General features: G+C 43.6%; 2 protein-coding genes across 4 annotated transcripts in view; one reads left to right on the top strand and one right to left on the bottom strand.

The window, feature by feature from the left end:
* Nucleotides 1-40,773: 40,773 nt before the first annotated feature.
* Nucleotides 40,774-110,307, bottom strand: LOC106017260 (uncharacterized protein K02A2.6). 3 transcript variants are annotated; one of them, XR_011805880.1, is made up of 5 exons: nucleotides 109,775-110,307; nucleotides 98,468-98,552; nucleotides 87,877-87,918; nucleotides 62,437-62,803; nucleotides 55,567-59,355 (listed from the first exon to the last, which is right to left on the bottom strand). XR_011805880.1 is itself a non-coding variant. In XM_072031375.1 (3 exons), exon 1 carries the CDS (start codon nucleotides 65,869-65,871, stop codon nucleotides 64,741-64,743), a length of 1,131 nt encoding a protein of 376 aa, XP_071887476.1. In that variant the 5' UTR covers nucleotides 65,872-66,321; the 3' UTR covers nucleotides 40,774-41,462; nucleotides 62,437-62,803; nucleotides 64,253-64,740. The 3 variants fall into 3 exon arrangements, 2 of the variants coding, with proteins under 2 accessions (XP_071887476.1, XP_071887475.1); XM_072031375.1 differs by lacking the exons at nucleotides 55,567-59,355; nucleotides 87,877-87,918; nucleotides 98,468-98,552; nucleotides 109,775-110,307 and adding exons at nucleotides 40,774-41,462; nucleotides 64,253-66,321; XM_072031374.1 differs by lacking the exons at nucleotides 87,877-87,918; nucleotides 98,468-98,552; nucleotides 109,775-110,307 and adding an exon at nucleotides 64,253-66,321.
* Nucleotides 110,308-132,196: 21,889 nt separating this feature from the next.
* SLC30A5 (solute carrier family 30 member 5) overlaps nucleotides 132,197-144,179 on the top strand; it is an 18,990-nt gene continuing 7,007 nt past the window's right edge. The window contains exons 1-11 of the mRNA XM_027446518.3: nucleotides 132,197-132,392; nucleotides 132,975-133,097; nucleotides 134,699-134,765; nucleotides 136,120-136,205; nucleotides 136,603-136,690; nucleotides 138,268-138,355; nucleotides 139,572-139,648; nucleotides 140,273-140,443; nucleotides 141,070-141,358; nucleotides 141,719-141,927; nucleotides 143,761-143,918. Coding sequence (XP_027302319.2) covers nucleotides 132,319-132,392; nucleotides 132,975-133,097; nucleotides 134,699-134,765; nucleotides 136,120-136,205; nucleotides 136,603-136,690; nucleotides 138,268-138,355; nucleotides 139,572-139,648; nucleotides 140,273-140,443; nucleotides 141,070-141,358; nucleotides 141,719-141,927; nucleotides 143,761-143,918 — 1,430 coding nt within the window. The 5' untranslated portion in view covers nucleotides 132,197-132,318. The remainder of the gene's footprint in view (nucleotides 132,393-132,974; nucleotides 133,098-134,698; nucleotides 134,766-136,119; nucleotides 136,206-136,602; nucleotides 136,691-138,267; nucleotides 138,356-139,571; nucleotides 139,649-140,272; nucleotides 140,444-141,069; nucleotides 141,359-141,718; nucleotides 141,928-143,760; nucleotides 143,919-144,179) is intronic.

Below are 144,179 nucleotides of genomic sequence, written 5' to 3' on the forward strand. Positions count from 1 at the left end.
TTTTTAGAGGTTTTAACTACGAGCTCCTGGGGAGTTCCCAGCTGTATGCTAGGCTGATCACAGTGCAAGATGCTATTTATAATTTAGGGTATCAAACACAAGCACAGAACAGGGGTAAATGTTACAGCACTACTTAAGCAGCCTTCTTGTATCTGCTGGCCTTGGGCTGGTCTCATAAAACCAGCCTTTGGGCTTCTGGCATGTATTTGAGGACCAGAAAATAAGTAAGGAGTCTCAGGAACAACAGCTCTTTAACAAGAATGCTTCTGCTTTCTGGCTCTAGATGTTTTTTCTTCCTTGCAATCACCAGGAACTTAAACTCCAGCTGAAAGGAAAGAAAATCCTAAATACCTGATGAAAAAGAAAGACAGTAAATCTAAGAGTTCTGGGACTTTTCTCAAGGCGTTTGGGGACAGTAATTCATTAAGTGGTAGAAATAGATAGTTCAGTATCTAGAATGGTATGAAAGCTTGGAGTACCACCAACCACAAACTGGAGAGGAAAACCAGCTAAACGGTTTTACAGCCCTGCTCAAAAACAGTTCGAACTTCAGGCAAAGGTTCTTTGTTTCTTTAGAAAATCCAGTTCTTCCATGGCTAAATAGAACCTGGGACACTTCAGGTATCTTATGCTCTGTACAGTTAAGTGGCAACAATTTGCCTACAGTGAGTAACGCAGCATCCACTCCCTCTTGATCTATTGATTATAAGATTATAATGTTTAAGTTAGAGAAAAGATGAGAAAGAGAAAGGTGCATCCCCAGGGACAAATCCTGCTCTTTTCAAGGTGCATAGCTGGTGGAGAGGGTCTGACTGGAGGGGCATGAGAAATTTTAGAAATTGCCCCAGGTCTCCTGTCTGCTTTTGCCTGTTTAGAAAACATGTCTTGCAGTCAGGCAGTTGCATAAGTATTGTGCATTGCGTGAGGCAGGAGCTCCATTATTTATTAAATAGCCAAATAAGCAGTCATAGAAACCTAATGTGAATGGTCAGGAAAAAAAAAAAAGTCATAATAAATAAATAAATAAAAAGAAAGAGAGACATGTTCACCTTTGGGCAGAGCAGCCTTTCCACACACACCTTTGCTCTGACAACATTTTTGTTTTGTTTTGTCCTTTCCAAAATATCCTTGCATATTTAAAACATGATGGGCCTTGCTTAATCCATCCATGGCAGGGTGTTCATTTGTCCCTTCTGCCAATTAGAGTTCATAGAAAACACACGCAAGTCTTGCTTTTAAACTGGAAACACTCCAAACACATTGATAATTCCTTGGTTGCTCAGTTTTCTTCTGCCAAGTAGCGTGTGCTCATTGCTCAGCCATTTGCCGGAAACACAGCAGGGAAGTTCAGCTCTCTGCTGTTGTTGTCTCTCTTTTCTTTTCTCCCAGCAGAGAGCCACAACCTCTGGGCTACCGACCTGTGCTGTGACTGCTGACAGGCCTGCCGCGTGGGCGAGGCTGCATAAAACTCACTCAGTGCCCCTGTGACACTAGAGCTGCTCTGCACAGTGCAGCTAAATTCTTTAGTGGATGTCTGGTTTTCCAAAAGATGTATTTCTAGGGAGTTTTACATAGATGCAAAGACCTGGAAAAGGCTTTCTGTCCTGCAGATATGGTTCTCCAAAATCAGAGGCAATGGCACTATACAAGCTTTTTCATAAACCAAAGGGCCATCAAGAATTTTCTTCCTGTATATTCCAGACAAGCACTACTCCAAAGTTGGAGATCATGAGGAAAGAAAGAAAGAAAGAAAAAAAAAAAAAGAAAAGAAAGAAAGAAAGGAAAAAAAAAAAAAAAAAAAAAAAAAAAAAAAAGAATACTGTAACATAGCATTGTTATTGCTTAAAGCAATCCAGTGTCCCAGCAAGCTTCCCCAAGTCACCATTTTTAATTCTCCCAGCTCAGTAGGATTTGGTGAAGCGATTAGCCCAAATGCTTAACCTCAATTCTGGGTGTTACAGATTGCTTCTCCTGGGAGGGGAAATTAACGTTTTAGTCAAGACTTTCTCTAGCACTGTCTGATTTTTCGTACAAAACACTGACAAATGCCCTGCTTCCTGCAGTGCAGTAGGGTGCTTTCCTGCTCACCCCTCTAAGCTTCTTGCCACACAAAACTACTTGAAAAACTTACAGTCCCTTGGCCTTTTCCTTTATTTGATACCACTTCAATTTTGTTGGTAGCACCTATCAGATGGACTGATATTTAACTGTGTGGCGTTGAACTGTTCTCTCATTTAATCCTTAGATAAGGTATCTATCAGATTCCATGACATATAGGGTTTCTCACTGGTACAAGACATAGTAAAAGTCCCCCCTTTTCAGCATAAGTATGTTAAATGCTATAAGCCCCAAATATCCATAGCACCCTTTGTCATCCCTCAGTTGAAATATTTCACCACAAACAGAACCAAATCCCTGGGATCTTGTCTTTTCCCATGGCTTATCCAGGAATTAAATGGACTTTCACCTTCACACCCTGGGCAGTTATTTGCTTTCATGTATCCCGTGTTGGGGTTCTTATCAAAAGCTGGCTGAGAAGCTGAGCAATTGGTAATGCCTCTGACACTGACTGCCCACCGTGCCCTGCTGCTCCTGCCTGAGTAGAAAGCCATGCACCTGATCCTCATTTACAACAATGTAGTTTGGCAGGGTGCTGCCAGGATAAAAGGATTTAAAAATAATTTACAGCCCTTACAAGATCCTGTTACAGAGACAAAGTAGGACCAGTGAATATCAGAATTTATATTTCTGACTTTCGGCGTATCAGCTATTTCATTTATTTTAGGGTTGGTGAATGAGTAATGCCTTGTCCCAGTGGAAGCCTCTAGAGGGGATCTAGAGGATCTACCACCCACTGCTTTTTCAAGTAGCTCTGTGATATCAGCTGGTATCAGTCATCTGATCTCCTGTAAAAGAGTCCCGAAAGATGACTTTCCATATCATCTTCCTCAGTTCAGCATGATACAGCTTCCTTCTCCCTTTTCTACTCTTCTTAAATGGTCTTCTTGGCAGGAACCAGAGCAACACATACTGCCTCTTGTTCCTGAGAGACTGGAGTAATTTGTAGCTATTATTTACCCTAATATCTTTGGCTCTCTAACACTCCTATCATTTAACCTCTTGATTTCATCTTTATGCCTAATGTGGCAATGTCATCTCCATTCCAAGGTAATTGTTATGCTTGGATGGGTGTTTCTTTTTACATATGAATGAGAGCACTGGGGGAGAGGGAGGTTCAAGCCTTAACAGATCCTTGGTTTTCTGCCTCATCATGCAAATTTTATTTTTTTTTCTACTGCCCAGTTTGTACAAAGAAAGCTACACACATAATGAAAGATGGGGCCAATATGTCTCCCTGGTTTTCATGGGAAAAGTTGAGATCCAGTTTGAGGAGAAACATAACAGAGGTTGAGCTCTGGAGGACAAGGAGACAAAAAAACAGGTAGCTGGTGTACCCACATGCTGTACACACTTGTCCTTCCCATGGGAGAGAAAACCAAAGCAGAAGGATACCTATTTTAGGATGTGCTTCTCATATTCCCAACACCGAACAGGATGCTACTGGAGTGCCAGTTGTAGGATATGGGGGCTGGTGCAGTGACAGAAGCATTGTATAAATTAGGGCAATTCAAAGCCAACAAATCATCATGTCAGGCAAAGGAATTAACCCCGATTACTAGCAGGAACTAGAAACTGAAAGCCAAAGCCAAGGGCATACAGCCCCAGTTAGGGCTGGAGATTTTCCAGCTGACTGTAAAAGCAAAGAAAATATGGTGCAATCCCAGGCTTCCAGATGGAGAACGGGGTTAATCCAGCAGGAAAGAAAAAAAAAAAAAAAAAAAGTATTTAAGTATTCAAAATCAGGAAAAGAAGAAATCAGATTTCTCCTACCCAATCAGATCAGAGAACAGAAGATACAGAATTAAAATCTGAAGCCGTATATGGCCTATTTTGGATGGAAGGTATATGGAGTCATTTTGTTGCTGTCTTCCACTGACTTTAATGATCTAATCACTTAGTGAAAAGCAGAATTATTGCAAAAGGATGGCACCTCTCCAGTCCAGTCTGCTAGGGTGCCCTGTTGTAATGTGGTAGCTGCACTGCTGTCTTATCCCATCCACCAGCATTGGATATGTCCTATTCTGCCGAAAATTTCTGGGTTTGGCAGCATCCCCATGTTTCTGCCGCATCTTACACAGCTCCTCACGGCACAGAGGCTGCTATGCGAGGAGAGGCATCATCAGCACCAGGCTGGAATCTACAGAAAGAGTTTGAAAATGGGCACAGAAGGCTTTCAGTCCAAAAAGCAGCTGTTATCTTAGCTTGCACAGCAGCTTGAGGGAGAAATCAAGAGCAAGTTAAAAATGGTTATTTCTGTTAAAATAAAAAAAAAAAAATATATATATATAAAAAAAAAAAAAAAAAAAAAAAAAAAAAAAAAACAGGCAAGTGGGCCAACTTCTTAATAGCTAGGCTGTGCACTCCCTTATGTGTGCTCTCCCACAGACACGCACAAACAGAGTTTTATGTGTGGTGTAATGGGATGCCTCTGCCAGTGAACCAAGAGTGAAAATTAATCTGCTTTGATGGCAAAACTACAAGCATATTAAGAACAAAACTGAATAGAGAAAAGAAATCAGGCCATTGTCATAAAATGTTGGCCTGTGCTATTACTTGGATAGAAGCGCACCAAAATAAAAGCAAGTTGTTCCAGAAAACAGTTTTGGTGATTTAGTATACCGTATTCTTCCAAGTCAATACTGAAATCCTGCTACAGCAGATGATTAGGAAGAGCTATGCTGTTAGAGGCTCTGTAGAAGAAAGTGCTCTTTGAAAGGTCCCATGGCACCTTATGCGAGAGGAGGAGGTATTAATCAAGGTGTCCAGAACAAAATCCATACCTTGGCTATTATATTCAGAAGATGCTTAGAGCTCCCTGCAGTTTGTCATCTTTATTTTCTCTCCTGAATTAGTGACTTCAGTCGCTGTGCGCTGTTCCTAGACTCCACCTCAGAAGTGGCTGCATTTATTGAGAGAAAGTGCTCTAAAACGTGCCTTACCAACCCTCAGAAGTGGATATTTCAAGGGACACTGCTGTTCCACAGACTTGTGTTTTATACTTCCATCAACCAGCAAAGCTGTTTTTCCAAGCTTTATCAGGTTTATGCAAAATACTATTGGAGTTCAATCTGCATTCATCTTTTTACAAAGTCTCGGCTCCTAACTCAGCAAAGCACTTCAAACAGGTTAATGATTGCACTGATTTCAACGCACAAGTAAAATTAAGGCCGTATTTCATTAATTGGCTACATCAGCACTTTATTTGTCTGAGATCCAACTCAGTGTGCTTCAGAGGAGCCACTGGAATCTGTAAATGACTCATGTCAGTCTGAGGAAAAGCTGAAAACTGCATTTGTCCCATTTATTCCTGAGAGAGCATGCAGAAAAATCCCAGTTTCAGCATGGTCAGTGCACAATTTGTCTGCAGCAATGCCAAAATTTTGCTCCAGTGTTATAATTCTAGTGTACCTGGGTGCTCCCTCTGGATTTATAACATTGCCAATGTAATCATGTATTTCTAAAGCACAGGATGAACACTGAGATTTGTCTTCAGCTCAACACCTTTATGCCTGTTAGATTTTTGTCACCCATCGAAATAGCACATACACCTGTTCCATGCCTCGGGTCAGGGTTCTCACGTAGCACACATGCCTGCAGTGCCCTGCATCCAAGAGGAAAATCTGGAGTGTCCACGTGTCCATGCTCAGGACCACTGAATGACCACTGCCACATCTGAAATCCTGACCCTGACCTGTGATCTTGTACCCTGCCCTCCTTGAAGGGCTCAGACGCCACCATGTGCCACCTTCATGTGCCATGGGGTGACATGCAGTTCCACCAGGCAAGATGTGGTTGTCACTTGCCCTGAAACCCAATGCACAGGTTAGGATCTAGGTGGGGAGAAATGGAGAGGGACATCAGGCTACCCACTGAATTAAACCCAACAACAACAGTAATAAAATTACCACCCATACAGCATTTGTTTCATGATCTTGAACCTGTAGCCATTCTGCTGCTGTTAAGAAGACATAGATAGAAAATCAATTCCAATTTATCACAGAAAGGAATTAAGTGTATTCCTTAGCTGTAATGGCTTATGAGGTCATCATGGCTTATGCCATATTCTCCATTTTTGTCTTCCGTGAAGAGATCTTTATTGTAAAAGAGAAGTGGCTAATGAGAAGGATTTTTTGTGATTATGACTGTGCATTTTTCCTCTACTAACAGCATTTGAATGACAGAGAAATAAAATTAACCTCTATTCCCTTAGTCCTTGCACTATTGTGTTATTGGGTTTCTGGTGCCCCCCACAGTATTATGAAAAACAAATTACAGAAGGGGGCTCTGCTGAATCCTACTGCTCTGATCACTTCTCCCTTGTGCTCGAAATAGTTCAGCCGGGACTATCCAGGCAGCACACATCCATCAAAGCTGCTTTACATTAGGCCAAGAGGGGTTCAGGCTCCTCAGACGATCAGTTTAAAGCACAGCTTGTATTTCCTTGTTGCTGTTTCTTTTCTGGATATCCTTTGCTAGATTCCCCTCCGTGGTGCAATTATCACCCTTTACAATTTGGGGATAGTTAATGTTTTTATTTTTGAAGATAGAAGGCTGCTAACAAACATAAACCCTAGCTGCAACATAACCCAGCTTTCACATTGTCTAAATAAAAATGTCAGGCACGATGCAACCAACAGCTGAAAACCAACTGCAATTGGTGCACAAATCAGCACGGTGATTATACACCCCGCACGTACATGCATACCTCCTTCTGGCCACGTGAAGTGCTGGACTGCACACCCAAATCAGGTGGATGATTACCATGGAGATTTTACATCATCAGGAAAAACAAGGCAATGCTGTGGAGGGCCACGGGCTGTGGGGCAGGGCAGGGAGAAGCAGGAGCCTCATTCCTCATGTTCCATCCTTGCAATGCTGGAAAACCCAGCAAGTTTTTGTTTGTTCGTTCATCATTTTTTGTTTGTTTGTTTTGCTTTGTTTTGTTTTTTTGTTTGTTTGGTTGGTTGGTTGGTTTGGTTTGGTTTTAATTCCCTTGCAATAACAGTTTTCCCTATAAGATATCAAGCATGCTAAATCTAGTCCTTGAAAATTTTACTGGGGAGCTATGGAGAGAATAAGGAGTCAGATAAAAAATCTTCTTGCCTCCCAAGAAGGCAGCAGAAGGCTGATGCTGTGAGTGCTGTGCCTTCTTTCCCTGGGGCCACACAGATGCAGATTTTAGAGGGAAACACTGCCCACTTTTTTTTTTTTTTTAGACAGAGATAAAGAAAGAATTTCCAACAAGCAAATAAATAAATAAATAAATAAATCATGCCCCCTGAAAATCGAATAAGCTAAACATCAGCACTCACATCCAGAGCGGTGTCTGGGAAGACCTTCTTTGTGGACAGGCTCTTCAGCTCTGTGTGGTTTTCTGCTTCACTACTAACACAATTTAAAGGTGTCCCACTTTTGTACCAAGTCATACCTCATGTTTCCAGGAACTTGAAGCTCCTCCAAGTTGTATTTACCATCTGAAAGAGGTTAAACAAATAAACTAAACCCCAGGGAAAACCCAGTAATCTATGCAGAAACAGCAGTAGTCCCTTGTCCAGAAGAAATCCCATACCAGCCATAATTTTTGCCCCTGATCATGCTACTGAAAATCATCCCACCTCCTTCCCATATGTTTTATGGCACATCCTGGTGCCCAGCTGTTTAGATCAACCACTGCAGACCTGGCACTCAACATCTGACATGTGAAAAGTGTATATGAATTTTCTTTGATTTCTATGCCTATGAAGTTAGGCAGCCCACCAGAGTTTCTTCTACAGCTTCTCCCCATACACACACATGGCAGCAGTTTCTAGGTGAGACTCAAACATCCATCAGCAGTCTTCATGCAAGGAAGGGTGAGGGCTTTACTTCAGAAGAAAAATGTAGTAACACCAAAATGTAATAACATAACCCCTCTATGTTTGCCCATGGAAGTACTCTCACTGTGTCTCACACCAGAATTCCCTGACTGTCTTGCATGCTGGGCTACATTTCCCCACTGTTGTATAGGTGTTTATTGCAGTATCTGTGCTTTGTTTAGTGGTAGAAGCACATAGTATCCCTCATACAACACTGCAGTCTGATCTCCATACAGTGAGCTGGCTGTTATGTGACCTTCGGACACAACACCATAAATCCAAGTGCATCAATGCTGTAAATCCTCTTGCATCAGTGGAGAAAAAAAAAATATATATATATATAACAAAGTGGTGTTGAGGTACAAATGCTAAAGACTGGTGCTCCAGATGCCAACCATCTTGTCAATGGCTATAAAATTAGGCCAAATCCTTTTTTTAATCACACAGCCCTTTAAAGTGTAGCAGAGGTTCAAGACTGGAAAATGGTTTGTATTTTGTTCCATGGAAGGATGGCACCATAAGGCTTGAGCACTTCAAAAGATTTCTACCAGGAAGCACAGCTCCCTGTGAATGTAATCTGAGCAACAAGCCAGCTCCACGAAGGTCACACGCTGGAATGCAGGATCTGAGTTATGTCCATGTTTGTACAGGCCTCTACGGCAACCGTAAATCATGTCCTCACCCCCGAGGTATCGAGTGCGAATTCAGAGCCTCGCTGCAGCTCACCCTGCCATCTCAACATGGGCACCCGTCCTCAGACTAAAAAAAGAGGGAATGCTGGACAGAAAGGATGGTCTCATGCTCATACTTAGCACCGATGCTTTTCATCCAGAAATCTTTCATCGGAGAGCATTATCATCTCCCTTAGAGAAGATGTAGTAGAATCCAAATCCATCCAAACTTTGCTAAACCCTAGGATTAGGAGTGTGATTTGTGTGGAAGTGACAAATCTCAGAAGCACGCCAGGGCCTAATGGGAACAGCTAGCATCAGTCAGCTCAACACGTTGTGCCGGGCCCTTGGCAAACCACACACTTCCCTAATGCACAGAGAGAAGCAGATTAGAGAATCAGAAGGGGTGTATTACAGTCTCAGGAGCTGGAGCTGGTTATAAGTCTATTAGCATAACAAAAAGGAATGTACCAAGGCAGGAGCACTGCCAAGCAGAGCAAGCGCTGGTAATTGCAGCTGCAGGAGGAGCAAACAGAGCTCCTGCAGCGGTTGGCTGCAGGCACAGAGAGCCTGCAAGGGCTTCCAAGGGGGCTAGGGGAAAGGGAAAACTCTTATCCTTTCTGGTTCGATCCTGTGCTGTTGTTAGGAGGACAAAAGAGCTCGCTGAGTGTTGGTCAGATGTAGTCATCCAATGTTTCCAAAGGACCGGCTGTTTGGACAGGGGCTGAGGGGTAAAGCAGGTGCCTAAATCTGCGTTAGGGGTCATCAGCGGAGCAGCAGGTCAGTGGATCTGTCCAAGAGCACTCACATCCCATTCTGGTTGGGCATGGGCAAAGAAAGTGAGATGGGACAGCCCTGCGGCACTGGTGAGGGGAAAGGCACCTCTTCTTGGGCAGAGCAGTGGAAGCACTCAGTCCTTTATTTACTGGGCAAATGCAGTGAAAGAAGGGTTCATCTGGGGAGAAGGGAGGGAAAATTGGTGCAAATGGAACTAGAAAGGGAGATGGAGAGTGGAGGAGCAGGAGAAAGGCATTAGCTGAGGGCAGGAGCTGTTCTGTAAGGACCCTTCTGAAATGATCGTCGGGGGGTGACCAGCAGCTGCTCATGCCCTACCTGCAGCAAAACACTTCATTTACTTCAGGACAAGGAAAATGGATTGTTCATCCAAGTATCTTTTTGTCTCAAAGTGGGGAAAGGTACTCCTTAAGGCCTGTTTCCATTTTCTCAGTAAAGAAAAAGAAAAAGAAAAAGAAAAAGAAAAAGAAAAAGAAAAAGAAAAAGAAAGAAAAAGAAAAAGAAAAAGAAAAAGAAAAAGAAAAAGAAAAAGAAAAAGAAAAAGAAAAAGAAAAAGAAAAAGAAAAAGAAAAAGAAAAAGAAAAAGAAAAAGAAAAAGAAAAAGAGAAAAATAAAAAGACGTTTTCAAAAGTCCTCTTTCCCTACTCAGAATTATCTGTCTAGATGAATATATTTGTCATACAAGACTTAAATTTGTCAAGTGTTTTCTTGTACCTTAGAGAGTTTATGTCTGAAGGGCAGGAACCACAGCCCGTTTAACTTCTCACCAAACTTGCACAAGTTCTGGATGAAGCCATCTACCTCGAGAGCCCAAGCCCAAGCCCAGAGCCCTGATCCTCCTGTCCGACCTGGGCTGCCCTTTTAAGCTCTCTGCATCTTTTAACCCAGAAGCTCTCTACAGCCCCCCAGAGTGTATTTACACCCAGTCTTCAGTCCTTGCTCCCCAGGGGACAGCACCCCCAGGAGGGCACATGGGAAGTCACATCTGAGCAGAAGCTGAACTGCACAGCCTCCGGCTACGTGCTACGGTTGCAGACACCAGCACACAGATGCAGTTTGTCTGTCTGTAGCAGGAACAACAAAAAAGACTAGAAAGAAGAAGACAGCAGGCAAGTGGTGGATAGGCCTGAATGAAAGATGAGGGAGAAATTTAGAGTTCAATACTCGACTGAAAATTTGTGATCAAGAAGAATGTCTCCTGCTGTTGGCTTCCACCCCAGCCAAGAGTGGCAGGGTTGTGACTAAGAGGAGCAGTTTAAAGACACCCAGCTTCATGGCCCATTTTCTCCAAGAGCAAGCCATACACATGGGATCCTTTGGTTGACCATACACATGGGATCCTTTGGTTGACCATCTGGGTCATACTGGAATAGCAAGGTGATGGGAATGGGTGTCTCGTGATGCTATTTATTGGGCTGAACGTGCCAAGGAGTGCAAAGAGGCTTACACACTCGGGTCAGCTGTGTTGTTATTGCAGTTTGTACCATTCAAACAACTCCCCATGCACCACTTCAAAAGTTACCTGGCCTTGCCGCATGACCTCCCAGCATGCAAGCCAAGGCTTTTAACAATATCTATTTTCCTCTGTTTCACAGGTCAGTGCTCGTTATAAACAGTCACTGTTCTCCCAAAAGATTTATTGTGAAAGGCAGCTCAGAAAATGTTTGTGCAACACTAACAACAAACACCTTGCTCATGTCTAGGAGGGACTCTCATGTGATATAGGTGCAAAAGAATTTCCCCACTTTCAAATACATGTTTTGTCTATGCAGGAGCATGGTCCCACAGTTCTTCATAGCGTTTCAGTTGCATTTACATAGAAAATGTTTCATTCATTTGCAAAACAAGCAAGACAGGGAGGCTAACTGTTCCAGGAAGTATTTTGCCAGTGCAAACTTGTGAACTGTTAGCAGCCAAATACTCTTAAGATTTATTCAAGGCAGAGAACTACCACCTACCCATTCAGGTCATATTTCTTCTCCTGTTCCTCTTTAAATTATGAGCTTCCACAGGGCCAAGTTTCTTGCATGTTTATTTTCTTTAATGCAGCAAGCGTGCAGCTGGCAATAACTTTTTGGGCTGTCTGGCTGTGAACCTCACTTTCCATCTCCTTCCATGTTGCCCACTGTTGTTTCTATTTGATTTCAGTCAAACCCCAACTGTGTTTCTCCCATCTCCTAGGGCAAAAATGTTCTTTTGCAGACTTTTGTCAGCACAAACAATGCAACAAAAAATAGTTAAAAAAAAAAAAAAAAAGTACTGCTATAAATACTTTTATTGCTGGTATAGGTGATTTACTGCCCACTTAGTTAATCCCTATAAAATAGCACAGCTGAACGCCTTCAAGTTACATGCATACAGATGACTAATTAAATACACAATTAAATGGCTTGACCTGGCACAATTCTGACCATTAAAATCATTAAAGAAATAGAGCTTGCAGTTCCCTGAAGGCAAAGTCTTCCAGTGAACAATTTTGGCATTGCAGTGGCTCGGGGTAGTTTGGGACGAGCATGGTGTGCACAAGCCAGAGGGACAGAGTGTTTGGGAGGCAGCTGCTGACCCCATCTCCAGCCCACCACCCCAGCTCCTTGCTCTTTGTCATGGAGGTGCTGTCAGCAAGGCACAGCTTGGGCTTGCTTGGCAAGGCTTGGCCTTTTTCCCTGGATCCTATCTCACCAGGATCCCCTGCTGCTAGTAAGACCCACCTCATTCTGCCTTGTCTCCTGGCACCTACTGCTTTCTGGCTTTTCCCAGGCTGTCTCCAACCATCTTTCTACCTTCCTCTGCCTTTCTGCCTCCAGAGCAAATTATGCAGGAAGTATTTGGGGGCGATGAACTTCAGCTCATGGGAGGTGGCCAGTGTGGATCTAGGCCACCTCCAAGTTAATGTGCCAAGGATGACAGGGTAAAATATCTGTGGCAAACATTTCAAGACAAGCACACCTACCCTGATTCCCCTCTTTCTCATGTTGCACATGTTTCTCGTGTACCTCCTGCTCTTTCCCTCTGATTTCAATAATTTCACAGTTCTGTGATAGTGAACAGTGGCTGTCTTGGGCCATTTGAATAGCTGCATTCTGGTGACAAGGATGAGAGTTTGATTAAAACAGGAGTATCATTGAAGGGATGAGACAGTTGAACCTGTGCTTTCATTAGAGGGCTTTCTCTGCACTTTCCATCTTGAGAGTCTGCCACTTGACCTTGTGTTTGCAGCTGTTGTGCTGATGTGCACGGGGCTAGAGTAGGTATCTTGTCAGCACTAAGTGTGCTTTATCCCCAGAAATTACTGTACTTTTACTAATTTAAAAAGGCCTAATTCTTCAAGAGAAGTACTGTTTCAATAGAAATCGAACAGAAGTAATTAAAATGCCTTGCCATTGTGGCAGGGCACCTGTATCTAGCAAAACTTCATTTAGCTTATCATTCTGCTCAACTTTCTGGAGTAATTTTTAACAGAAGGGTTTGGTTTTTTTTTTGTTTTGTTTTGGTTTTTTTTTTTTGTTCTACTATGAACTTTTCTCTTTGACAAATAACAGTGTTAATTAGAAATGTTCTTGTGTCATATAGTTAGCAAAACTGAGCTACCATGAAGTGTGTGAATTTTACAGGGGACAAAAGGGTGAAACTCTCTCATTTTCACCCACTAATTACCAGGGGAAAAGAATTAGGACATATGTAAAAGTGGTGCTGAACTTATAAAAGGGATAGTGAACAATGCCACATATGCCACAGTGATAATGGCATTAATAAAGCCTAAGCCAAATTTCTTAACAAAGTTATTACTTACCAAAGTAGCTAGAGCACATGTAAAGCATGGACACCCTGGGGAAAACAAAGGCAAACAGAAGCCAGATCTACGTTTTCCGAGCTCATCATGAAGTGTTGTTTTGATTCCATGTGAAACTCTCTTTTTGCAAACAATCACACTAATAAATGAGGCATTGGCTGGAAGTTTGACTGACAGCAGCCTGCAGACGACATAAAGACATGTAAATATATGTTCAGTTGCACACATTGCTGCTCTCCTTGGTCAGTAGGACACCCCATGACAGCAACAATCTCCCCACCTGCAGGAGAGAGGTCATCCCAATGTTCCCTTCGAGCCTCTACACAGGGCTCAAAAAGCTGAGAGGGAAGCGGTCTTTCAGATCCTCAGTGGGATTTACTTGTTCTTGCTCTCGTTCTTGCAGCCTCAATAATTTTGCCAAGCTTTTGCCACAGCCAAAATAACATCCCAATCCAAATAACAATATTGTGGACTAGCCAGGGAGCAAGAACAACATCCCATTAGTTATAATGGCCTATCTCAGCTATATATCACATCTTAATGGCATGCACCACTGAAGAGAAGAGGCATTTGTGCGCAAAACCTTGTGATTCACTGGCTTGGTATCTGTTCTTCCTTTCACCAGAAAGGCTGAAAAAATGTAAATAAATGAATCATATGCATGGAGATGTTCACAAGGCGTTGATGAAGAGCCTTCAGCAAATGTTTTGCATGAGTGTTTGCACCAAAATGCCCGTCTGTTTATTGCTTGAATTGTAAATTAATTGAACTTCTACAAATATCAGATAATAACGCACAAGTGTAAACAGACTATATGTGATGTTTACCATCTGATCAGGAAGCCAACACAGCGCCTCACAGCTGAAATGAGAAGCGAATGCCAAATATTCATACTCACCTTTCTTAGAAGGCCCCTCATGGCTACGTCTCTTCACATGTGTGGCTCATAGGTGAAACATAAACCTGACTTCAGACAATTTGCACACAGAAATTAGACTACATTTTTAAAATAAGTTGTGTCTAGTTCAACTGTGAATAGTTTGTCTGCCTCTAATAATAACTGGCTAACAGAGATCAAATAGCAAGTATCATATTCAGTCATGAATCCAGTCTAAAAATAATACCCTTAATACCTTTTGGGAGTAAACTCCAATATATTCAAAGAAATCACAATTGCTTTTCAGACAATCTGGGAGCTGAAAATCAGATAGAATGTGCTGGATACATTTTTCACTGAGAATTGTCCCCTTGACTATAACTTTGACAAGATGTTGCTTAGGGAAGTCAGTTTTAAAATAGATAGCATAGAGTTACATGTCAGGAAAAAAAGTGTCTGTTTAGGACCTTCCTTTAACAAGGAAGAGTCCTGAATTGTCTGCAGAGTCAAACCTTATTTCCAGACTCTTTCAATAGACGAGGGGAAAGCAGTACTGAAATGATCAGTCTTTTGTTTGACGGCATCTTTTATTCACCTTTTAATCTCTCCCTTTTCCCTTCTCACTACCCACAGGGGGACCCCAACATTTTTTGGCTCTGGCTTTGGGCCAGTTCCAAGTCACAGTCTCTGCCTGATGCTCTTGTTTTCCCCGTGTGCACCAGTTTGCTGTTTGCTTTCCCTAACAGTTGCTTCGAGATTTGTCTGCACTCCCTTCTGGCTTCTGGATAACATGCATTGGAGTATTTGTATCTCCCAACATTTTTCCTACAAGTTAGACTTCAGTTTGCTCTCATGAGCAGAGACAAGAAGAGCAATCAGTGCTATAACTTAACTTGGTACATTTTAAAACTATGGCTATAATGGTTTACACCATTTTAAAATTCAGAATGTAGACATACAGAGGTTGGAAAACATGGCACAAAGGGGTTGATGCGGCAGGAGCCTCACTAACAAATCCTATACCTATGTAGACTTTTATGCCACTAATGAGGCTCGGGAGCTCTGTGCAAGAGTGGCTGCAGCAGAGGGGGGCCCTGCTGCAGGCGGGGAGTGCAGGGCATAGCATGCAGCGTGCTCGCTGCCGGGCTGACAGGCATCCCAAACACCTGCCTCCCGGCTGCGGCATGCCGCGAGCCGGCGTTGACATGGTCCGGCTTGCGGCATACCGCAGGGCGAGGGCAGGCATGCGAGACGCCGCGTCCCGGCTGCCCGCGGCCTCCCCAGCCCCGCCAGCTGCCAGCCAGCAGCAGGGGTGGGTGGAAAGACCAGGGGAGGCATTTTGTGATCTTTCACCTACTTGTCTGAGGGAGCTTCAGGAGAAGGAAGGAGGAAGGTTGTTAATCCAGGCCGTAAAATAAAATTCCTCATTGTTGGTAGGAGGTGTGGCACCAAGGGCACTACTTCGGGTGAGTATTTTATGGTGGTAGCACAGCTACTTCAGCCTTTGTTAGGCAAAAGGTGTGGCTGGTGGGTAGCTCCATGGACATCCCTTTACCTACATGGGAGCTGCTGCAGTTGGCCACAAGTGGAGCAGCTTGGCACACACCCATTCCCAGACCCCAGTTGTGCACTCATCTGGGGAAAATGTGGAAAACTCTGGAGAAAATCACCAGGAAAGATGGCTTGTTCAGCTGCAGGAGAAAGGTAGCAGTGGATCATAGAATCATAGAATCATAGAATATCCTGAGTTGGAAGGGACCCTTAAGGATCATCAAGTCCAACTCTTGACACTGCACAGGTCTACCCAAAAGTTCAGACCATGTGACTAAGTGCACAGTCCAATCTCTTCTTAAATTCAGTCAGGCTCGGTGCAGTGACCACTTCCCTGGGGAGCCTGTTCCAGTGTGCAACCACTCTCTCTGTGAAGAACCCCCTCCTGATGTCAAGCCTAAACTTCCCCTGCCTCAGCTTAACCCCGTTCCCACGGGTCCCTTTGGAGTTATCTTCTGGTGCCACTCCTAAGGAGCACCAGCTCATCTACCTGCATCTTAGGATGATGGTTGGACCAGATGATCTTGAAGGTCTTTTCCAACCCTAATGATTCTGTGATTCTATGATCTCATAAAGAGAGAAAGCAGATGGTTTTCTGCAACACTTACTTGTGTGGCAAAAAGGAGGTAAGGGTTTCATGCGTCATTAGAGGCCGTTATAAATGCTGGGCACTGCATGATCTCATTCCTGCATCTTTAGTGAGGAAAAGGCCAGAGCTGCTGGGACTCCAGCCTAGCCCTGGGCAGACAGGATTTGCATCCTCTGCAAGAGCTGCACGAAAACTTGTTGTCAGAAGTGTCATGTCAGGTCTGATTTCATCTCAGACTATGTCTGTCTAACTTTCTTTTCTTGGGGTGAGTTGCAGCTCAGTGGACCCAGAACCAGAGGAGAAAATAAACAAACAAACTAAACAAAATAAATAAATAAACAGAGCAACAGATTGTTTTGGCCTAGAAACTCTACTTTACATGGTAAAAGAGAAGATTTACGTGAGTGATGGGGAGATGGATACTGTGGGGCTGCACAATCCCCACCTGAGGAAAGGCTCAGTCTATACATACTGACAGATAGAGTGGGGATCTGCCACCTCTGAAACAGAAACCTGTTAATGGCAGGTTCATACCCATGGCATCTTTTCTGCAGTACCGAGCTTGTCCCCGCAAATACAGTGGGACTTCAGTTGCATCATTCACCCTGCCATTATGCTCTGGATGTCCCTTTAGGTAGATCAGTGCCAGGAAAGAGGGACACCAACTGGCTCATGCTTCCTGACATGGCATTGAATGCCCAGCGACATTTATTTATTTATTTATGGTTAATTCTTGTACTGGGTCAAACATGTTGTGAGAGAACATCTCTACCTCTGCCATTCCAGGACTGCTCTTTATCCCAGGGCATGGAATCTAGTTCATCGGAGAAGGTGAATCTCACCATGTAGTTCACAGGAGGAGAAGAGGAACATGCTGGCTTTGGCCCCATGGCTTTTCCCACATGCTGGCACCATCAAGATATTGCAGCAGGGTTTCCAACACAGTTTGGTTGCTGGAGTTTGCTGTTCTGGTGTCTCAGATGAATCCTTACCTGGGAGACATTTTTAATGCAACAATAGTGATGACAGCTGTGATGTGGGAGGAAGCAGCTCCACAAGCTCCACAGCTGGCTCTCCCTGCTCCTGGTGCCCTGGCACATAGCCTGCCTGCAGTGTGAGGACATCAGTGCATGCTGAGAGCTCAGGGTCACAGCCCCTCCACATACAGCCAAGTCCCACACCAACATCAAATGGGACGGGAAGATGAAAAGCAAGGTCTGCTGATGCCTCCTACGCTCACAGGACGTTCTTGAAGTGAAAACAAGAGTTCTAAGTCTCTCTCCCTTGCCTTCTGCAGTCGTATATCTTTTCCATGAAATCTAATCATTGTTTTTCTTTAAGTGACCACTGACCTGCCTGTGAGCCCAGTGCTGATACACATACATCACCTTCTGCTACTGTGTTTCCTAGCCATAGTTTTTATGGATCGCATTCTTTATTTCTTAACCCAGATACAATACTTCAAAGCTGCCACTTGAAAAGCAGCAAAATGTGGTGCCTCAGCTGTTCACACCCTATGATAAACAAGAGAATGAGAGGAAAGAAGGCAGAAGGATTTCACTTAGAAAGCCAGGGAAATACTGCTAAAAGCCACTCTTGTATATGCAGCTCATCTCCCCAGAGCAGTTGGTATCACTTTTCACCCTGTCACTAATAGCCCAAATAACCTGCACTCAGCGTGTGTCCCTGCAGAGGGGACCCCTGGGCATCCTATGGCCCCCCTGATGAGACTGACTCACTCCCTGCAATGCCCCTGTCTCTGCACCCTCACTAGAAGCAAAGGTCCCAAATTCAGGGGAGCCCCAAGATCAGGGTTGTGGCTACTGGATGGCTTTCTGGAGACTGAGGCAGTGTGTTTGTGCTCCTGGAATCAGTCAGCAGGAATGAGGTGTCTTTTTTGCATGCTGACGTGGGGTCTCCTGTGATTAGAAAGCAATGTGGCATGTGGAAATTGGTGTTCTCCCACTTTCCTTGTCCCTCCACAGATCAGATGTCTAAGGAGGGCATGTTGTGTCCTAGGGCAGAGCTGAGACAAGGAGTCTCCTCAGTATTAAAAAAATAATAATAATTAAAATAAATAAATAAATAAGAGATTTAAATGACAAAATAACATCCTTAGGTTCTTTATCTCTTTCCTCTCTTCCCCACTCACATATTACTTGTCTATTAAGTTTTCCAATAAAATCAGATATTTTTTGTCCCCTGCAGCCCAGATCTCCAGACACAACACTCAGCATTTCTGATGATCTCATAGCAGTCTCCAGAACAAATAATAATGGCCCAGAATTCACCAATTTTTGCTAGAATCGTTCCCTGGCCATTCAGCATCCGGAGAAGCAAGTAACATCTCTAAAGCAGTGCAACAACTGCAGAGATGTTCCCCTTCCATTTAGCCACCCAGGGGAGCAGCTCCACCACCAAACAGGCAGAGCCATGTTTCCTTTTGTAGCATCCCATCCCTCCTGGTCCTGTGTCACCACAAACAGGGAGCACAAAGCTCCTAGTGTAGTCCCAAACCTTTCATTTTCATTATTTTTAATGACAGAGGAACTAGTTAGAGACCTGTCCCCTTCAAACTCTTTGTCATGTTGTTGTGAATCCAGGATGGGACAGGCTAACCATGCCTGTTCCTCCTGACTGTCAGCCTGCAGGGAAGTCAGATCTTCAGAAAAAATAAAGAAAAAAATGTTCATCATATCTCAGGCTACAAATGTATCATTTTCTGAGATGAGACAGCACATGTTAATAAGTTCTGAACTCCATCAGTTTCATTACCATTTTTACTAATTAGTGAAATCAGTTTTATCTGTCCCAAGATGTGTGTTATTCAATCAGCGTGAAATAAGACTGTCAGAGAAACTCTTCCAAGTCATTGACACATTAATTGTACCTTTTCAGACTGCAATAATTTAGATTGAATTTTTCTTCAAAATTTGAATTTGGTTTATGTTTTGTTTTGTGTTTGTTGTTTTTTTTTTTTTTTCAAATTTGAAATTTCTTGAGAGACTTGTTTGTTTGATTCTTATTGGAACAGTGGGAATCTTGGGGCCAGTCCCTGAAGTTTCCATCTCATCTTTCTTCAGTCACAAGCAATAGAGTATTGAATAAAGGAAGAAACAGTGATCACAGGTTGGGAGTCTATGCTTAGGAATAAGCCAAGTCTCTAACTATCTTAGAGTATGAATAGGAGCACCACAGATTTTGGTTCATTCATCAAGAGAAGAAACTGAATCTGGCTTGACCCAGAGTAGATTTATATCTGTTTTCACTGAAATTAACACATAAGAGAATGATTTCTCCTGGACAAAATAATGACTTTGAAATAGAGCATGTAGGCATTTTTGTGGCTTACTTGGATTTTTAAAAGTCAACAGGAAGTGCAAATCCAAATTTCTGTCCCACAGAAGAAGGTTGGTGATGCTGCAGCCTTCACTATGACCAGTTCTGCCCTGCTGAAAGCACATGGAAAGCCCACATGCTTTTCCCCATGCTTTCACTCCATAAACAAAGTGAATTTTCATTTTATGTTCCAGAAAAAAAAAATATGCTAATTTCTTTATCACTGTAACACTAGATGAGTGCTCGTGACATAGAAGGGAGGCGAGTTGGGCAAAAGGGTTCAGCCAGGAGAAGCAAGGTTATATTCAAGATCATAAAGCAGAAGAAAATGAAGAATGAACATCGGAAAAACTATTCAGTAGATACTGTGGTAAGCCCTGTCCCTTGGGTCAAATAAGAACGGGTTACAGCACAGCCTGCATAGCACTGGGAATAGTTAGGCATTAGCAGAAGGACAGGATACAGTATGTAGATGCTTGACATTTTGCTTCTCTGTGATGCTATGAAACCCTTCTCTGGAACAGTTTAATAAGCCAGAATTAATATTGCACTTTCCCATGAAGATGCAAGAACATTTTCCTTGCTAGGGTTGTCTGGAAGAGATATGTTCCCTCTGAACAAATCACAGGAGATAGCAAAATTGGAAACTTAACCCACAGCGTTTTCAAAGTATAATAAGTTAAATAACTTTTTAATTTTTTTGCCATGTGTCAAGGATGTATGAGGCTGTTCCTCAAAATAGCTTGCCTGTATGCTTTGTAACACATGCTGGAATTTCCCTTCTCCTCCTCCACACTCATTTCACCTCTAAATTCAAGCACTGATGAGCATAATTTGTACAAGACTGGGATATTATTGTAATAAGGCAGATACTTCTTTTGAACAGTTAAAAATATGCATGCTCAGGAAGATATTTCAACAAATTTGGTAGATTTATGAATTACCTTGATGTGTTTGTTTCCTCCTAGTGTTCTAGTATTTACAGGTTGTTTCAGACAGACATTTTTCCCGATGTGTAGGGTAAAGTCGTGCTGCAGACAGCATCATTCATTCATTTGATTATTACCAAGAACCATTTAAAAATCCTGCATCATATTATTCAGACATTAGTTTCTTCAGTCCCATTCAGAACTGAAGCCAGAGAGCTGCAAACAATGTTTGTGTCAGAAAATGGGAGTACTTCTTGGACTATAAGCACCTAGCAGTCCCTCTGACTTACAGCTTTTCATTTTAACATTATGGGCATTTACAACCATCTGTATTTTATCCTGAATTTCTCTGAAACTAGAACAAGTAATGCAGTTAGCCAGCACGTAACATACAGTTTCAAATACTATCTATTAACTCTGAAGTAATTGTCCTCCACTGCCTTTGCCTGAGGTCTTCCCTGTTCATTTTTGCAGTCATGAGATTTTGGGGTTTCTTTTGTCCAGATCAACTATTTTACCTGATTGTTTTTTTAATAAATTGTTCCCGGGTCATCTGCCATTAGCAGTCCCTGTCTCAAAAAAATGTCTTTTCCCTCTAGCTGGTGCCTTGCATAGCAGTAGCTGTATCTTTAATCACGTAAATATTATTAAAGTCGTCTCGAGGTTTAGTTGCTTTGACTGGTCTGTCTATATCTTTAAATAACTATTGGGCTTTGAAAGATGTATTTCATAAGTACCGTCTCTTAGATGTCACTGACATCTGCAATTTGTTTTTTTTTTTTTTTCTTTTGTTTCTTACAGAAGTCACGGCTTCATTTGATGAATTTGGTCTCAGCCACCTGCAGGGTGGCAGCAGAGCCATAGATTCAGTCCTGCCCTGCAGCAGGGAAGGTCACTGGATGACAAGCAGCACCAGGATCTGGTGGCCATCCCAAAAGGTGCACGTTTCTGGGATGCAGCTGCTGACATCAGCCACCAAACTCAGGTTGCCTTCAAGGCCCATCCTTTGAGCCATGCAGTGCATTAAAAAGATAAAAGCTGAGTAGTCAATGTGTTCCTTGAGTCTTTGTCTTCCTGCTTGGAGGATTTGCAGTAAAGCCACCACTTACTGTCGATATTGATTGACTGTTTTGATACTGATACCCACTTAAGATCAGCTGCTGTGTTTACATAAGCTGTCACAAGGCACCAGACAAAAATGTCAGTCTGTCAACCTGGGCTGGCTGGTAACCAGTAAACTAAATGTAGAAAATTGCGTGCCCTGAAGATAGCCCAAGTGCTGCCCAGGTCCTGAAAATAACATCTAAATGTGCTGGAGGTTTAAAAATACACCGTCTCACTTGGGTGTTTGACTGGGCAACAGAACTTATGCCAGTTAAATTAGACACATCTTTTAAAAAAATCGCATGCAACTTTAAATAGAAATTGAGAAGAAAAAAACAAAACAAAACAAAAAAAAAAAAAAAAAAAAAACACACAAAAACACAACAGTGACAGAGCTCCTGATCTTGCAGCACTGTCATGCTCTTTGCTGCTCTTAAGCCAACAGTCATGTCTGAAGTTCTTTTCTACATTTTGCATTGATATAAACACTGAAGATGCACTTTGCTACACACCCTCATTTCTCTACAGACCCTCTTTCTTGAAAGATTTTGCTAAAATAGAAGCCATTACATGAATGTTATGCTCATTGTGAGATAAGCATTCTTATCATAGAACCACGGAATGGTTTGGGTTGGAAGGGACCTTAAAGACCACCCAGTTCCAAACCCCTGCCATGGGCAGGGACACCTCCTACCAGACCAGGCTGCCCAAAGCCCCATCCAGCCTGGCCTTGAACACCTCCAGGGATGGGGCATCCACAGCTTCTCCAAGCAGCCTGTGCCAGTGCCTCGCCACCTCCAGAGTAAAGAATTGCTTCTATATGTCTAATCTAAATCTACTCCCTTTTAGTTCAAAACCATTCCTCCTTGTTCCATCACTGCACTCCCTGACACAGAGTCCCTACCCAGCTTTCCTGTAGGCCCCCATTAGGCACAGAAAGGCCACTGTAAAGTCTCCCTGGAGCCTCCACTTCTCCAGGCTGAACACCCCAATTCCCTGAGCCCATCTTCATAGGAGAGGTGCTCTAGGCCCTTGATAATCTTTGTGTCCCTCCTCTGGACTTTTTCTAACAGCCCCACAACCTTCTTGTGCTGGTGAATGCAGGGCTGCAGGTGGGTCCCACAAGAGCAGAGCAGAGGGGCAGAATCACCTCCCTTGCCCTGCTTGTCATGCTGCTTTTGGTGCAACCCAGGACACGGCTGGCTTTCTGGGCTGCAGGCACACATTGCTGGCTCATGTTGAGCTTCGCATCAGCCAAGACCCCCAGGTCCTTCTTCCCAGGGCTATTCTCAATCCATTCTCCTCCCAGCCCATATTTGTGCTTGGGATTGCCTTGACTGAAATGCAGGACCTCACACTTGGCCGTACTGAACCCCATGAGGCTTGCACAGGCACACCTCTGAGACCTGTCCAGGTCCCTGTGGATGGCATCCCTTCCCTACAGTGTGTCCACTGCACCACACAGCTTGGTATCATCAGCAAACTTGCTGACGGTGCACTCAATCCCACTGTCCTTGTCACTGACAGAGATGTTAAACAGTGCTGGTCCCAATACCGACCCCTGAGGAACACCACTCATTGCTGATCTCCACTTGGACATCAAGCCATTGATCTAAGCTCTTGGAGAGCAGCCATCCAGCCAATTCCTCACCCACCAAGTGGTCCATCTGTCAATCCATAAAATCCATTCTTCTATGAAAGCAAAGGAGAAAATTTGTCAGTTCACTGAGACATGGGCAGCTTTATTCAGTTGTGGCTATCACAAAGTGGCGGCTAGATGTATGTGCCTGACACAACTTCAGCTTCCTTTCAAAGCTGGGGGGGGGGGGGGGTCAGGAACATGTGGGGTAGCCTAGGAATGCCAGCTTAAGAGACAAATGTCCGGAGGTGGCAGGTGAGTGGAAACAAGCACCAGCCTGTAGCTTTCTTGATTTAATAGAAGGCAACTGGTGCATGCAGAATAGAGGTGAAATTACTGTTCTTTGTATGCTAACTGCCTGGCATAGATGGCTTCATAGTTTCAGTGCTGTTGTTCACCTTCTGAAAGAAAAACTTTTTTTAACTCTGTTGTAGGAGGAAGGTTTCCAAAAGTATTCAGTCACTGACTCAACATCTCACTGGCTTTGAATTAACTGCAGTGAAGAAAAGAAGAAAAAAAGGTAACACTTTTTTTTTCAAATCTTTAAACCCAGCAAACCCTAGTGACCAATATCTAAACCTTTTATTGCTAAAAAGGCAGTACTAGAAAACTTTTCACAAATTATAATGAGATTTCTTTCACTCCCTGCAGAACTTCAAGGAGAAACAACTCCATTTGATGATGCAGAAAGAACGTTGTTCTTCACTGATGCACGTGTGGGAAAAAGACCCACATTCTCCAGTATTATTCCTCTGTGCATTTTTACAAACACGTGCAGCTGAGAGGAAAAGCTTCCAGTACTGCAATACCAGATATGTTCAATTGTGCTTACCTGTGATGAAGACAGAAAGCACTGTAGCCTTTTCCATGGACCTGTCTCCCCCTGAGAGTGCAGGGGAGAAGAGAAGGTGGTCATGGATATGCACCAGGCCTGTGAACTCTGAAGTGCCCCCACCAGCACAGGCACAGAATCACTCACGTAGGCACGGAGCCTTAAATAACCCACTGACCCCAGCACTTAGAGGTCTGCAAGCTCACACTGTCTGGCTGGAGTCTGCTGAACCTTTGTAAGTCTCCGTGGGATGTGCTGTGCCACAAAGGCCATAAAGCAGGAAAAAACAGACTCCATGCCAGGGTGGCTTGCCCTTTGAAATCCCTGTAAATCTGTGCCTTAACAGGGGCTGTTAGGAAGAGGAGATGGAATGTACAAAATGAAATTGAAGAAGGAAAGACACACAATGCTTCTAGGACTGCATAATTTAAAAAAAAAAAAAAAGTCAGAAAAATATAACCAGACATAAAAGTTTCTGTTCAGATCTGCAAATAGCAGGGATTTAACCCAGTGCATTGATGGCATAAAGTAGGAATGTTATGACACACAACATCTCTGCCATGCAGCAGTGTTGGTGGTGACCCCTGGGTCTACTTTTTTGTCTGCTGGGCTGCTGTTGCCACTGCACCTCCTGAAATGCAAGGCCACAGATGTTTGAATTTAACTCAGAGGAGGGCTGTCAGAATTGTGTCATGTTTCTGAGTTTGACAGCCTGCACAATTCACGTCAGAATTTTCTTTTTCTGTACAGTAGTCACTAATGGGAACATAACAACCTCCTACTGTTTCTGTGCATGTTTAGTCTCTGAGCAGCAGAGAGACATTGATGGGTGATGGATTGAAGCCCCTTCTTTACTGCTCTGAAACTCTGTTAGTGTACTTGTACTTTAAATTATGGGACAGCATTTTCTCTGGCAGATATCCTGCAGTGAGTGAAGCTGCACATGGGATGCAAGGTAAGTGGAAGACACCAGCCAGGAGCTAGATACAAGCATTTTCCATGCTACCAGTTCATTAGCAATGGCAAGAGCATGAAATAAAATCATTGGAGCTTGATATACTTTTACCCGCTTAAAATTGCCAGTCACTAAAAAATAGATCTGAGTACATTTGGTCAGGACCAGATAGGTTCGGATATCTTCACGATGAGGGTACTTGATGTAGATGTGGTCAAGGTCATATAAAAGAATTCAAATTGTAAAATACAAAAAGTCTCTCTAGGAACACTCTTAACCTCAACACTTTTTGTGCATATACCCTCAAAAAGTTGCCAAAGTTTTATGAAGTAAGATGGCAATAAGTGGGACTAGGGCACCTTTGAACTGTCTTGGTGAATATAGTGAGTGCTGACAGCAGAACAGCACATCTGAAGTCTCTTCTCCAAAGTCTTATATTCCCAGGAAGAGAGCATCAACATTAAAGGCATTGGCAGTGGTGTAGGCTGCCCGTGGTGATGCAAGACAGAGATGCAGAGCTGGAGAAGCTGGGCTGGGGGAGGACCCCCAAAACCTGCTTCTCTGAGGGTAAGAGGGTTTGTTTCTACATTTAGGCTGTAACTAAGCAACGAAATGCAGTAGGTTTTTGGACAAGGGTGTTTTTTAACTTCCACTACAAGAAAACAGGACCAAAGATTTTGTTTTACTAGCAAAGTTTTATTGTTTTCTAGCAGTTGGGTAAAGAAATGAAAGTGATACAAATTGAGACTTGTCTGCTTTCTCTAGCTGGAAATCTGGGTTTTAATGTCCTAAGCATCACAACCTAAAGTGAGATCATCAGAAGTCTCCGTTCTGGAAAGGAAAAATAAATCAGATCTCTGCATCTAGTAATTTTTCCTCATCAGTCTTGTCTGTGTCTGAGATGACATTTTGAATATGACATAAATACATCCTGCCCTTGTTATAAGACTCTGTTATAATAGACTTTGATATGAATCTATTCTATCATGCTTCCCTATGTCATTAGAACTCATGACACCCTCGTTACAACAACACATACAGTATTCCAAAGTAACTTGAAAATATCACTGTAAAGAGCTATGTTCACTATTATTTTCATGTTTTCCCAGATTACAGACATAAAGTGATTTTCATCTCTTGATACTTAGCTAAAACAAAACAAAAAAAAAACTTCTATTTTATATTTAATAGTTGAACATTACTTAATTTTTCATGTTAGATTCTTTCACACAATCCCAAAAACCTAAAATGTAATTCATTAAACCATTGAGAATGTATGGCAACAATATTCTTATACACCTCATAATTTACAAAACTTGGTCATTCTGATCTAGTTGTGCCACCTTTTCCTCTGTCAGGGCTCCACGTCCATTCCTTTTACACTTCAATTTGAAAATCAAGATCTTGGCAGCATCTCCCACTTGCATGTTCCTCATTGAGCTACCAATCCCAAAATACAAAAGTTAAAGCCCATCATTATACCCACTTTTACTGTTAGCCCAAGTAAAATCAAGATGCAAACAGGAAGCCTGAGTTAGGTTCAGGAGAACAAAGAGGCAGTTAATATATTTTCATCTGTTTTGAAAACCTTTCCTTAAGGTTTGTGTTGGGCTGACAAATCTTTTTTTAAATGTCACCTTTAAAGAATTTCAGGCTTTGTTATGGGAAGCATGGAAAACCTGCACCCACAAACACCCCAGCACCTGAGAAAGATTTTTTTAAAAAGATTTTGGGAAACCTGATTTCATTAGTCCTGCCCTTTTTCCATGGGAAAGAGCAGGGAAATATTTCCATTGCTTCTCCATTTGTCCTCTTTCCATATCTGGCCACTGCAAAAAGGTGAGGAGCAGAGAGTGAAACTTCACAGGAGAACATAATCTCTTTGTTTAAGATTGGCTTTTGCTTATAAGATGTTCTCCATATGCCGCAAAGTTCAGCCCAGGTGCGTGAAGCAAGCTGGGGGAGAAGCAGTGTCATTGCACAGTGTCTCTCAGGCTTCCCCCATTCCCAAGAGCTTATTTATTTGTGAAATAAATCACCCTCCACCTGATGGGATATTGCCACAGTAGTTTTACTTTATAACCAAATAAAAATAATTTCATATATTGAATGCTGTCACATTCCACTTTTATTGCCCCACATACATGTACACAGCCCTACTGAGGGGGAGGGGATCATCCATGCAAGGACTGAGCTTTTCTCTTTCTTTCTCAACAATGCACAAGCAGGCTTTTCCAAGCACAGATCTGATGGATAAGGCACAGCCACCCTTCAGAAGTGCATCTGCCATCTGTGTCCCAGCTGACCTTATCCAGGGTCCTGGAGGCACTTGGAACCTCATCCTGTGGTAAAGGAGATCACCCTTGTCTCCCTCTTTTTGGGGTACTCTGCAGAGAGGCAGAGCAGCTGTTTTTCTCCTGTTTCATCTGTGCATCTGGCTACAACTTTCAATTAAGTGTAATGGTGCAGCAGTTCATCCCAGAGCCAAGCTTGCTTCATGAGACATCTAAACTCCCTTCAATGTATGAAGAAGGGTAAAAGGAGTCTCTTTAACACAAAACATAGAGAAAATGATGCACAAATGGAAATGCAAGACTGGTAGGCATATATCAAAGGTGGGCCCCATCCGTCTTGCAGACAAAATGACATACAGGCATGCCTCACAGCATGCAGGCAGCACCAAGCTCAGCCAAAGCTCTGTGGCTGTGCTGCACAAAGCAATGCATGTGGTGGGTTGGACCTTCTGCTTGACCTGATCACCTTGCTGAGGATGTGGTGCTGTCTTCACTATGTAGCTGCAGAAAGGAGGCTTTCAGGCAAAAGAGTGTCTCCAGCTGGCTGCAGCCTGGTGGGCACTGTGTCTGGACAGCACCACCCAAACATTTCTTTCCCCACAAAATAATAATAATAAGATAAAAAACAGCAAGGCGATGAGCAGTAGAGAGGAATTGGCACCACTAAGCTAGTTTAAAATACACTGCAAATATTTCATGAAGTGTCCAAAGTGAGATTTACAGTCACCATCCATTCAAAAGTATGTATAACAATTCATCCAATGTCATATACTAGAAACTAGCTTTTTTTTTTTTTTTTTTTTTTTTTTTTCCCAAAAGAAATTGCTCTGCTTTCACTCAAAATCTGTGCACTGCTTATGATCACACAGTATTTCATAAACAACTCATTCCAATGTGAGTTCTGTATTCTGGAAGTGATGTGTTAAAACTAATTTCACATTACTTTGTGATACAGAAGATAACTAGAGATGAAGTTTGTTTGGCTTTTTTTATTTTTCTTGCTGATTTTTCCCATGTTAATGGGCCTAAGTCTGCACAGACACATATGCATATAGTGTTCGTATGTATACATAACCATATGGGGCCCCGAAAGGTTTCTGAATGTTTAGAAAAGACCCTAAAGCTTGATAGTTCACTTACAAATCTGCATAATTTTCTTTTTTACTTAGAGGTCATGTTCTAGTTCAATCCCAATCATAATCAATCAACATAAGCCCCAGATAAGGATTGCCTGACAGCTGGATATTAGAAGAAAGCTCTTCTTCATGCATGTTTTAAAAACTTCACCATTAATCTTGCCTTGAAATCTCAGTTAAATGATTGTGGAATATTACATCAAAGTTATCCGGTGATCAGCAATGTGACTTATTTTCTGACAAGTAGAACTTTGTCATTTTTATCTGATGGTCATCATATCTTCACACAAAAATAGCTCTCCTATTTTCTTCTCTCCCTTTTTTCCCCCGGTTTGACTACAGCACAGATTTGTATTCTTGGCATTCTCATCCTGTTTGATGAGTTTTAGGAAAGTCCAATTGATGTTTTGTCCCCAGAAGCAAAGCAAACACTGCCCTTAACTGATAACAACACAATTTAGCTGCCCTATAAACAGTCATTTTAACTCCATGATATGTGGCTGCTGTTTCAACATTCAAGCAATGGAAATGACATCATTATCAGGCAACTATGGATGATGAAAAATGGCCTACATTAGGGAACACTCTGAACCCAAGAAATCTTCAGCTATCAGTCATTGCCATGATAATGTACTTTCCTCTATCTGCAAATATAGACCCACTACGAGGATGAACTTGCAAGGAAAAGAAATATGCTTTGCAGAGAATGTTTGTATAATTAAGCAGAAACACCACCTCGGGGATTCTGCATTTCTGAAGAGGATCTCTGCACAGAGGCCCACAAAAGCCTGAAGGCTGAGAGATTTCAGCCAAACGAGAAACGTAATGATGCCCAAGGAACATGGTCTTAGGGACGCTCTGCAGCTATTAAAATAGAAATTTGGGGTGATTCTTTTTTAGCATGGAATTTTCTATTTTATGTCCAAATTCCCCTGTAGGTCTTTTGTCTGCTGTAAGCAGCAGTTTGTGGAAGGGCTGTGCAGGAGGAGCGCATGCTCTGCAGTGTCTGTGGTTCCATGGGCAGCTTCAAAGCCTTAAAACAGAGCACAGGAGCTGTAAAGCAGAGTGCTCCCAAAAGCAGGAGCTGCATGGGAACTTGCACCAGTCATGCTGAGAGCACACAGCAAGACCCAGCCTCTCAAAGGAGCTCACATGTAGCAGGAAGGAGTGTAAAGCAAGGCAATCTCTGACTGAATCTTCTGGGAACCAGCTGAAGCAGAAGATGTTGCATCATTTTGGGGGAGAGAGGGATGATTTCTGATGAATGAGAACTATACAACACACTGAGGTGCATGATCCTGCCTAAGGCCACTGTAATGCTACCAGTTTGTAGCTTCCCAGCTGCATCTAGTGGGACAGGGGAAGAGAAGCATTAAGGGGTGAAGGGAAGGTTGTCCTCAGAGCAGGCTGAGATCTGCCCAAACCCACGCATGCAGGGAGCCCTGGAAAGGCAGCTTATTCTTGGGAGTATTAAATCAACACCCTCATGTTGGTAAGGAAGAATCGGGACTTTGAGTAACTCAAGCTTCCATATTGTCAAGGAATATTTTAACTGTTGAGTGCATCTGGGCAAGGAATAGCACAGGATCTTGGCATCTGCTAGAGCAGCAATGCACTGGCAGGTATTCTTTGCACATCCACCACTGAGCAGCTCAAAGTCCCCTCCACCAATCCAGTGTCAGCCCTCATCCTCTAATAATTGTGTGGGAGTTATGATTAAGTCTCCAAAGAGTGCTGTTCTATGACAAGTAGCCTCCTAAGGATACATGAACATTCTTGTCCTGTAAGCAATGGGAGGTTAACTTTCTTCTCCTTTTGGCCACCTTTTATACCATGGGAAACAAACCAACACATGCAGCTCCACAGTTTCTGGATGCTGTATTTTGAGTAAAATAAATGGCTTTCTTCCTCAGTTGCACTACAGTTGTCTGGGAAGGAGCAGAGTAGAAACTAGGAAATGAAATCACAGCTTTCCTGGAAGTACCTCATTAAGGGAGCCCTGGAAATCATTTTCAAGGGAGAAAGTCTCCTGAGACACTTTGCTTCAAAACAAAAAAAAAAAAAAAAAAAAAAAAGGAGAGAGGAATCTTTTTGTCTTTATAAGCATTAAGTGAAATATTTGTCACCCTTTTCTTCCGTATAAATATAAAATAATTACTGAAAGTCTTGGCAAGTTGTTTACATGCCAGAATGAAAGGTTTTCACTTGACATAGCATATGACCTTTCTAACAAAGATGTCAATACATCTTATTAAAAAATCTAAGTGATATAAATTTCACAGCAAGTTTTGTTCAACTGTCATTGTACAGAAATAAAAATAAAAAAAGGAAAATAAAGAAAGAAATTTCAAAATAGTTCTTTCTTCTACCTTCTTAATGGCTCGAAAGGGTCTGTTCACAAACCCCAGATGAAGCATCATTTCTCCAAAATCCCCATCTTCCAGACTATTATCACTTCTTCCTATGTTTTATGTTCATAAAGTCTCTCTACCAAAGGCAGGAAATTACAGGAGAATTGCAGTTGTTATTTGGATTTTGCTTTGTTTTGCCTTTTTAAGAACATTTCAAGAATGCTTTTTATCCCCCTGTTTATGAAGAAAAGCTTGAAAATATGACTCATAGAAGCTCAGGAGCTGGCAATTAAATAAAAGGAAATACAGATTTACAGCTCCATTATTCTAAACCAGTGCTGTGCTTGGTGGGACAGGAGGGGAGGACGCTGATGGGTGGTTCTTGCATAAGGGGGCTCTAGGTCAGGCTCCACTTCACAGCCCAGGTGAGGGGCCATGCATGTCCTGAGATCCTTGCCAAAGGCAGCCCTGGGGCTTGGGCTCCCAAAGCCGAGAGGCAGCCACAGCTGTGCCAGTCATTTTCTGAACGAACCCTCATATTGCTTTCCTTGCAGTATTTTTCTTTATTTTACACACTGAGCTTTTAACCACATGTAAGTACTGGCATTCACCTAACACTCATTACCACCGTAATTAACCATCCTGTAACCTCACCACTGTAGTGTGAGGATACTTCAGAGGGAGCTTGAGAAGTAGATGGGGTCTGAGCTCCATGCCTGGTAAGGAGTAACATGGGGCTGCTGGATATCACCTGCTTCTAGCCTTTTCTGGAGGGCAGACCTCCAGGGGAGGGAGAGCCATGGCAAGTGCTTACTTCTGCTCCACCTAAACCTCAGCTCCTAACTGGGGCATGGCTGGGGACAAAGATTAGAGTGGGGTCATTGCAAGCCCAGAGGCTTGAATCAGGATTAGTGCTGGGCAGAAGTGCCACCTCTCTAGGTGGGGAGGTGAGAAATCCCCTAATCTTTACGGCCCCTAGCGAAGATGACTGAAACCCAGACTACTGTGACTCACATTCAGGAGCAACATACTACAGAGTAGAAGGTGCAGATGGAAAGGTCTGTCCATTTAGCGAAAATACTGAAACAACAGCAAAAGGATTCATAGGGGCTGGCATGGAGGGGAGTGAAACCTCTCCAGATGTAAGAATTTAAATGCTTGCTGTGTTTTTTTTCTTGATCCATGACATCCTCTTGTGTTGCCATGAAATGCTCTTGTGAAATCTTTTCAGGGGTAAAGGCTTTAAAAGATATTTCTTCCTTGGGGGAAGGACTCTTTCTGATGGTGCCTTTGTTAAGTCTGACCTTGTGCTTCATCCAGGAAAAGGTGACCCTGTCTCTGCCCCACCAGAACTGGACATATGTGAGCTGAAGCCGTCCTGAGGCTGGCAAGGTATAAGTCTCCCCTGTTGCCTACCCACCACTTCCAGTGCAGCTGGATGATGAGGTCTCTAGTCCACCACTTTCATTTTTCCATGTTTTTTTCTTTCTTTGTGTTGCTGAAGTTCCCAGATAGTTATCTACATGAAAGGGTCCGCAGGCAGTAAATTTGGTGCATATAACCCACCCAGGTGCTCTGCTTCCCAGGGTGCTGCAAAATATCAGGACAGATCCACACAGATCCAGAGAGGTTTGGGCCCAAGCACATTAAAATGTGATATTCCTCTAAGAATCCTCTCCTCTAAGAGCTCACATCAGTAAGGTGATATCAACCAAATTCTCCTGCATCTCATTCACCAGGAGAAGGTTTTTGACCTGTTTCATGAAGCTATAATCCACGTGGCATTAACAAGAATGAGAGATGGAATATATGTAGGTATGCAGAGAGTTAAACAGGCAGCAGGCTTTAATATGTTTCAGGAAGGAGGCACTACTGAATAAGAGAGGATTTTAATACGTACTGGTATATAAGCAATCATGAAGCTGATGGAAATAGGGAATTCTGTGAACAGAAATATGAAAACCATTGACCGGACCACTGACCACAATGGGATTATGACAATATCCACTAAGTAAAGAAGACCCACAACTCTGTATTAAAAAGACCACAATTTCCTTCTCTGATTTATTCTCAGACCTACTATTCCTAATAGCAACAATAATTCCCATCCACAAGAGTAATGCCAGCTAATAGGTTTTGTGGCTGGTCTGTTCTGAAAGATAATAAGAATGACAATATCTTGAATTTGCCACATCCTATCATTATTCAGAGGGAGCAAGGATCCCTTAACTATCAAAGCTATGTCAAGTGGAAGTGAGAGAAATAAAAACACAGTGTAGATTTCTTCAGCAACAGGCAGTGAGCAAAGATTCAAAGCTGAGAACTCTTTGCACATTCTTTAGATGAGTCACAGAAATCCAAAATAACCACAAAATGATATGAAGGCTTTTTTAAGTTTTAAAAAAAAAAAAAAAAAAAAGAGAGAGAGAGAGAGAGAAAGAGAGACCAAATTCATCTCTAGGAAACAATCTCAGGGAAATTATTCCAGGAAAGAATTTGTTCACTATACATACAGCATTGTGTGTCACATGGTCTAATTATAGGAATGAAAGCAACATAGGAATTAGATGGTCTTTTCAAGCCTGTGTGGAGTGTGAACAAAGAATATAATTACACATGGAGCCCGTTGATTAACCAATTACTAGTTAAAGCAGATTTAGACTTTAAATTAATTTGGTTCTGAATTCTGGGGATTTTTGGGCTAAGATAAACAGTGTTTGAAGATTAATTATCCTTGTCTAAGATGAAGGAACTCATTTCAATTTTGTTAGCATGTCGAAAGACTCTGGCTGTTGCGTGGGAGAGGGTAGACTGCAAATCTCAGCAGTATTGAACTGGCTGATTAAAGTGAATTCTGAGACTCCTAATCACTCTAATCCTCACAGAGAGTGGCGATATTACAGACTATATTGTGCCAGGCCAAATTAATATTTAAATGAAAAACAGACCAACATTTACCTAGAGGAGAAAGTGCACTGTCTCCAAAGGACCAAAGTCCTGCTAAGAAGTTACAGACTCAGTAGTGAGGAAATACTGGAGCACAGCTCTCTGGGCATCTTTGCCCAAGGAATAATGATAGGAAAGTAAAGGTGCTCTTGTGGTAATTTTCCTGCATAGCACCAGTTCCACACCACACCATCCTGACTGATTTCTGTGGGAGTGGTAGCACAACACTGTGTTCCTGTCAGTGGCTCAGCTGTGGCATTTTGTTTTACCGCTGCCTGCTGAGAGCCAGCTCTTCACCAAAGCAAAGTGTTGCTGGGTGTTACCAAGTAAGGCCATGTTGTGTGTTCCTGAGGCAGCACATTTCCGCTGGAGTCAGCCTAAGGCTTTGCACTTCACAAGAACAAGCAGAAGGGATGAATTCTGTTTCTGAAACCCAGAAGCCCATAAGGAGGTGTGGATCCCCTTTGTCCTAGGTGTTGTAACAGCAGAGAGACAGCCCACAGCTCAGAGCACAGTGGTACAGGCACAAGATTGTAGAAAATGGTGAAATACGTGACAGATTGCAGCTTGCTGCAGAAAGAGACAGGTCCAGTGGGTTTTCCAGAGTTCAGAGAAGTAAAACAGATCTTGCAGGAGCTGGGATTGTAGATCAAAAAACATCATCAGCTGCCACTAAGCAAGGTCCCCTCATGTGTCTCTGCTTCCAGCTCATGTTGAGCAGACTTGTGCGTTCTTTCCCTGAGCCAGAGAGGAGCTTTGGGGCAGCTTGGGCTGGGGAGGGAGCTGCAAGCCCTGGCCAGCAATACTGCAGGTGACACAGCTTCCCTCAGGTAGAGTGTGCTGCATCTCTTGTTCCATTTTCTGAATGATGTGGGTCATGGGAGTGCTTACATAAGGGTTTCTGTGTGCAGGATCTAGTGTTTAACTTGAGTAGACAGGATATATATGTCCAGTTTCTTTCTCTCAAAACCCTTTATTTCAAACAGTTTGGTGCTCCCATAGCTAGTGCAACGAAATCCCCACAAACATGGGATGCTGCGCTGCAAATGCCCATTGTGTGAAGGTAAAGCTGAAGCCATGGGCTTTTTCCTTTTCAGGTTGACTTTGCACTTCAGCCACTAGAAAAAGACCTATAACCTTTTAGGCTTGTGAGCATGTAAGTGTGTGAGGTAGAGGAAGATACTGGTAAGGCACAACATACAGGTATATATGGTGTCAGTCTTGGAGATTTCTTATGACATTTTCATAAGCAGGGGGATTTAAATGTACCCTTGGATAAAATTATTAATTTTTATTATATTGCTAGTTGAATTTCAGAGTTCAATCTCAGAGGGTTGGAACTAGATGATGTTTAATGTTCCTTGCAACCCAAACCACTTGGTGATTCTGTGACCCTGTGACTCTCAGCAGCTGGTGTTGCACACACACAACTTTTTTATGTAGGACAATTCCTCAGCACACAGACTCTGGGAACATCACATCTATCTTATGTGCAGGTATCACTTATATCCAGGGAACTCATCCATTTTAAAGAAAACCTGTGAACCCAAAACCTTGCATTAGGTCAGAACATTGGGCCAAGTAAGTATCTTCATGCAGTTTTGAAAAGTAGGAGAGCCAACTTCTTCCCTCCTTCGTCTGCTTTCTGAGTCACGCTCTCACAACGCCTCTAGTGCTCACTTGCTCCCACGCTACTCAGCCCAAAGTAGGAAAAATTCATCTCCTGTGTTTCAAAAGCCCTTCTGCAAGCTGCATGACACATGAGCCCTACTATCCCACTGCAGCTGGAGCCATGGGGAGGCCAGGTCTACACACAGCTCCAGCAGGTTGTCACGAAGCCTGCATGAATGGGCTGACAACTAGTGCAGATTTCCACTAGGTACCCCACAGGATGATGCTCTGCACTCCTCAGCACCAAAGTATTGCCAGATTTTATATGAAAAAAAAAACAATGTCTTTTCCACTGCTCTCACTTTCAGAAAAAAATGACATTATTTCAGATACAATTAAAATAAAACAGCAGCTTGAGTCAGATATGCTTGGCAGAAAGAGAAGCAACTGAACACAGACTCTTAAATGGAAAATATTGTGCAGGCCTCTTAACGGGAGGTGCCCCCAGCCCTGCCTGGAGCCACAAATCACTCCCAGAAGTTGTGCAGGATGGTGGCACGATGCCTGATGGGGATGGGGCAGGCAGAGGGCTCCCTGCTGAGTGCAGGTTCTGGGTGGGGAGGGAGCTGTGCACCCCTGTCCTGGCGATGCCCTGGCTGCACCTGTTGTGGCCACAAGCCTCCCCAGCCTGCAGCAGCACAGCCGTCCCTCAGCTGAAGCCACCCAGCATGTTTATTGGGTCATGGACCTGCTGATGAGAGTTGCTGAGCCCTCAGCAGCCCCAGCCCATGCTAGGGACTCAGAAACACTTGTTTCTCCTCTGTTTTATGCCAGAGCTGCCGTGTCTTCTGCTCCTCCGGCAGCTGCTTGCACTGCAGCATCCTGCAGCTCGAACACGTTCATCTCTCCGGAGCACCCACCAGAAATACAAAATGAAAAGAGAGCTGCACTGCGGGACTGGGAACAGGGCCTGCTCTGTGAAATTAAACGGGTGCCCAACAGTGTCCTGAGCCATTCCGCCACCAACTCCTGCCTCCCCAGCGCTGCTGTCACAGGTTGTTCTGCAGGGCCAGGGGCCAGTCGGTCACTCTGCAGTACCCAGAGGAATGAGAGAGGTGAGGCCCGTGCTTGGATATGTGCAGTTAAACCCAGGAGGTTTCCACAGTGTTCAGGATTCATTTCCCTTCCTGTTTCAGTTGTGCAGGGTATATGCAGCTAATGGCAGCTGCTACTTTACCCCACTGGGTCAGATCCAACAAGACATCCAGGTATTACATGTCTGTGGACTCCTACTGAGTGCAGTGCCGAGTTGGATATGCAAACAAGAAAGAGCTTGACTCCCAGGTTCCTCTTTGGGTCTGGCTTTTAGCTTTGGACATTCTCATTCCAATGTTATTCCAATTGCTTCAGCCTCATGTGTTTGGAAATATTACAAATAAAGATTCAGAGAGAAAAACAAACAAAACAAACAAACAAACAAACAAACAAAAAAAAATGAAAAAAAAAACTTGGATATACTCAGTCAGTTGTGAATTTCTCCCACACAGGTCAGGTACATGTATACCCCAGAGGTAATCAGTTGCAACAAGGCAGAGTGAAATCCAGCTCTGGATTAGCTTAGTGCTACATGTAGTAGCCAGTGATGATTAAATTCACCAATGCTCTTTAAAAATCCAGCCATACATGCCTGCCATTGAATGTCTGCACTAGTGAAGACCACAGGCTGTCTACTCATTTTGCAAAGCAATACCCTTTGTAATTCCTTCTAAATTTATTGCCTTTAGTGGTGTAGAGACCTATTGTTCTCATGCCATGGGGTGGGTTAGGAGGGAGGAGCTGATGAGTTCTGGCTGTACCCTTCAGAGTATGGGATACCTCACTCCAACACTTTTTAACCCTGCCCCTTGGTCTGGGAGAGAAAGGCTCCTCTGGCCATGGCTTTTTCAATTTCTCACCCTATGGGACATTTCTAAGAAGAAAATTTCTTTTCCTTAGTAGATCTCACTGTACCTTGAAGTTAGGATTAATCAAGCCGGCTCCTAGGCTTTACTACCCCTCAGAGACGGGATGTGAAACTCACACATGTGCAGCTTTCAAGATGCACAAATGAGAAGTGCTGCAGCCATGGTAAATATTGAGGTAGCAGAGTGGGGTGTCAGGATTGAACCCCTCACCCTCTGGGCAGTGCTCGACATGGGACATCTGTGCACCACCAGCACTGAGAGAGCTCTAGAAGCTATGGACTCACAGCTCACAGCAGGTTATGAGGGTGTGAGCACTAAACTGGATGTCCTGGAGCAAAAGACAGCTGGTCAGGTCCACGTTAGCACTCTTCTGTCTGGAGTAGTAAGCAGTAGGTGAAGAGATTTGGATGTGGGCGAAGAGGTCAGCAGCACCACTAGATACTCCAGGGTACCAAGAATCGTGGATGTGTTTGTAGTGTACAAATGCAGTTTTGCTGTTCCCTGACTCTCTCTGCGCTGATTTGAAGATGCACAAGCCACTGCACTGGTTGCAGGTGCGGTTATATTGTAAACCCTGCCCTGTGCTCCTCTTTCCTAATCTTTTACCGAAATTAGTCCCACGTATCTGATGTTAGCAGGTACACTGTTTCATATGCGGTTTTGTCAGCATGGGGCAATTTCGGAGTGTCTGGGTACTGGCTGCCACAGCGACACATCAGGTCGTGCCTTCTTCGGTGATGTGCTGCGGGCTGCTGAACTAAAGTCAGCTGTGACAAGGTGAGGAGGCGTCTGAGCATGCATGAGGGCAAATGGGGAAAGCCAAAATTCTCCAGTCCTTACACAAAAATGAGTCTTCAGGGCATGCTGATTACTTACCTCTGGAAGTCCTGGGGCTCCAGTGTTGGAAAGGAGGTTAAATGACCTGCCCCAACAGTCACACACGTCACAGTCAAGGTCAGGATTAGCGAGCCAGGTCCTCGTCTCTCTGGCCCACCAGCAGACCAGTAGGCCATATCATCACTGTAATTATACATTCCCCTCTTGCCCCTGGGGTATTTTACTAGAGCAAGATAATTAAGCTCTCCTTCTGGATATCTTCTTTTAATGAAATGGTGCACGTAACACAGCTTGGTATTTATTAACGATAATGAGTTTTTAAAACAATTTGAGGCAGCAGCTCACCTTTCACTTGTGCGGTTGCAGTGCATGTCCAGCATCATTCCCAATTTAATGATGCCATGCGTCGCGGGTCAGTCTCCTCTAGAAAGCAGTCTGCAGCATAAAGCACAGCAGCCTCCATTTGCAGTCAGGTCACTGAACAAAAAGCAGGTCCAGGCTTGAGCTAACACGAGCAGATGCCGGCTTCCCCCTCCGTTAGAGGTACTGGTGGCGGTTTATTAATTTTTAGAACAAGGTCACAAGTTTACTTGCTGCTGAATCTGAGTTAGCGACCTCGTACCTCGTCTGCAAGCAAACACAAGCCTCCAATATGTGACACTCCCAGTGTTTCTTAACAAGGAGAAGCAAAAATGTAAACCTTGAATTAAACCTCAGCCAGCTGAGGTTACACATTAATACCTCAGCTGCGGGGGTAGAGATGCTTTGATTAGAGCAGACCAGCTCTGTGTCACAAGGAGATCACGACAGTATAAACCCTACTTGGTGGCTGCAGCAGAGGGCTGCGTGGCACTGAGCAGGACCCCAGGGTAGAAAGAAACCGACTCGATGGGTATTTTTTAAAAATTCTGGTTTCCAGTGCAAATACTCTTGAAGCAATGTTGGTGCTCCAGATATGTCCTTAGGAAAATCTGTGGGCAGATGTGAGGGTTTTCTATATGGTTTTCCTTCTGCAGGAGGCTTGGGCAGGGCCTCTGGGAGGTCCCTGGTCTCATGCACAGACCAGACCACGTCTGGCTGTGGAGGACTGGAGGTATGACATTGGTGAGATGAAGACAGAGCCTTCACACAAAGGGAACACATTTCCACAGCATCACAGTAGGGTGGCCATGGCCAGATCCTGCCCCGTGAGGGCTTCTGCCTTCCCCTCCAACCATCGTGACTTTTCCTCAGCTGCAGATCCAGCCCCACAGCTCCATCCTGCCTCAGAGGGGCTGAGCCAGAGGGTGGCAGAGGCTCCAGCCGTCGTCCCCAAAGGGGACGATGCAGCTTCTTATAAGGGCTGGGGGCTGTCAGCAGCTTGCTCAGAGATGCCCTGCTTGTAAATAAAGCTTGCAGCAGTTTCCCACATGCCAGTCCTGCCTGCTTGTGCACCAGAGGAGCACTGGGCAGCAGGCACGTCTTGCTGCTCTGTCTGTGTGTGTATTAATACAAGACAGGAAAGCCCGACGGGATGGCTTACAAACTGCACGGGCCCAAATCTGGCTCACCTTCCCCGGGGGGGGCAACTCCACCAAGGACTGAGGAGTCGCATTGGCTGGTGCCCAAGCTGAGCTTAGCACAAATACTGCTTAACTTTTCCATGAGACATTAGTGATTCCAATAAATCCCCACGTAACACCTTCATTAAGCGGGATTTACTGTAATATGCTATATACGCTTTATGCCTCACCTGCATAAACAGCCATGTTAACGCTATAAATTACTGCGTTTGTATTAATGTATTGCAGGCACCTCAACCAAGGTGAAATGCTTAATGGCTTTCAGCATGCACCCGAACTGCAAGAAGTGTGTAGAGAGACAGAAAAGCTCCTCCAGCAACCGATGCAGAGTGCACAAAGTGCTGTAAGCCTTGCAAAATTATTCCTCCAAAAATAAAAAATAAAAATAAAAAGAAGAAAAGATCTAACCCTCTCTATCCTCCCCCCCCCCCCCCCAAGTTTTGCATATTGCAGCATTAGCGCTAGACTTCAAGGCTTGGTAGCAGAAATTGGCTCTGATTTTCTGAGATATGCATTACATCATAGTCTTCTTTTAGGGCATTATGTCATTCCTGCTGAGACGCATTATCTCGGCTTGGCCCAGCATTAGCGATTTTTGCGGGCCTACTGCAGTGTTCCCAAAGCACTGCTGGGAACCACAGATTGAAATCTGAAGCGTTTATCTTTTACAAAGCTGAAAAAGAGGAAAGATGTTAACATCAGGCATCACTGCCTTCCTTAACCCTCTCCTGACTCTGCTTCCTGCTGGAGCCTGAGTTTGATGTCTTTGAACACGCTGTACAAATACGGTAACCTTTAAAAGCTCACATTAGAGGGGGCATAATACAGTGTTCCTTCCCACTCTCCGAGAAGTGCCCTTGCAGCTGCCTGAATAACACCTCCCCAGTCTTTACAAGGTGTCAACATGAATCAGATTGTACCTACGTGCACGGACAAGCTGTATTCCACAGGCATGGTTAGAGCACACGTTGAGAATAAAAAGGGAAGGCAACAAAAAGCTTTCTGTGACTCAATTCTTATTAAAATTTTTATTTAGTATCAAGCAACCCTGTCATTCTATTTTTTAGTACACCCAGAGACTGTGCCCACTTGACCAGATCTTCGTATCCTGATCCTTTTGGGGCCACAAAAGCAGAATTCCAGGAGGCTTATGCTGGAGAGCAGCTTTTATGCAGGGAATTGAGCAGATATTATCTCTTCTGACTTCAACCATGAAATTAGCAGCTCATTTTGTCTCACTGCATCCAGGGCAGGATTAGAGGCTGTGCCATGGAGGGAACAGACAGGTGCTTACAGGATAAAGAAAAGATATTCCCAAAGCCCCTGAGAATCCCAACACCTCTCTCTCCACAAAAGCACAATTACAAAGAGGGGCTATGAGCAGTAAGAGGAAATGGGAAACATTCAACCATGACTAAATTACAATTCCCTTTCTTATTATAAACTAACACTATTCATTGGAGGCCTTTATTTGTCTGCTCCACTTTTTATTTAAATTGCGTGTTTCAGTGAGTTGTCACATTTTGTTGCTTTAAGGCCCTCTGCTGCAGCCGAAGTGTGCTTTCAAGAAAGATTGCAGCAGCGACTCTTTCCATCATACAGGGATGATGAGCAGCACAACCAGAACTCGGGAGGCAGGACATCATTCAGTCCTGCCAGGGATCGCTTCCCCAGCTGGACTCAGAGCTTTGCCTTTCTTTTCAGATCGCAGCACCTGAATAAAACAGCATTAAAGATGGAAATAAATCCTTATGTTTACTGTATGCCTGCTGTCCCCATCCCAAATTCCATGTTTGCAAAGTGACTTTCTGGCCCTAGCAGCCACCTTCCACAGGCAGAGGTTTTATGGTTTGGGAGCCAAGTGCTGTTAGTAGTTAATATTCCCAGAGAGATGTATGTGGCAAATCCCCATCCTGCTGGACTTCATAGTTGTGACAAGGTTTTGCAGGTAACTCCCAATTACATATAAAGCTGTCACCTACAGTCAGGAAAATCCAGATGGTTTTGTTAAAAAGCTGGTTGTGAGAGGTGGAAAAATGTGTTTCCAGATATTTCCACCAAAAATGCACTCATGGGATTTTTGGTATTGATTCATCTCATTGGTACAGGGTGATGATGTGCTGTAATAACTCACCCAGGGGAAGGCAGTGGGTTACCCACCACCTGAAGCAGCAACAAAGCAGCCTGCAGATGGGTGGGATTGCTGGTTGCTGAGCTCTGAAAGGTCAGGGACTAATGCCTTATATAACACGCTGGGAGATGCTAGACACACCAAGGTGAAATTCTGTTACAGACTGGTACTTTATGGGTCCTGCATGACTCTGGACGTTCAGCTACAATTCACTGGCAGAAGAGGATATATTGATCTGAGAGATCCACACTTCCGAAAGATGCTTTAGTTAAAGGACCACAGCAAAATGTGCTTTAAATTCAGAGCAAGTAAATACAACTACTTTTGCTCCAGACCCTGAGGACTAGTAAACCTGCAGTCACGGCATTATAAAATCACAGGAACAAACTCTGCTGCTAATCAGTGTGGCATAAATCTGGATTATCTCAGACAAAGTAGTGGAGCTACTTTATGCAGGTTTATGCAGGTGACAGCATAATTTGGCCAATGGCGCCCAGCAACGGATTAACACCAGACTGAGCTCATTCAGGTGGACCTGTGCAGGTTTTGTGCTGGAGACAGCATCCTCCAGGCTGTGCAAGGAAGCTTCCTACTAGCAGGAGGTGCTGGATGATGGCTGGTGCTGGGTGGCATCTCCAGGGCAGAATTATAATTCCCCTTGTCCAGGGAGATGGAAGTAGGGACGCTCTAAGCCACAGCTTCCCTGCAGACAGCAGGTCCCTCCTGATTCCTGCAGGGTGGGTGCAGCTCCTCTGATTTAATCATACAAACACGAAGTTGGAAAGGACCTACAAGACTATCTAGTCCAACCTCTGACTTCTCATTGTCAGAGGGCAGTGGGCTCCACACCTCTCAAGCATCCTGGAAGCAGACTCTGCATTTGCAGCACCCCTCAGCTGTAAGAAAGGCGGTGAGGCTGAAGGTGAGCAATACCAGCCTCTACCAGAATTAGTTAAATTCCCCTTCTTAAATTTTCATTTGCCTCTGTCCTTTCCCTTCCGACATCCTCAGACATAATTTACAAAGGGATTCTTTTGATTTTAATTAACTTTAAACTCCTTTTTCTTTGCCCCCGTGGTGTAAAATTAGAAGCCTATTCCTGATTCCCCACTGAGTAGCTCTGGTTTTACAACTGTGTAGCTCTACTGATTTTACCCTTCCCTGAGCTGCAAGTCTCACTGGTGAATTTATGTCAGAGGAAGACGTGAGCCTGCTGCAGCCCCAATGCAAACACCTTAACTCACAGGACTGCAGCTCACTGCTTTAACTCTGGATTAGGTGGGGAAGGAGTCTTCCTGTCAACGAGTGGATCTGTTAAATAGCAATATTTTAAGGAACTGGGTCAAACTTGATAAGTTTTCAAGGAAAAAAAAATGGCAAAAGTATATCAAAGCTCATAATTTCTGTGGCTTTGACATGCAGAGATTTGTTTTACAATGCTGTACCATTTCCATTCGATGTTGAACTTCTCTATTCCTTATTTTGAAACACCGTTCTCCACTTTAAAGTTGATCCAAGTGCCCCCCTAAAAAGGGAAAAAGGTTTTGGAGAACATTAACTAAAGCCAAAATGAAGCTGAAATAGCTTTAAAAGGTCAGCCAGCATTTTGGCATTAATTCAGTAAAATTCTTCAAGCTTTCTTATTGCTTATTTGGTGGCTTTCCCACCATATTTGTTTTCAACTGTCCACACAATCACAAAGCCTGTTTTTCACCCAGCTATTTTGCACATGTCACGGGCAAACCAGACTGAAAACGGTGGGACATGATAAAAGCCCAACCCCTTACTGTGCGCACCTGAACCTGCCCTTCGCCCCAGGGCATCATACATTATCAGACCACTGGCACAAATATCCATTTGTGAAGTGCCCACAGCTTTTGGCTTCACACACAGCCCTCCAGCCATGCCCTCAGCTGCAAGGAACCAGTGTTTTTGTTCATCCCCCATCACTGGAGATCATTTATAGAGAACATCTGCCTTGCATTTTATTCACATGACAAACAACATGGGTCTGATAAAAGCCCATAGTAGCTGTTCTGTTGTCCCTGGCCAGCTTTGTATGAGGCTGATCTCGAAGAGCAGGCTTTCATCTGCTTGCTGCAGTGTTACTGGAGATGGGAGATTTTGGAGTGGGCTAAGAATGTGTGTGAGCAAAGTAGATTTTTTTTTTTTTTTCAAAATGGACTACATCTGTCACTCTTTTTACAGCCTTGTAACTTAAAGGCTTTTAACTTTCAGACTATTGAGAAAAATTCACTTCAGCTGAACACTAACGCAGTCCAGCGTCCAGAGTGAGCACTCAGACCCTGGTACAAGGCTCTGCACTCTGCTCAGTGCAACTGGAGCAAATGGACAAGGATGTACTGGTATTTCTGGAGGCAGGAGTTTCTGCAATATTATATTTCACTGTAACAGTTACCCTTCACTAGACAAGTGCTCCATGTTGCATCAGCACGCCACCATTAAGGGGTGAGCAGGCAGGGCTGCAGGAAATGGTGAATTTGGGTGATACCTGGAGTGACAACACTTGGGAATTAGCAGTGCAAGGTCTCTATGGTGGAAGCCTTGCTTTTCATCACAAATTCACTGTCACCAAGATATAACGAGAAACACCCATATATGCTCAGTGGCAAAATATGGGAAATACCCTGCCCTTTCCCTACCTGAGTTACAGGGGATTGCAAGGTGACGTTGGATTGTACTGCAAAGAGGTGCTGGAAAGGACAGGCTCACACATGAGAGACCGGAGAGTTGGGGGCATTCTGATGATGTGTGGAAATAGCTACCAGAGATATCTGAACTCTGCTGCTGCCAGGAAATCCGTGACCCCAGGAGCCAGCCAGCACTTCATATGCATAGTCCTCCTGGGGGCTGCAGCAGAGCGTGAGCAGAAGGAGCATGTCCCACATCCTCAGCCAAAAAGAGTGCTAGATTTGAAGCAGGTGCTGTGGCCTTGGGGTGACATGTCAGCTTTTGAAGCTCTGCCTGCAGTGGCCTTGCCCTTGTGCCCGGGGCTCATACTGCTGCCCCAGAGGCTGCTGAAATGCCAGGAGGTCAGGCACTTGCTGCATTGCCCTGAGGCCCAAGGAGCTGGGAAGTGCTCCCGTGCACTGGCCAGCCATGTTCAGACCTCTATTGCATGTACAGAAATGAATTTCAAAAGTGGTGGAGAGGCCAAAATACCACATTAGGGCTCTTGTCCTCTTGCTGGCTGGATTGTCTTCTCCTTCTGAGAAGACCTTGCAAAGTCTGAGAGGGGCCCCTATGCTTTCTCCCCTTCTGTAGAGCTGAAAACCTGCCCACCCACACTCTAGTACCTCTTTAAAAAGAGAGGCACCAGGAGCATGTCTCAGCCACAGGGGAGCCTCCTGGGTGCAGCAGCACAGAGACATTGCTCTTGGGAAGGAGCGACTTCTTTCAGCCATGAAACAAAGGAGGATCAAGACCCATCTGTAAAAGTCAGTGCAAGCGAGAGCCACCTGTAACAGTTTGCAAAACATTGCCGGGAATGCAGCTGATGTCTGGAGCCCTTCTCCTCAAGCACAGGCAGCAGCTGGCAAAGGGGGTACAAAATAAGGTGTTTTCCCCAATTTCCTTCCTTTTCTTTGCTCTCCCAGCAGAGCTACAGGCTAACTGTAAGGGAGCAGAGTGAGCTCAGCTGACACAGTTTTAGAAATGAACTCAGTGAGGTGAAAAGATCATTTTTCTCTCCTGACATTTTCAAATACTTAGTCGCTTAATTATCTGTTACCAGAATGTCTCCCTATAAGCACCAGCAATTTCACCCATTAGCAATTAGTGAGAACAGTTATTCTGCTGAACTTTGTGCAGTTGAATAAACAGATTAATGCCCATCCCTCTGATTATGACTACATGGGGCAGATTCCCAGTTGGAGCAAGCTGACTTAGCATTATTCACATTAACATTTTACTTGTATATTTTAAAAGCATTTTAAAAAGCATATATCTTTTTTTTTTTTTTCTCCTTTAAGAAGAATGACTTTATCTCCTCCTATTTGGGTAAGCTAGCAACCATATGCTCTTTTGTCATGCAAAAAAATTCAGCAATGATCCAGCAAACAGATAAACTTCTGCCTTGCACATATTCTGGCTATAGACATACACAGTTTTATAGAGAGCAGCCTGTAAAAATCTGAAATATGCCAGATTGTAGTGAGCTTTAATGAAATAGCCTTCACATTACATCTTCTGGCTCCTAAATATCAAAACAATTCTAAAGAGAATAACTTCTAATGAAGTTAGACAGCAAGTAATAATTACACTGGACAGGTAAAATTGTCAGTGGAGGACTCATACCACAAATGTGATACTGTAATTAGATACATCTTGTCATCTGCAAAAACAAACCTCTGTCACTCCAGAAACTAAACAATCAGTTTCTGTCTTTCAAAGTCTGTAATACAGCAAATTCAGCATTTGTAAGTTAGCTGTTTCTGTATAAAAATCAAGAACAGCAAGAGACTAAAGAAGAGGTCTGGCAATCTTTAAAGGAAAAGAAGCATTCTTTAGAAATGTCTACAGTAGAGAAAAAACAAAAATCAGAGAAAAGTCCCCTTTTCTGTGTTTCTCTGTGTTTTCCCTTGCACTCTCTGTGTTTTCCCTTGCAGTTCTGATGATCCATTTATAACAATGTGTCTGAGAACTTATCTCTCCCTTTTAAAGCTGTTTCAACTTTATAAAATGTGCATGATTTCTGCCATTAATTTGCAAGGTTTTGTTTAGTAAGAACTGCATGCTAGTTACAGGAACAGTGTCTTTATTTTAATTTTATTTTATTTTTAATTAAGTTTAAAAAAAAATCAAATGAAGTTTAAAATAAAAATAAAAAATAAAAGTCCTTAGGGCTGCAGCAGAAAGCTTTGCATGGTTTTGATGAGAGCTGGGACCTCGACACCAGCAGCATCTGTGCTCATGTCTGTACCTACAGTGCAGCTCTCCTCTCTCATTGCCTGTTGGGCAGTGTGGAAGAGACTTAAAACACATGAGCCAGCATGGCTCCAGCAGAGAAACACGAGATACCTGATCGGGTGTCCAAAACCCTGGGCTGGCTGCAAGCCCTCCTGGCCCAGCTCAGAGCCCCCAGGCATCCGAGGGCACCCAGACACGGGGACAAGGCTGTGCCCAGGCCGGGGTGCGCATGGCACACGCGTGATGGCCCTGCCGAGCACTCGTGCCCCGCTGCCCTGGTTGTGAGGGTCCAGTACCCACATCCATATCCAGGCCATGTCACCTCTGTGGTGACATGATGGTGAAGGCAAATGGAGATTTCGCAGCTGAATTTAAATGCCTAAAGAAGCTGATAATATTCTCCGCCATCCCCTCCCTGGTGTGCTCAATGCCAGGTGGAAACCCACCCTGGTCCTTTTGGGGCAATTGGTGTAGGAGGCCAGCCTCCACTGAGGGGCAGCTTCTCCTTCAGGCACAGAAGGGACAAAGCCAGGGGGACTGTGGGCTCACAGAGGGTGAAATTAAAAGTCTGGTAACAGAGGTGGTGACCCCTCAAGAAGCAAGCAGCCCCACCAAACCACTACAGAAAGCCCTGGTACAACTCGGCCCCAGTTGAATCCCAGCCTGGCAGCTCCCAGCACACCCTAAGGGACCCAGTTAGGCTGGGGCCTCCTCTCAGAGCATGATTCAGCCACCTCCAAGCAGGATGCAGGTACTGTTAATAGCTACTCACTGCAGAATGAGGATTTTTATTTACAGGCTCATACGATTTTAACCCTTGGATATGGGAATCATTCACTGTGTGCCATGCCTCTCCTCAGCATTGGCACCAAGGTAGGTCTAACACAGGTGTAATATGAAAGCAGATAACACCCTTCCATGAATGAAAACTGTTAGCAGAAAGCCTCAATCTCATCACTTGGCAGCAAAGAGCAGTGTATGGGCACAGTGGGCTCATTTATTTATGAGAATGTTTACCTTTTTGCAGAGGGATCTGCAAGGTCAGGCACAGACACATCAGCTCGGGATGGAGGGAAGGCAGGAGACCATCCACTCTCCCTGAGCCAGGAAGGACACAAGGGGGCAGGACACAGCTATCCAGCTGTTCTGGAACAGGCTCCTCTCTCATCCCAGGGGAGCCCATGGGACAGGCTCATAAAAGCAAGTGATCCTTACCTTCACCCCACACACAGGGACACATCACAGGTGAGAAGAAAACATAGCCTCCACACAAGCAGCATCTTACAGAAAAGATAAGTGGCTGGAAGTGTACTGTAGTGGCAAAAAGAGTGGATGCCCTCACAGCAGCACACCAAGCCCTCTCATTTAACCAGAAGAAGAGCAAGCAGCTCCTTGTGCAGCATGGCATCTTCACATGCAAAGAGCTGAGTTGTAGGACAAATCCCACAGCCTTGTGTGGACCCCAGAGACCAGGAGTGCACCCAGCAGCTTGCATTGCCCCAGGATGTACCCATCCTGAAGCAGTGACTTTTACATCTTCAACTTTCTGCTCCACAGATGTAGTCATAGCTCACCAGGGCTATACAGATATTCTGGGTTTTGACCTGACAGCTGTTATTGCCTTTAAGCTATCTTTCTGTATCAGCTTGTTCAAAACATACCAACAAACACCAGTTTCCTGAGGTAGTCCTTTAAATAGCTTTTCCCAGTTGTGTATATTCTCTCTACTATCATTAATGTTTGGGCTGTTTATATCTAGGATTTTCTGGGAAGAGGTTTGTAAAGCAAAAGCATAGCTGTGCTGTGCTCCCTCAGCTGCAAGGTCTATTTGAAGGCAACATGCACCACCCAATGCTGTTGTTCAACAGCAATTCAAGGGCCTCATCTGCTGTCAACTGATGAGGTTGCCCTTGCAGTTCAGGACATGTGAACCTTGGCACCAAATGCCAGCAAAGGGGAAAGGGAATAGCCAACAGGCTATGGCTTTCTTACGGCTATTTCTGCAATGTGTCATTTAAGTTAAATGGCTGCCTGTTTCTTTTCCCCATTCAATCTGAAATGCTTCCCCACAGTGCTGACGAGATGACATATCTGGAAGCATTGTGTTTCAGCAGCTCTAAACTTAACAAATGAGTAAGACATGAGCCATATGCTCAGAACAAATTTAGGTAAATTTGGGGAAAACCTGTCCCTGTGGGAATGTCCCTTTCCTCACTCTATCTGCTACAGCATGCCCTAAGTTGGTTCGAATTCCTCCAAGCATTGAAGCTGATTGTGTCTTTCTTCCTGGCCATCACTGCAGAGTTCCTGGGCAGGCAAGGACAGTGTGCAGCACATACCATGCATTGTGCACAGCTCTTGTTCCTGGTGTTTCACTGGGACACATTGACCCCAGCCATAGCTCAGCCACGGGGCCCTGCACCTTCCGGTCAACCTGAGCTGTCCCATGGGTAAGAAGATCCCTATGCAGATGCAGAAGCCATGCAGGAAGGTCTTGCAGACCCACTACCATGTACAAATTAACAGCATCAGGCCTTGCTTAGCTTGGGGTGGCAAAGGCAAAGAAATACAACCTAGGGCACCCACAACTTCACAGATATTGCACTGAGAATTAACCAAAAACTGTTTGACTGTCAGGAACAACCTGCTGAGCTTTTTGAAGGCTGAGCAGACATTCCTCTCCCTTGAGTTCAGTGTATGTCAGTGCCTACTCCTCACCTGGTGCAGCTGCAGGTGGGTTTGGTGCTCCCCAGCACAGTGCATGGCACACATCTCTGATGGAGAGAGTAAAGGAATTGGGGGAGCATCGTGAGCTAGAGCATACAGGTGGTAGTTTGTATACTGTCTGCTTTTGCTTTTTTATTCAGCTAAGGTGGTGGAAATCATTTAATGATCAGGATGTTCATGGGCTGATGGCAGCCAGGGAATATTTAGTAAACAATGGAACTGACACCAGTTAACTTGCCTCCCAAATATTTGCTAGTGTGCTGAAATCCAGTGGAAGACAACAGAAGTAAAGTGAAATGGCAAATTAAGCATTTAATTTGCCATTAAAAACAACAACAACAAAGCTCAGTGTGGTGAAGCAATTGCAGTCAAGTGAACACACACACACACAGACACACGCACAAAAGGCACAGGTTACCAGGCACGTCTGCATCAGCCATTCTGCACAGGGGACTGCAGGCAATCCCGGGACTGAGCAATCCCAGGAGACAATGAGCAATGTTGTTGGCATTTCTTTTTGCAACTAAAAGGGATATCCATACAATATTTTAGTGTATTTGGTAGCAGCATTTTCAATGTTCTCCACAAATTACATACAATAAATTAAAAATAAAACACAAACTCTTTTTTCTTAGCTTGTGTTACCTAGCTGTTCGTTATCCTGGAGACTGAATTTACCTGAAAATCTGTTCCAAAATACATTTTTTTTGTTTTGTTGTTTTTCCATGAATATAGAAGTCATTGTTCAAAGTGCAATTCTGTGCAACTTTAGCACATTGCTAAAAAGATGCTGACAGTGTCAAGATACTGAAGATAAGGGCTGTATAAATGATTTCAGGGCTGGAAAAGAGATACAAGGAAAGACTTCAGAAGTTTGATTTGCACAGTTTAGCAAAGCAACATTCATGTGGCTTCTTTAAGCAGTGAAAATGCTGAGTCCTAGAGGCCCTTTTAAGTTCAGGGAGAAATGCTCTGGCAAAACTAGCAGGTGGAAATTTAAGAAGGAAATGCAACTAAAGAACAGATCACCCTTTTACCTTTTAAAACCCTTTCACCATTTTAAAACAGGATGCAGGGCATATTTTGAACAAACTATCAAGGAAAGTGACAGTTTCTACTAACCAAAAGCATGGGATTTTTAAGAAAGTTTAGTTTTGTCTAGCAAAGTTAGAACATGTGAATTGCAATCAATGTCCTTCAGCAGAGAGGAAATAAAAAATTCTGGAGGAAATTGTTTTCTTCTGCATTAGCTTTGGTGATTATAAAGTGTCTATTCTGCAGATGTGAAAACAAATTCAGAACTACCACCCTGATATCTTACGCTTACTTCAAAGCCCTGGGAAAAATCATCCAGTAATGCCTCTGATACACTGAAAATCATCATGTTTTGCACAAGAAACGAAAGCTGATAATTTTGTAAAGGTCAAATTCTCATATCTGAATGCCACAGGCAGACTCATCTGCTCATCTTACTTAATATAAGAAATTAATAAAACCATTACCTCACCAAGCCTACTCTGGACAGATGGTTATCTTGCTAAATAGATGGCTTAACACAGTAGATCGACTTCGTGCTGAGACAGGAGTGCAGAACACTTTTGATCTGCTGTCTAGAAGCTGCTGTGACCACTTTCCCTCCCTTCTAGGAACAGCAGGGATTTTTTGTTCAGGCAGGTAATGATGGAAAAGATTGTCCAACAAAAGCAGGCACTTGGTTTATGAATAACATAGGCATTAGCTATTTCTGCAGCAAAAATTAGAAGCCATCACACCAAATCTGTGATTTAGGACCACCAAGAGGAGATGTTCTTTGTTTCTTTGTTTTTATAGTACTTCAGTGATCACAGAAAAATTCAGTTACAAGTATTTCCTGATGCTGCTCTTCGGAACTATTATTTTTAGCCTGTATAACTCCTCTCCAACCCCTGAATTTTTGGCAATGCAGAGCAGTAGCTAGGCCAGGAGTTAATGATTATGAGATAAGCATTTATCTCACTTGGTGCCATGTCGGCTTGTTCTACTTTCAAATATTATTTGCTCTTATGCATGCTGTTCTTCTGCCAAAGCTGAAGACGAATTATTATTCTTTTTCCAAGAAAGAAAGCACTGACTGGATTCCAATTAACTGTGTGGGTTTTAAGTACAATCTTTGTATTGCTCCTTTTTTTCCCCCCCATTTATCACTATCACGTACTTGTCATCTGTTACTCTGTACCCTTCCAACTCTTTTCTCATATCTGAAAATACACTTGTAGTAAGAGCATTTGAGCAAAAACTGAGTTTTCAAGTTCTCATCTGAAAAGTCAGGGGGGGGTCTCAGAGGCTTTTTCAGTCTTCTAGCATGCTTAAGCATGCTCCAGAAATGTCCCAATTACAAACATTCATTAAGTAGTTTTCTCCTACACTGTACCCTGCATTCCTTTTGCCCTTAGATTTCATTTTTGTTCTGCAGGATGGAGCCCCAGGTTACTGTCAGGCAGCCAGAGTCATTTACTGTTTCCAGCTCTTTGCTGTGAAGACAGCAACAGCATGAAGGACCAAGAAAAGAGCAACAACCTCCGTTCGTTTTATTATTTATCTAGGAATTGTTTTTTCATGGGTTTTCTTTTCAGTATAAATGTATGGATTTGAGGATGAAAATGGAAGGTATTTCTCTCTACAGAGCAGGTTGCACTTTAGATTTATTTTTTTTCTGTCTAAAGAAATTGGCCACAGAACTATCAGCCACTGTCATGCATAAGCCATTATAAGGAAAAGCAACAAACAGGCAGTATATTATATCCTATATCCTTCTTGTATTTACTATTTGATAACTGATAGCTGGAGTTCAGGTAAAACTCAAAAGCTGACACATTGGAATTACTAAATTCTTTAATATCCTGAACATGGAGTAAGAAATGTAAAATACAGGGAGGTCCCCCCACCCCAGAAAGATATTAATCTGCAAATCCAGTAAAAAACCTACATTGGTCAGATCATCCTCATACTCTGGCTTTCCTAATCAATGTTTTCCACAAGTTTCTCATGTTTTTCTGGTCCATAGCTTATATTTTTCTCGTTTCATTGCTCTGCTGTTTCTGTAAATTTAATTCTGCATTCTGGTCTACTTCTTGTTTTGCCTTACTTATTTACTGACCACATGAAGATATTTTTAAATTTAAAAAATAAATTTTGTTATAACTAATAACCACTGATTTATTCATGCTTCTCTATTTCAAAGCTTTCTTTTCTTTTCTTTTCTTTTCTTTTCTTTTCTTTTCTTTTCTTTTCTTTTCTTTTCTTTTCTTTTCTTTTCTTTTCTTTTCTTTTCTTTTCTTTTCTTTTTGAAGTTGTTTACTAATTAGTCTAACTGATGTACCTGTGAGATGAATTTCTTTTTTATTTTCCTTTTTCCCTTGATATTTAAGTTTTTCTGTGGACTAAACTAAGCAGTAGTTTGTGGTTTCAGGTTTTCAGTAACTAATAATTTTCATCAATTCCACCAACCCCAAACACAAATTGGCTAAAACTTCTCTGGCATATTTTTGTTCTTTGGTCATGAGGAAATAGGAAACAGAAAGAAAAGTTCTGCTGGTGAATCAGTTCTTTCTGGATTTATCAAATTGCAGTACCGAAGGCACATAGAAAAATGCAGCATTAAATTAACTGTTGTGATTCATAAAAGGGCATTCCTCAAAAACTTAAGTAGATATTTAGCGTCATACATGAAGCTAAGAATCCATGTTTATATCTTTTCAAAATTGGACTATAAATAGGATGCACTTTGAATTTTGTAGCAAGATGGATTCAGAATAAGAAATAAATGGTAGCATTTCTAGCAATGAATGCCAAACATTCAAAAACTACAGCAGATAAGACCATTTTAGCAGGAAAGGCTATCTGCTGAAATGATAGGCCCTAAAAGTCATTTTTTTCCTTGTTAATTTTCTATGAAAAAAATAGCAGTAAGGCCAAGGAAATAATGTAAACTGATATAAGATCTGCTTTAACCGGTTTTGTGCCTCGAGGTATATAATCAAGACTAAAAAATGCACCATAAAACTTCAGCGAGAGCATCAGAAATAATCACATCTCACTGCTTCTTCAGCCCCTCTTGTTTTTATTGGTGTGATGATGTCTAACATACGAAAATCAGTTGGATATAAATGTTTCAGTTTATTCCTACTCCTAAGGAATAAATAAAACCTTCTAGGCTGCTAGCAACCTACCAGCTGTACCTGGAGCCATGCAAGTGTATGCTGCCCCCCTTTTATTAAATAAACTTTGGGATGGGGAAATGAGTCAGGACATTGAAGGCTTCCTTAAATCCCAGCAAAGGCATAGATCTGAGAGCAGAGAAAGGAAAACTGCCTGTACTGAAAATGCACATTTCTCCCAAACCTGCAGTAATGCCTTCAGCAGTGCTTTTGTATCTGTGCAGCAAGGCACTTCTCTGCCTGCAGCAGCACACAGACACAGTGCAAACGTGTGCTTGCAGCAGTGTCTATTAACTGCCAGCCCATGAAAATATGTTTGAACTAACAGTGCAGGATCCAAAACACCCAACCAGCTGGCCCATGATGTTCAGGTGCCTAACACAGCAGTGTCTGAATGTAAACACCTGTGCTCGGTGGAGATCAGCGTGGCTTTTACAAACACTGCCAGGTGCAGAATAAAGTATGTTGCTTTCAAGGCATTGGGGAGTTTTGGGAGGGTTCAGAGCCCATTCAGGACTGACTCCCAAGGACTGAGCAGCATAGCGTCACCGCAAGCATGTGAATTCCAGCCATCTGAGCCTCACATGAAGGTGTATTAGTGTGTTAGTGATGGTACACTGAAGGCATGCACAGTGTCGTGTTCTGATTCAAACTGGTTCTAACATTTCTCTGATATATATATATGCTGAGGAGCTTTCTAGGTAGACATTCTTGACATTCTCTTTCTAAAAATCCTCCTTGTAATGTCAGATGATCCTTGCAGTTCCTCCAGGGGCAACCAACTGCTCCAAGAGGGAGGCTCTGCTACGTCTGTCGGTGGCTGGAAAGCTGGCACAGGCATGGTGGACAGTGGCCATTCATGACACCAGCTGGTGGAGTGATGCATTTTCTCCCCAAATGTTCCCCTCCTTCTGGACAGTACTTCTAATCTGCAGTGGCTACAGCCCAAGGCAGGAGAAGGTGGTTGCTCTGACAGCACAGGACAAAGCACATGGACATCAGTACTGTATCTCCGCCAGCCCTGAGTCACCCTGGGATCCATCTCCAAGCAGAGCATCCATTCCTCATGCCTGAATCTGCACAGGATGTGCAGGAGGACTCGGGAGTTTGGCCAATACTGTTAGTGCAGCCATCTGTTAACAGACCTCCTACTTCCATAAAATGTGCAGGAACCTCCCTCTTGACCTCTCGCAAATTTGATTTAAATTGACATAGTTCAAAAGTCACCAAAGTGACAGACGGAGGCTGAGGTTGCATAAGCACCGTCTCCCCAGGAAAGCAGGGTAAACAGCAGAGAAATGAGACAGAGAGAGAGGAAGGAGGATGGCTTTACTAGGACATTATAGATCAAATTTATGCAAAAAGTCTAGTGACCATCCAGCTCAATAACAAAGGTGAACATTAATCATCTGGCAGTAAAGGGATTCTGACTTCTATGATCCAGAAAAGAAAAAAAAAAAAAGTTTTTTAGAAATCCTGAAAATCCAAAGTATACCCTGAAAAAATCATATCTGACATCAACTCTGAGACAATAAAATGAAGAAAACAATACCGTGGTAAAGGGGAAGAAAAAAAAGGCAAACATAGCTCAGCTTCTAAAATAAACTTGGGCTGCTTCTGAAGTCTCTTTCCATTTCCCAGACCTAGAAATGAACAGAAGGAAAAATATGCAAACTCTAAGGGAACATTTATTTTAAAAATTGTCTGACTATTTGCTGGAACATCAGAGAACTGAATAGCTAAATACTGTGTGTCAACCAAAAAAGGAAATGACAAATGAACCAAAGCTATTTTTGGTGTAACTATATATACAAACAACAATAAAACCAAAAACCTGTAATATCAAAAATAGAGTTTATTGTGTTTTACCTTCTGACACCAATCATGAAAGCAGTGCTATTTCCCAACTGTTTAGTTAGCCCCACCTGCCACAGATCTAGCTGCAACCATTACACCCCATTGTCGGGGAAGGATTCTTGCCACTATACTCTGCAGAAAAACAAAAACAAAAACAGTGGTAAAAGAAATACTGAAAAGTGGTGATGAGGTTCAAAAAATAAGCATAATTATTTTGTACACTCTGTCTCAGCAACCAGGCATTCTCCTTTGAAGCTGAACAGCTTCCCTAAGCATTGTACAACCAAACTCCATAGCCCCATTTGCCTACTGGCTCCCCTCTGCTCTTCCTCCCCTCCACTCTTTCCAGGATGTGGCTAAATTTGCCAAGAATGCTTCAAAGTGAAGACAGAACATGATGAACTCGTTTTTCCATGTACCATGGTATGGAGACTTATTTCCATCTGGCCAGCTCATGGCTTCACTCCACAAACAATTTCAAGTTTGAAACTCCCTGTGACCAACAGAAGAAAAGTTGTGGTCCTGTCCTGCTCCAACACCAGATCTCAGCCTTCTCCCTCTGGTGCCAATGGCCTCTGCCCATCACCTCCTCCCACCTTCTTCTCTTTTTCTCCCAGGCAATATGAAGATCAGCAAGCAAATTGGCATGGAGCCCTAAGAGCACAGTGGTTCACCTTAGTATGAACATCCTATTTTGTGTACAGGTAATATGCTGCACAAGGTATTCCAATGTGTTTTTCAGGAAAATATTTCACCACTATTTTTTTTTCTCTTCAAAAAATAAAATCATCTGCTTTAAGAATACCATCACCTGTGGTTTTCTTCAGATTTCTCCTTTTTATGACTGGTGTAGATCATTACTCAAGGAAATGAGGTTAAAAAACTCTTTAGGGCAGATGCTAAATGCTGCAGCACTGTGGTGGGAAAACCAATAAGAGGTAAGGTAGGAAAAAACGTCATCAAAGAAATAACCAGGAGAGACACAATCTGGGGGGTTCTACTTAGTGATGTGACTAGAGGTGTGAAACAAAAGTCAGAGGTAGGATCCTGGCTGGCTCTTTCTAACAGCATTTCTTAAAGCAGGCAAAAGCAACCAAAAAGGCAGCCATATACAGCTATACAACCTGAGTGACACAAAAGTGACTGGGAATGGTGCACTAACGTGGAGGAAACTGGACACAAATCTTTGTGGATTTACAAAGTTTTACTAAAGTTCAGTCACCATGATGAGACCCTTCCTCCACTAGGGAAATGAGAGGGAGAGACCCCTCATTAAGAACTGCAGCACTCTGTGTACAATTCCCATCAAAACACAGCAAAGCTGCCCATTGCTATCAGTGCATGAGCCCTAAGCCCACAATCTCCCCCTTCCCACACACAGGGGGCTCCCAGCATGGGACAGGTGCAGCCTTGGGCTGGTTCCAGTCCTGCTCGTATCTCCCACAGACCTCGCTCTCCAAAGTTTTATTAAAACAGGACTTTGGGTATTTTTGTCACATAATCAGCTTGTTTTCCTTGTCCGTCCTGAGAAAGTGCTCAGGGTGATGTTTACAGCTCTGGATACAGACAAAACTGTGGGTGCAGGCATCCGGGAGAGCCGCTGGTGCTTCCCTCACAGATCAAGGCCATGTTTGGCCCTTACAAGAGCCTTGGGGCAGAGAGAAGAAAGACTAAGCATTGGAAACTCAGCACTTCTTCTCTTCCCTGACCCACAGTTGTAGTGCTTCTGAGACATCAGCCAAGGGAGGGAGCCTGGACAGGGGAGTGGGTAAAGACTGACCCTCACCATGAAGGCAAGGACTTCTGAGCCCACTCATAGGCAAGGCAAGGAGCAGAAGGAAGAACAGCCTGCTAAAAGCAGCAGCTGCTGGAAGGCTCCCCAGAGGGGAAGCTGCAGCCATGGGGAGCTCCAGTGAATCTTAATGGGGACCTGAGGGACAAGCTGTAATTTAGTAATTGGTCTGGACAAAGTGACACAACTCCCTCACCACTGCCTGTACTACCCTAAACCAGATGTTTCTGATTCCAGTTCAATATTGCAAGTGTTTTCACATGATATCAGGTCTTTAAAAATGCATGAAAGAAGAGAAAGGGTTGAGCCAACTTCCCACCCACCAGACATCAGTTTTCCAGTAAGATTTTGCTATTTCCATAACTGTTCTCCAGTGCATTTAGAATTGACATGAGTGCCCAGGGCTGGTCATTGGTGCCTAAACAACCACTAGAAATCATCTGATAGACTGGTGTTTAATTAAACAAGTGTACCTCTATGTTAGCACCCACCTGTATCTATCACTGTACTTCTGCAGTCAGTGTGATTTCTCAGCACTAATCATCTGGAAAATATGAAAGATCCTCCTACATTTAATGCTTTAAGTAGGAAACAGGTTCAGGCTGATCAACTCTAACACATTGGGATTACTGTGCTGATCACCACTGCCTTTGGGTTTCTTACATGTCTCTTTCAAAATTATTATTTTCCCTTCTCTTAATTGTTTTACATAGATTAGACCTTTGCAGTCAAATAGTTTTGTTGCTAGAGAAGGACTGAGAGGTACTGAATCATTTGTTTCTCTCTTTTTTTTTTTTGTCTCCTCAAAATCAGCTTGTTATGACATTACCCACCAGAAGAAATCACACTGCAATAGTTTCTGTTACAGTTTAAAGAGGAACTTATAAGTGTGTGGTATTCACATTGAACTGTCTGAGCAAAACAGGAAGGATTAGGTTTGAGGTACATTTGTATGTAAATGTACTTTATATCCTATGTGACCTCGTATGTACATAAGCTCAAACACACACGACACTATTCAGTTGCTCACAGCTAGCCTACTTAAACCATAAATATAATGTCAGGTTCTTAGCTGATATAAATCACCATCACCCTGGTGCCATCCCCCTTTTCACGTCATCCCTATACTATGCACCTCAAGTCCAGAGGAGAAAACTGAAGGGTCTACCCATTCCAGAAGACACGTATTTCTTTTTCTTCTGATGTCCCTTCCATAGGATTTCCCATCTCCTCCTACCTAAAACAGATGTTCTGACCACAAACAGAAGGCATTGTTTCAGGATGAGATGGAAATATAGGAGATAGTGCCTGGAAGCATGTAATTAATGTAAGCACCCACAAGAAGGACACATGGTTTGCTGTGCTCCAAAACATATGTTTGCCTTTAAATACAAAGACAAAATTAAGTGAAGGACAACTTATTCTGTGCAGTTAAATGTTTACATCAGTAAACACTGTGGCCCAGGAGAGTGACTGCAAAGTATTCAAGTCCAAGATGCAGTTAAGATCTGAAGAAAGTCTCTCTTTGACATCTGTGAGTTTAGGATGACATCCTCACAGGGTGGGTGCAGCGCAGATAGTATGCAGTGACCAGACATCATCACTTTTAGCAAGTATTAGGTGACACTGCCCTCAGACGGTCAAGTTGGAGTAGGTAAACTTTTCCTAATTCTTTATGTAAACTTAAAGGCAGAGCTTAACAGCTAGCTAAAAGCATTTCAAGCAGTGCAGTTTAAATAAGTTCATAATTTCTCCATCACACTGGGCTGCTGAGGAAAATTGTTATTTCTTTGTTCACAGCCATCAGTAACCTAGGGTGCAAATATTCCATCTTAGGAAAAATGCAAACTTGCAAGAAGGGTCAAAGTGAAAGTTTCAAACACAGGCAGCTCTAATGGTCTTTCAGCTTCTTTCCATTTTTGCTGAATTCATCCTAGGAAGAAGAACAACGTGCTCCATAGAATCAGACCTTCAGCTGAAAAGCAAGAACAGGAAGGAAATTAAAAGGAAAAATCCTGCTCTACATAAAACCTTTGTACCATAGCTAAATTTGTCTAGAAAGTTAACATTAGAGAAATTAAATGGGCACTGCAAACTCCTCCATTAGTTGAGGGAATATTATACTAACATCAGATACAGAATACAATTAGGTTTTTATAGCATCTTTTATGTTCAAGGTATGAGAGTGCTGTGTGCAGTGTGATACTGGGGAAGAAGTAATGGGTTATACCACAGCTCGCAGAAAATGAGGGGCACTGGAGAAACAGCCAAAAGATTCAGGACAGACTTAGTCACCTATCTTACTTCTGTGGACATTGGCATCCTATGGTTATTTGTATTTATGGGTTTTCTGCAGAATCTACATTGTGTCATCCCAGAAACAGTGACACAGTTTCTCAGAGGGATGGACTGAAATGGTATTTTGGGCATGGGCAGGGTGACAGAAGGCCCCAGGGCCAGGTCCCCAGAGACATCAGGACTATGAGTGTCCTCAGAGGGGCCTGAGGTACCACTTGGAGCAGACACCTGAGGAGCCCAGCTTAATCTCTGTGGACAGTCATGTCGCTATTTGTCAGAGATAATTCATGCTTCTGCTTCCAGATGGGATGCCTCATGCCTTCCCTGACTGTGCTGGAGCCCACCCCACCACATAAGCCACTCAGACAGAGGCATCTGTTTGGGATGTCAAACTTTGGGAAACCATCAACAGCTGGGAAGCTGACAAGTCCCTCTGCTCTATTTAGGAGAGGCTGAGTTAGGAAGATAATTCATATTTCATAAAATGGGGGCTGGAAACTCCTCCAGACAGGTAGGAATTCAAAGGGACTCCCCTAAAACCCTGGGGAGTTTAATCTGGAGTGGGTGAGTTCAGAAACAAGCTCAGTGGGCACAATGCAGTGCAACAGGAAAACACCATTTTCCCTTCCCTACTGGTAAACTGCTTCTTTTTGTCCTCCTGCTTATCCAGTCTAAACAAAAAAGACGTTTCAGTCTAATCCTCTGAATTTCCATGGGAGATTTTAATACAAAACCAAGGAGAGCCAAGTCCTAAAATCCTTTTCATATATCTTCTGAGAAAACAAGTAAATAAAATCTCATCTTCTGGTTAAGCAGATAAAGCAGTGGTTGCACTTTGAAAACATGGCTGATGGCAGGCAAAATGTGCCCCTTCCAAATGCTCTCCGTAAGGTCATTTCCTTAATCAAAAGAAAACTAATCCTCTTGCACTAGATAACGGGCTTAGCTAGCCGGTGATTTTACTACTTCAGACAAAGGTTCTTTGAATTCAGAGATGAAAAGTGTCAGAGATTTGAAATGCTTGAAGAGCACTAAGCGGAAAGTACTTAGGTATATAAGAGTAAAAAAAAATAAAAAATAAAAAGAGATTTAAAAAAAAATAATAATAAAAAAGTAGCTTCTGAAGGTACAAGGATGTTTTTCCATCTAGACTTCCATTATCACCTGTTGTATTTCGGTCTGTCATTCAGACACTGAGATAGCCTTTGCCACCTGACAAGTGTTATGAAGCAATGTCTGTGCAGAAGGCATTGTGCACAAGACACTGTGCTAGCTTTTTCCATAAGACCTCTTTCCACTGCATTGGTGCCTGCCTTGGCTGCAGTGGGACAGAGCAGTGTGATTGAAGAAATTGAGGCTTGGCTGCAAGAACTTCCAAACTCTCCCAGCAACTGTAAATGGGAGGCAGATGTCCACCTGCTCTTCTGCAAAGGCTTTTCACAGAGTTTAATTGGCCAAGAAATATAAAGGACAAACAGCCTTATCCTTAAAAAAAATAAAATGGTTGACTAAACAAAAGAAGTGACTCAGAGTAATTCCAGCTGACTTCCTTTGTGACCTCTGTCACCTCTCTGAAATGAAAAGTTCAAGACATTTACAGAATAAATATATTTTCCAATATTTGAAAATGATAGTCTTGGTAAATCCATCCTCCAGCATCTCTGTGAAATAGGGATAATAGTCTCTCTCCTGCAGAAGGTTTACGGCAATAAAACAGTATATTACCTTCCAATGTACTTGAAACTCTGGATAATTGAGAAAACAATTGTCCCTTGCAGAAATTCAGTCCCTCTCCTTAGATTCGCTCAGGCAGCTCCCCCCCTCCCCACCATGCACACACATTTATACCATCACTGTCACTTGGTTACTCTTGCGTTCCCTAAACTGAGCCCACACTGGCCAGGCTGCCATGGTGCTGTCTTGGTGTATACCCATAGGAGATAAACAGTTTAACAGCAACAGACATGAAGCAGGCTAGACTCTGAGGTACCAATTAGTCCTCATTAAACTGCACATTACCATGGTCTTGCTGTTAGTACTATCAAAATTAGCCAGTTTATAATTGCCATAATCTCCTTGCTCTACTGCAGCAAATTGTGAACCCAGATAAAGAGTCACTGATTAATCCTCCCTGGCTTGAGAAGATTTCCTTGTGTGCCACCTGTCAAATCAATGTCAGCACACCAAGAGGCCCCAGAAGAGATTCTCAAGGTGCTGAAGAAACTCCTCTGAGCCCAGGAGCATCCTCTGGCCTTCCTAGGCACAGCTGCTTTCACCAACTTGGTTTCTTCAGTACAAGGAATATCCCATCACAACTAACATAGCAAGAGATGGGGCTCATTCCTTGCCATTGTATCAGCTAGGGTGTAAGATGGAAGCCACCACTCTGACAATTTCTTTCTGGTCTTTGTATAGGAAAATATCTGGGGCACATGAAATTTGGCACTACCTGTCCTGCAATGCACTCCTGGAATGAACAGGCTGAATCAAGTGAGGTTCCCAAAGTCCGCAGTCTTGGGAGACACACTTTACCCACAATTAGCACTGCTGAGGATTGTAGGAATTCCTCTCTGATAATGGAGAAATACTACTTTACCCATAGCAGCTTGATTTTCTATCAAGATAACATCCCTGAAGGCAGGTTTATCCACAGCCATGGCCAAGCATGACAATGGTGCGTTCCCAAACAATTGAGTTGTTTATTAATCCATATTTCAGCATTTATAGTAAATGGATATTGTAGCCAATGGTCACATACCTCCTCACTTTTAAGGTGCCTCAGTTCCTGTTCCTCCACAGGATCAGTGTGTTCAGATCCAACCTTCCAAACGAGAGTTCCCATCCGCTTTGTAGCCCAGCTATGGCTAATCGCCAGACAGCACAGAAATTAATGCCAGAAGGATTTTCAGTATGTCTTCCCAAGAGGAATGCTTCATCCTGGCTATTTGCTTTCTTCATTGGTAGAGTTTCTGATGGTGACCTTGGCATTGCAGGAACATGTTAAGGGGGTCTTTGTCACCATCATACCCACAGACTGTCCCAGATCAGAGACAAAGGATGGCTTCAACAGGCTGCCTTGTGTGGGTGCTGGATGCTGTCAGGAGCAGGGAGCTGGACAGAAGGAGCTAAAAAGCATCAAAAAATCTTGTCATTAAAATAAAATGAAATTTAGTTCCATGTGAAAACTTAAGATTGATTTTGAAAAATATTTTTTCTGAAGCTTTCTGCATCAACCATATGTTGCTTTTCAGTAGGTCCCCAGCCATCATTTTTAATGTGACTATGAAATATAAAACCAGATTGTAGTTGCTTCCTACCCCATGACTCTGATTCATTGACACTCAACACAAACCCAGAGAGACATCACTAACTTTAATGACATTTTACCAGATTCACGGTCATGAAGATCAAAGCAGAATCTTGCCTGTATAAATTGCTTCTTAAAAAATGTATAATTTCCAAAGTCAGCAGCCCATTTTGAACTACCACCTGTGTTACGCTGACTCTGGTGAATTTATTCCAGATCTAACAAAGACCAGGATCAGTGCCTGGGACTCTTCTCTTGCAAACTCATCCAGCTCTATTCAGAAAGCTATTATCCAATGTGTTAATATTTTTTCTTATCTTTGCTTACACTGATGAGAAATTAGAATGCTTTCTCACTCTCCTATCTTTCTTAAGTTAACAGGCTGCAATATGGTTTTGTATAGATAGAACACCCAATATATAGGCAGTAAATTATTCTGAAGCAAATGTTGATATGTGGAAGGCTGGTGACATTTATCATGGTTCAGCCTGTAAATTAATTGAAGCTCTTTAATGTAACCTATGACAAAATTTAGTTTTTGCTGGACTGTGATCGAAGTATGGTTCTTCAGCCCACAGGCTGATTGACATGAAGGAGGAAACTGACTCCAAAATCTTGAAATGCAAACAGCCCCTGTGGGGAAGGAATTGTGTTTTCCAGGATACCCAAACACTTCTATAAATCTACCCTTTGACTCAATGCTATTTGTATTTTTTCTTTTTTTCTTTCTTTTTTTTTTTTTTTTTTCACTTAACTACAATAGCAATAACATGGGAGTGAAAACTTCTTGCATTTTTAAAAGGGGTCACATTTCCTGACACAGCCTTATTGAACATGCCCTTTAAAACAAACCTGCACCAGCACCATCTTGCCAGCTAGCAGGGTGTGGGTATGGAGCTTACAATCAATGATATAACAAGCAAATGAATGTGCATATGAGGAAAGAGTAAGGTAAGAACCACAGAATGATTAGGGTTGGAAAAGCCCTCCAAGATCATCTCGTCCAACTATCACCCTATGTTGTGGTTTAACCCGGCCGGCAGCTAAACACCACGCAGCCGTTCGCTCACCCTCCCCCCTCCCTCTCTGGGACGGGGGAGAGAAATGGAAAGTGAAGCCCGTGAGTTGAGATAAAGACAGTTTAATAAGACAGGAAAATAATAATAACAAAATAATAATAAAAATAATAACAATAATAATACAATGATGATAATAGGAAAGTAATAATAGTATGTACAAACAAGTGATGCACAATGCAATTGCTCACCACTCGCTGACCGATGCCCAGCCTAACCCCGAGCAGTCCGGCCCCTTCCCCCCCAGCTAGCCACCCCTATATATTGTTTAGCATGACGTCAGATGGTATGGAATACCCCTTTGGCTAGTTTGGGTCACCTGTCCCGGGTCTGTCCCCTCCCAGCTCTTACTGCACCCCCAGCCTGCCCGTTGGCAGGACAGAGCAAAAGGCTGAGATGTCCTTGGCTTAGTATAAGCACTGCTCTGCAACAATTAAAGCATCGGGGTGTTATCAGCACTCTTCTCATCCTAAGCCAAAACACAGCATTCCACCAGCTACTAGGAAGAAAATTAATTCTGTGCTAACTGAAACCAGGACATCTATCCACCCCTTATTCCATACCATTTATGTCATGCTCAGGTTACACTCTTTTCCATACATTCTAATTAGTCACCTATAGTAATCATGGTAGTGATAACATACAGTATAATATACTATTTAACATGGTACAATTCAGTTCATGGGCTATTCTCACCCAGTATTAAATCTCCTTGAGGTACACACCGGACCTCTCCGTTCTTTTGCATCACCCACCAAGTGTATCCAGGTCCCTGAGCGAAAACAATTCCACGAATAGGTTTGCCTTTTCCTGAGGCAGGAGTAGCCCAGACTGTTTTACCCAGCATATTTTTTACATGCACTACAGGAACTTTATCCCCATCTACAGTACGTAACAGGTTTGATTGGGCAGGTCCAGCTCGGTTGGTAGATCCCCTAGTATTGACTAACCAGGTGGCCTTTGCTAAATGCGTATCCCAGTTTTTGAACGTCCCAGCGCCCATTGCTTTCAAGGTAGTCTTTAACAGGCCATTGTATCGTTCAACTTTCCCGGAGGCTGGTGCATGATAGGGGATGTGATACACCCATTCAATACCATGTTCTTTGGCCCAAGTGTCTATAAGGTTGTTTCGGAAGTGAGTCCCATTGTCTGATTCTATTCTTTCTGGGGTGCCATGTCGCCATAGGACTTGCTTTTCAAGGCCCAGGATGGTGTTCCGGGCGGTGGCATGAGGCACAGGATATGTTTCCAGCCATCCGGTGGTTGCTTCCACCATTGTAAGTACGTGGCGCTTGCCATTGCGAGTTTGAGGGAGTGTGATGTAATCAATCTGCCAGGCCTCTCCATATTTATATTTCAGCCATCGTCCTCCATACCAAAGAGGCTTTGACCGTTTGGCTTGCTTGATTGCAGCACATGTTTCACAGTCATGAATAACCTGTGCTATAGCATCCATGGTCAAGTCCACCCCTCGATCACGAGCCCATCTGTATGTTGCATCTCTACCTTGATGGCCTGAGGTGTCATGGGCCCATCGGGCTATAAATAATTCACCTTTATGCTGCCAATCCAAGTCCACCTGAGCTACTTCAATCTTAGCAGCCTGATCCACCTGCTGGTTGTTTTGATGTTCTTCAGTAGCCCGATTTTTGGGCACATGAGCATCTACGTGGCGTACTTTCACAGCCAGGTTCTCTACCCGAGCAGCAATATCTTGCCACAATGCAGCAGCCCAGATGGGTTTGCCCCTACGCTGCCAGTTGTTTTGCTTCCATTGCTGTAACCATCCCCACAGGGCATTTGCTACCATCCATGAATCGGTGTAGAGATAGAGAACTGGCCATTTTTCTCGTTCAGCAAAGTTGAGATTAAAGCAATCAGCATTATGACAAGTGACTATTAAGCAGGTCTAATCCTTACACCAATTTTAGTTTAACACACTCTGGTCAGATCTGCCGTTATCTCAACCTTTCGGGCCCCACGTTGGGCGCCAAAAAGGCTGTTGTGGTTTAACCCGGCCGGCAGCTAAACACCACGCAGCCGTTCGCTCACCCTCCCCCCTCCCTCTCTGGGACGGGGGAGAGAAATGGAAAGTGAAGCCCGTGAGTTGAGATAAAGACAGTTTAATAAGACAGGAAAATAATAATAACAAAATAATAATAAAAATAATAACAATAATAATACAATGATGATAATAGGAAAGTAATAATAGTATGTACAAACAAGTGATGCACAATGCAATTGCTCACCACTCGCTGACCGATGCCCAGCCTAACCCCGAGCAGTCCGGCCCCTTCCCCCCCAGCTAGCCACCCCTATATATTGTTTAGCATGACGTCAGATGGTATGGAATACCCCTTTGGCTAGTTTGGGTCACCTGTCCTGGGTCTGTCCCCTCCCAGCTCTTACTGCACCCCCAGCCTGCCCGTTGGCAGGACAGAGCAAAAGGCTGAGATGTCCTTGGCTTAGTATAAGCACTGCTCTGCAACAATTAAAGCATCGGGGTGTTATCAGCACTCTTCTCATCCTAAGCCAAAACACAGCATTCCACCAGCTACTAGGAAGAAAATTAATTCTGTGCTAACTGAAACCAGGACACCCTACCACCAATGTCACCCACTAAACCATGTCCCTAAGCACCACATCCGACCTTTCCTTGAACAACCCCAGGGACAGTGACACCACCACTTCCCTGGGCAACCCGTCCCAGTGCCTGACTGCTCTTTCTGAGAAGAAATGTCTCCTCATTTCCCACCTGAACCTCTCTAGGCACCATTGAGGCCATTCCCTCTAGTCCTATCACTAGTTACCTGTGAGAAGAGGCCGACCCCTGCTCCCAACATGTTCCTTTCAGGTAGCTGTAGAGAGCAATAAGGTCTCCCCTGAGCCTCCTCTTCTTCAGACTGAACAACCCCAGTGCCCTCAGCCACTCCCCATAGGACTTGTGCTCCAGGCCCAGAAGAAGAAATTCTTATCTAACAGCTAAATTAGCTAACTTAGCTAAGTTCTTAGCTAAGACCAAATAATGGTTGCACCTTTCTACTCAAACCATAAACAGATGGCTTCTCAGTGGCTCCTATACAAACCTACATATCTCAGTTGATGTCTCAGTCTGCCGGAAGTGAAGTCTGCAAACTCCATAATGTAGGTTGCTAACTAGGCCTACTACAGGTAATACTGATGAGCTCCCTTTGCTAACTCCTGTCTTGCTTTTAGATGGCTGTTCTCTCCTGTTGTTGATGCAACTTTAGAGCAATTTCCTAAATGTTTCTGTTAGGTACCACTATCAACAGTTGCCACTGTAAAGAACAGCAGTCAGGATATCCAGTTAACAACCACAGGCTCAAATCTATACCAGATTATATACGTCACATATCTCACACACACACATTTCAAAAGCCTTGTAATGAGCTAAATCCTAGGCCATAAGGTTTAATCACCATCTTTTCTACATATCCACAATGACAGCTATATTCAGAGCAGCTGCTCTTCCTTAGTTTTTGTTGGGCTATCTGACCTATTTTTCATCACTTGACAGAGGGACTAGGATGGAAGGAGAAAGATGATGGCACTATCCATGATCTTTGAGATGCTTTACTCTACTTCAGCTGGCAGTTTTCATCTTTCATCAAGATTTTTGTTCTTTCCAAATGCAGTGCTTTGGTAAGGGCAAGGCAAGAAGTCTTGGCCACTTATGTGAAGAGGATTAATTTTTTATATTCTTCCATAGTTAGAGAAGGTAAGTGTTGAAATCACCAAAACAGCCTGCTCACCCCCTCACATTCCTGCATTGCCCAGGAAAGTCTCTTCCACATGAAAGGTTATCTAAGAACCTGCTCTGAGACTATGGTAGCATCCAAGGGTTCCCTACAACTTGAAACCTAAAAAGACCTAGATGTCAGGCTATGCTCTGATGAGCTTTAAGCTAACACCTAGGTTCTTCTAATAACCTTCCTCTAGTGCTCTTGCTTCTTGGGTTGTTAATCAGACTTGTCTGAAATATGCCTCAAGAGTCCAGACAGCTATGTGATCTGGCTTTGGAACTATATTCTTGATTTCATTGCAGTAACATGTACCTTCTCTAGTCTGAGCACCTTGCAGGGCATTTTATTATATTTTGTGTTAAAAGAAGGAATAGAGGGAGCTACTAAATAGACATTTTTAATTTCATAGATGAGTAGCTGATTTTCCTCCAAATTTGCAGGCACCACTGGAGCCCTAGTGAATGAACAGATTGAGCTGTAGCTGTATAGATATTTACCTGTAATGTGAATAGTAGTTTTCCAGTTTCTAAAGAGGACAACTCTATTCCAAAACCATAAGCTCTGAGTAGAGAATAAATGCTCATGGTCTGATCTCTACCTCCAAGCACTGTGTCACCTACTCTCACTGGTCTGCAATGTGCAGCAGCACATTGATGGGCAATATAATATATATGAAAATGAAGGAGCAAAATATATGCGAGGCTTCAGTGGTGGTGCAGAGGACTGGAAAATGTCTTGTATAGTACATCATTTCACTGGAATTTCTGATTTTCAGGACATTGGTTCCAATATTACTGCAGTCATAGTGTTTAATGTCCCTGTAGTGGAATTCCAATATTAGAAAAAGAAAATCTATGACTGCTAGCCAGGAAAGTGTGCCTCACTGCTTTTGACTAGGCTGACTGTTTTAGCACCTATGCTTAGCTCTGCCAATGACAAAGTTTCTAGATGCAGAAGATGGCAAGTACCTGCTAAGAAAATCTATTATAAGCAAGAGCCCATGCAAATTCATGCTTGGAAATGCTGATACGGATAGCAGAAATGCTGTTGAGGGACAGCATGTGTTATTTTCAGATTTTGCCTCTGTCCTTTACTCTGTATTTAACAACTGTGAAGTGATTTAAGATGCCTGCAGGAAGGAAACTTTTGTTTATGAGAGACAGACCTCTTGGTAGCTCCTCAGACTAGCCCGTTGATTGAAGCTCACTCTTTATTTAAGGCCATCTCTGCCTGTGCTTTCTCTTTATACAGTTCCTTATCTATCCCGTATTAATTGATGCTGCTCTGTTGTGCTGGGGCTGGTGCTGTACATCTCTCAAATAAAATTAAAATTCAATACAGGGACATTTAGAATGGTTTCAAATGACACACTTGTTCTGATTATACCATTTTCACCATTGTAAATGGCCTCCCTTTGGAAAACTGGGCAACATTATCCACTCTGGGAAGCACACCATTCCCTCAGCCACTTCTTACACAGTGCAGCTCTATTACAAAGGTTTTATGAGCCTGCTGGGACAAGGCAATGCAGAACTGAAAAAGAGAAATAACTGTTTCCGAGGATTCCCATGGATGTTTCTCCCCCCTCCTCATCAATGCATCAGGATGCAGATAGAAAGCTGCATTGGCAGGGTTTTCAGCTCCACCAGAAAACTGATGGATTTGCAAAACGCAACATTTCGCTCAGAGTCCTTCAAGTCCCAGTGCTTCCGAGTGCTTAACTTGAGATGTGCTGCTGTGTATCAGCTATTTATGAGCATAATTCTCAAAACCAGGGGTGATTCCTACACAGAAGATGTGTAGCAGAGCGACACAGCGACTGCCAGCCTCCAGGAGAAGTGTGCACTGTTGGTTTGAGGAGCAGGTGGTTTGCAGGATAGCATCTCCAAGATCCTCCTGCCAGTTTTCCTCACTCTGAACTTGTGAGCTGCCATCACCTGAATTAATCAACTTGTTCAACAGACAGAATAAGCTTGCCTTTGCCCTGCCTTGTGCTGAGGAACAACAGCTGCTGAGGAGATGAAGCAACAAGACAGGGTACAGTGGACAAGTCTCCAGCCTAGTTCCTGTTGCTCCTCTATGCTGGGGACACACTTTGCCATGTGGTAAACTTACCAGAGGAGCAAGGGAGACTGTCTTCCCACTGCAGCAGGAAGTCTAAGACATGAAACCCTGCCAAAATGCTGTGGAGGCTCAACCCAAAAACTACACAGAAGACATCCACATCCTTCCCAGCCTGTATCAGCCAGAAGGTTTTCATGTCAAGGAAACCCTTGTAAGCTTAGTTAGGTTAGCTTTTAAGCCACCATTCTGAGCTGGATTTGAAAGATCACATGTGACATAAGCAGTTTTTTCATTGACTAAAATCCTTATGTATAACTTGAGCTTGATGAAGAACGCCTTCTCCAGCAAAATCCAGGGATCCCTAGAAGCTCACCCTGCTCATACCAATATCAACACAAAAAGCTCTTTCTTCCACATCTTTTTTTTTTTTTTTTTTTTTTTTTTTAAGTTCTAAAATCCATAAATCAGCTTTACTCTTCTGAAAAGTCTACAGCGCTTGGAATATAATTCTCCATTATCCACATATCGAAATATCCAAAGGAATGGTTTGTTGGGAGTGTGAAGGTCAAAAAGGCAGTTTTGGCTGCAGTGACCATGAAAATGTGGAGTTCGAGATATTTTGGACAGTGAGGAGGGTGCATAGCAAGCTGTGGTGGTTTTACCATGCTGGGCAGCTAAACCCCACAACCGCTCTCTCACTCCCCCTCTTTTTAGATGAGGAGGGGGAGAAGTAAAGCAAAGAACAACTCACGGGGTTGAGATAAGGATAATTTAATTAAAGGGAAATAATAATAATAATTAAATAAAGATTATTATGAACTAAACAATTTAACTAAGGGGAAATAAAAAGGGAAAGGGGAAAAGGGAGGGGGAAAGGGAAAACAAAAAGAAGGGAGGAAAACAAACAAATAAAATAAATGAAGGCTATGTGGAAGTGCAGAGGAAAGAAATTACTCTCTACTTCCCACAAATGAGCGATGATTGACCACATCCTTGAAGCAGGGCCTCAACGCACGTAGCCGGAGTTCGGGAGGAGGACCAACGTTTTCACAACGAGAGCCCACCCCTCCCCTCTTCTTCCTGTTTCCACCTTTTATTGCTGAGTGTGACATCACCTGGTATGGAATATCCCTTTGGTTGGTTTAGGTCAGCTGCCCTGGTGATGTTTCTCTTCTGACTTTTTGCCCACCCCCTAGGAGGGTTAGAGAGAGGACCGATGCTGTGCCAGCACTGCTCAGCAGCAGACACAACACTGGTGTGATAACACTGCTGTTCCAGCTACAAGTGCAGAGCACAGCACTGGGCTGCTGCAGGGAAAGTTAACATCCCAGCCAGACCCAGTACACAAGCTCACAGCCCTGGACTCCAAGACATCAGACTTTGGTCTTTTCAAGGATGTGCTTGGTAGAGTACTATGGGACAAAGCCCTGGAAGGAAGAAGGGCTCAACAATGGTGGCTAATATTCAATGATTGCTTTCTCCAAGCTGAGGAGTGATGCATCACAACAAAGAGGAGGTCAGGAAAAAATAATTGCTTTCATGGATGAACAAGGAGCTCCTGGACAAACTTAAACCAAACTTAAACACACACACACATAAAAAAAAAAAAAAAAAAAAAAAAAAAAAAAAAAAAAAGGAGGGGGGGAGAGCGGAAGACTACAGAGGTTGGAAGCAGGTAACCTGGAAGGAAGACAGAGATGTTGTCTGAGTAGCCAGGGACCAAGTTAGGAAAGCTAGAACCCAGATAAAATTGAATCTGGCCAAGCACATCAAAGGCAACAAGAAAGGCTCTTACAAGTACCTCAGTAACAGAGGAAATACTGGGGAAAATGTGGGCCCTCTCTTGAAGAAAACAGGAGACCTAGTTAATCAAGACACTGAAAAGGCTGAGGCACTGAGAGCCTACTTTGCCTCAGTCTTTACACGCAAGTAAAGGCCTTTAGGAATTCCAGCCCCCAGAGGCCAGGCTGAATGGCTGGAGCAAGGAATATGTATGTATCTTTGGTGGAAGAGGATCAGGTCAGGAAATACTTAAGCAAATTGGACTCACACAAGTCCACGGGCCCTGGTGAGATGCACCCACGAGTGCTGAGGGAGATGGCAGATGTGATTGCAAGGCCACTCTATAATCTTTGCTCAATTATGGCAACAGGGAGAAGTGCCCGAAGACTGGAGGAAAGTGTCACTCCTATCTTCAGGAATGGCAAGAAGGAGGACCCAGTGAACTACAGACAGGTCAGCCTCACCTTGATGTCTGGGAAGATGGTAGAATAGCTTGTCCTGGGAACCATTTCCAGGCACATGGAGGAGAAGAAAATAATCAGGAATAGTCAGCATAGATTCACCAAGGGGAAGTCATGCACAGCCAACTTGGTGAGCTTCTGTAATGAAATCACCAGCCTGGTGGATGAGGGGGGAGCCATGGATATCGTCTTCTTGGACTTCAGTAATCCTTTGATGCTGTCCCCCATAAGATCCTCATAGGGAAGATGTTAAAGTATGGGCTGGATGAGCAGGCAGTGTGGTGTATCAAAACTTGCCAAATGGCCAGACCCAGAGGGTAGTGACTAGTGGTTCACAGTCTTGTTGGAGGCCAGTAAATGAGTGGAGGATCCCAGGGGTCAACACTGGGTCCAGTCCTGTTTACCATCTTCATTAGTAACGTGGACAATGTGGTAGGGTGCATCCTCAGTAAATTTGCAGAAAACTAGGAGTGTCTGACTCACCAGAGGGCCATGCAGCCATCCATAGGGACCTTGATGGGCCAGAGAGGTGGGCTGACAAGAATCTCAGGAAGTTCAACAAGAAGTGCAGAGTTCTGCAGGTGGGGTGGAACAACCCAAGGCACCAGGACATGCTGGGGTCCACCCAAACGGAAAAGCAGCTCTGCTGGAGAGGACCTACAAGTCCAAGTTAACAGCAAGCTGAACATGAGAAGAGGATGCTCAGGAAAGAGAAGGGGATGCTCAGGGGGAATAAATACCTGAAGGGAGGGTGCAAGGAGGTGCAAGGAGGAGGGTGAGTCTTTGTGGAGAGTCTCCCTCTCTGGAGATCTTCAGAGAGTGTCTGGACAAGGTCCTGGGCAACCTGCTCTGCATGTTCCTGCTTTGAGCAGGGCCTCCAGAGGTCCCTTCCAACCTTAACCACTCTGTGGTCCTGTATTTCTGCATTTAATATATGTGGGCATCAAGCATTAAGTGCTTTTGGTCTGAGCCTCAAAATGGCAATACCAACTTTTGGCAAAAAAATAAATAAATCATTCTGCTGGAGCAGATCATGGCAGAACAAGGGGCATTCATGCCCCAGCACAGAGCTTGGCAGTGCCCACAGCGTAGAAGAGACCCCACACAACCCCAGAGCCACAACACTCTGTAGGAGGACACCTCTGCAACCAACTGTCTCCTTTTCATACACAAGAGACCACCTGGGGCTTTCTTGTCCCAAGGTCACTACTGTGCCCATTATCACCAAATAATGGGATGTGGGGCTGTACAGGAAAGGAGCTAAGCGTACTTTTAGCCAATTAATTTCAGAATTGATTCCCTCTGCTGCTGGCATCCTCTACAGCCAGCAGGGCTCTTCACTGTTATCCAATGCAATGCACACACCTTTGAAAAATGATGCTTTCAAGCCTGCCCTGTGGTGCAGTAAATTTGAAAGTGCTCTTAATAATAATAAGGATCAACATTGACTTTAATGGTCTTCAAACCCTTCGTGTAATTTCATTAGCTACCCAACACAGATGCAAGCAGGGGTGATGTCATACTTTTTCCCTTGCTCTGAAACCTGAGTCAGGCGCCAGAGATAGAAACCAATTTTATTGCCTGTAATCAGATTAAAGTTTCTGGCGGCTGGTGATCAATAGGTGATTGCTGGAGTAACCCAGAAATACAGAAGGTCCTCATGAAGATGTAGCAGGGCTCAGATTAGGGTGAGGGTCTAGCAGACTGTATGCAGAGTTGTGGATATCATCAGATGCCTGTAAGCACCCTGGATTAGCATGGGCAATCTGGCATTTAATAACATTCCTGTCAATGCAAGCACCAAAAAGAGTGCAGTTTCACAGCATCAAACAAGCTGTTTTCATTCTGGTGGTGATTCCCAGACCTCCCCTTTTTATTGCAAAGCCCATTGGCATAAATATCACATATAGATAGAATCATAGAATCACAGAATAGAATCATAGAATCCCTCAGGTTTTAGAAGACCTCTAAGATCACGTAGTCCAACCTTTAACCTAGGACTGATAAGTCCACCACTAAACCATGCTACTAAATTCTACATCTACACATTTCTTGAAGGCCTCCAGGCATGGTGACTTGACAGAGGGCAGCCTATTCCAATGCCATGCAACCCTTTTAGTGAAGAAATTTCTCCTAATATCCAACATAAACCTCCCCTGGTGCAACTGGAAGCCATTTCCCCTTATCCTATCACTTGGTGCTCAGGAGAAAAGCCCAGTCCCCACCTTGCTATAGACTCCTTTAAGGTAACTGTAAAATACAATAGTGTCTCTCCTGAGCCTTTTTTTTTTTGCCAGGCTAAACAACCCCAGATCCCCCAGCCACTACTGATAAGATTTGTTCTCTAGACCCTCCACCAGCTTTGTTGTCCTTCTTTGGATATGTACTATAGGTACTATATCACTATCATATGGGCAACTTAACACTTGTCTGTGTGTACAAGTTCTTTCTTGAGCCAAACTTTTGTTGTCTTCCTCTGTGTGACACAGTGAGCATCATTGTAGGCCTGAATTTGTAAGCACCATAACACAGTTTACTGTCTTGGCTGTCTTTGGCAAGAGCAGGAAATAACTGTGGTAACCCTGTGATATCCACATAATGCCCATTACATATCAATGTAATGACCTCCACTCCACCTTGCAGAACTCAGACCCAGTGGATCAAAAAACAAAGAAAAAATAAAAGAAAAATCAGAACAGCAACAAAAGAGAAATTAGGAAGCTGGAGAAGTCCATGACCATTGACTGCTTTAACAAGACTTTTTCAATAAGCTGATAAGATGCAATTACCTCATCATCTGAATATTGCAGCAGTAAAATCAATGCTACTTAAGGAGTCTGACAATCAATTAGGCACTCTCTCGATATTTGTGAAAGTCAAAGCAATTCTGTGTAAAACATTGATTCATGCAGAGATATCATTAAAGCACCACAATACTAGTTCCCTAATGGATATTGAGAAAATTAATTTATTCCAGCTATGGAATTCTGGTAAAACCAGACCTTAGAATCCTCGTCTTTAGCTGGATAAGGATAAAGATGTCGGGTTTTGTTGGTTTTATTGTTGTTGTTGTTGTTTTATTTTGTTTTGTTTTTCCCTAGGTGAGAACTCTTCAGCAATTTCATCAGATTTAGGCAAGAGGCACCCATGTAAGCCTCAGCACATAGCTGCCTAACATGTTAGGATACAGACCTACTCTCTGGTTGGGCTTATCATCGTATATTAACATCCTAACATCATTATCCAGTGGATAATGCTAGATAATGTGATTTTGGCTTTGGCTCAATGTATCTGATTAGTAAATAGACCTGCAAATGTGTAACAAACAAAAATCAGGGTCACAAAGACCCAAATCATCAAAGGTATTTACATACCTAACATCTTTTGAGTGTTTCAATAGGCAGACATTTAGCTGCCTTTCAGCGTCTCTGCATGTCCCATGATTTATGTATGCTATGGATGTCAAACATAGGAATGGATTGCTGTGAAAAGCTGTGGAATCTACATATTCCGAGATTTCTTAAGAGCAGATTGGACAAAAAAATGCCAGGAATAAACTAAGCATCACTGCTACTGTGTTCCAGCCAAGAAATGGGCTACACAATCTCCCGAGGCCCTACAATTCTATAACATTAAAAAAGCCCCTGATACTCATTTCATGGTTTTCTGATTTTATAGAAAGTCTGTCTGTGCTTTTATCAGATGTTTAGATAGTAACTCAGTATTAATTTAGTCATAACAATCAAACTTAGAATAACATGGATCAATTTTATTTCTGGCATGATTTGGCTTCCCTAGAATTATATAAGGGATTAATTTAGTTCAGCATTTGGATAATTAATAATCTATCAATGTCTTACATTAATGTGCATATTGAGTTATTCTACCATCATTTAAAACAGTGGCATCACTAATGAGACCATTAACTATAGAGAATATGAAGTCACATTGGATTCATGTTTTCATTATTTCTATCTAAGGTTAGATTTTAGCCCAGTCAGTTAATAAATGCCAGGGTGATGCTGGCACAGAAAATATGCATCTCTTAATTCTCATTAAGATGTCAGGGAGAAAGGTAGTAAATAGACAGATGTGACTGTTTTGTATCACAGGGTCCCACTAGACAGAGGAAAACCAAAAGGTATATTCTCATTTAGAATATGATATACACAGTTGCTTTTGGCATATTATTTCTGAAATTACTTGAGCTGTACCGAATTCAGAAGCTAATTAGAACTTAGAACTAGAAAACATATCAGCTCCTGCTGAACTTTAAATACACAAGTAGCTGCACTGAAAACAATGGCTAAATTTAAGCTCACACCTGAGCACTTGCAGGATAGATTACCATGGCTCCCCAAGTGTGATTACAAACACAAATCTTATCGCAGCTCCCTGACAAATTAACAAAGCCTGACAACCTTTTCAAGTTGAATTGGGTTGTAAGTGAGTCTGAGGTCAGACAGAGGAGTTCCCACTGGAGGCTCTTTTACAGACTAGTTGAACACCAGACCAAAATGTTAAAATATTCTTTAATTTTCTTAGAATTCAGACTTTAAGACTACATATGTGAAGTGGCTCAAACCAAAATGAAAACAAATTATTACAAGAGCCTCAGTCAACTGGACCTTTTAAGGCAAGCATTAGAAATGACATCATGTTGGGATGGTCTTGCTATTACATCTCTAGCAAAACTGAAATAGACTTCAAAAGATGAAAATGACACCTCGGTGCATCATATTAGCAGTCAGACTGGCAACATAGAGTCAGTTTCATCTAATTGGGCATCAGGCCCATTCTTCATTGCCACTGATAAAGAATAGATATTATGAGATCAAGAGCACAACAGCAGTCAAGATAAAGAACAATCTGATCCTTGTGGTACAGGGTGGTGCTTTAAATATTCACAGTCTATCCCAGTAGTGATATCAGCCAGGCAAAATGAAGTATTCTCTTGGGTCCAGCAAAAGAAAATCAACCACAGCTGAAAAAACACCAGAGAAGAACAGAGGCAGCGATGGCTACAGCTGAGTGGCCACTGGTAGCCATGCATATGTGTAGATTCTCCATCAAGACTTATCACCAGTTGTACTCACACCTCAGCCCTGGGTGTGGCTCATTCCAGCACCTTCAGCATTGTCCTTGGTCCTCTGCCTTCCTAACTCTCTGCTCTCTGCTAACAAGGCCATCTGGTCAACATAACTTTTCCCCCTTTTTCCCTGCTCCACATAACCTTGGGTGTTCACCTCTAGTCTGAGAAATGTTGGCAAAAGTGTTGAACTGATATGCATCAGTTATAGAGAGCAACAATTCCAACAGCAGTCAACGTGTATTAGTATGAATAAAAGAGGAGACAGAAAGAGGGTACTCTCCAGGTATTTTTCTTTCCATTCCCATTTTTCCATTCTTGTTCCGTCTTTCTGACCTCCATCAGTAATGAATCAACTTGTGCTCTTACCGACTGACACAAGGCACATTGGCAGGGACTCTGGAAAGGATCATGTTTTCTGTATTCTCTTGCCCCATCACCATTTCTCAAAGCAAGGCATGATCTGCTTCTTTTCCCCAGGCCCCATCTCCAGAGACATTTCCTGGTGATACGAAGCAGCAACAAGAAAGTGCCACTAATGAGGAAGAAGATCGCTTGTTCCCCTGTATGCAGCACTGTCAGTCTATGTGGAACTGACTTTTTCTAACATTCTCCACATTGTAGTATCAGCACCTGCCACAGGTGAAGCAGGAGGTGTATCAAAGGGAGGTGACACGCCACCATGCTCCCATGCAGCCCTGCTCCCAGCAGCAGAGGAGGAAACCGGCCTGGGAGAAGACCCCTCACTGGGTGTCCCAGAGGCAGGAAACCCTATATAACCCAGATGAGAGTGGGGTGAGTTGTGCCCTCACCCCAGGACTCCCCTCCACTGGTGATACTGCAGGAACAGGACTCCAACGTGCAATGCGTATGTGGATCATTCCCCTTGGTAAGTATTTTAAGTGAGTTGTGGGGAACAAGGTCTCCTGCAGGCCAGGAGGCAGTTACATATTCATGCCAAAAGGATTTCCCACTCTAAGCCAGTCTCAACCACTGATGCAATTGATTCAGTTGATTGATGCACTGATCCAGTTGATTCCAGCAACTGGAAGCTGAGCGTGTTAAAGAGAAAACTCTATAGGCTAAGCCCTTATGTGTAGCATTACTTGCTGAAATAAATGAGGTTATATGTGAAACCCCACTATTTTCAAATGTCACTGAAACTATAATTCTGTAGGCCCTGGTTTTGTGTGGCTTTAAATCTCATTTTAAACAGTGTAATAACACAAAGGCTGGGAGGGGAGGGAGAAGGAAAGGGTGGATTTATGTGATGAACTGTTCTTGGTTTTTGCTAGTGAGAGACTTTGCTACTGAAGGATGTAATACTTCAGGGTTTCATGGGGTTTTGATTAATAATTTTTAGGCCTCGTTGGAAGATGCAGAAAGCAACTGAGTGTTGCTACACAGTTTACACAGCAAAGTGAAACAGTCGATGTGCCAGTATCTTGTATAAAATTAATTGGTTCATTAACATCAAACAGTCAAATAAAAGTCTAGGTGCATACACTTTCCTTCTCTGTTCCTGCAGAAAAGTCACTCCTATTGATATGAGGAGAGATTTAAGGTAAAAAGAAGAGATACTCAGAGAAAGAAAATTGCCTGTAAATAAACTCAGTGCCAAATAAGAAAACATGAGAAAGTGCAACGCCTGTGCTAAGAATGGCATGCTGACTGCACTGTTGTGCTTGCAGGAATGATGAGGGCACACTCCAAAAAAAAACAGGCTCCGTTATTCCAAAGTTGATACACACAAGCCTTAGAAAACCCTCCCAGCAAAATTCCTCAGCCTGCTAAAGTTACACAGACCCTTACAGTGCCTGGATGTCACCTGCAGACTCCAGAATAGTTATTAGAGGCCATAAGAGCTCAAGCTTACTTTTCTTGGACTTTTCCTGGGAAAGCACACTGAAGAGTGCTAGTAGAAGAATGAAGCCACTCTGTGCTCCCAGTGACTTCGTAAGTTAGGAACTAGGCACAGCCAGACACACCTTTTATGCCAGGCCCTTCCTCCTCTATAACACAAAAGTTGTTATGGAGTCTGCCACCAGGTAGTCAATTCCATGCTGCATGGAGTTATTCCTGGGTTCATCTCCCAGTCTCATGAATAAGGCAGAAGCAATTATCTCGTGCTGTTAAAGTAAGCAATTTCAACTACAGAGCAAAAGAGAGTTTAAAAATTAAGACTTCAAATAAGGAATCACTCTAAGAAGGTAGTTTCGTGTGCTGAAGATGCTCAGACTTCACCCTGGTGCTTGTAACTGCTCCCAGGGTGGGCTGACAGTGCTTTTAACACACTCTTTGTAACAGTGCTGATTTCTTCTGTGGGTCACACGGTTATGCCCCATACCACGTGCAGGAAAAGACAAGACAAGAGAAGAATCTGCATTGCAGTTTCTGGGCAAAATAGGATCAAAAATGCTGCTAGTGGACCCTCAATAATGAAGTCCAACGAAGAGTGATAATTAGAAAAATTGCCATTTTGGTCATGATTAACAGTGGTGTGTTCAGATACTGGGTAAGAGGAAATTCGGAGGCTCGCGTGCACTGCTGGTTGTGCAGTGGCACTGAGAAGAGCCACACTTAGCATCATTACAGCATTCCAGACAGATTCACAGTCGGTCATTCTCACCCACCCAAGGAAAAGATGGGCTCTGTGCCAAAGGGGCTTTCCGTATTTGACATTTCACTGCATGTGCCATCAGACAGCTCAAGGCAGAGAGTGGGAAGTTTACTAGCAGTGTCTGGAAGAGTTTAGACAGCTGTTGCTTTCCACTGCCTTTCTGAACATCCTGAAGCACCAACTTGTGCACAATGTTATCTCCAAAGCTCTGATCAAGAATGTATCCGTGGGGGATTCAACTTCAAATACATAAAAGATTACAGCAAAGAGGAGAAAAACTGGCTGTCCCCATGTCAACAGTAGAACAGACCAGACAGAGTGGGCGTAGTGCAGCAAGCTAGCTGGATGTGGGCTGGATATCACTCCAGGAGTGTGGATAGCAAAGCCCTGGAACAGCTCACCTGCAAAGGCACCAGAGAGCCCCATCCTGACGGATGGTAACAGATGTAACCCATCTCATCACAGGGCAAGGAGATGAACTTGGTGGGCTCTTGAGGGTCTTTCCAGACTTGAAGGTCTTTACATGTTTCAAGCAGCAAGACCATACAGATATTAGTGTCATAACATTAATAGTTACACACTCCTTTCTGAAGCCAGATAACTTTCCCAGAATGCTAGGGCTTGATTTCAGCCTATCTCAAATGGCTGCACACACAGAAGGACTGTGCTGTCCCTCTACCTCCTAGCAAGCTTCTTGCTGTTTGATGAAATGCTCTTCTTTTCCTTATTCCCTTTGCTCTGGGTCTCTCCCTCTGTGCTCTTCTGCGTTCACACAGGCTTGCACATCCACCTACCTTGGACCCCCAGTGCAAGAAGCTTCACACTTCTGACTGGCATTGGTGATACCTGGCAGAGGGCTTGGTCTGGACTTTGTACTCCCCTCCGACTTACTGGAGAGATCTCACATCCCTGCTAGTATCACTTTTCATGAGAAGACAATGGTCAAAGACTGTCATTATTAACATAGATCAAGCGGCAAGTTTTGGCAGAGTACATGACCAGAACTCACTTTGTGGCCATACAAAATTAAGATTTGACTCTATAAGCAATGTAATGGGCTAAGTAAGGAATCTGGAGGGAATAATGTCTCCTACCACAAGACTTAAACAAGGGAGTAAATGAAAAGTTTAAAGCAAGAAGTGATTTCCAGGGACAGATCAGAGACAGTGCTGCAGAAATTCCTGGAGAGGCCACAGCCAGCACAGGGCACAGCAGCCCTGCTGAATTTGTCACATGCATTTCAGTTTCCTTGAAAGGTTGAAATGATCTTTGACCAGATATGTTTTAAAGAAAGTATTTTTAATTGACAGTTTTTTTCCAGTGCTAATGAAAACCTTTTTCATGATTAATTCAGTATCCTGATATTTGAAGAGCCCTGATGCTGTGGTATTATATAGCTATCACAGAAAATTACCACTTCAGGACAGATGGTGCAGTGGTGTTGATGAGTAACAATTAAGCCCCATCATTAAGGGCTCTTCTGCTCATTGAAGACATACACTGAAGACATGTGTACATAGAGTAGATATGACTTGTTTTCTGCTAGCAATATCCTCATAGACTTTTTAGAGAACCTTTTTCATCTTTAGAGGAATTAATTAAAGGGGTTGTATCTAAATTATGACTTTTGGTTCTCATTCCTAAGTGTTAAATTTAAAAAAAAAAGAAAAAAAAAAAGTTTATTTTCTTTAACTTAGTTACATAGTACCTATAATCACTGCAGGCTACAAATTTGAGAGCTAACATATTATACCTTACTGTTAAGTTTCTGATTTTGAACAACTAGATGTACCAGATCTTTAAAATTTGGTATCAAAGGAACTCCACAACTCCACAAAGTCACAAGGAAGACTCTCCCAACACCATCCCACAAGGGGACAAGTGTACCATTATTTCAGTACAATAAAAATTGGGTAACCTGTCAAGTGAGCAGACTAGCAAGGACGATTTAATAAACAAGGGCATTCAGTATTTTTTCAGTAGAGGAAGAAGAGAAGGGTGACTGAAATGTATCACTGGTCTGATAACAGCAATTCATTACAGATTTTAAACACTATAAAACCCACCTGACTCTCAGAGAGGATGGGTGACAAGCACACCCTCACCAGCAGGAAGCTAGCAAGTTATACGTTTGACCTCAGTCTGGTGGAAATGCAAGTCTTCATTTGCTTTATTTAACACACTTCACAGGTCCTGTCCACTAGGCAAACAGCAGCCTGTCCCGTTTTCAGCCTGCGGCATTCTTCCCACGTATAAAATGCCCTGCCCACCTGGAGTCCTCCGAAGCAAAGGAGGTCCTTGTGGCAGCACGGAGGGGAGAAGACACAGTGAAGGTGCTGCATCCTTCACTGTATAACAACCATGAGGGACATGGAGAGTGATGATGGATTTAATCCAAACTCCAAGAGAGTCTTTACAGCCTGTTGCCTTCACCAGGATGTGCAAAAAGGTAGACAGCTGGGGCAGACAAGGCTTGGCCTCAGCATTTACATTCAGAAGATGCAAAGACAGAAGTCCCAGAATTTGTTTGTGGTGGTAGGCTTGAAATCTAGCACCAGCACATGAGCTGAGCACTGAAGTACTCTGAGCACTGGACTCCAAAGACGACACAGCCAGGCAAATGAAATACTGCAGCACTGAAGACTGTAATGGTAGCATATTGAAGAGATGCACCTAAACAAGCCTACAATGCTAGACAGGACATGCTCAAAGAGCAGAGCGCTGTCTGTAGCTGCTTGCACAGAGCTGGGAGGAAGGAGCAGAGCCCTGAGGAGGGACAGCTCTTAGAGGCAACTGTCCGGCCCTGGCAGGAACACCAGGTTTGCCTGCAGACACTCTGTAACCAGTTCCCTTAGGAAAGAGGCAGGTTTAAAGTCAGGGGTTTCTCTGTGCCATGAGTGATGGTAACAGGACAAAATACTGCAGGAGGAAGCCATGTGAAAACAAAGCTGGGTGAAATACCCATTCAGATATTCGCAGAGATAGAAGCAGAATCGTGGTTGCTTCAAAGACGATAGTAACTATTCATCACCAATTTTCTGATGAGAGTCTATAGACAGGGTCATGCTAACCCATTGCCCTCTTCTCCCAAGATAAAAGCATGTATGATACCAAGGGGAGCAGAAAGCATATGTTAAATAGCTAACTTGTGCCTTGCTATTATACTCCTCCTTCCTACATAATAACCTCCTCTTCTCTATTTATATTCACATCTATATTTAATGCTCACTGAAGACTACAGACTTGTGTTTGATGTTCAGCTGAAGACATGATTCATCACAATCCTCATTTTTAGTAATGGAAAAAGGCTGTGGTAGAAAAAAACAGATGAGACTGCTTTTCATCTTGGTAGCCATGTAACCTTTTCATGAACTTGGAAAGTCATACAAAGAATGGCAGCCGCAGCCTATCGCGGGTGATTCACAAAGTTTTCTGAATGCTGCATGATCTCCCTAGCAGTATCTGATCTCTCCTGCTTTAAAGGAAAAAAATAGACAGTAAATCACCCATTTCTTGACCCACCATTTCTGTTGTTGTTTTTCACATGAGATGTAAAAGATATTCTATTTATTGTAAAAAGTTAAAAAAAATGCACAAAAAAACAGATGTTATCAGTTCTATGTCTGTAGACCTAAGAATGAAAACAAGGCGCATAGGTCAATTATTAACTTGTTTTTCATGCTCTGCCCTGCAGCCAGAGCCACCCGTGTTTTGATTCCCAACCAGCATGGCACTCCCTTCAAGGCTACCAACAACAACCCTCTAAGAACAACCTAGTGCACGGACACTGAGTGCAAATGACCTCTCATGTCGACCCACAACAGAATATAGCCTGGTGCTCTTTCTTGTGAGAATAACTGGAGCACAGGACTATTTTCTGTCATGGAGTATTTATGCTCAGATTATCCTAAGTGTTCTTGCATCTGGTAGCATGGAAAACTCAGTGTTCTCGGGGCTGAAAATGTTTCTATGCACAGAAGCTAGCTGCTAACTATTATTTAGCCACATCTTTATAAATCTCTTTGCACAGAAAATATATTTACCTCTGTCTTTTCCAAACTAGCTAATTTGCCTTAAAATAACTAACATCAGCCTGTAAAAGATCAGACATAACTGGGTTAGATGACACTATAATTTAAGAATATAATTTAACGTTAACTTTTAATACTGAAGCAAAAGATTGAAATTCCACTGGAATATGTGAATTCATTAAACCAAAGTTATTTCCATCCTTCAGAATGTGTTCCTTACAGAAGTAAGAAGTAGTATAAATGACCTCCAAATTCTCATTTGCTATTAGGGATATTACAGTTTCATTTGAATTAAAAACTTTGTGCATTTCTGGGTTAAAAAAAAAAAAAAAAAAAAAAAAACACGTCCTTCACCTCTTTTGTTCCTGCATTCTCCAGAATGATTTCAGTCATCAGCTGTTATGGTGATCAAGGATCTAGGGACTTCTTGACTTCTTTCCAAAGAGTGTGCGATTTCCCATCTCCCCTCTCTCCTGTCCCCCAGCATCACCTATCCCTGTCCCCTCACATCACTACCTGAGTGGCTAGCTGCTGGGGCAGGGATCTGGCACCTAATTCGAGCTGAGAGGCTCTAGAGGGGAACCAGGTGATGCTGGACGGCCCTGAAATAGCTGTGCTAGAAACCAAGAAGGCTGCCTGAAGGTAACTCTCAGTCCCAGTCCAACTCTCCCTTCCTTCAGCATGGGCATCAGAGCTCTGCAAAAGGGACAATCTGGCCCACGCACCCCCAAAAATCTTCCCACAGACTCACAAAGAGACTAAAAACAGAAGGACAGAGGACAGGTGCAGCTCTGTTTTCTTTCTACCCCCAATCCTCCCTACACCTCTATTAAAAAGCAATGATTGAAACCCATTTCCCTCCTTGTTATTCCTGCATTATAATTGTTTGTAAATGCCATTTTTTCTTTAATTACCCCTTCCTACATATACATGAGAATGAGAATAAAGAACAATCCAACATTGCAATTGAATTACAAAAGCATTGCACACGGCTGTCCTATTAACTTCATAGCAGTGATGTGTTATAAAATGCAAAGTGCAGAAAAGGGGGTAGTAACTTGTTTATAAATATGTTAATTAGGTAGAGCAAATGCCATATTGCCTGAGAAAAGAAAATCACTGATTGCAAAGTATGCCTTCTAGCATAGATTTCACAGGGCAAAATGTAGTTAATAAAACTACCTTTATGCTTTGTATTACAGCTTTTTAGCATAAATAGCTAATAACCAATTTACATTAATGGTATTGGCACAAATGTAAATTAGGGTCTTTTTGTTTGTATTGCTGAAGTGCAATTCTATTGCCAGACAATTGTATTTGGCCATTTCATTAACGGGAGAGATCTAAGAAACAGATACAGTTCCAGGGCCTGCCCCAGGAATATTAACATGGAAAAGAAACCGCAGCACACACCTGGCTGCAAGCTGGGGCTCACGAGGGGCTCTGTGCCCCACAGCCTGTTCTTTCCTCCATCACCCGGGCAGGCAGAGAGAGACCACGGCTCACAGAGGCCGGTGCTGTCTCACATCGGGCTGAAAGCAGTCTCGTGCAGCTGTTCGGCAGACATCAGCTGCATTTCTGCTCTGAATCGCTGGCAGCAAGGTCTTGCAGCGCTGACTGCTGTCCCTCTAACAAAAAGAGAGGGCTGGAGAAGCATGACCAAAATCCAAGGTTATTTAGTTGAGAGGGGGGAGCTGGTTTTAAGCCAGCTTCACCTGTCAGGCTCAGACCCAGCAGTGGATGTCCTGCACCCTGCCACACCAGGGCCTGCTGCCCCGGACAGGGCCATGACTGCAGGCCCAGTCCTTCTGCCTCTCCCTCTGCTGCCCTTCCTCCTACTCTGGAGACCAGATATTTGACTTCACAGCCAGAAAATACCCTCAGCACCCAAAGTTTCAGTCAGCAAGCAGGTCTTTTTTGATGACTGCATTCCCAAACAGCAACGAATGGCATTAAGAGGTTCCGGGCACCAACCTCAGCAGAGGGAGGATGATGTGTTGCAGCGAGGACAGAAGCGGGCCTGCCCTCTCCCTAACATGACCATGCTGTCTCCTCTGTTAGCCAACAGTCTTGTGCTTCTAGAGCGATTTAGAGCACCCTGAAACCTTGCTCCGGCAGCTGGGAGAAGTGCCGTATATTTTCTCAGGCGTAGGAAGCGATGTGGAACCTTGCAGGGGATTTACACCACAGCTTCTCTGTGTTCCCTGGATAATGGCTTTCCTGCTTGACACCTAGAGAAAGGGACTGTTGCAGCATAATGATTTTTATCAGGTTAGATAGCAGGTGGGGAAAAGGGCCTTTACAGCCCACTAAATCAATGTTTCTGCTAGCCAAAGATCAAATGTAAATGTTGGCAAATTACTGACAATGCACATGAAAGCCACACCGCCCCGTCTGCTATAGCAATAGAGGTTTTCCATTTCAGGCCTCATTCATCTGGGACCTTTCATATTCACAGGGTCTTTCTTTAGTCATGCTATGTAAGCAGCTACTGGATATACCGAAAGCCAATTTTCCCGTATACTTAAGTGTGCTGCTGGAGAGACAATAAATCATGAATCTATTTCCAATTTCATTACCCTTTATGTGATATTGATACAATAGCATCCTTTGCCTTCATCTGCTTGTTTCTGAGATGAAGACTAGGAGAAAGTCTTCTTCTCTTTATATAAATTGGCAATTAGCTGTTTTCCTCTCATAAGAACAGAAGGTGACAGACATTTTCTACAGCAAGGTTTTGGAGGAAGGACATGTGTATTGGTTCTCTGTAGTTTCACTTCATGGCATGGAATACACAGGTTGATTTTTACTGCCATTGACACCAGTAAAACATCTCCAGAAACCTACTAACAAACTCAGAATATAATTTATCCATTTGAATATAATCAGCCGCTTTAAAAAATCATGATGAGACTATATATAAATGTATATATTAATCGGTCACACACACACACATAGCCCATCATCAATGAGCAATGTCATTCTAGTAGGACAACAGAACTAGAGCAGATCTCTACCTTGTATTTATCCCACACTGTTATAAATCAAGAACATATTCATTACAGTTCATCAAATTCTGTTGGTGCAACTCCAATGTAAATGAGGTCAGAACTGGGCTTTGTGACCTCTGAATCCTCTGTCCACTACAAGCACACAGCATTATGAACTAAGTAAGTGTGGTAGGCAAGATAATGCTATCCCCATAGCATACAGAATATTAAAGGCAATTAACAACATCAACAAGATGAGTGTTATGAATGGCCAGTACTTAAGAGAAGCAAAAGAGGAGAATAATTTCTCTGGAGATCTGGCACCAGAAGACAGAGCCCATCATGTTAGGTCAGTGCTCCAAGCTGCCTCTGGTCTGGTAATTACTTAAAGTAGTTACCATCCGATTGTAATTAGGTGGACTAAGTGAAAGACTTCATAGTTTCACTTGCATTCCTAAGCAACTAGACCAATGATCCAGTTGGCTCAAGTGGCTTTCTTGCATATTATGAGCCATACAAATACCAAATTGAGCTAATTATGATTCATGTTAAACTTATACAGTCCGATTCAAATCCCATTATCTAAATACAAAGGTTCCCAAGGGGTTTCATGAGGTTTGGATCAAATCTACAATGACAAATGCCAAGTTTGTAGGGCCAAAATGAGCTGCTACACCAGTGCAATTTCAGCATAACTCTATTAAAGTCAGTGGGGCTACACTGATTTATGTGAGTCCAACTGAGAAAATTTAACCATTAGTAGTCTGCACAGGAGTACAGCATGCTTCCCATTTTATAGCAGCTCTAAGGATTACTTTTTCTTCCAAAAAAGCCCTGTGTTTTTTTTCAGCTGTAGCTGTCGCATGTTCTCTTGATGGTTTTTCGGAGTTTTTTTGATACCTTTTTTAATGAGCTCGTAATTTCTCCTAGCAAAAATATTTGTTACAACCTATAATGGGGCAGAAAAGCTCTTAGCACAATGTAGCCTTTGAGTGAAATACAGCATTTACTCACACTTAGAGGTATTCTGTTCTCACTTGACTTCAATGATGTTGCCTGAGAGGAAATGAGAGAGGAATTTGGTCAATTATATATGTATGATTTTTACAGAACCAGCTTGAGAGTGACAAAAATAATCATTAATGAAGGCTAATGGGAAGGTTCTGGGGTACAGAAATAATGTTTTATAATTTCACTAAAGGCAAGGATGGAAGGACTAGAAATGAGTAATTACAAGAGCCATGACCCAATATGGAACAGTGTGTTTGGGAATATATGGCCACTAATGCTCTCACATACTGGTATGTCTGTATGAATATCACAAAGCTTTATCTGCTGCTGCAGCCTTGGCTCATGTTTAAGGATACCACCTGCTAACCTGAAGCACCAAAGAGGTTCAGATGCTGGGTAAAAGGGTGTTTACTTGTGCTGAGAAGGGCTGATGGAGGCAGCTCAGGTAATAAAGAGCTGCCCAGTGCTTCCCTGCTGTCAGAGTCAACATCCCAGCCAAAGGAGGGAAGAGAGGCGACAGCAGCCACCCGGCATCTGGGATGCTGATGCTGATAGTTTCTCTGTCACTGGGAATAGTACTGTTTACATGAAAGGGGCATCACATGGGGCCAACCTTCCCAGAAAAGTGCTACTGACAGACAAGGCTCAGAAAAGTTGGGCTGCTGATTCAATGCTTCTTATGAGCCCTTTGAAGCTTTGAATGCCTCAGGGTCATTATTAGGAAAAGAAGTGCATATTTTATAAACCTGCCGTAATCTGGCAACTTCTACAAGTGCTAAATTCCCTTTAAAACAGGTGTTAAAAAAGTACCAAGGCACAGATTTAATAGCTCAGATTTAGTTGGTCAGAATAAAGGGCACATATGGAGTAGCTGTTAAAAAATATCAAGCAGCGTGCACACCAAACCCGGCGGAGGTGTGTGAGATGATATATGGTGTAGTTCAGATTGCCACATTTGCCTACAGTCACTGCATTTCCAGCACTATATCCTAACTTAACTGCTTTGTAAAAGTGCTCTGAAATAGGGAAGTGCAAGAGGAGCTATATAAAACCAAATTTTGCTCCATTCTATTTAAAAGTTAAAGGCTTCAGTAAAAAAGAATAAATATCACTCCCTGCTTTATGCAGATGGGAAAATCCATCATGAAGTGATTGATACCTCTCATTCCCAAGGCAGCCTTCAGGGTGCCATCCTGCACCCATGCCAGCTCAGCTGCTGTTCCCCCAGCCTCTCCATGCGACCCCAGGGCAGCCTGCATAGGCAGTGAGCCTGCTGGACTGTTTTGCTTGGGGGCCTGGGCACGAGCTGCAGCATTCACCCCAAAATTCAGACCCAGCATCTCCCAAGCACAGGGCAGGTTATTCATCTGCCCACCAGGACAGAAGATATTTTACAACCCCTCAGGTCCTTCCACCCAGCTGGAGGCAGGAGGCACAGGGGTGTTGGAGCGAGAGGGCAGCTGTCAGTCACAGGTTTTGCAGCTCTGCAGCTTTGTCTCCCCTGTTACCAGAAGTGCCTGAGCAAGTCTTTCCACAGGTGCCTTCTCTAGTACATACAACCTCGTGCCTGTGAGCTGTACAATCCCAGAGGAAGGGCAGGAACAAAAAAATTGTCCTAGCCAATGTCATTTGCCTGGAGATCTCCTCAATGCCCATTTACAACACCTGTCATGAGAAAGGGGGGAAATAGTAAGTGGACAGCAGTCACTGACTGACACAGACAGATGCATCTCGGCATTAAGATGGGACAGGATTGCAGAGACGTAAAGAGAGAGAAGCTTCCCACTGCCCCCTTTGCCTGCAGCCATCACTTTTGCTTGCCTCTGGCCAGGGAATCCATTCCAGTGTTTGGTTTCTAGGAGGGTTTCTAGAGGGTCTTACTGATAGCTGGGCACCTGCTGCGTCCTTATTAATCTTCCCTCATTGCTGGGCCCTTTTAGTGACTGGATTGTTGTCCATAGTGCACAGTTTTTGCGCAATGTCTATTTGAGGATGTTTATTTCTAAGCACCAGTGTTTTCTACCCATCTGTGTGTAAGAACACGTGTAAAAGAAATCTCTTACGTGATGTTACTAATGGGTATGTTTCTGAGAAATAAAAGATCAAAGAGAGTGAGTAACTAATATATATCAATCTCAAGAAGGACTTAATTAAATCACAGATATAACAAGTTTAGTTGATAAAGATCCCAATGTTATTTCTAAAGAAGGCTTCCCTCAGAGCCAGAGGGAGTGCAGCAGACCAGCACAATGGTCTACAACCAGCAGGGACGGGTCTCTGCAGGGCAGCCAGCGGGGGGACAGCACAGCTGCCTCTGGCTGCCACATCTGTCAGAGCAGCAGGTGAGGTGCCAGCAGAGCCTGCATCCTTCAGAGGATGTCTGATGTAGGACCAGGGACAACTCAGGTCGTACAAAACATTGCCCCAGTGTATATTGGGCCACAGGTTCTAGAGAAGATGCTGGGCAGGCTTCATTTCATGGAGTCCCAGAATCATTTCATTTGGAAAAGACCCTTAGGATCACCAAGTCCAACACGATTTCATTACCTGCTCTCAGTTGTAACTCACATTGCAAGTAAATCACCTCTCTGATAGATAACAAATACAGCAGATACTTTGATCTGTGGTTCTGTGGGCATTAAAATGAGGTGAGCCTGGTGCAGGCAGTCTCTCTTGAACCCTCTTTTGGGTGGATGGAGCACCTCAGGTAGGAGTCACTTTCTTTAACTCGGCCAAGGCCAAAACCAGTGATCACGGTGCTCCATTCTGTAAAAAAGGGCCAGCAGCTCTCTCTCTTTGATGTATAACTTACTTTTTCTACTCTGAAACGTACTTGATTAAAATTAGTGCACTTTATCTGAGTGTAATGTTCTCAGCAGTAATTACCACTCCACCAATCCTTGCAGTGGCACAAAATTTTGATTAGAAGCTATTTTTCCTTTGGAAAAAAGATTACCAATAACAGTGTTGACAGCCAACCCTTCTTCCAGACCCGTCATCCCATTATTCAGTCCATGAGCTTTTTTTCTTTCTTTTTTTTTTTTTTTTTAAAAAAAAAAAATAAGGGAAAAAGGGGATGGGGGTGTATGGGAGATTAGAAGACTTTCATGAAGTGTGAGGTCAACCATCCACATGCATCATATCTTCTCCACTGGGCCTCACAGGCAAACGTGTCCTCTTGTCTAAGGAGTGTCCCAGAAAATCTTGGTAATCTACATTTCCTGAAGCCACCTCTGAAAATCAGATGATTGTGACCACTCAGATCAGTGACCATTTCTATTGCTTCCTGTCAAGAGAGGGGTGAAAACTGCATCTCTGTTCAAGGTCACCAGGAGATAATGGAAGTTCAGTCAGAAAATATGACTCAGTGTACAGAAAATATCTCACACCTCTGCCTGCAAAAGCTCTGGTCAAAGAGCAATAAAGATCTTGTAGCTGTTTGCTGCCTCCAGCCACGTTACCTCAGGAGAAGCATGGAGAAAATTCAGATTTCCTTCCATAGACGGGCTCTGTTCAAAAGCAGAGTTCCCAAAGACAAAAGCACTCACACGCTTCCAGCTGGAAGCGCTGCCCAAGAGCTCTGCCAGGTCGCCTCAGGCCCATAAGGGAAATGCATTCATGTGTTATCAGCCTGTTGGTAAGGCTCTCCCTCACCGCTAGAAAGTGTCTCTTTACATGGTCTTGGAGGAAGGATGGTATAATTGTTACCATATGAGTTTCAGATTTAGGATTTCCTGGCCTGCGATAGCTCTGTGATCTTCAGCAAGTCTCTTAATACCTTCCTGGCAATTCTTCTTTAAAAAATGCAAGGATGAAAATGCTTCCCTTTTCACGGCAGGTTGTGAGGATAAATACAGCTCAAATGCTGAAGTGCTGAGATACCGTGATAATGTATGTGTCATAAAAAGGAAATGTCTCACGAATACACAGAAGACAGAAAACAGGTTAGACTTCAAGGAACAGCATATGTCACTCTGGCAATGTACAATCAGACTTTACAGCTTTCTCCTTTTCTGCTGTGAAGGACTAAAGCCATGGCTCACTAGCATTCATCCAGTAGTCATTAAAGCTACAGTTCTAAGTCAACAGCACAAAAAGCGTCAGACAAGATCTTGCACTAGAAATTTGTGGTAGATTTTAGAGTGTACGCAGCTCCACCTGGGGGAGGGTGATGGACAAGTGGAGAGCTTGTGGGTGAGAATTAAGGAGTGGGCTGGTATGGGGGACACTGTTGTGGGGGTGTAGTACAGGTCACCAGATCAGGAGGAGGAGGTCGATGAGACCTTCTACAAGCAGCTGGTAATAGCCTCATGATCACGTGCGCTGGTTCTCATGGGGGACTTCAATTTTCCAGACATCTGTTGGGTAAGCAACTCAGCCAGGCACGCGCACTCCAAACAGTTCCTACAATGCATTGAAGACAATTTTCTGACGCAGGTGGTGGAGGAGCCTTCAAGGAGGAGGGTGCTCCTGGACCTTGTCCTTACCAACAGTGATGGGTGTCTTGGGATGCAGCGACCATGAGATGGTGGAGTTCAAGATGGAACTTGGTGGAAGAAGTAAGGCTAAAAGCAGGATTGCTACCCTAGACTTTCAGAGAGCCAACTTTGACCTCTTCCAGGACCTGCTTGGGAGTATCTTATGGGCTAGGCTGCTAGAAGGCAAGGGTGCTTGTGAGAGCTGAGCTACATTTAAACAGCACTTCTTCCAAGCTCAGGATCTGTGCATCCCTAAGAGCAGGAAATCAGGGAAGGGGGACAGGAAACCTGTGTAGATGAGCAAAGAGCTTATCAATAAGATCAAAAGGAAGAGGAGGGTTTATGAAATGTGGAAAAAGGGCCTGTCCTCTTGGGAGGAGTATAGAAGTGTTGTCAGGCCTGCAGGGACGCAACAAGGAAGGTTAAAGCCCACCTAGAGATGAGGCTTGCAAAAGAGATAAAAGATAATAAGAAGGGTTTTTTGAAGTATGTGAACAGTAAAAGGAAGACTAGGGATAATGTGGGACCCTTGCTGAACTAAGGGGGTGTCCTGGTAACGGAAGATGCTGAGAAGGCAGAGATACTGAATGCTTTCTTTGCTTAAGTCTTTGTTCTAAGGACTCCCCTCCAGGATTCCTTGACCCTGGAGGGAGGAGAAAGAGTCTGGGAAGTGGAGGTCTCCTCCCTTGTTGACAAGGGAGTGGTTCAGGAGCATCTGATTGGGCTCAACGTACACAAATCCATGGGTCCTGATGGGATGCATCCACGTGTGCTGAGGGAGTTGGCAGAGGTGATTGCCGAACCGCTCTATCATCTTTGAAAGGTCCTGGAGAACAGGAGAGGTGCATGAAGATTGGAGGACAGCCAATGTCACTCCGGTCTTCAAGAAGGGCAAGAAGGAGGATCCAGGAAACTACAGGCCAGTCAGTCTCACCTCTGTCCCTGAAAAGGTGATGGAACAACTTGTTCTGGATGCCATCTCCAAGCGATTGGACGAGAAAAAGGTTATGAGTAGTCAGCATGGATTCAACAAGGAGAAGTCACAGAATCACAGAATCACAGAATTTCTAGGTTGGAAGAGACCTCAAGATCATCGAGTCCAACCTCTAACCTAACACAAACAGTCCCCACTAAACCATATCCCTAAGCTCTACATCTAAACGTCTTTTGAAGACTTCCAGGGATGGTGACTCCACCATCTCCCTGGGCAGCCCGTTCCAGTGCCTAACAACCCTTTCAGTAAAGAAATTCTTCCTAACATCTAACCTAAAACTCCCCTGGCGCAACTTTAGCCCATTCCCCCTCGTCCTGTCACCAGGCACGTGGGAGAACAGGCCAACCCCCAGCTCTCTACAGCCTCTTTTAAGGTATCTGTAGAGAGCGATAAGGTCGCCCCTGAGCCTCCTCTTCTCCAGGCTGAACAAGCCCAGCTCCCTCAGCTGCTCCTCGTAGGACTTGTTCTCCAGGCCCCTCACCAGCTTCGTCGCCCTTCTTTGGACCCGCTCAAGCACCTCGATGTCCTTCTTGTAGCGAGGGGCCCAAAACTGAACACAGTACTCAAGGTGCGGCCTCACCAGAGCCGAGTACAGGGGGACGATCACCTCCCTAGCCCTGCTGGTCACACTGTTTCTGATACAAGCCAGGATGCCGTTGGCCTTCTTGGCCACCTGAGCACACTGCTGGCTCATATTCAGCCGACTGTCCACCATCACTCCCAGGTCCTTCTCTGCCTGGCAGCTCTCCAACCACTCATCTCCCAGCCTGTAGCTCTGCTTGGGGTTATTGCGCCCCAGGTGCAGGACCCGGCACTTGGCCTTGTTAAACTTCATGCAGTTGACCTCAGCCCATCGGTGCAGCCTATCCAGATCCTCCTGCAGAGCCTTCCTACCCTCGAGCAGATCGACACACGCACCTAACTTGGTGTCATCTGCAAACTTACTGAGGGTGCACTGGATCCCCTCATCCAGATCATTGATGAAGATGTTGAAGAGGACCGGCCCCAGCACCGAGCCCTGGGGGACGCCACTAGTGACTGGCCTCCAACTGGACTTGACTCCATTTACCACGACTCTTTGGGCCTGGCTATCCAGCCAGTTTCTAACCCAATGAAGCGTGCGCCAGTCCAAGCCAAGAGCAGCCAGTTTCTTGAGGAGAATGCTGTGGGAGACGGTGTCAAAAGCCTTGCTGAAGTCAAGGTAGACCACATCCACAGCCTTTCCCTCGTCCACCCAGCGCGTCACTTTGTCATAGAAGGAGATCAGGTTCGTCAAGCAGGAGCAGTTCTTCAAGCCTATAGCCAGGCATAGCAGCACTCCAGTCATGAGACCGGTCCCACCACGTTTCCGTGATGGCAACCAAGTCGTAGCCTGCCCGCTGCACGATGGCTTCCAGCTCCTCCTGTTTGTTACCCATGCTGCGTGCATTGGTGTAGATGCACTTCAGCTGGGCCATTACCTTATTCCCCGGCCTTGCCATTGTTCCCCCTGGCACAGCTCCAACAATCCTTGCTTCACTCCCATCCCCCTTCTTACCTAGTTTAAAGCCCTATCAATGAGCCCCGCCAGGTCCTGGCCAAGGATCCTTTTTCCCCTAAAGGATAGGGACCCGTCTACGGCCATCAGACCAGGTGCTGAATAAACTGCCCCATGGTCGAAAAACCCAAGATCTCTGCGTTGGCACCAGCCCCGGAGCCACGTGTTTAACAGGTGGGCTTTCCTGGTCCTCTCCGTACCCCTCCCTGTCACCGTAGGGATGGACGAAAACACTACCTGCACTCCCGCTCCGTCCACTAACCGTCCCAGCCCCCTAAAGTCTCTTTTGATTGCCTTCAGGCTTCTGTCTTCAATGTCGTCACTGCCTGCCTGGACTATCAGGAGAGGATAATAATCAGAGGGGCGTACCAGGTTGGGAAGCTTCCTGGCAACGTCCCTGACCCTGGCCCCAGGGAGGCAGCAGACTTCCCTACGGGTAGGGTCAGGCCGACAAATAGGGCCCTCTGTTCCCCTAAGGATAGAGTCTCCCACAACAATCACCCTTCTTTCTTTCTTGATGGAGGCAGTCCTGAGGCGTGGAGTCGACCTCCTCACCCTAGGCATCCTCCTGGGAACACTTTCTATCTCTTCCTTCGTTGCTGGTCTCTCAATCTCCAGGGCCTCAAACCTGTTTTGTAAGGGCACCTGGGAAGGTGGGGCCGGAAGGGGAGGGCATCGCCTGCGATGTCGTGCTCAACCAACCTCGTTGCCTTCTATGATAGCATCACCAGCTGAGTAGATGAGGGGAGAGCGGTGGATGTCATCTACCTTTACTTTAGCAAGGCTTTCGATACTGTCTCCCTTGATATCTTGATAGCAAAGCTGAGACAGTGTGGGATAGAGGAGTGGAGGTGGAGATAGAGGACAGTAATGTGGGTTGAGAACTGGCTGAGTGGCTGAGCAAAGAGGGTGGTGATCAGCAGAGCAGAGTCTGGCTGGAGGCCTGTGACTAGCGATGTTCCTCAGGGATCGGTTCTGGGTCCGGTCTTGTTCAACATCTTCATCAACGACCTTGATGAAGGAATAGTGTCTGCCTTCAGCAAGTACGCCGATGACACAAAGCTGGGAGGAGTGGCTGACATGCCAGGAGGCTGTGCTGCCATTCATCGAGACCTGGACCAGCTGGAGAGATGGGCAGGAAGAAACCACATGAGGTTAAATAAGAGCAAGTGTAGAGTCCTGCACCTGGGAAGGAACAACATGAAGTATCAGTACAGGCTGGGGGACGACCTGCTGGAGAGGAGCTCCGAGGAGAAGGACCTGGGGGTCCTGGTGGACGACAGGTTGACCATGAGCCAGCACTGTGCCCTTGTGGCCAAGAGGGATAATGGGATCCTGGCGTGTATTAAAAGGAGCATGGCCAGCAGGCCAAGGGAGGTGATCCTCCCCCTCTGCTCTGCCCTGGTCAGGCCTCACCTGGAGTACTATGTCCAGTTCTGGGCTCCCCGGTACAGGGATCTCCTGGAAAGAGTCCAGCAGAGAGCCACAAAGATGATACAGGGCCTGGAGCATCTTCCCTATGAAGAAAGGCTGAGAGACCTGGGTCTGTTCAGCCTGGAGAAAAGACTGAGAGGGGATCTCACCAATGTGTATAAATATCTGAGGTGTGGGAGACAGAGGGATTTGGCCAACCTCTTTTCAGTGGTTTGTGGGGACAGGACAAGGGGTAATGGCCACAAGATAGAGCACAGGCAGTTCTGCATTGACATGCAAAAGAATTCTTTGTGGTGAGGGTGACAGAGCTCTGGGACAGGCTGCCCAGGGAGGTTGTGGAGTCTCCTCTGGAGATATTCAAGACCTGTCTGGATGCCTACCTGTGCACCCTGCTCTAAGCAACCTGCTTCAGGGAGGTTGGACCCGATGATCTTTCAAGGTCCCTTCCAACCCCCTCAATTCTGTGATTCCGTGATTCTCCCTGGTGCCTGTAGCCTGCTACACAGAGGTCATGATGCATGGGGAACTATTAGTTAAGTTACAGAACTCACTTTATGTCATGACTCCTGATGAAACCTCAAAGAGGTTTTCAGAACAAAGGCTGATACATGTAAACAAATGAGTCTCAGTCCTCGCTCACATGATGGCCTGTGTAGACTTTTCTGGAATTGTAGAGTTTTTCGAGGAGGTTCATGTTTAACTTTCACTACTTTTCCAGCATACACTGCTACCAGGATTGCTGGCTCAATAAGACTCATTATTTCTCCATAAAGACGTCTTTCTAGATGAGTGTTCTGATCTTGTTTGTGTTTGTGATTGAAAATGCAACGTCCCCAAAACGACAGTGTAAATCAGTAGAGTTTAATTGTCAGAACTGTTTTCTTCTCTTAGCAATCTTTGGCTAAATGAGTCAATCTGAGAGCAGAGGAAGACAACGGAGTTTGTAGACAGCTTGTACTTACCCTCACCATGTGGAGAGTAGTGCACATGTGAGACTTCTACTTCAGGAGGCTCTGCAGGATCAGACCACATCCTTCATACTGCAACAGGCACAAACCCAAGCACCCTGCCTTTGTCTTCAGATGATTATTTCTATATGGAACTAAGGGAATCTCACCCAAATTGATCCCCATGACAAAACTCTGCAGGGGTTCTTCTGGGCATCCACAGGGGCCATCTGGTTTTGGGTCCCCTGTCCACATCTGAACTGATGATGACAAACCCAAAATCTGTATATATGTTATTCAAAAGGTAATTTGGCCCTGCAAGAAAATCAGCAGCTTGGATCTGTGACCTTGACAGCCTGATGTGCTGAATAGCTCTGTTCAGGCAGTTCAAGGGCAAAAACGTATAAGTTTGCTAGGACCGTAAGAACATTTCCAGTTAATAGGCTGCATTAATGTCGAAAAGTTAAATTACAGTCTTTACACTTTCCTCTGAATACTCAGCTCCATTTGTGCATGTATGGACGAAAGAGATTTTGAATTCATAAATGTGGTATTATGGCATGATCCTTTAAGCAACTGAGAGATTTTTGTTTCAGTCCTAAGCACACTGACATCAGGGGTAAATTTGGAGCTTGATGCAAGGGAATCAGTTGTGCAACTGATATTAAAGCTAATAGGAGCCACAAGAAAAACAAAATGACATTCTCTTCCCTGGACAAGAAATTAAATACAGATTGCAACTTATTCGAAGAGTTCAAAGTCAATTATTTTTTCCACTGAAATCAATGAGAAGGACTTTCCATCTCAGTTCATCAGACTTGCTGCCCGCTGAGAAGAGTGACTTTATCTGGGATCTTTATCACCATTTGCTTTCCAGGGTGGATGGGTTTTGTTCTTTCTTTCTTTGTCTGATTGATGATAGGTCTTATAAATACGACATTCTTTTTCTTATTTTTTTTTCTTTTTTCCCCTAAAAGCTGCTTTCAATAACTGGTTAGAATTTTGAATAATCATAGGAATTTGCCTTTAAGACATTGTAAGTGTCACAACAAAGACCCATATTAGCTGGATGAAACATCCAAAGCACCTGTTCCGTTCTCCAGCAAGACCACCAAAGTGGCCTGCAGCCAGGGATAGGTCTGTGGAGACATTCTGACCAAGGTCAACCTCTGCCCAGTGACCTGACTTAAAATGGTGTACATACTTTGACTTTGTCTTCATTTAACCATTTGGTTAATGTGGGCTTCACTTGGATGGGTGTGTTCCTTCTCCTTCAGTGGTAGCAGCACCTAAAAAGCATACAACCATTTAAAAACTACTGCAGAAGATGAATTAGATGTGGTTGAGGTACATTAGGCTGATGTACCATTCACTCCATTCAATCAAAGATGCCAACTCTATCTCCTTATATGCACTAAATCCAAATTTTGTTTTGGGGGATTGTGTGTTGGCATTGTCATCTCCAAGATCTGCCTCTCAGCCTGACAACTTTCAGTCATTTCTTAAACCACGTGTCCACACAAGCATGACATCTCTTCCCCTTATTTTCCATACAATGGTTGATTGTTTGATTCCCTGGGTGACCTGGTATAAAATTAGCATGCCCTCCCAGGTTATGTACCACTACACTGGTGCAGGCAAGCTGAGGATCTGGCAGATGATTCACAAGGGTCCAATTTCAAACATTATTTAATAATCACCATAACATTTAGCCATTAAGTAGCCACAGTAATTAATCACTTCACTCTAAACTTCCCATGCCCTTTAAGTTATCTCACTCCCTGCGGTCTTTGCCTTGCAGCCTGCCTGGTGTGCATGCAGCAGCTGGGGAGCGATACACCACTGCATTCAGGAACTAATTTCACCCCATGGTCATCTGCCCCCACAGCTTGTGCTTCTAAAGATAGGTGCATACAGTGGGCTGCACCTGGGAGAGCCACAGATCAGGGGCACCCCAGCAAAGACAGGCATTTGCTGAGTGCCCTCCATCCCCTGCAGGGTAAGGAAGGGCTGGGGAGGTCTCATCTTCCCTCTGCTTGATGTTTCACATCTTTCCAAAGCCAAGGTTATCCAAAAAAAAGTCAGTGCCATCATAGCCCATGATGCAGCCCCACATACGAGGCACAACAGTGTTCTCCATGCTCCTGGGCACCATGGGGCAAGGCAGCCAAAGACACCAGGTCCAGAACCAACAGCCCAGAGAAGCTCTGGGTAATTCATGTTACCTGAAGGGGAGGATTTACAAAGGCCTGTTAAGTGTAAGAGTATCCTTTTCAAATAGTACGCTACATGTAAGTATTACATATACACACACACTGTATATGTAGGGCTTGCTATCAGGTAGCTAAATGAAACTATTATTTATATTTGTAAAAGAACATTCTAGTGATTGATTTCTTATTTTTGAATTTCCAGTTTAAGGGAAAAAAAATCAGATCTGAACCCTTCATAGAAAATCTTGGTTTAGACTAAGGGAGAGGGCAACACCCAGACCTCTGTTTTGTAGGAAGAGCAAAGAGTGTGAAACATCCCCAGCAGACAGGGCAACAGACACCACTGCCCACCACCCAAACAAACTATCAGGAAATGCTTTCTGATGACTGGTGTTGCGATAAGAGGCAGAGTTTGTCATTCAGCGAAAAAACACACAGGACACATGCTGAGAGCTGGTATCAGTGTTTTTCTGCCCTAGCTGGACTGCATTGTGCACCACCACATCCATCTGCTCAGGGAGGGCTCAGGGACACTTCTTTTCAATGCACCAGCAGCAGAAAATTTCCCCTAAATGAGTTGTGGTCATTCTGACAAAGCGGACCTGGTCATGCCGTGGCAAAGGTGATGGCCAAGTTTCTGTAGAGACCCACCACCTCACAGATCCCTTTCCTCATGTGAGGGAAGTGCCTCTACATGGTGGGAATGAGCTGCTTCTGGTGCAGCATGTGCCCAGTGTGTCAGGACACGGCAAGCAGTGATGGAGGGCTTCAGGACAATAGGATTTTATTTTGGTCATATAGTCCATGGAAGTGCAGTGTTTTCAAACAATGTTGGTGACTATACAGTTTTGTAGGCTTTTAATTACCATGTTTTTGGCACCACTTAGATATTAGGGACAGCCTGGTGTCTCAAACTCTGTTTTGGGATAGTAGAGACATGAGTTCAGCCCAGCCACAAACTTCCTGGAGATAAATTGCTCGGTTTGTTTGGTGACTCATTCTCTGTCTATGAAAACAGAGCCAATATCTCACAAGGATGTCAGGAGAGTGAAATAACCTACTGATTGTGGTACTCTCACCTACACCAGTGGAAAAGACCAGGGAATCTTCCAGGGCTCCCAGTCTCCCCATTCAGCCAGCAACCAGTCCCCAGGACTGACTTCCACTCCCAAAAGTTCAGAGCTTTCAGGCCTGGTTGGATCTCACCAGAGCTTTTATTATGGCCTTATACAGCCAAGGTTATAAGACAGGCTCTGAGATTACAAGAGCAAGTTATAATGTCATTAAAAAAAAAAAAAAAAAAAAAAATGCAATGCATTTCATTGCTTCTCACATTTCATAAATAAAAATTACAAAGCTGGATTTTTTTTCCTGAAGTCTGAATTTACCTGATAAATTAAATCCTGTAGTTTGGGCCTACTCAGAACAAAAACTTAAACACACCCAAAGGATAAAGAGGAAAGAACCGGAAGCCTGTCTATACTATGAATATGAAAAGAATAAACATTATGATCTATGCAAAGCATACTTATGCTCTTGATTTTGTTTCTACTCTCTATTAGCTGCCTCATCACCGGTGTGCTGAGCACAGGTCCCAGGGCCGGGTGCTTCTCCGTGCCTCCCCAGGTGGACCCCACACACCATGCTGAGAGAGCCAGAGCCCACCCTGGAGCCCACCTCTGCCCCAGGCACTGGGATGGGAACAGCTGCCTGCCTTCTGTATCCCTTTCTTTAAACCTCATGGTAACCTTGGCAAAGAAAAAAAAAAGGGGGGGAGGGAGAGGGGGGGGAAGAAAAAAACATAATCATAAGAGAGCCAGAGAGCCCTCTGCTGGTAAATTAATTTCTGACTGGAGAAGAAATGACAAAATTTGGCTTGTGTTGAGTTTCTTTTCTACCTTGTCAGCAGATCTATAAGGTTACAGAAAATAGCATCATTTCATAACTGCGTTAAGAGAACAAGGACATCTGAAAATCCATGTGCTGGGAAGACGTTGGTGAACAAAGTCCCTGTGTTAGGGAAATTGAGTTAGGACAGTTCGCTGCTGATGTCCTGGGGCAGATTTAACTATTGAGTTAAATCCCCCTGACATTAGAGGTGACACTACAACGCAAGCCAGCATACGATGCTGCCCATTGCACGAAACAAAGACTCAGCAGGAAACCAGGCTGGGAGCAGGGGAGAGAAGAGGCTCCCTATCCCGTTTGCACACACTGATCACCTGGGTGTGCAGCACATGCGAAGAATATCAGCAAGTCCTCATCAAATCTGCCCTGCTGTTCAGGAGGGTGTGAATGTTGCTAACCCTAATTTCTGCATTTCAGCTGTACCATGACAGATGTACTGATGTATTTGTTCTGTTAGTACGGTATTTTTACCTTGTAAAATGCATTTAGGGTTGAAATAAGCCCAGGGGGAGCAGACGGCAGGATGGGTGTAGGGTGGCAGTGGCGAGAAGCTGTGAAGCCATCAGTGCTGTTTCCCTTTGCAAACAGCCAGACATCACCTCCCAGGCCTGGAAAGCCATCCTTCTTTCCCTACATACCTTTATCACAGCCCTCCCTAGGATTTTGCCACCATTACCCATTCTGCTAACCATCTGCAAGCAGGTACAGTCCCAGAGATACCCTCTGGTATGAGGTCCAGGCTCTTGGGGGCCAGGAGGACTGGCACAAAGCCCTCATCACCCTGCCCACCCAGCTGTCCCATCCTGCCACCAAGAGGGTGCAGGGTAAATAAATAAAAATCCAGAGAAACACTACATTGGATGACACGTGACATCAGGAAATATACAGAGGAGAAAGTGATGTCTTGCTGCAGCTTGAATGTGATTATCTGAGGCAAAAATACACTGTGAACCACTTGGCAAGAGGTCGAGTGTACTTGGGCTTCATGGTTCCTCTGAAAAGCCTGACAGCAGAAAGCAGAGGGATGCTACCTTTGGAACAAACTGCCTGGATGCTTTTTTCTCACTAAGACCCGCTTTTTATGTTCATCTATTGAATTTTAAAACAGCCAATTTGGAGAGAGAGCCTTAATAAACTGACCTATTCTCTGCAACACTGGTTTCATATTTTTCATCTCTTTCCTAATATAATCGATAGTAAAGGAAAAAATGGGCTGTAAGTAAAATTGCTCATGTGGGCAGTCAATGGCGAGCACTGAAAGGATGTTTTAATAACAATTAACATCTCCAGGCATCACGTTGCAGCTGTCAGCGTGTCCAGGGTTAGTGCGCTGTCAGCGGGAACCACTTCCCTCAGACCACGCACCTCTGCAACACCACAGGCTCCTCAGTTTTTGGAAAAATGTGGTGTACTGGGTATAAACCCAGCAGAGTATGAATTAAACAAGTGAGAAATAACTTCTTGTTGCACAGAGTGTTCAGGATGCTCAGTCTGTACTCCGAAGAGAAGATCTGAGCTCCACTGTAGAGAAAGAGCAGGTCAAAAGGAGCAAATGTCTCATTGCAGCCCAATCTACCCCTGGTATGAACATTTTTTGCCAGCAGGACCCTGGCTGGGTACCTCTCCATGCCATGCTACACTGGACAAATGATCCCCTCAGGTGGATTTGTGGTGCAGTCACCAAACCATCACAAATTCTTCCCTGGCCACCAAAAGCCCCAGCCACAGGCCAGCACACAGGTTTTTTTGACCCTTCAGGTTGGCACAAGGCTGTTCCCTACCTTCTGGGAATGCCTGACACACCTGGCTGGATCTGCCCTGCAGGAAAAACATCCAGATCTTCTTTCAGAGATCTGTACTGGGAGTCTGAGGTTCATGTAGCTACTATTTGCAAGTAGTGGGTTTTATTATTATATATTTTTTAGTACTAGGTCAGTATCTTTTTCCAAGAATTGGGTACAGACCTCAAAATGGACTTTATTATTTTATTTATCAAAAATGTATGATTTGCACTTAAAACTAAGAATGCTCTCCAGCTGTCTGCTGTTTTACTCCATTATTCACAATCCTGATATCAATTTTTTAGATGCTAAGCTGTTGTCCAGTGGTGGGTTGTGACATGTGGGAGGATGGAGGGCTCGGAAATGAGCACAGGGCTTTACAAGTGGGCCAGACTCAGGAATTTTGCACAGACTCCATTGGCACCAGGAGCATGGTGGTGCTGTCCTCATGTCCTCCTCGGCTCGGGGAGCTCAGAGCCTTGCCTCAGCTGATGCCACCAGAGCTTTGTTTTTTCTCTCACACCTTCACTGCATATCCTTGGGCTTATTTTCTCTGTGCAATGTATTATTTGTTGGCTTGCTTTAGCCAGTTTGTTCCAAACTCCTCACTACTCTGGATAACCAAGAATTATCATTGAAATAACCACACCAAAGCAAGGAAGGAGAAGTTCACAGAATCACAGAATCACAGAATCACAGAATGGTTGGAGCTGGAAGGGACCTTACAGATCATCTAATTCCAATGCCCCTGCTCTGGGCAGGGACACTTCCATGAGCAGAGACATAAAAGCAAAAGCTCAGATTAGAGCAAAATTCTCATTTGTGTCTTTGATAATTCTCTCCTTGATATTAAAAGCATATCTTAAGAAAGATGCCTGATAGTGACAGCCCATCCAGCAAAAGAAAGTTGATGTTCAAATAACAGGAAACCTATTTGCTGAAACCCAGTGCAGGAACATCACTGGATCATGTCCCAGGTGTTAGGTACCTTTCCCCAGGTGCTACCTACTCATGCACCTTTGCTGTATGTCAGACCCTTACTCAGCACCCTCTTCAAAGAGAAGAAATCAAACCTCTTAGTGAGCCTGGTGAGACAGCCAGAATCAGGGCTGTAACAGCACTCGCTTTGCAGGGTCCCCAAAGCCACCCAGTGGATGCGGCATTCCTCCTGCTTTCTTATTCTGCTTTCTGCTCGTTCTGTGAAACTGTAAGCTCATCTCTACATGAGCCTTGCTCTATAATTCACTCTCCGGTCTCTGGTTTAAGACACACCAGATTCCAGATATAAACTGCTTCAAATATCCTGAGAACTTCTGCAAAGCACAATGCAAATTTGAAAAGTTCAAGCCTGGTGCTAATGCAATAAAAGAAGGCGAATATGATTCCAGATATACAGTTGGTGTAATGCCTTTAGGAACCGCTCCATCAGTTTGATTTAGAAAATGATTGTATTATGTTAAAACAACTAAATTGGATAAGAGGGAGAGGGATTTGTTGACGTAAATCTTGTCTCTGGGTTCCAAACCCCTCAGAGTAAATGCAAATAAGAAAATATATACAGAGAGAACCGCCGATTTCCCCTGAGGAGATCTTTTTTCAAGGAAGTAAAAGTCCATATTGGAAATCAATCCAGTTGTTTATACAGCAAGAAACCTCTGTTGGAAGTCAGTGGAAAGGAACATTGGAAGCAAACCATCAAATAGCAGAACAAAGGAAAAATATACCCAAACTATACATCCCAAGCTTATTGTTTCCAAATAATGGTTCTGATTCTGACCTCATCTGGCATAAATCAGGAATAATTTAGCATGTGTCAGCTGAACATCAGCAGCTCCGGGCAAACAAAACACAATGGAAGAGAAATCAGGAACAGGCCCAACAGCTTCAGTAAGACTCACCATGAACAACCAGAATGGGCAAGAAGCAAGGCAGAGATAACATTAGGCAGCAGAAATTCTTCAAATATTTTGGACAGACTTGATGGTGCACCTGTGTCAATCTCCAGCCTACCACCTGAAAATGATGGCTATTTGCTTTAATATTTCTCTTGCCAGAAGAGCCCTGCCACACAAAATCAGCCCTGAGGGAGCTGGAGACAGGGTAGGAAGTGAGGGATTTGCCTCCCTTCTGCTACCCAAAATGGGAGAAAAGAGCATCAGGGAGCTGTGCCCACTGGAAGAAGCTTTCCACAGAGAGTTTAGGAGCCAGCTCAGATTTTACCAATTGGCTCTTCCTCCAGCCCAGCCTTGTTTTTCCCCAGCCTTCTGCTTAAACAGGTAATTGAATAGTGCTTTTGCTGAATTAAATAGAAGATCTGGGAAATAAGCAGCTCCATGCTGTAGAAATGATGGGGAAAATTATCGATACATATGTCTGTGTAATGCTAACAGCTGTCAAGAAGTAAAAAGGAACAAAGCTGAAATGACACTGTTACACATTTCCATATAAAATTCTTTCCCTGTAGCCATCCCTGTTCCTTCATCTGCTACACCAGCAGGGAACCATTTCCTAGGTGGTGAATTAACTCATTAACATTATTCAGAGCTTTGATGGCTGAACAATGGCCTGAGGGCTGTTGGGTCTTGTCACTCTGCCCCCTTGCAAACCTGCAGCCCCCAGGTTCAGGCAGCAGTGCTGAAGGTGATGATGATGGTGATGGCAGTGGTGATGGTGGTGGCTCAAGAGCAGGGGCAGGTGCCCTCAGCAGACCTCATGCCTCACTCTGGGCACTGGTTTTGGGGAGCAGCATCTGTTCTGAGGGTTGCCAGCCTTGTGGTGCCTGGATTCAGCCTCAGCTCACCCTTACTTTGAGCCAAGTCATCGTGTGAGCAAATGTGAGTAATGTAAACCCCAACAGGCGGCACACTCGCAAAGTTTATTATGGACACAGGCTGATAGAAACGGAAAAACCCGTGCTTTATCTCCTCCTGTGTGGAGTGAAATCACAAGGGCATCTTGCCCTTGCTGCACAGCCACAGGCCCTTGGTTATGGCAGGGAATGGGGACTTGCCCTGGGCCAGCCTCGGGAGCAAAAGGGCCGTAGTGCCTCTGCTTGCTTAGCCGCCACAGCTCCTCGGCTTCCTCCAGCCATCTCCTCCCTACAATTCACCTCCTGCACCTTTTTGGGAAGGCTATCATCTTCTTTACAGAATAAAGAAAAGCCACCGGGAGACTCTTTCCGTTCTCTTTAAGTGGCATACAGCTCAGTCTGTGACAAGGAAACGTGCCCTGATGAGAGGGCTCTGGTCCTGTGAGGACGCAGGCAAAGTTACAGGCCAGCATTCCTGGCCACAGGACCTTTAGAGGAGTGGGTCTGTGCTCGGGAAGGGAAAGCTGTGTGGCCTTCCCAGGACATTTCTAAAACTCTGTGTGACTACAGCCTCTCAGCCCAGGAGAACCGGGTTTCCTCACAGCCAGGGCTACGTGTGGTGTGGGGAAAGGGCTGGCCGCTCAGCACTGATCTGTGAGGGAAGCACGCACAACTTTGTGTCCAGGGTTGTAAACACCACCCTGAGCACTTTCTCAGGAAGGACGAGGAGAACAAGCTGATTTTGTGACAAAAAACACCCAAAGTCCTGTTTTAATAAAACTTCGGCCACGGAGGAGAGCAAGGTCTGTGGGAGACACAAGCAGGACTGGAGCCAGCCCAAGGCTGCGCCTGTCCCACGCTGGGAGCCCACCGTGTGGGAAGGGGGAGATTGAGGGCTTAGGGCTCATGCACTGATGGCAACAGGCAGCTTTGCGGTGTTTTGATGGGAATTGCACAGCTGCTACAGTTTTTAATGAGGGGTCTCCCTAATGGAGGAGGGGTCTCATCATGGTGACTGAACTTTAGTAAAACTTTGTAAATCCACAAAGATTTGTGTCCATTTTCCTCCATGTTAGTGCAACATTCCCAGTCTCTTTTGTGACAGCAGTGAAACAGACAGAGATTAAAGAAATCTCACCTGCCATTAGGGCAATATTTTATTAAATAAAAAGTCCTCTTTTCTCCTTGAGAGACAGTTCTCTAGTGCTCACAGATATTCTTACATTGTCAGCTCATATTTTTGTGATCCTTTCCAGGGGACTGGAAGAACCTTATTAGCATGAGATAATTTAGATTTCTATTACCCTGCCTAAACTGTGGCACGAGGAGCATGGGTACAAACTGTAAATGCAAAGCAGCAAAGTGCACTGGAGGTCTCACTTGGTGCCTTGCAGAAATCCCTGTGGAGAGACATCAGCTACTGCTACCTCACTGCAAAGGCCCATCACTCAGGCCATGGCAATTCATTTTTAATCACAGGGGATGGAGCTGGTCGAGCTGGCATCATACAAGTACACCAGAGAACAGGGGGATGTGCACCTCACAGCATTTAATGGGGGGACAAAGGCAGTTTACATGCCAAGGGGGAGAAAAGGCAGAGGCAGAAAGGATCGTAAAACATTGCCCATAGAGGAACTTTGCTGGACCAAGTTACGCCTTCAAAAGCCCAGCTCGTGTCCCTGCAGGATCAAAAGTTTAAGGATATATCGCTGAGATGTAAATAAGTTTCTCCTCCTGCTTGGAAACCCCTAGGTCAGCTGTACACTGCCATCATTCTCCTGGAAGACAGGGAAAAGTACATTCATCCAAAAGCCTCAGTTGCTGGAAAGAGGGGTTTTCATCCTAAAATGTCCTGTTGCTGCTTCTAATGCTGGCAAGAGACATTGTGGCCCTGCACATGGCCAGCTTTCAGCCTTGGAAGTAATTTCTTTTCCCAAGGTCACCTGCAGGAAAACCAGGAATAGGAACAAACCATCCTGACTCCAAATCTTGCACTTTAATCATATGGCCACTGCCTCCCTCTTGCCTTTGCCAATTTTACACTGTCCTGCTTGCAGCGACATTCATGCTCCACAGCACCACTCTCCTCCAAAACGAAAATCAATAGAAGTCAACACTGATTTAAAAACCAAAGCAAATGAACTTTTCGGTAACTCTGACAATCACTCAGGAAGGACGAATGCACTCCAGACACCAACACCACACTGGGTTTCTGGGGCAGCGAGTATTGTATCCAGGCTGCTCTGCTTCCCCGTGCTGCCTCCACTAGGAAAAACCAAACTCTTAAATCATGTTTTACACAAGAGAATGTCAAAATCTACCATCTTGTACCAGCCTGGAGAAAGCAGGAGGGGGAGTATAATAGCTATAACTACCAGCTCTATTTATGTACCAGCCAGATCTATACTGCTGGATAAATATTCTGTATGAAAATCCCTGGGAGAAGAGTGATTACGGTAAGAGTGGCTTATCTGCATGATATTTGATTAACAGATAAGGAGCTAAACAAACAGCGATTTCTGTTTGGCAACCTGTCCTATTTCCTCCACGAATGGTGGAATGTTTAAAAAAGAAAGCTAAAAGCCTATTTTTAGAAGCAGTGAGCGCTTGGCAATGACCTGTTCTCGCATCCCGGACAGCTGCCACCCAATGAAGGTTTGTGGAAGGAGAGCATCCTCGCTGCTGGATGCCTCACTGCCCCCCTCCAGCCCCACAGCCACCATGCACAGCACCACAGCCACCACACCAGTACCTCCCAGGGGACCTCAGCCGCTAGGGGTGCAAGGCAGAACCCAAGTCCCCTGTAAAATAACAGTAAAGCTTCTGCTGAATTTAGTCAGGTCAGGGCACAGTCCAGAGACGTTCTTTGCAGAGTCCTCTCGTTTTTCAGAGGAGCTCATCCTGCTCCTCCTGGCACCCTGCTCACCAGGTGAACCTGGGCATGAAGATTCACCCCAGGGATGAGGAAGACTCTGCTGGTGGTCAGGGGTGGTGGAGTCAATGCTGAAGGAGCACCTGCATGGCTGCCTGAGAGCAGACCAGGAGCTGACAATAGCAGAAAGGTAATTCAACTCTCCTTTGGAAAAAAAATCCCTATGGAATACACTCAAATGCATATAATTCACACCTGTTCTTTTTTGCTAGAAGCCTGGCCACAGGGTATGTATAATGATGAAAAATAGAAAAATTCTCTTCTGGAAAAATGAACTATGCAACCTCAAAAATATCCCCTTCACATTAAAGATGTGTTTCTCTTATACAACTGAAGAAAATCCTGCTTGAAAATGAACTATTTTGTAGTTCACATTATGTTCTTTGCATTGAGTTGGAGGTGGCAGAACTTCTCTGGGGAGCCTCACACAGACATTTCATGGGTTTCCTTTTTTTTTCCCCCCCTTTTTTTTTTTTTTTTCAAGTCTTCTATGTGCAAAACCTAATGGCTTGTTTTTCTCTTTTCCCGGAGAGAAAAAATGATCCTGATTCAAAGCAGCACTGAAATACAAGGCTCTGCCAGATGTTACATAAACGATGATGTAATGCCAAAGTATTTCATTACACATGCAGCTCTGTTCTTCAGCCCAGCAGTGATTTATTACATTTTGTCAATCCCATTTTATGTACCCACATCATTTTTACATCATTTTTCTTCATGACATTGTTACATTCTCACAGAAGCACATAGAGATAACATCATAACAGTGCAGGCAATGAAGTTAGCATTTTACAAATAATGTTACTAATAAATAAGTATACCAGTGAGGGGGAAATGGTCTGTTTGAGAAAGTGAAAAGCAAATTTACCTTTGAATAATCTGATGGGGGGAAGAGGCCATAGTTCCAATAAGAAAATCGAGGCTGTATCCTCTCGAAGCATCTTCTGCCTTCATGCAGAACAGTGAGAAAATGCCTCTCTTGCCTCTTTTCAGCTTAATCTCACACTCTCTTTGTTTTCCTAATGTGCTCTGTGTGCTGCCAGCTAGATCTGATACACCAGCTGCTTGGTCAAAAAGATTCATCAGCGAGTGCAAGAAGATCAACGCTTAAAATCTGTTTTGACCCTGAAATTTTCAAGGCATAAGATATATTAGCTTTTTTTTTTTTTCCCTAATCTTCCTTGAAGATTTGCTAGAAAAAGCACACCCAGCAACATAGCTTGATATACGGAGAAAAGGAATTGCAGAAACAATAAGCTGAAAAGATATGAGGGTTGCATCAAAACAATGCAGCAGGATACTTAAAAGATGCATTCCTACAGAAATATGGTTGAAAAAAACAACCCCTCTGATGAGCTGAATGCCAAGAATCCTGTTAGATGACTGAAGCAGGGAAGGTATCTTTCCTAGCAGGCAGCCATTAACCTGCATCATGCAAAATGATGCAGTGAGAAGATGCATCTAGTAATAATTCAAAGTTTCCTTGTTCCAAAGAACATAGGGCCAAATTCTGCTTTTTCTATGTCACTAGAAAATCAAATGAATCTGCTGTTTTAAATGCCATGTCCCCCTTTGTCATATAAAAGGCATATCCCCCTTTTAAGTAGAGTGTCTGCAGGACGGTATTTTTTACTTAGTGGTTAAGGAAAGGGTCAGCAGAAGACTCAATTATATGCTTAATTCTCATTAATTTCAATGGTTAAGCACATGCTCAGATATTTGGCTAAACCAAAGCCTCCTTCTCCCGTTCTTTGTGATATGGTTGGGCCCTATTCCAGAGCCCATTAAAATTTGTCAGAGGCCACCCACTGACTGCACTGTATCTTGGATTTCATTGCAGAGTACTCAGCCTACCCGAAAATGTCAATGTTTCGCAGAGACATGCTTCTGCACTTACATATAGCTGAGTGTTTCCCAAACGTGGATGTCAGAAGTAAGCTGTCCAGCTGTCCAGAAAGGAAGCATTGCTCTCTACTCCAGGACATCTCTGAGTAGAGGTCTAGTCCACAACAAATTCTTACCATCTAAAGCAAGCAGAGAGATAAGCTGGGGTTTATTTTGACTCTCTGAGTGGGTTTCAGAACATTTTTAATGAATGCTCTAGTTGCATTGGCAGGTTGGGATTTGCTGTGTCCTCTTGTTTCTGCTCCCCAGCTGATGAGACTCAATTTTCCAGTGAAGGTAATGAGAGAGTAGAAGTGGAGAAACCTCAACATACCACACATTTCCATCTCTAGTTAACACTAGATCTGGCCAAGCAGATCTAAAAAAATAAAAATAAAAATAAATAAATAAATAAAAGTCAAGCCTTTCTGCAGTTGCTGTTTATTGTACGCATACAATGTAGACCCAACCAACCCCATCATTGCCATAAGTCATCTCTTCCGCCATTAATTCAGAAGAGGGATGTGCATGGAGAAAGGACTTGCCCAGCGCTGTGCAGAAGATAAATGGCAGGGCCAGGAACAAAATCAGGTTTCCCAAGTCCCTTGCTATTATGGTAAAATGCCACCTGAGAGCAGAGCTTCATCTCCTCAGAGTAAGTTCATTCAAAATACTCAGGGGTAGCCTTGGAGGTTTGGCCTCTTGGCCAGCATGCATCTCCAGGTGCTCAGCAGCTGGTGCCTCAGCAGCAGGTGTGACATCCCTCAGCTGGTCAGAGGGCACATCTCTGGCAGGGGCATGGGGAGCCTGCAGCCCCTGTCACCAGCCCTCGAGGATGGTGAAGATGGACAAAATGGGACTCATCGCTTCTCATATCCAGTGGTGCAGGTGGAGGCTGAGCTGGGCAAGGTCCATGGGGTGGCACCTGAGTTGGGAAGGAGGGACATGGTACGAAAAGTGAATATGCATGCAACACAGCCATCTTCTCAACCTGGTTCTGTGTGAGGATGTGCAGAGATGAATAAAGAGCTTGTAAGGAACTGTGGCATACACACATACACAAGGGTACAACCCCTCAGTGGGTGCAGGCTGCTATCGGAATTCAAAAAAAAAAAAAAAAGAAAAGAAAAGAAAAAAAGGGTTATTATCTAACTAGCCATGAGATTTAAACTGGGGCAAATAGGAGTTTGATTTCTTTTCAGATAAAAGAGATGTTACAAATGAGAATTTTATCTTGCATGGAGGCGTGACAAAGTATGAGACAGAATCCTTCTTGATTACAATCTTCCATCATTTTGATTTTATAATTACTGAATGGAATCAATCAGCTTTCAATTGTTACCTTGGCGAAAGATTAAAACATCATTACTTGTCATACATATTTCACACTTTAGCAAATTTTAATAAACTGAATGCATGAGAAATGGTCGTATTATCTTTCATGGCACTGGGATGCTAATGACATTTCTATTGATTTTAATTCACATTTGTTGGTCAAAATTACTCAGATTCAGGCAAGGCATGGGCTCCCATAATCAACACTAACAAATGAGGACTGCTGAGCACTGAAATGGCTAAAATAGAATCATTAATCAGAAATATCATAAAATAATTGCCAATGAGCTAGGGAGGTCTTATCTTCCTAATGATCATCCTTTATGGTGTATCGATCTATGTATAATTGGTACGTGTTAGTGATCTCTCCACGAGAGTGCTAAGGTGGAAGCAAAGGGCAGCACCACGAAGCAGGTGGCACAAGACAACCACGGAAAGATGTCCCGGGTGCAGCTGCATGTCAGCACCCAGAGCTATGGTGGCCACTTTCACTGCCCCAGCTGGCTTGGTGGGAAGCCAAGGTGCCCCCTCAAGGAGCCAGCTTTGGCTTGCCACAGCAGAGACCTTTTGCTTACAGTGCGCATTGCCTGGGTCAGGCAGGATGGGCACTTCAGACCTGCCAGACAGTGGCATCCCCTGCTAAATCCCTGCCAAATCCCAGCTGGTGCCAGCACTGGCTGCTACACCTGCCGTGGCAGTCCCACAGCATTCAGCTGTGCTAGCCTGGTCCGTGCAAGACCATGACACATCTCCCATAAATACAGAGACAGGAGCATCCACCAGACACCGTGGGGCCTCCAACAAGGGTGTGTTCTCCAGGGGAGCCACAGTAACTCATGGGGCTGGGGAGGGCAAGCTTACAGTCCTCAGTGGTACACACAGACCTTAGGGGAAACACTGAGGATGACAAAACAGCCTCATAAAAATGCATTATATCATACTGTGGTTCTCATGCTTATAACATGGTACCTCCTTTTTATCACTATTTGAATGGTAAGACCATGACCTCATCAGTTCCTGCGGATTTTCCTGCGTGCTTCTAAACACAGCAAAAGTTGAAAAAGCCTCCAGCTTTGACATATTGTTTTAAATACCTTTTGATACAAATTATAGGACAATATGCTTCTCTCACTACATACACTGTGATTAAACCAATAGTCCAAGCTATCCTAAATAGCCCTGTCAATTTAGACAAGCAGACATACTCAATATTCCTGAAAACCAAACCACACTGATACACCAACAGACTCAGAACTTTACCTTGAAGGAGACAGTTTTGGAAATCCATTCCAGCCAGCATTTTTATGCTGAATCATGTTTTGTTATTTGAAATCATATTGGTGCTTTCTCTTCCACTTCTAAGCAAGACTTAATAGCAAGGTGATGTCATTAGGTCTTGAATTACTCAGAGTTCATTACAATTATCAATACACTACAGAACATTTACTAATATACTCTGAAATATTATAAATAATTAAAACTTAAATACATTTGTTGAATTAATAGAGCACATTTTGTGATACATTTTTTCGTTCTTCTCCTATGCCCCAATACTGGGATGCTATTAGCCTACAGTTCTGCAAGCTTTTAAAAATCAACTTAGAGAAAGCCCTTGAGATGTGCCGTTAACACCAACAGAGCCTACTGCCTACTACTGATCTCCTTGAGCTCCTGTGCCAGTCAGCAGAGTTAGGTAGGTTTATCACCCTGTAGGGCAACTCAATAATAGTGCCTCAAGCTTTATTGTTTCAATGTGTGTACTCACAGACACATGCAATTCACTGATTTACAGCAGTACCTCACCAGTCACAGAGCATGTTAGAGAAATTGTAACTTAGCCAAACTATCAGCTGATCTCTGCTATCACTACCAGAAACCTTCACTGTCCCTCTCTTCATCATCACCAACCATAAATGTGAGTGGGTTTATGTCAAACAGCGGTATTATAAGTCATGTTTTAAATGTGCATAATGCAAAATAGCATGTTTAGCGGTGCCCTTAAAGGGGGCGTGTTTCTTCTAGTGGTGCTGTGTTCTCTGTTTCTCAGGTCTCCAGCACAGCAGTATGGATGTGCTGTTGCATCCCTTTAGAAAATACTACAGTCTGAGATCCACTTCACCAGGGGTAGAAGACGTATATCTGCTGTGGTGTACATGTGGTTTCCCCTTAGACACCATGCAGCATCCTGTTACACAGTTATGTGCACACCTAACAATTCAACAGGCCCTGCCCTAAAAATTGCTAACTCATTTGCAAGGCATCACAAAACAGCAAATGAAATTGATTATGCCCATCATTCACTGCAAATCATTTAACTACATAAAGAAAGTGAGATATAGGTCCTTAGAAAACAAAATGTAATGAGTTGATCGTCCCCCTGTATTCAGCTCTGGTGAGGCCGCACCTCGAGTACTGTGTTCAGTTTTGGGCCCCTCGCTACAAGAAGGACATCGAGGTGCTTGAGCGGGTCCAGAGAAAGGCGACAAAGATGGTGAGGGGCCTGGAGAACAAGTCCTACGAGGAGCGGCTGAGGGAGCTGGGCTTGTTCAGCCTGGAGAAGAGGAGGCTCAGGGGCGACCTTATCGCTCTCTACAGATACCTTAAAGGAGGCTGTAGAGAGCTGGGGGTTGGCCTGTTCTCCCACGTGCCTGGTGACAGGACGAGGGGGAATGGGCTAAAGTTGTGCCAGGGGAGTTTTAGGTTGGATCTTAGGAAGAACTTCTTTACCGAAAGGGTTGTGAGGCATTGGAACAGGCTGCCCAGGGAAGTGGTGGAGTCACCATCCCTGGAAGTCTTTAAAAGGCGTTTAGATGTAGAGCTTAGGGATATGGTCTAGTGGGGACTGTTAGTGTTAGGTTAGAGGTTGGACTCGGTGATCTTGAGGTCTCTTCCAACCTAGAAATTCTGTGATTCCGTGTGTGGTTCTGTGAGTTCCTCAGAATATTCCTGCTGAAAATGGAGGACAGGTTCCCTGCACCCCTTTCATCACAGAGATTATCAGTCAGCCAGTTCCAGCTCCTCCAAGAACAGGCAAGCTAGTTCTGAGTCTCCATTCTGCAATGTACAATACTGAATGAAATCCCAAGATATTGGGAGGAACTAGAGGGATCTCTCTACAGTTTGGCATGGATGAGCAGACTTTTATGGATAACACGAACAGCAAACATAAGAAAGATATTCAAAAAGCTGCATCAGCTGAAAGTCTGGTTCTTAAGAATTTTAAAAATATATCAGGGTTGAGTACATCTCACTGGGTCATGTTACAGGCTTGAGCACTACATTTCAAGGCTATTTGCATCATGTGTTCATGATACTCTCCCTTTCCTACAAGACGTATCTGGTAAGGCATTCTTGTAAACAGCAGAAACATTTCAAAATTTGAGATCAAATTCTACTAAAGGTACTACAAATATATGTGACAGGAAAGTTGAACTGAGCTTGGAGCCATAAAGAGGGGAAACACAGAAACACCCCCTAACCTTATCTCACTGCTCTGGACCGAAAAGCAGTAAGCATGGACTACAAATACAAACCTTCTCCCATTCCAGGATGATAAAACATGCTTCCCTTGTCCACTTGCACTTCTTGAGAATGGAAGAGACAATAACCCTTAACTGCTTCAGGAGAAGCACATACTACGCTGTTTCTTGACTATTTTTCATGCTTAAAAATCACTTTTCCAAGCAAATCTGCTCTTGCATTTCCCTTCAATTTGAAGCCCCAGGCAACCTCTCCCAAACAACTTGTTCACATCCATAAAATCAAGAAATTCCAGCCTCTGAATTTCCTTGGCAACTGGTGAGCAGCCAGGAAAACATTCTGTCATATCAGCTCACAGGATTCCACATCTTCACCAGAAAAATGTGGCACCACGAAAACAAAACAGCACTAACTCACCAGGAAGTCAGCAGCATTTTTCTTCTGATTATAGTGTCTCTGGAATAACCAGGCACCGTCCTTCATGTACAAAAGTACAAGAAAAGACACTGAGTTTTATCTTGTTGATGATTTGTTGATTAATGGTTTCCTAACAGTCAAGGTCATTTACTGCATATCCAACATGACTGATGCAACATACTGTGGTAATAATCTCAGATCAGAGGGACATCAAAAATGAGCCTTAAGGACAAAATTCTCCCATTCCCATTCCCACTTAATGGCCATTTATAAAGCTACAACAAGCCTCCAAGTACACCTTGAAACACCAGATTTAAGACTCGGAGCCTGAATTTCAAAGTAAAATAAATGCAGAAGAGTTTACTTGCTGTATGTTTCTACCTCTAGAGGCCTCTTATGGTATCACTACTAAAAAAAAAAAAAAAAAAAAATCAATAAAATTACAGCAGTGACACAAAACCAATAAAGCAGATAAATTCAGAGTTGAGGAATCACTCTTACACTACATCAGTCCCTAAGAGAATAAAACATGTTGCTAAACTAAAGCCTCATTAAGATGTCATGTACTCTTCCTGTTTTCCTTTCCATGGTCACTGGTTACCAGGGCTTCTTCTTTCTAATCAGTTCCTCTTTAATATCTTGCTCATACTGGGTGAAATGTTGGCTCTAGAGCCAGTATGAGATTTTCCATTTACTTCAGCAGGACCAAGACCTTACACCCTGAGTGTACTGTGCCTGTAGCTTGGCATAGCCCTGTGATGCCCCTTCTGCCCTGCACTGTTCCCCACCATGTGCCCTTTCCAAACCTCTGCCTACCAGATATCCCTAAATCCCCATCAGCTGCAATGAATTCCTGCGTTTTACTGAGCACATGGCTCGTGTATGTGTATGTGCATGGACACAGAAACAGATATGGATATGGATACTGATCTGATGTACACATACATATCTCTGATTCTGAAGAGGGAAGGTACGTACACCTAAATTAGAGACTTGGAATACGTACGGATTCCACAGCTGTGTCTGTCCCAGGTGTATTAGGCCATAACACCAGCCCCTGTTCTGCCCAGAGACCCAGCTGCACAGCCCAGGCCACTTCAAAGCAACAGGACACTGGAGAGGTGAATAAACCTGATCCAGAAGCTTCACCTCCCCTCTGCTCTAAAGCATATGGGATTTGGACTGCAGTTCCTGAGGGCCTGATACTCACTCAGGGCCCTGGGGACAGCCATGGGGATGACCCATCATTGAGGGCCAGAGGTCTCCGAGGGATCTCATTTCAACATTTATCCCAACATTTATCTAGTTATGGACTGACACGAGTCCATCACCACTTGTGGAGAAGACACAGACACGGGTTTCAGGCCTGGGGAGGGGATGAGGGTGAATCAGACTCCCTCTCATGACTTGTTGATTTTGCCTTTTCTGTTAAAACCATAATGCACTTTTAACATCTTTATAGATGTATATGAAAGTGTCAGTTGTGTTGTTGTAATGTACTGTTAAAGAAGCTATAAATGCCTTATGACTCAAGGATCTCCAGCCAGAAGAGTAGAGCTTAAAAATGGAACAAAATTGCCATCCATAATTTAAATGGGCAGCATTCCCATTGAAAAATGCTTTTCAATTTAAACTCTATTAACAGGAAATTAGAGATCTCCCATCACAGAGTTATTGTTTATTTTAAAATAAAAACTAAGAACATAAAAATACTATCAGCACAAATGTTTGATAGACCCAGAAATAAATTAAACCACTTTATTATGTCTTTTACCCCCAGTGCTTTTCTTACAGTTTCCAACAATTTAAATATATGCAGAGACAAAACTAACAAGGATGGAGTGCAAATTGAAATTTAGGGCCAATTCCTTGCTGCTCTGAAGTCAGTGACAGAACTGCCACTGATGTCCATATGATCAGCATTTGGACTGGGGTGTTTCTATTAACACTACAAAAAAGCTACTACAAAATTAGCTACTACAAGAAAGGCTGACCCTTGACTCTTTGCATGACTGATCTACTGTTGTCAAGAGGAGATCACCACAATCACCATGTGTAAAACAACATATTTTTTCCTGCTGCCTGAATTCACTTGTAAAAAAATAAAAATAAAAATATATAGACATAATGTATATGTATTTTAGGAATGAAAGCCTGTATACATTCATATGTAGCTGTGGGTGCAGCTGAGTGTGTGTCAGCATATGTAGCCATTTTAACCATCAAAATGGTAAAAAGACCATAACATAGATGGGAAGCTGAGTCTGGGATTCAGTTCTTGTTAAATAGTTACTTGTGCAATGTAGGGTTCAGCAAAATAGGTAACTCAATATTCCAGCTGCATTTTTATTTGCAGAGCAACTAGGAGCCTGAGGCATAATTTTAAAGTGTCCAAAACTACCTGATTTAGAAAAATGACAACATCACATGCCTTTTCTTCCAGGAAAGATTCTGAGAGTTCCTCATTCCAGTCTGGCCAGAAATATAACACTGTCAGTCTTTCTTATAACACTCCAGTTCCTCTGTTGCTAATGTCTAAAACCAAGAAGTATAAAGAGGTGAGGAAAAAAAAAGAAAAAAGAAAAAAAAAAAGAGAGAGAGAGAGAGAAAGAGAGAGAACAAAAAGGCTAGCTAGAATTTTGCAAACCTCGAGAAAATCACAGACCATAATTGCAATGACAATTAAAATGTTCCCTGTCATTGCAAGACAGCCAAGAAAGTTCCTGGCTCTCTCCCGTTGGAGTATTATTTTTGATTTTCATATGAACTGTATTAGCTCAGTCATTTCTTGATCTAGTTTTATCAGTTTGCTTTTCCCATACTGTGTTTTTAGCAAAGAATTTCCACATGTTTACAGTAAAGAAACGTGACTTGTAGCAGTATGGGGCTGCTTGTTTTTCTAGCTCATATCCCCCGTCATATGCCCTGAAGGCTTGGTCTCTGTGAACCAATGAAACCCCGAAGAGCACCAATAAAGCTTGATAATAACTAACAGTGTCAAAACATTTAGAGAAATGGGACAATGCCCTTCAGTGAGCTACAGTTTATGGGAGGAAAGAAGTCAGTAGGATGCTGTTGGTTTCAGCAGATTTTGGTGGTGGCCGAGTCCATGGTGGCACAGCTTGGCTCATGAAGGCACTGCCTGCCTCAGAGTGGTGGCTCAGAGGTCTGCAATCCTATGGAAAAGAGAGGCAGAGAATGAGGGAGGGAAGGCTGGAGAAACAGCACCAGGAGTCACTGCACTTCTGAAGTCTGGCTTCCTGCTGCGTTGTCTCTCACGCCTGGGCTTTCTAACAAGGCACAACCTCTAATGAAGATTTCTTTTATGAGGAACTTCCAAAATATCACTTTCCAATGACGATTTTCTATGGGGTTTAATAAAGAGTGATTGCAGACAGCTGCCTTTCCTTCAAAGGAGGCCTTCATCACATTTCTCCTCTACCCTTTCTACATAATTTTCATAAAAATAGCTTGAAATAGATGCTTCTGCATCTTTGGCTCAAATCAGCCCAAAGGTTCAGGTGAGAGATGCAAATATAGAGACAGAGACACACCCCGCATGGCTAAAACTGTGTTCTCTTTGTGGGGAAAAAGGGGTAAAAGGGATAGGTCTTAGCTTTTATGGTACTGAGGCTAAACTTCCTGACAGGAACACCGACAGGTGAACGTATGTTTCTTTCTTGGTGCTGCAGAGGGTATTGAGCTCTAAGTGATGTTAATTGACCAAATTAAACCCACAGCTTTCCCCCACAAACTCCAGTTATGGAGATCCTCCCATGCAATGCGATTGCCATCAGCGCCAAAACCTCCCTTCTGGCAAAACTGGTGACAGTGCTCTGTCCCCTCTGGAGATGTGGTTTTCTTGTGGTGGCTGCATCTCCAGAGGCTATAGGGTCAGGGTATTTCCTCGGTGAGAGTGGGGCCTCTGAGGGTGGGCCTATCCTCAGTGGGGGTGCACGTGGGCACCTCCGGGGTGCCCACCTGCACTGGGGAACCATGCTGAAGATGGTTTGGCACCGGCATCACCACAGACACAGTAGACATGTCAATGAGGTTGGTCAGAAGGAGGAACAGGCCCGCTTCGCCTTCCAGGTGTGATGTGAGCCATCCCATCTTGGGCAGCACGTGGCCACGTCAGCCTGGTGTTGGTTTAAGCTCATAATCTTTCTAGCGGGCAGCTTGGGTTCACCCTGGCTGAGCCTCCCACCACCGCGCACACAGGCTGAGCTGCTTCGGGCCTGACCCGCTCTGAGCACATGCAGAGCTAGCACCAGCCCCTCCAGCCTGCCCTGTGTCTGCCTTTTAATGGCTGTTAGACCCAAGCTCTCCATGTCATGGCACATTCAAAGTGCTTCTGGCTGCTCGGGGGATGAGAAGAATGAGCCTCGGTAACAGGCTTCGCTAGAAGGTCTGAGACGTGACATCTGGTAATCCAATTAGGCCACAGGGAGCAGCTTGATCACCTCAGGTCTGGACTAACTAGTCCAACGCTTTTTCCTGAATTCTGGTAACGTCCTTCTTCCACGTCCCGTTTGTCTTTACTCTCACTACCAAATCCAGACCTGGCACCACAGGCAACTTGCTAGATTTCAGTGGCCCTGTACTTGCACTAGCCAGTACCAGACCTTGCCCTTCATTGTCCCTGCTCCTACAGAGCTACCCATCGCGTGCTGCAGTCTGAGTGCACACAAAGCAACCCTTCATGCCACAGTGTCCGCTCTGGGTGAGCTCAGTGATCTCAGGCTGTTCCAGTAACCTTGACTAAACCCTTTCTCTTTTTCTTTGCTAAATCCACCTACTGAAAGAAAGGCCGCTTCAAAGGGAGACTCTCGCCCTGCCTGACATCATGGCATGTTGAGATAATTCAGAGTAGTTATGATAAATGTTCTGTCTAGTGGCATCAAGAAACAAACAACGGGCTCACAGCAACATAAGATTAAACATGTTTTTGCAATTATCTGGGGAATTGTCTTGCTGACCATGTCCTTTCTTTCTATTTTTTACAGCCTGCAAAGAACAGAGAACCTTAGATGGTAGTGTGACATTCATCTGCGGTGCTTCAGGCCCCCAAAAGGGCAAGGCAGGTCTCCTATAAGAGAATTTTCACTTGTCAGGCACATTTCCAGTCTCTGGACCGCAAGCGCCTCTTGGTACCTTTGAGAGGGGAGCAGTACTGCTCAAAAGAGCTAGCTCACTCCTGGGAAGGTAACGCTGTACCATCAGCTTGGCGGAGGCAGGCTATGCTCTGCCAGGAAAGAACAAGTCTGGGTGGCAAAAGGCAAAAGGATTTTCAGTGAGGGAAAGCAGAGCCTGCCAAGCCAGAATGCAATGAAAGCCTTGATCCCAGCCACCAAGGAATGTGCCAAAGAGCCTGGTACTCTGCAGCCCAGCCATGAAAACACTAAGCTTTGCCAAAGAGCAAGTGGGAGCAGATGGAGCAGGCTGGGGAGTACAAAAACATGAGCTCAGAGCTGCATGCAGGACCAGATTATGAAAGAAAAATAAATACAAAGTAGTTTACCAGAGTAGCTCCATCTTGCCTTGACATCCCCCAGTACATTTCTTCCTTTGGTTTCCATTTTCATTGCTTCTCCAACAAGGACTTACCACTTAGGTTCCTTTCTTCCATGAGTCCAGTACAATCATGTTAAATCTCACAGGCTAAATAAGCTTTTGAGTGCTTCTGCTGATTAGTTTCCTTGGGGCCAAAACCAAACCCATGCCTCAAGACCGCCCAAGGGTACCCACTGTACATTGAACACCGCCAGGCCCACCCTTTGGCACTGAGACCAGATGCAGCAGCAGGGCCCATGGCATGGTCTTCTGCAGTGGGTCCCTGCATGCTGACTGCCAAACAGGAACAGCCCTGCCTGATGATAGCTCCCAGACTGTGCCCACAAATTGCTTGGAGAGTGAAAAACAGCCAGGGCCACATGTGCCAGGAGCCAGTCTAACCATTTCACAGCGCAGACACTTCAGTCCTGTGCCCAGGTGTGTTCACTGATTAACTGACTGCCTAGGTTCACCGCCCCTGGATGTGCATTTTTCTACTCACCAGCCTTAGGTACTGACAAAAGCAGTAGAGGTCTCATAGATATGTAGCTCCCAGAGCTTTGTGAAAATACACAGCCAGGCAGAGGAGAGATACACAGACTTGCATTCCACCACAGAAAAGACTTCAGCATGAATTTACCTGAACTTTTAAACTATAGAGGATCCACATAGATTAGGACCATCATAAACAACTCAACAGCAGGAAAAGTTTTATTCAGTCTTAATTAATATTTCAGTGGCTGGAAAATCATTCTAGATAACCTATGTATCATTACTAGTTACATTTTTGGCAAAATAAATACATAAATACATAAATAAAATAAAAACAGTTCCACTTATTCATTAAGGTTGGAAAAGACCTCCAAGATCATCTAGTCCAACCATCCCCCTACCAACAATATTGCCCACTAAAATGTTCCTATGTTCACAGTGACTTTTTATTTCCCTTCCCTCTTCTCCTTACCTTACCTGCATTTCTTAAATCTCAAAACAGTCTTTTTGTCAACACTGTGTTCTAGTATGGGCAAAAATGTATCCTAGCTATAAGCCAGGATTCTCCAGAGACCAGGCCCTATTATACACCTTGGCAAAACAGGACCTGAGGAATACTAGTATGGCTGTTAACAAATAATCGTATGTGAAAAAAGACTGATATATCCCGGGACAACAAAAAAAAGAAAACACCTGCCTATTCAAGCAGCATACATATACACACACAACAGCTCAGCGATGGTCAGAAATCCTCTGCATCCTGATAAAGTGGAATGGCTGTCCCCCAGAGGCCTGCAGAAAAGGAGATGAATGTGTAATATGAATTCTGCCTTCAATTTATGGCTTAATTTTAAAATAACTGGAAATAAAACATGAAGAGGAATATCACCCACAGAGAGAAGTCTGAACACTGCTTTCTGTCACTTTCCTACAGTATCCATTTGTTTCTGTCAGCACAGAGAGCTTTCTGAATATGCTGGTGCCACGAGCTAAGCCTAGGGCCAGGTTTTTTCCCAAGGCTGGGCTTGCCCACCATCCACTTCTTTTCAAGTCCATACATCTGCAGTCCTTCACAGCCCTGAGTGCCTGAACATGGGCCCACGGCACGGTGCAGGAACACAGGGAAGCAGATCACAGGGCACAGACCATCTACTGTCTTGAATTCACCATGAACATCGTGTTCATCATGTTCTCTTGCCTGCACTACCAGCTCTCTAGTTCCACTAGTTAGAAAACTGAGGTGGGCTGGCAGAGGCTGGTCATCAATGCTTTTATCTCCACGTCATCCCGAAGGTTGGAAAGCACAATGGTTTTATTGCTAATGTTTGCATGATGGTGACTCCACAAGTGCTGCCTTCAGTCATGCTGGGGAAGGGGGAAATCTGAAGCAAAATGCTGTTGAAAGAGGTCCGTGTGGTTCGGCTTCTCAGCAGCATATGTTCCTTGTTACTCAGGACTGTCAGAAGGGAGGGAAGATGATATAAAATAAGAGCTAACCGAGGCTGCTGTTTTAGGATGGAAAGTTAGCATCACATATTTGTCTCTATTCACACTAGCCATGCTTCATAAGTTTCCTAAAGCGGGATTCACTTTGTCAGCAAAACAGAACATGTGTTAATTTACATCCTTAGGAAAGAAAGCAGTGAATCATTTCCAATGCTTCAGGTGCTCTATTCATAGCGCTTAATGAATTTTGACTGGAAAGATGGAAAAAAAAAAAAAAAAAAAAAACTCTCTGAGACAATTTCAAGTATTTATTTCAATTTTATTATTAAACAAAGTCTTAATAAATGAGAAATTGACCTCATGGTTAAACCATTGGCCTAGGACTGAGGTTCCATCACCACTCAGTTCCCTGTGAAACCACATTGCTTCACTGGTCTCTGCCGCCTGTATTCCCTCTGCAAAACCTTTTAGCAAACCACACACATGATCTTGGGAGACACTCGGTTTCTGCATGCATTGCTGCCATCAAAGGGCCAAACCTTGAACCAGCTCTTGCATCCACGAGGAATGCGATCAGGCCAAGTCAGCAAGATTTTATCCATTAGGGAAAGTCTCCTCAGCTGCAAAAATGATGAAGAGCTACTGAGCCCTCCCAGCCCCACAGCCGGGCTGAGTCTGTCGGGCAGCAAAGCAAAGTACAGCTGACCCCTTTCCCTCTGACCACAGGAAATAATGAGGGCTCTGAGCGGTCCCCATCCAACAAAGCCAAGTGACAGCCACACAGGGGGAGGAACCGGGATGCACCGAGGAACTGGCATGGCTAGATCATTGGTGAAGGGCAGGAGAGCCTGCGGGGAACTGCACATCTCCACCACCACACTCGGTGTGTAAGCCTCCTCTCATCTTCCCTGCACAGTAGAAGGGCTCCTTCATGAGGGTGGAAAGGGAAGGGAGGACGATCTCTGTTTTTTCTTGCCTTCCTCGGCAGAACACTGCTCAGACAGCAGACCAGCTCTCAGCAGGGCAGCCACACCTGAGCAGGGAGCTCGGTGGCAGGGGCTGAGTGCCCTGTGGAGCACCGAGGCTTGTCCCAGCTGGCTCCCCACCACCGGCCCCGTATGTGCCAGAGCCCAAACCATGCCAGCAAGGCGGCATCCGGGCCACAGCCAGCACCGCCACAGCAGGGAGTGGAAGGAAAAGCAAAGACCTGCACTAACGAGTCCGAGTAACAAAAGATGCTTATGTCTAAACAAAGGATTTCTGATAATGCAAAATTGAACTGACGGGAAACAACACACATGCTAGAATACCGTATGACAGATGCTTTAGGATTTGTTTTATGTAAATTTGGACAGGCACCATTCTTTGTGACTGATTTGATAAGGAGCACAACTCTCATTCCAGCACAGCAACCCTGTGTATGTTTTGCTCCTTTTATTTTCTGCTACATTGACCTCAACTAAAAGTTTCCAAGCAAAAACACAATAGATGTTGTTTTGTCACATTACAGGAAATCAAAAAAGCCTCTAAAGTGACCCTGGTTTTAGGCACCTTTCCTATTTTCCACAGTCCCTTTTTTTTCTCTTCTCAAGCTTGACACATGCTTGATACCAAAGCATTGTAACAGGAAAAAAGTCATTTTTAACTCACCATAAGGCTTTCTTGTTAAGTCATTTATTTTTTTCTTATTTTTTTCTCTGATTTATTATAACACATAGGCCTTTTTTTATCTCTCTTCTATCACTGCAAATTTTACCATTGTGCTGATGCTGATACACTGATGTAAACTGATATACAGCAGAAATGCAAGAGGAGATTTGCACCCGTCCAGGTCACTCCATTATTTTAGAGACAGCTCCCCTTCTTTCCTCACTTTCTTAAACACCAATTCTGAAATTTTCTGTAAATCACTGTGGATCAGTTTACTATCGTGATTGTACTGAAACCCACGGAGCACTGATGTCTGCACAGTTCCCAGAAATTCTGCTCTCTGCTCAGTTGTTCTTTGCTATCGGAAAAATGAAAGAGCGTGGCTTGCATTAGAATCAGAAAGATGAAACGCAGAAGCAAAGTCTTAGCAAAGTCACTGTCTTCTCTTGCTGAATCAGAAAGAAAAGACATTTTCTGCCATTCCAATTATTTAGTTAATCCCAGTGAGCTTTTCCTGGAACAGAGATCTGTGCCACCATTACTCAATAAATACAAAGCTATTAAGATATTTTCTAAACAAAACTCTTAGGAAAAGCACAACTTGGAATAAATGCCCAACTGCAGCACAGCTCTGCCCGAGCTCCCCCACATGGACATTAATCGCAGTGCTGGGTTTGCTTCCTCAGCAGATCGGGGTCCACAGCTTGCTTCATAAAACCACTTCTGCGCTCGGTGGCTGGGGCACAGGCACCCACACAAACCATTTTGTTCCACCCGGAAGGAAACTGCTTCGTCTTTCCTGACAGACCAACAGACCAAGCTAGAAATGACTCTGCAGCTCACTACTGAGCACTAAGCTAAGTACTTTTCCTTTCAGCAGCAGGGGATTTTATTTTATTTTATTTTATTAATTTTTTTACTCAGCTGGAATTTGTAGTTTTGGAAATAGCAAAAATAACTAAGACATTTAGAAACTGGCAAATTTCTAGAAACAAGCATTTTCTCTTCAATTGCCCCAACTTCTCAGTTAGTGGGGAAAAAAAAAAAAAATATCCTCCCGAATTTCTCTCAGCCTTTCACTTTTAAGTTTCCCCTCGTTACACTAAGTTGCGGCAGTGATCTGGCCTGTTGTTGCACAGAACATTTCTTAGGCACGCGTTCTCTTTCTTACCATGTCACATTTTCATTGTTATCCGAGGGCCACTGCTAACACTCCAACTTGTTTTTTGTTGGTTTTTTTTTTTTTTCATTTCTGATTTCACAAATCAAGTCTGCAGGAGCATGCAGTATTCAAGCAAACAGAGACACAAGCTTTGCAAGACTCCCTAAAAATAAATAAATACATAAAATAATACAAAATAGCAAAATACACATTCAGAACTAAAAGTAATATAAAATGTTTGCACTTATTTTTGTGACTTGATTTTCTCACAACTTCTGCATGTCTTGAAGGGTTCAAATAAGAGCCTTTTCAAATATCCAAGACACCCATGTCTTCAGGATGTGGCTTCTCTTTCTCATCACCAGGTCTCCAGGTTTGGCTCTATTTATCCCAAGAAACTAGTTTCTCTCTCCTTCAGTTGCCCCTGCAGAAAAAACAGGCTCCCTCTCTGCTCTGGTTAAGAGTCACTTATTTTGACCATTCCCCTGGACAGTCTGCAGTAGCATAGCTCTCTGGGCCAACCTACGATCTCAGGATATGCCAACATCATGTTCCTTTCTTTGTAAGAAGCATGGCGAGGTGGGATGGCCACGCACCCCCTGACCACACTGAGAACTCCTGCGGCCTGGACCACAGCCCGATCTGGAAAGCACCAGAGCTGTAAAATCAGAGAAACACTGGAATTGTGCGCCTGGTGGAAAAACACCAGAATTGCCTAATGAGAATTGTGGCCAGAATGGAAAAACACAATCTAAAAGCCAATTATCTGGCAATCCCATAAACAGATCCTAAGTGAGAACCCCTTGAGCTCTCCAGCATCGCAGTGGGCTGTGACCTAGGAACTCCCCGAGCCGGGATGCCTCTCAAGGCAGGCTCCTCAAGGTTCAAAGACCACCCGCTGACAGACACCAATGAAAAGGAAAGGGTGAGTAATTCACTACTACTAAGAGAAATACTAGATACAAGGCTAGCCTACGCAGTCATGAGAACATACCCGGCAGTGAGTCCTGATGACACTTTGTATGCTTTGTGGAGTAGTAATCTGCACCGATTGATAACCTCTTCAGATATAAACTCTTGACGAAGTCCAGGACTGGGGGTAGGTCCAGCTGTACCTAGACCCCTCTCTGAGCAGTTCAGAATGCAAGACAGGGCCTGTTCTGGACCTCGCGACTCAATGGGAGGGTCTCCCGACAGCCTGCACAGCCCTGTCCTCTGTACAGGAGATATCCATGTGCACCTTACCACATCAAATCTTTTTAGTTGCTGCCTTGTTTACAATTAAAATCCATCAGATTGTTACAGCATATCCACAACACACATCACTACATCTTTCTCATGAGTGAAGTGTGTAATTCCACCTGTAACACAATCCTAACCAGTTTCCCCAGATATTTTTTTCTTCTCCAAATTTATTCTTAAATCAGCCCTCATGTCTTTACAGCAGGGCAGTTGCCATCTCTGGAGCGGTGTTGCTCCACTTGAATATATGAACATCCAAGTTCAACAGTCTTCACGCCAGCCCCGATGGGGTATAGTAATGTGTATTTTCACAGCTAATGAGACACGATACATTTTCACACATAACAGAGCTTACCTGCTGACACAGAGACACTTCTTGGCCAAACCAATGCTCAAGACTGACAAACCTGCTCAAGGGATGGGCTTCCAGTGCATGAATACCATGAGAGAGATGATCAACTAGCATGTAAGGCCACATCCTAGGTATGCTCCTGCTTGTACTGGTGAGGCAGGAGCAGCCAATGAAGCAGAAAAAAATGGTTCCTGTGGGGCAGGGGTCCTGCCAGACCATGCCACTGCTCCAATCTCAGACCCCCAGCATAAACCACAGCCCAAAGAAATGGGTTGCCCAGGGAGGTGGTAGCATCACCATCCCTGGGGAAAAGTTGGACCTGGTGCTTAGGGACATGGCTTAGTGGGTGATAGTGGTAGTTGGGTGATGGTTGGACCAGATGACCTTGGAGGTCTTTTCCAACCTTAATAATTCCATGATTCTATACCAACAGGCACAGGTGCTTGAGACGTGTTCAGGGGGTGCTTGGAGAGGCAGAGGACAGAATCCATGCAGCTGCATCAACACGAGGCTTGTGCACGCTGTCACCAGGCAGGAGTGGCAGGAGACGCTGACCGGAGGGAGCCTGCCCCAGCGACCCAGGTATTACCATCCTCAAAAAGCATTGAGGGTCCACTCCTGCATCCCGCAGCCTTTGCAATGCTGACATTTAACTCACCCCTCTATTTTTGTGTTGGGAGATTGTGTGAGGATTTCTCCTAGTTTTGGCACCACAGTGCTCTTCTCTCTGCCTCCCCAGCCTTTTTCTCGCACCATCCCCGTGGCCCTGACCCAGCAGCTTGACTCTTACCCTGGGTGCACGCACACTCCCTGCGGGTTCCGGGGCCATCAGCCCACTCCTGCCATGAAACGCCAAGTTTTCTCTGTTCTGTAGTCCTGTTCTGCTGTTTGGCAACATCTCCCCCTTCCGGACTCAGTGTACACGACACGTAACTAAACATCTTTCCTGCCTACAAACGCCATCGATGTTTTCTGGTTGTTGGATCCCTGTCAGGGAACTTCAGGCTTGTGAACCGTGAGGTTTTACGACCGGTGGATTAAACTTTTAAGGGCTGCCCAAAAAGCAGATGAAATAGCAGAGCCTGCACTTCTTTTAATGGGATTACACTTGCTATGCAGAGGCCCCCACCTGCACTGGCAACAACTTCCAAAAGTACAAGAAAATAATAAATAAATAAATAATGATAATAAGCCTTTGCTATCTGACATTCTTTGATATGTGAAATTCTGAAGTTTTAATTTTCCAGCGGATGTATTCCTCTGTGCTCTCATCTCTTCATCTCTCCCCAGTCAGAGCCTCCTCTAGGTTATTACTTGGATTCAGTTGAAGATGCAGCTGGCCAACACTGAGATTCATTCAACCCACACTGCTCGTCGGAGCAGACCTCAAATGGACACAGCCAGTAGTTTCAGCGCCCTTTCTTCTCCCCTCTCTGGTCTCTTCTCTCTGAGACACATGATCTGCATCCCTTTCTCTGTACCATTCCTTCCAAACTCCACCTCTCTTCAGATATTAGATGCTTTCTATAACTTCTTTTTCCTGCCTCAGTGCTGAACAAAGGACCCAAATCATGTGTCAAGGAGTTTGTTAGACGGTGGCTGGAAAAAAAAGCTGTTAGATCAGATATGAACATTTCCAACCTTTTGCCTCCTTTTTTTCCATTAGCTTAACAGGACATTTTAGTTCCCTGTGCTCTTCTGTAGCATTTCTATATGCTCTCACACAGGCCAAGAGTCATGCAGGATGTTGCTCCACTTTGTCTGTGTGTGAAGCAGTCTCTGTGCAGAGTTCCTATTGTTATGCTGGAGGTTGTGTAAAACTCCCTAGGTGTCAGACAGGTTGCTGAGGATATATATCAAAACTCAGTGCTGTGGGGAACTTTCCAGCTTCTTGGCCATTAACAGAAAATCATAAGCAGCAACTTAGCACACGCACAAATAAATAGAATCATATGATCATTTAGATTGGAAAAGAATCCTAAGTTCATCAAGTCCAAACTAACACTAGTAAGTCTACCACTAAACCATGTCCCTGAGTACCACATCCACACATCTCAAGTACTTCCAGGGATGCTGACTGCACCACTTCTGCTTCACTGGGCAGTCCATTCCAGTGCTTGGCCACCCATTATGGGAATAATTTTTTTCCTGATATCTGCTGTAAACCTCCCCTGGGGCAACTTGAGGTTGTTGCCTCACATCCTATCAGCTGAGAAAAAAGCCTAACACCCACCTCAATGCAGCCTCATTTCAGGTAGTTATAGAGAGTGATGAAGTGTCTCCCCAGCCTCCTTTTCACCAAACAACTCCAGTTCCTTCAGACACTCCTCATACATCTTGTTTTCTTGTCCTTTCACCAGCCTTGCTCTTCTCTGCACATGCTCGAGGAACTTAATATCTTTTTCAAATCAAGGAGCCCAAAACTGAACACAGGATTTGAGGTGCGGTCTCACCAGGGCTGAGTACAGAGAGGCAAACACTTCCTAGTCCTGCTGTCCACAATATTTCTGATGCAGGCCAGGATGCTATAGCCATATAATAGTTTAACAAGAAAAAATAGGTTTAGGTAGAAGCATGGTTATGTAGATGTCTTATCCAAAATTGGAGACATCAAGGGAGGAAGGCTGACTGTAAACACTACTACCGGTGGGAGCACAAATAATTGGTTATTTAAAGGAATGAAAATTCTCAGGCAAATTGCAAGGCATATATGCAAATATTTCTGGCTGAATCACTGAATCACCAGGCTGGTGGAGGTAGACTCCAGTTCTTGATGCGTTTTGAATAAAAATATGATCCCCACATGTTATGTAATTAGAAATTTATCTATCAACCTAGGAATATACCAGACTATGCTGAAGTGCAAAGAAAAATGAAGAGAGTCAGTAAAGAACGAGCAGCACTGTCCTGAGGAAAAGTAAAAGACAATGTATATTTGGTGGAGTGTTCACTAAAAGGCTTGGAGTGACGAGCAGGGAAATCCTCTCCTCTTGCTTACAACAGCCAGAAAAAGGCTTTGTACATCCTACATAAACAGGACTGCGTCAAAAAAATACTAGTCCACAGTCACTCTCATCTTCTACTGCACAGAACTTGCAAGGCTTTGTATATTGACTGGCTTGTTCAGAAGGAAAGGGGTGATACATTGCAGCCGATTACTACTATCTATTCTATCAGATTCCTGGTAGCACAGTGTCCTTCAAAAACGAAAACTATTGTTTTTTACCCTTTTACTAGTGGTAACATCTGCAATGTACATCTGATATCAGATAGTACAATCCAGTCACATTTTCAGGACACTGGAAATGCTTACACCTGCTGAGCCCTACTGGATTCTTACTATACTGCATCACACAGCATAGAAAACTGTGATAAAACAGGCTGCATAGACTATGCACAAGTTCAAGAACAAACATGCTTCCTTTGAGGGTCAGTAAAAGTAAAGGAGAAAATCTAGAGTACAGGGTGTGAAAGCAACAGTCACAAAAAAACTCTAGCAAAACTCCCTGTGATATACATGCAAGAGATTTTATCTTTTTTTTCTTAACAGAGGTCATTGTAGAACAATGGTAGGCTGGCATGCCCTGGTTGGGCCATCATCCACAGCACTGTTTGATGAGTTAGCACCCAAGCTCCAGGGGGCTGTATAAAGGGACCTGGGAAGTGGAGGCAGGCAGGGAGGGGATTCAGCTGCCACCAGGAGCAGCAACCTGCCCCCATGCCCCCCTTCTGCCTGCTGGAGAGAGCACAGGGGATGCTTTGTGTCTTGCATTGTGTCTGGCTGACATTTCTGCCCCAGGGCTGAGAGAGTACGAGCCCACCCATAACCTCTGACTCCTCAGTGTGGGCACCTACCCCCAGAACGGGATTTTTTTTTGTTTTAACCCGGGCACAAACCCCAGCCAGGGGCCTGAGGAAGGGCCTTTGGCAGCTCCCTCCGGGTCCCAGGGGGTGCTGGGCGCACAGGAGGGGCGTGTGGAGGGGCAGCTTTCTGCTCTGCCGCGTGCACTGCCCGAAAAAAACCGAGCTGAGGAGACAAAGAACTCTTCCAGTTTATTTTGCTGATGCTCAATGCCCACTCAATCCGTTACGTTTACATTTAACGGCCACTCCCCCCCACAACCCTCACGCCCCCCTCACACCCAAGATGGCGCCCCCCTCACCCCCCCGTTTCCCGCCTTTCCCCGCCCCTCCCGCCGGGCCGCCATGACCCTCCCCCCCGCCCCTCCCCTTCCCGCCCCTCCCCTTCCCGCCGCGCAGCGCTGACCGCTTCCGGCGGCCGCTGAGGTGCGCGGCGCATGCGCAGAGCGCGGCGGCGGGGTCGCGGAAGCGGGCGGGCGGCCGAGGCTGAGGCACCCCCGCGGCGGGGGAGGCCCGGGCCGGCCCGCAGCGCCCCGCCATGGAGGAGAAGTACAGCGGGCAGGCCTTGGCCGCCGGCGGTGTCCTGGGGCCCGTGGATGTGCCCAGCGCGCGGTAACGGCCGCGCCGGGGGGCGGGAGGGAGGAGGGTGAGGGGAGAGGGCCTTGGGGGGGGAGCAGGGGAGGCAGGGCCTCAACCGTGACGTGTTTTGGGGGGGGTGTGGAGGGAGTTGGGGGGGTGTAGAAAGGGTCGGGAGGGGTGTGGAGGGGGTTAGGGGGGTGTGGAAAGGGTCGGGGTCGGGGAGTGTGTAGAGGGGTGTGGAGGGGGTTGCGGGGGGTGTGGAATGGGTTGGGGGTATAGAGGGGTGTGGAAGGGGCTGGGGGGTTGTGAAATGGGGCCAAGGGGTATGTGGAAGGGGGGTGTGAAGGGGATTGGGTCTGTGTGGAAAGGGTTGGGGGGGTGTAGAGAAGTGTGGAGGAGGTTGGGGGGTGTGTGGAAGGGGTTGAGGGGGCTGGAGGGTGTGGAATAGGGCTGGGGGGGTGTGTGGAGGGGATTGGGATTGTGTAGAAAGGGTCAAGGAGTGTGTGGAGGGGGTTAGGGAGTGTGTGGAAAGGTCTGGGGGGTGTATAGAGAGGTGTGGAGGGGGTTCGGGGTGTTTGGCAGTCCCCAGTGCTGATTTTGTCCTGTCTCCCTCAGGCTGACCCGGTATGTTGTGCTGCTGTGCTTCACGAAGTTCCTGAAAGCTGTGGGGCTCTTCGAGTCCTACGACCTGCTGAAGGTGGTCCACCTCGTGCAGTTCATCTTCGTGGTGAAGCTGGGGTGAGTGTGCCGGGGAGGCGCCTGTTGGCGCAGCACGCTGTGGCTGTGGGGCTCAGGGTCCATGTCAAGATCGCACTGGGCACTGTCTTGTTGTGGAGCGATCAAGGAGAAAAGGATGTCAGGTGGATCAAGGAAATGTGCTGATCACACCAGTGTTTTTCTCTCTTGTCTGCACTCGTAATAACTTCAGAAACTGCAAAAGGCTACTTAAGAGTTGATGATTTATGATGATACTGGGTATAGAAAACTTAGGTGTGTCCAGATTTTCTTAAGAAGTAAAAGATGAGTGCTTTCCTGTACAACTTGTATTCTTGTAGATCTTACAAGCTTCAACTGATGTTTTTCCCTGATTGACAATTAAAGTGTAGAAATTGATAGCAAATATACAGAACCAGCCTTTGATAACATACAGGAATGGTCCTACTTCATGTTCAGCTGATACAATGTGGAAAAGCATTTCTGTAGGTTGGCAGCACTGAAATGTTTGGAACTTCATTTCCTCCCTTTTATTTCAATTTTGTTGACGTTTTTGGGCTTTTTAGTAGTGTGTTCCCAAATAGTGTGGTCTTTTTTTTCCCCGATCACAGTTGAGGAAGCAATGTCTTGTTTTCTGTCATTTCTAACAGGACTTTGTAGTCAGCATTCAGTATGTGAGGAGGTCTTTGGGTGTATGCATTTTGCTAACAGAAGGTACATTATTACTATTGCACCAACATTCTCCTAAACATTTTTCTGAGATCAGTTATTCTGGGTTTTATAAACCAAGGGTAGATTTATTTGAGCATGGTATTGCTAGATTGCCAAGGGAAGTGGTTGTCCCGTTCTGCCCTGCACTGCTGCAGCCTCACCTCAAGTACTGTATGCAGTTCTGGGCACTGCAATAAAAGAAGGTCATAAAACTATTACAGAATGTCCAAAGAAGGGCTGCAAAGGTGGTGAAGGGTCTAGAGAGCAAGATGTATGAGGAGCAGCTGAGGTCCCTGGGTTTGCTCAGCCCCGAGCAGAGCAGGCTGAGGGGAGGCCTCATGGCGGCCTGCAGCTCCCTCACGAGGGGAGCGGAGGGGCAGGCGCTGAGCTCTGCTCTCTGGGGACAGCGACAGCACCCGAGGGAACGGCATGGAGCTGGGACAGGGGAGGGTCAGGCTGGGGGTTAGGGATTGGTTCTGCACCCAGAGGGTGGTCGGGCACTGGGACAGGCTTCCCAGGGCAGTGGGCACAGCACCGAGCCTGACAGAGTTCAGGAAGCATTTAGACAACACTCTCAGATATCTGGTCTGATTTGGGGGTGTCCTTTGTGGAGCCAGGAGATGGACTCAGTGATTCTTGTGGGTCCCTTCCAATTCATGGCATTGAATTGGATTCAGGGCCAATTCAGAACAGGTCATTGACTGTTTCCTGAAGATCTTATATGTAAAACTGACCAGAACCAAACTTATCATCAACTTTTTACTAGTATCTGAAAAATACAACTGAATATTGTGGGCTTTTAGTGAAAAATAGAGGAAGCTCTTTTGTAAACAAAGTGTGATATGAGGAGAGCTGGTTTGAATAAGAAGCTAACTGCTAATTCATTAATAGAGAAAACCTTCTCTTTTTAACAGGTCTGCGTTTTTTATGGTTTTATTTCAAAAACCATTTTCTTCTGGAAAGGTTGTAACCAAGCGTCAGGTGAGTTGACATATGTAATAGTAGTTCACATCTTTGTAGATACTCCTGACAACATGGCTCTTACCAGAAATCACTCAGGAAGAGGAACAAAGGTTCCTCCACTTGGCAGATGTGGTTACAATTTCCAGAAGTATGTAACTGACTTCTTGTCTACTGCACTGTAAAATACAATCAACATTTTTAGCTTTTGTTAGTTCCTGTAGATAGTTTGGCAAAAGATTGGTCTTTGGCTCCATGCACGCATTTGTTTGTATGAGGATTGGATTGTTGAAAAGAGCTCAGTCGGCTCAGCAGACTTTGACAGTCCCAAACAGCAATTTCTGGTCTGCTGGGGTGTCAAAGTGCTCCAGCTGTGCCTGTCTAACCCACCAGAGTGCTTTCTGCAGGCAGTGTTACAATGAGGTCAAGTCTAGCTGCTCTTAAGAACCATGTGGAGTTCCTAACATCCTGAGAAGTAAGAGCAGGGCTCAGACTGCAATCTATTCATTTGTAAGAAATAATTTTTTCTACCAGTCCCATATTCATCTTGTTTGCATGTAGTTGTGTATGCAAAAACTTCATCCATGCTCAGTTACCAGAATATGTACTAACTGGATATAATCTGAAGGATAGCCTCAGAAATGTTCCAAATTTTAACTGCTTTCATGATTAGCCATATGTGGTAGAATTTTAAAGTGAACAGAAATAAATTGCATCTTTGATTCGTGTTCAGAAAATCTTTTTATGGTTTCATTTTTGCTTAAAAGTAAAAAATAAAAATAAATCTTAAAAAATTAATTTTCAAGATGTGATGTTAGTCATAGGGAGTTTGTTTCATTTAATGCATTTCCAAACTGATTTTTTTTAAACTGGCATTTAAAGTTAATAACGTATTGAATGACGGAACTATAAACTTACGTGTTAAACTAAGAATAGTTTAACACATGCATAAATATTCGTAAAGTTAAGGTTTAAGTTTCTGTATCTTAGATGGTTTATCTAGTGCTGTCTATGTTTATCAGATAGGTACCTGTCAACAATGCTAATTTCTAAACGGACTTCAATTTTTTCAGTATATATCTAGAATGCTCCTTTATGCTCTTTTTTTTTTTTTTTTTTTTTTAAGAGTTCTTGTGAGAGCTGTATCATAGAATCTAGTACTGTGGTAGAAAACAAATGTAAAAATTGTCCCTAATACGTTTAAACGGACCTAAGCTGCCTGGCAAAGTAGATAAGAAAAAAATAATTGTACTCTAAATTTTGCAGAACTTGCAGAGTATATGTTTTCCTCTGTATTTCTACAGCTGAAAGAATGTCTATGACGTCTATTTTGAAACTGTCGAGAAAACAATAATGTAATACCTTTCTTTTGCAGTGGATCAAAATTTTTAAGCATGCCATTGTGGGATGCATCATTTCACTCTTGTGGTTTTTTGGCCTTACTCTTTGTGGACCACTCAGGTAAATATATATTAACTGTAAACAAGGTTTTGTCTTTTTAAGTAATTTTTGTTAACTTTTCCATCTTGAGCAAGTTACTACTTTCTTGCATTACTACAAGGAAGTTACAGTTTAAAGTAGTCCACAAATGCGTATTTTTGATCTGTTACTTGTCTTAAGAAGTTCTTTTTTTTCTGATATATTTGGATGTCACTCGTTAGACCTCTTGCAGATGGAGACAAATAGATCTGCAGTTATCCTTTTGAGCTGCTTAAACTTGCTGTTCGAACAGCAGGATAAATCTCTAACCTCGCTGTCACTGAATTTTAGCTGAAATGTTTGCTGTCAAGCTCTTGAAGCAAACTCCTTCAAATGGAGGTGGGACCTGAGTATTTATTTCACTTTTTTTTTTTTATAGGACATTGCTGCTATTTGAACATAGTGATGTGGTTGTGCTATCACTCCTTAGTGTCTTGTTCACAAGCTCAGGTGGAGGACCAGCAAAGGTATTTAAATGCAAGTATTACTTTACCCAAAACAAAGAGTGCTTTAGACCAATTTTCGTAGTAGCTGTGTGGTTTTTTGACCTTAATTTTTGCACGTAGCATTCTTTGTAAATGGATTTGGGGTTCAAACCAACAAAAGGACATACATGTATGCAGTGGTCTTGGCCCTTAGCCACTGACAGCCGCGACACAAATTCCTGCCTAACCTACTTGGTATCTGAAGCTTTTCACATGCTTTATTTTTCTGACTAAAAAGCTGTAACTGCTTTAATTTGTGTATAAGCCTGTATCTGCTGAATTCTTGGCCCTCCCTTTCACTTAATCAGACCTATACATAAGACATCTTTTGTGTCAGTCCCATCACACACAATTTCAAAAGATACTGTGAAATCATGCCTAATCAGCCCTAAATGGAATGAACTGATCACAGCATTTAGAAGTCTTTGGTCACTTTCATTCAAAAACAGTGATAGCTGAAGGAAAATACCTGCTGATGTTGTATGCTTGAGGCTAGAGGACTTGCAGTATAAGAAAAAGTCTGGATTTTGACTCAGGCTTTGAGTTTCAAAATTGCCTTTTAAGTTCTATTGGAGAACCAAAGATGTTCTAAGGTTTTTCTTAGAGTAGCATCAACAGCACAATTATCTTATGATGCTGTATCACACCCACTCACCTCCTCAAGCTGAGATTGTTTAGGGCGTGCAGCATGAAACTGTTCATCAAAATGATAAATTCTTTCTCCAGCCAATCACTCCAATGGTAAGCTTAGAGCTTACCTTTCGAGAGAGAAGTTCTTTGTTAATCTGTATCTTAGTAGATTACACCTAACAGTTAAGCTGCACGTCTAAGATAGCAGAAACATGGGATTGAAAATCCTGTCCTCTGAATGTTTCAGCTTTATGAAGGGAACTGTGGTAAAAGGAAGTCATCCAATTTTCCAAAACAATATTGTGATTGCTGTGTTTAAGTTCAGAGGATGAATTGTAATAATGGCTTTTAGCTGTAGGTCAGTGTTTTGCCAAGATGATGAATACCAAAATTGCAGTATTTTAAGTCAGGGTAAACAAGTAGACTTCTCAGGCAGCAGAGGGAGTTCATAATCACTTCTGTCTCTTCGTCATGAAAGTACCTGCAGAGGTCTGATTTCTTAGAGCCTTCTCACAGGGCTGTAGCCTTTACCTCCCCTAGGACAAAATTCTACAGTTTATCAATTAGATCTTGTTTATAGCTCCTTGATACTACACAGAATATTAAGGCTTAATATAAGGCTTAAGTAGCTGTACATTCTGACAGGCAGAAATACACTGTAAAGAAATTAGCAAACATCTGAAGTTCATAAGATTCAGTGTTCTTGTGTGTTAGAGTGATGATTTACCCTGGGTTATATAACAAATCTGGAAACTGGAATAAATATGAAATTATGTTGTCACAGTCAGCTTTCTGCAGAAATGTTTCTTTCTTCATGCTTTTCTTACTGAACTAAAGTATGCCTACATTGACTGGGTGGTTGGGAGGGAGAATTCCTAGAATTTTTGACATTAATCTTTTACAGCATACTGTAACTGTTTTTCTTCCAGACAAGAGGTGCTGCATTTTTCATCATTGCTGTCATCTGCTTACTACTTTTTGATAATGATGACCTCATGGCTAAAATAGCAGAGCATCGTATCCTTTCTTGCTGTGTGTTAAGAACAAGTGCTTATTTCTACTGGAGCAGGGAGAATAGAATGCTAACTTGAATGCACCAAATTAAATATACTTTTATTTTTCTTGATAGGAATCTGAGCTTACAAGAATATTACAGCATAAGATTTTACTTCACATCTAAATGCTGGTATTTGCAGATGAATGAATGGCACTGCTTGCTTTGCCGATAAAATCTGTGGCTGTGTTTTAAGTTCAGTAGTAGTTAAAGGCTGCCTTGCCCTTTGTACATATCAGACCACTGAGGATTGCTTCCTTGGTCAGCTTTCCTTTTATAGAAATTCTGTACATAGTGGCTGTAGCCTCAGTGTGTGCAGTAAACGATTGGCAGCCTGCTTGGCAGCCCTTCTGTTATATTGAGAAAAATTGTTCTTGTGCTCCAAACCTAGCTTCCAAAGCCACTAAGTATGTGGATTCTTAAGTTTCCAACCAGGTCTCAGCAAAGTGAAGCCTACTGGAAAGAGGTGTTGTATTTAAGGGTGAACAGTAACAACACAGTCATAGGAACAACAGTAAGGTGAAAGTAAACTTTCTTGAGGAAGGGTGAAAACATGGAATTACAGATGCAAGTGGTATATTCAGAAACAGTATTGATTACTCACTTAAAACTCAGTTAATTAAATTCGTTGTCAGAGTGCCTTTTAGTAAGTAGTTTTCCCAAAAGCTATCAGTAGTTGAGTATTTGCTAGATTGTGCTTGTCAATTACTCTTTAGTCTTCTAAATTTTCTAATCAGTGTCTAATTTCTCTTAGTTTTCTAAATTTTAGGTATATATAAACTGAAAAAATACAGATCATGTTTTAGACACATTTTTAAAGATCATAGACACATTTTTATAAATCATTTTTTTAGACACACATTGCCGTTTTAGTGCTTTTAGTAAAAACTGAATTTCAATGCTATTGAGTGTATTTTTCTAAGTCTCATTGACAAGATTAATGTAAACTCTATCTTGACTGATACGCAATATTTGATAGTGAACATGTTCTTGTGTTTTAAACTATTATTAACTATTTTCTATGGAAATATTTTTACCTTTCATGAGTTTTAAGTATCTCCCAAACTTGTAACACTTACTTTGCTTATTTCTGTTTCTGTGGTCTTTCACTACTTCTGCCTGTTCTTTGGTTTGAGAAAAAAAAATCATCTAATGAAATACTTCCTTAATTATGTTTAGCTGAGGGGCATCATGACAGTGCTCTTACCCACGTTCTGTATACAGTCATTGCTTTCCTGGGTGTTGCAGATCACAAGGTAAATTACTTCTTGCATTTTAGTAGGATGATGGGTACTTGAGTTTTGTAGGTAAAAATTTCAGCAGCTCAGAGTTCAGAAAAGCCTGAATCAAAACCAAAAAGTTCAATGCTCCCACTCCAAAGTAGAACTAAACGCGCACTATAGTTTTTGCGTCTTGACAAAGTTTTGGAAATACTAGAAAGAAGCCAAAGTGATATGACCCTTTGAAGTTTATGTATGCTTTTTTTGTTTTATATGCTTCTTTTGTTTTATAATGGAGGATGGGTATTTTAAGAACAATTTTTTATTATTTCTCTTTCTCCTCTATGTTGTTCATTGACAATTTGCTGCTGTTGTATGCCAGTTAATGTTATTGTGAATTTTAAACTTCAAGGTTTGTTTTTTTTAAAAAAAAAAAAAAGTAGGTCGTTGTGGATAATGCAACAGTATAATCGTGTACATTGATTGCTTTATAATTTATGTATTATTGCTATAACTAGACTAACAATCAGAGGAAATATCCCGTCTTTGTTTTCAGTTGATAAGGAAAACATGTTAACCTTTTTCATGTAAATATGACTTTGTTTAGAGTGAGATACTAGACTCACAAGAAATGCTGATGGGATCTCTCTGCCTTTCCAGGGAGGAGTACTGCTCCTGGTACTGGCATTGTGTTGTAAGGTTGGTTTTCACATGGCTTCCCGAAAGCTTTCCGTAGATGTAGGTGGAGCCAAACGCCTTCAAGCTTTGTCTCATCTTGTTTCTGTCCTTCTATTGTGCCCATGGGTCATCGTCCTCTCTCTGACAACAGAGGTAAGATATCAAGGACACACTGGCAAAAATAAATCACTTTTCATAATGCTTCTGTTTGTGAAATGCAATTTAAGTGTGTTTTAAAAGAAAAACTTTAAACTACAAAATTTGCCATCTTTATTCTTCTAGAAAGCTGTGATTGAAGTTGTTCCTCTATATTTTGATGTGCATCTTCGTATGATACCTTAATTTTCTCTTTTATATGATAACATTATTTTCTCTTTCTAGCTTCAAATATATCCTGGATTCTTTTACTGACATTAAACATAGATTAATTACTATAAATACAGATTTTGTTTTATTTTTTCATGAGGAGTATATATTGTAATTGAAAAGACATGTTAATTATGACTTCATGCTTAGACTAGAAGCATAATAGAACAGTGCAAGCACGGCATTGCACATAGCATTGCTTTTAAGCACAGGAAGGTATTTTAAATAGGCTACACAGATGCCTTTGTCTTTCTGTAGCTTGAACGTTGGTTTTATATGATCAGTTGAAAATATTAAAGAACTGATGGATTGATTAAAACACAATGGAAGTAGACTGGATTTAATGCTGTAATGGTGAACATATATAATATTTAATGGTGAACAATCCTGTTTGAAATGTGTTTTCATTGCAGAGTAAAGTAGAGTCTTGGTCTTCTCTCATCATGCCTTTCATAACAGTCATCTTTTTTGTTGTGATCTTGGATTTCTACGTGGAGTCCATATGCTCCGTCAAGATGGAAGCTTCCAAGTGTGCTCGATACGGATCCTTTCTTATTTTCACTAGTGCGCTGCTTTTTGGCAACTTCTGGACACATCCAATAACAGACCAACTTCGAGCTATGAACAAACCACCACACCATGAAAGCACAGAGCACGTTCTTTCTGGAGGAGTGGTAGTGAGTGCTGTCTTCTTTATTTTATGTACGTACTTATATTTCTCTTTTAGTATATCTGTTATCCATGTTTCTTTGAAGCCAGTAAAAAAAATGGCTGTGTGCAAAATGCTTCTGAATGAGCTTTTTATGGATTCCTTTGAATAAAAAGAGCCTGCAACGTTGTCCCTTTAGTATACAAACAAAAAATACAATACCCATTTTTGTTGTGGAAGTGATGATCTGATTCTACGTAACAGTGAAGTGTAACGGTGAACCTTAAGATGAAGTTGGCAATCATTATGCTGCCTTAAAATTTCTAGTAAGCTTTGATTGCTGATAAAACACATTGTTTCTAAGCTTCACAGCTATTTCATTAAAAACAAAAACTTCAATACTTTCTTTGCAGCTGCCAATATCCTGTCATCCCCCTCCAGGAAAGGGCAGAAGGGCACACTTATTGGCTATTCCCCTGAAGGCACTCCTCTGTACAACTTCATGGGTGATGCAATACAGCAAAGTTCTCAGTCATTACCCCGGTTTATTAAAGAGTCACTGAAACAGATCTTAGAAGAGTATGATTCTAGGCAAATCTTCTATTTTCTGTGTCTAAATCTGGTAAGTCTTCTTGTGTTGTGGTTTTTTTTTGTTTTTTTTTTCCTATCTCAGTTGTACAGTATTAAGAGTTACTATTTAAATGCTTCCCATGATTTTTTGTTTTTTGTTTTTCTTCTGATGACCCTAGATACAGTATTTTCATTAGATTGAATCTTAAAATAGAAGAATTTTATGCTAATCTTGTAGAAAGTGGCAGGTTACACTGATCCTTTGTCACAATGGAGCACTGGTTCTATGTGTAACTGTTATACCAGTAACTAAAAACAGGTGTAATAGTAACAACAGTTGGGTCCTGTTCAAGATGGAGGTATCTCAAGGTTACCAGTAGACAAGCTGAAACTATTAAGGCCTTCCTGGCTGGGAATGGCAAAATAGTAAAGAGTGGGATAGAATAATATCATTTTGGACCAAACAGTTTTCATTTCTAGCTTATTTGTCATGAATAGGAAAAGGCCATGAAATAGGCATGAATAATCTGCAGAGATCTCTGTTCATTCCTTGGTTGTTATCCAATAAAATGGGGAAAAGTCTGAAGTATCCATTACAACTTTAAGAAATTCCATTCTGAAATGTAAAAGACAGGAAAGGAAGTCTGTAGGCAGACCAGTTAATAATAGTAAATCATGCGTATGATAGTAAATCATACAAGGAAAATGTTTGTATTAAAAATGTTCCTTTGTGTACCCTTCTCAAAACTAATTCCTAAGATTTAAGCAGTCAACTAATCAGGGAAGAAATTTTTTACACAGCAGGGTTCTAGGATGTAATTGGGAATAGCTTCAGCTGCATTTTTTTAATAAAATGGATTTTTTTGAATTCTTCTCTCTAATTTGGAATATGGAGCAGAATTGATAGCAGTTAATTTAGTCAACTATTGGCGTTTGTAAATGGCTACGTATTTCAGCCACTCTGATGCTGATCCTTGATTCTTTACAGAGTGCTCAAGCTAGCCTAACATGAAGAACAACTACCTTCCTTCAGATATTTATAAGTTGACAGGTTGTATACCTTATATGTATATAAATACACACACATATATAAAATGAAACGGGTGTTCATAGGAGGTTTGGATTCAGATCCCAGAATCCCAGAATGGTTGAGGTTGGCAGGGCCCTCTGAAGGCCAGCTGGTCCAACCTCCCTCCTCAAGCAGGGGCACCCAGAGCAGGTTGCGCAAGACCACATCACAGGTGGCTTTTAAAGATCCAAGAGGGGAGACTCTACAACATCTCTGGCCAACCAGTGCCAGTGCTCCATCACCTGCACAGTTAAAAAGTGTTCCCTTATAATTAGACAGAGTGATGGGACTTCTTTTTCTACTTCAATTGAACTTTTTTATTTTTCAGTGATTTACAACGACTTTTGAAAAATGAGTCCATAAGTGGCTGACTTGAAGCTACTTTGAAACTGCAATAATTACACCCATCCTGAGTACTCGTTTGTGTAGACACTTAATAGGAAATGTGTATAAACAGCATTGCTTTCTATGTTCATGATAGATCACATCAAAGTAGTTACACTGTTTTGAGACAGTGCTTAAAATTTTGTCTGTACCATATTAGTTTCAAATTCTAAATGAAAACATAGATGTCCTTATTTACTCATGTATCTAAGGCTTTAAGGGAGGGTTGGTGCAAGAGTACCCCTTCATAGACTTGGAATATATCACCTGTTTTTCTTTGATTGGAGGAGAAAGAAAATGTTCTGGAAATATTTAGAATGGTACCTTTTGAAAACTATCAGACATACTATGAAAAGAATTTCTGGCTGGCTGCCAAGACGTTAAATTACAATTTAATCTTCACGGAAAAATTCAAACTTTTCTTCATTTTAGGCTTTCACTTTTGTGGAGCTTTTTTATGGAGTATGGACCAATAGCCTTGGTCTTATATCTGATGGATTTCACATGCTTTTTGATTGCTCTGCACTAGTGATGGGGCTTTTTGCAGCACTGATGACGAGGTGGAAAGCAACCCGTATATTTTCCTACGGGTATGTATATTAACTTCTTTAATGACTACATGAAAATTATCCTACTTGCTCATTTTCAAAATGTCCTACTATAACAGTATGTTTAGGATGTTTTTAATTGTGTGTGCTTCTCTGTTTTTGTTTTTTGCTATCTGTCATTTCTATTCTCCTGGTCATGAAATTCCACTCCTATCCCAGCCTAAAAGTGCATGAAATTTCTTTAGTGTTAATCTCTACAAATAAATCTTTATCACTGTGAATAATATTTAGTAATTGTATCAT

The sequence above is a fragment of the Anas platyrhynchos genome, chromosome Z, assembly GCF_047663525.1.
Source record: "Anas platyrhynchos isolate ZD024472 breed Pekin duck chromosome Z, IASCAAS_PekinDuck_T2T, whole genome shotgun sequence".
In the NCBI taxonomy this organism is placed as follows: Eukaryota; Metazoa; Chordata; class Aves; order Anseriformes; family Anatidae; genus Anas; species Anas platyrhynchos.

Excerpts from the sequence above, each read along its gene's own strand:
- LOC106017260 (XM_072031375.1), bottom strand. The coding sequence starts at position 65,871 with ATGGTAGCAAATGCCCTGTGGGGATGGTTACAGCAATGGAAGCAAAAC.